General features: G+C 38.3%; 7 protein-coding genes across 12 annotated transcripts in view; 5 read left to right on the top strand and 2 right to left on the bottom strand.

Annotated features, from left to right (window-relative positions):
* Positions 1–11,615: 11,615 nt before the first annotated feature.
* On the top strand, positions 11,616–15,611 carry muc15 (mucin 15, cell surface associated). Its single transcript, XM_027136937.2, has 4 exons — positions 11,616–11,796; positions 12,799–13,600; positions 14,366–14,536; positions 15,094–15,611. Exons 1-4 carry the CDS (start codon positions 11,791–11,793, stop codon positions 15,213–15,215), a joined length of 1,101 nt encoding a protein of 366 aa, XP_026992738.1. The 5' UTR covers positions 11,616–11,790; the 3' UTR covers positions 15,216–15,611.
* A 1,578-nt stretch (positions 15,612–17,189) lies between these two features.
* dis3l (DIS3 like exosome 3'-5' exoribonuclease) lies at positions 17,190–28,859 on the top strand. 2 transcript variants are annotated; one of them, XM_027137159.2, is made up of 17 exons: positions 17,190–17,402; positions 22,420–22,573; positions 22,717–22,845; positions 22,920–23,055; positions 23,163–23,330; positions 23,454–23,532; positions 23,614–23,790; positions 23,930–24,099; positions 24,218–24,379; positions 24,586–24,836; positions 25,079–25,171; positions 25,559–26,083; positions 26,162–26,316; positions 27,125–27,297; positions 27,491–27,636; positions 27,870–28,041; positions 28,202–28,859. In XM_027137159.2, the coding sequence occupies exons 1-17, from the start codon at positions 17,273–17,275 to the stop codon at positions 28,529–28,531; spliced, it is 3,150 nt and encodes a 1,049-aa protein (XP_026992960.2). In that variant the 5' UTR covers positions 17,190–17,272; the 3' UTR covers positions 28,532–28,859. The 2 variants fall into 2 exon arrangements, with proteins under 2 accessions (XP_026992960.2, XP_047675459.1); XM_047819503.1 differs by lacking the exon at positions 17,190–17,402 and having other exon boundaries at positions 22,458–22,590.
* Positions 28,860–30,865: 2,006 nt separating this feature from the next.
* tipin (timeless interacting protein) lies at positions 30,866–34,442 on the bottom strand. 3 transcript variants are annotated; one of them, XM_027137182.2, is made up of 9 exons: positions 34,334–34,376; positions 34,031–34,130; positions 33,630–33,780; positions 33,469–33,559; positions 33,303–33,378; positions 33,085–33,207; positions 32,409–32,475; positions 32,125–32,310; positions 30,866–31,758 (listed from the first exon to the last, which is right to left on the bottom strand). In XM_027137182.2, exons 3-9 carry the CDS (start codon positions 33,769–33,771, stop codon positions 31,544–31,546), a joined length of 900 nt encoding a protein of 299 aa, XP_026992983.1. In that variant the 5' UTR covers positions 33,772–33,780; positions 34,031–34,130; positions 34,334–34,376; the 3' UTR covers positions 30,866–31,543. The 3 variants fall into 3 exon arrangements, with proteins under 3 accessions (XP_026992983.1, XP_026992984.1, XP_026992981.1); XM_027137183.2 differs by having other exon boundaries at positions 34,017–34,130; positions 34,334–34,361; XM_027137180.2 differs by lacking the exon at positions 34,031–34,130 and having other exon boundaries at positions 34,334–34,442.
* On the top strand, positions 34,025–46,251 carry crybgx (crystallin beta gamma X). The gene is made up of 7 exons (XM_027137185.2): positions 34,025–34,140; positions 43,319–43,481; positions 44,169–44,217; positions 44,493–44,614; positions 45,430–45,565; positions 45,658–45,797; positions 45,980–46,251. Exons 2-7 carry the CDS (start codon positions 43,438–43,440, stop codon positions 46,110–46,112), a joined length of 624 nt encoding a protein of 207 aa, XP_026992986.1. The 5' UTR covers positions 34,025–34,140; positions 43,319–43,437; the 3' UTR covers positions 46,113–46,251.
* lctla (lactase-like a) lies at positions 35,731–68,846 on the bottom strand. 3 transcript variants are annotated; one of them, XM_027137179.2, is made up of 16 exons: positions 68,653–68,846; positions 67,259–67,347; positions 40,605–40,758; positions 40,134–40,294; positions 39,825–39,912; positions 39,563–39,672; positions 39,177–39,305; positions 38,828–38,923; positions 38,625–38,679; positions 38,268–38,429; positions 37,893–38,167; positions 37,661–37,787; positions 37,369–37,568; positions 36,708–36,771; positions 36,286–36,359; positions 36,029–36,167 (listed from the first exon to the last, which is right to left on the bottom strand). In XM_027137179.2, the coding sequence occupies exons 3-15, from the start codon at positions 40,729–40,731 to the stop codon at positions 36,286–36,288; spliced, it is 1,668 nt and encodes a 555-aa protein (XP_026992980.1). In that variant the 5' UTR covers positions 40,732–40,758; positions 67,259–67,347; positions 68,653–68,846; the 3' UTR covers positions 36,029–36,167. The 3 variants fall into 3 exon arrangements, with proteins under 3 accessions (XP_047677847.1, XP_026992979.1, XP_026992980.1); XM_047821891.1 differs by lacking the exon at positions 36,286–36,359 and having other exon boundaries at positions 35,731–36,167; positions 68,653–68,841; XM_027137178.2 differs by lacking the exons at positions 36,286–36,359; positions 67,259–67,347; positions 68,653–68,846 and having other exon boundaries at positions 35,731–36,167; positions 40,605–42,802.
* A 2,565-nt stretch (positions 68,847–71,411) lies between these two features.
* smad6a (SMAD family member 6a) lies at positions 71,412–80,060 on the top strand. Its single transcript, XM_027137132.2, has 4 exons — positions 71,412–72,844; positions 74,293–74,349; positions 74,571–74,648; positions 78,998–80,060. The coding sequence occupies exons 1-4, from the start codon at positions 72,148–72,150 to the stop codon at positions 79,531–79,533; spliced, it is 1,368 nt and encodes a 455-aa protein (XP_026992933.1). The 5' UTR covers positions 71,412–72,147; the 3' UTR covers positions 79,534–80,060.
* Positions 80,061–92,740: 12,680 nt separating this feature from the next.
* The window catches only part of smad3a (SMAD family member 3a), a 35,806-nt gene continuing 21,676 nt past the window's right edge, over positions 92,741–106,870 (top strand). The window contains exon 1 of the mRNA XM_047817459.1: positions 92,741–93,023. Within this exon, the coding sequence (XP_047673415.1) occupies positions 92,821–93,023 (203 nt within the window). The 5' untranslated portion in view covers positions 92,741–92,820. The remainder of the gene's footprint in view (positions 93,024–106,870) is intronic.

The raw sequence follows: 106,870 nt of genomic DNA, 5'->3' as shown, positions 1-106,870 counted from the left end.
AGACACGGTAACAATATACAAATACACCAGGTCTATATACTAAGTGACACTCTACATATATGTCCCTCATCCACCTCAATCAAATAACCCAAACAGGTGGTTCTGACAGAACCACAGTTTAAATACAGTACATACTGTTGATTTATGGATATGCAAATGTAGTTTTACAAGTAAATGTATCAATATAAAGAGCTATATGAGCAAACATCCTGTTTACCAGGAACTCTTGGATTTTGTTAAAATGCCAAATAACTTTTAAACCGGATCCATTGATTGTTCAAAACCATTTTTCTTTGGAGCACTTATGGAAAACATTTTATATCTGTGTTCAATGTGACTTGTGAATGATGTTTTTTTTTAAATGTTGCAGTGAAGTCAATTTCTGACAGAATGCATAAAGATTCTAATGTATGTAGAATGTTTCTCTATCAGAATGAATTAAAAATAAAAGTCAACAATATGGTTCCAAAGATAACCATTAAGGAAGCCAAGAACCCTTAATTATCCAACAAACCTCTGAAGAATCTTTAAAGAGACCTTTTATAAGAAACTAGCAAATTGAAATGAATTACGATGGAGTTTGGGAATTATAAGAACCTTGAATGTGACATGTAGCATTAACTCAGACACTGTAGAACTGCTGTGCCTAAGTATTTAATAAATGCAATTGACGTGTAAATGCTAGCCAGAGTTTATGTTCCTCTTTCACATTTCTTTGTTGAATCTCCTGAAATTTCCTTGATGGGGGTCAAAAATACAAAACCAAATGCTGGCACATCTTGGCACCACTTTTTTGGATGCAACCTTTTATTAACATGAATCTATTACTCTTTTTTATTGACTGTTGTATAATCAGTTGTATTTTAAACAAAACATGGTGTAAATTGTCTTACTGCCTCAAAATGATTTATTCCAGCTATCCTACTTCACAGTCCTGATATCCTAAAGTAATACAGAATGTTGTTCCTAAGACAGACTTGATATTGACTTAAATCTGATTTAGCACACCTGATTTGAATCTGTTGTAGTGGAACATGGAGCAATATTTAACGGAGGCTATAAATTTCTGGACCCGGGAGTGATGGGTTTACTTATTCACTTTTGGTTTCTTATGCACTTTTAGTAAACCCAATTCAGCTGCAATTGCATTAAACATGCTAACATAACCGTCAGTCTGATGAGCATCTGAGTATTGTCACGGTCATGCTGAATAGTAGGAGGAAAATTCTAGTTATGTGTGATTCCTTTCCTTTTGATTATTAGTGAATGAATTGTTATTCACTTAAAATCATCTAACTCCAAGATCTTAACTTAAAATTATTTCAATAAAATTCCATTACAGGTTTTTTTTTAAAGCACTTTTAGCTGCTTTTTTTAGTTCCTAGCTGAACAAAAGACAGTTAAAATAACAGAACATTTTGTCCTGTTTGTGATTTTAAACCTACAATATATCAATAGTGGTATGGCAAAAAAAAAGTATTTTTTGTGCCATGGACTGAAAAAAAGTGAGTAACTGCAGTGTAGATTCTGTTTCATTCAACAATGGCATGGAGCAATTGAGAGCATTTTAGCCCACATCCTGACAATGGCACTATGTCCAGCTACTAAATTGTGTGTGTGTGTGTGTGTGTGTGTGTGTGTGTGTGTGTGTGTGTGTGTGTGTGTGTGTGTGTGTGTGTGTGTGTGTGTGTGTGTGTGTGTGTGTGTGTATGGTGTGTGCGTGTGAGTGTGCGTGCACGCGTGTGTGTGTGTGTATATGTGTGCATGCGTGTGTGTGTACAGTATGTGTGTGTGTGTGTGTGTGGTGACAAATGTAGCATGGTTTCTGAAGCATTCATTACCACCCACCACTTTTCCACATTCCAACACATTTAGACTTTTTTGACCATTTTCCTCAATGTAAAGGTAGTGGATATTTTGAAGCTGCTGCACCATTTCTGTTGTAAACACACACATGGCACCAATTCTTGACTCAATCCATTTATCTGTCATAATTAAAAAAAAGATTTCTATCGAGATTCTGTATCACGATAATTATTATTTGTGTTTGCAGATGAATAAATGCAAAGGCTGTAGACTCCTAATTCTCTCTATTAAGAATGTCAGAATATGTCAAAAAGAAGACACGGGCAAGAAAAAAAGAATTAAAGAAAGGAAGACAGACAAGAATCAACAACCAGCAGGCACCTAGAAGCGAGGGCAAACTGTGATCTTTCTGGCAGGGTGCTAGTTTCCAGCCATGAGGATATGAGGGGCCTCTTTGTTCCCCATCTGTCATTCTGAAATGTGGAAAAGAGAAAAAAATTTAATTGAGGAACAATTTATTTTATAAGCACAGCCTGCTCACATACCTTTTCCTCAAGGGAAGCTTTACTTCTTGTGTATAATTCAACAATTGCAGACAAATTCAGCTACAATTCTATTAACATTTATTCATCCGGTTTCAGTAAATTAGTAAACAGGATGCTTCATTTGAAACAAACCAAATGTCAAAGAGTATATCTAGCCAAAAAAAAACAGCTTTGCCTTGTTCTTTTATTACAACAGAGCTTCAGGAAAATTCAGAGCCCGTCAAATTCCTTTTCTTATTTAAATTATGGCTATGACGGATTTTATGCCAAGCATAAATAATGTTGCTACAGCAATGATCTCACCATAACAACAAACCAGCAGCAAGTGCTGTCAGTGAGATTTAGAGTATAACCCATTTTGATAGTATCTGTTTCCAACATTGTGGTGTGTTCACATGTGTAAAAGATATTTCATATGTTGTTCCGGGGAGGTATTTTGGGCGAAATGAGGCCAAATCAGCAAAATGTTGACCTTTAATGTAATTTCCAAATGTTGACTTTAGACTGCAGTAATTCTCCCTGATCATGAACCCTGATGTTATTCCTGTGTGCATACCATGTCTGCATTTAGCAGTGCTGGGATTATATGAACCACCTGAATAATGTCAAATGAGATTTTCCACAAAACCCCTGGAACTGTTGCATTATCATGTTTGTATGTATGTGTCTCTTCTGGGTAAACAGTTATTCAACAAATACATGGCTATGAGCTTTTTTTTTTTTTTTTTTTGCTTTTGAATGTCTTTTATCTTGCGTGCGTTTAATATGCATGAATCTTCCACCTCTGCTGCTTCATGTTCGCCTCAGTGAAAAGCTCCTACTGTAGCTCTCTCACTCTCTTTGGCCAGACCTTGTAATGTCTGAGAGAATCAGACAGATTAACTAGAAGGAGATTGCAGCAACTCAAAGGATCAATGACCCGAGAAAACCTCATCCAGAAATTTCCGGTGTAGAATCAGAGGCTCCAATTCACGGCAAAGAAAATAAGTGCTGCAATTAAGTAGAAGCCTAGTTAGGTCATTCTCCAGAGTTAGGCACTGAAGTGATGGTTTCCTTATAAAGACTAGAAGACATTCTGGTTTCAATAAAGTCAGATATTTTTTTAGATCTAAACCAAATGTTAAGTCAGACATGGTAAGGAGTGAAAAGAAGAACTATCAGTGAGGTAATGAATATGGTTAAAGGCTCTTCAAGTTTCATGTTTAGAATAGCCCAAGTATATGAGTTTCACATAATCTCCTCATGTTTTCTCTGGTTTCCTCCAGTTGTCCAAAATATGTAAATAGGTGCAGTGGCTGTCCTAAATTGCTCCCAGTGTGAATAAGTGTGTAAATGTGTGTAAGAATAGTGCCCTGTGATTGACTGGTGTCCCAACTGTGTGTCCATATTTTGATTTGAGGCTCCAAATCCACAATGACTCTGATAAAGATAAAGAAATTACAGAATAGGGAAAAGTTTAATGAGTGTAATGTATAATGTATTAGAATCTCAAGTAGTGAGCGCTAATTTGTGTGTGCGGTCTGATGTCCTGCAGGTAATAAACAAATTAACAAAAATCCATAATTGGTTATAAATAATAAATTATATATATATATATATATATATATATATATATATATATATATATATATATATAAAATTATTTTAGTCAACTCACCATATTTAGACATGTAACCTGCCTGTGGAATGTGCACAGGTCTTGGTGTTTAGTTTAGTATTTAATATTATGTGTTAGGTTTTGTATTTAGTCAGTCACACAACTTACTTTTTTTTTCTCTGATTTTTTTCTTTCTATTATTTCAACATCTACATCAATCAATCAACATGTGCCTTTAGGCCGGCCCTAATGACGTGGATCTGTATGTGACATTAACAGCAACAAACAAACAGGTTAACATTTCTCAGTAATAACATATGAGTCACTTTATGACATCAGTAGTACCGTAAAAATGCTGTCTCACATAGGTCAAGCATAGATAAGTCACGACAATGACTCCAATGACGAGGAGCAATCACATTCCTAGATTTGTGATAGAAACATGATGGTATTAAAGGCTCTTATGAGATTTCAGAGATGAATGGTGAATGGTGTTAAAATTCAAGGCGTACCTATGTGCATTGGTGTTTTAAATGTGTTTTCGGTAGTAAGGTCAGCCAAGGCTATTTGTTAAACTATGTTTTACTCTACTTCTAATCAGACATCTCAGTCTGCCACTGAAAAAGCATGCAAGCCAGAGAAACCAGAAGAAACCAAGAGAAACCCAAAGAAACCCAGATATTATGTCAAAGGTGGTTTAAAAGTGATTCAGTGGCATATCTGATTTGCATCGCTGGTATTTAAAATTATCCCCAGAAACACAAATAAGTAGCAGCCTGGTGAAACCCTTCACATGGTCTAATTTTGACATTTTATACCAAATAGTTCTGAAAATATAAAGTTTTTATGAAATAAATGTGGTTTACCCACAAAGTGCAAATGGGAAAAATTGTATTTATAGAGAGTTTTAATGGTAAATTAAAAGTTTAAAATGATAATTTAGTTACTTATGAGTTTATTTCTGACTCATCGTCTGAGGTCAGATGAAGTCACTTGCAGCATTGAAACACGAGTCTCACAATCATCTTCTCATTTGTGTAAATAACAAGCTCTGTTCATGTTATTAATGCTTTATATTGGGTCATTTAAACACTTGAGTGTGTAAACTCTTCTGTGATAACGTGACAGCCCAGGAGCGAAACTGACATGTTACCTTTTCTGGCAGGCAGAAATAATAGACAAAGGCTAAATTATTTTGGCTTTGTTGCAGAATTTGGCTAAAATACCACCCGACAGGTTTTCTCAGACCGTCAACCATCTAATGCATAATTCCTTTACAAATTTTAATGTATTATTCTTCTATAGGTGACATTTTATTTTATGTGAGGTTGTATATACTGTCAGCTATCAAATGCTGTTTAAAACATATATATGAGACATTTTAATCATAAAATATGTCTTCATGTCTGGTGATTGAAGGACACTAAACAGCCAAAACTCTTAGTTACATCAACAAAATGCACTGATAAAATTACATTTATAAAATAGACATATGTGTAGCCCAACGATTAATATTTGTCTTAGATTCAGCAATATTTCTGTATGTGTCTGCATTTGTGTGTTTACTTGTTAAAAACCCACAGGTGTGAAGTATATTCAAACAAAGAAGCTGTTGAGAACATCATGAGTCAGTGGTTTAGTGGGCTTCTTCTTTTTAGCCAGAGAAGGAGGGGGCTTTTGCATGCCTTCCATATGCAGTAAGTGTTAAGATTTGTGTGCCCGTACTAGTGCGCTAATGGTTGGAGCATGCTCAGCCTGCGGTGGAGTTCAAACCTCCAGGCGTCTGCCAGCAGTGCTGCCGTGGGACTGGAGCTGTCTCCGTCATTTGTAGCCCATAATGCCCTCATTGTACCAAGCACAGTGCCGGTTTTACATACACTGCGACACGCCATGATATCGTCACTGTCCTACAGAGACACTGCTGTTAAAAATGTTTCAGATGTCAGTCTTCATGGGACTATACATACATTATACTACACATATACTCTACAGACTTTAGAGGATTATACAGGCACCAAATGTCTTGAGACAGTGTCAGAATTTGTTTCAAAATGAAGATATTCATCATGGAAGAAGTGACAGAAGACAGATGTTGTAAAGGTCTCTATATAAATGCAGGGTTTTTTGTTTTTTTTCCATACAAATTATGTTAATATGACATTTGGATAAAATGCTGCCTGTATACAGCAGCATGATATTACAGTGAATTCATTATTGCTAATATGTCTATTTGTCCTTTCATAATGACCAACAATGTGTCACTGAATGATACACAGTTACATCTGGAATTGTTTTAAATGAAATTTGGTAAACAGGTCTGTTAGTCAGAGTATTCCCACTTACTGTGATATTACTAAAATAAATAAATCAATCACAGTCTACTCCTGTGAGTCATCCCAGCCCAGATGTGTACATCGTACCATTAATCCGAATGGATTTGGTTCTAATACTGAAAATATGCTGCTGAACAAGTCACTTAAGCCTTCTGGTTCTCTCTGGAACTGTCTACGTAAGCTCCTTTAGATCTTAATGTGAGCTCCATGACGTGATATGGGCTCCAGCTAATGGGAGTGTGTTTTGTTCTGAAATTAGCCTGTAACATTTATTTAAAGTGTCTGTACTGGAAAAAAAACAATAAGCCAGCCTTTATTTAGGATGTGTTTGGTCTCTCCACATTATTACTGGAGCACTTCAAAGACTCGAGCACGCCCAGGCAAGTTTTGAAAAGCTGCAAGACTTTGTTACAAGACTTTCCACTGTGAACAGAAACGAACTGAGACACTCGGGTCAACTGAAGAAGGGGGAACATTTGTGAATTAGAAAAAAAGACAAAAAAAACAAAACAAAAATAAGCAACAGAGAAACGCCTTTTATTTATTGAGCATGAAATGAGGAAATCCTTAATGCAATTACATTTGCCGCAAGCAGACGAATGTGCTTAGTCGTAGGGTTTTACACATCATAAGTCGAAAGAAGTACCAATTATTATCCACCCTATTACCAATCACAAAGCTCTTTATAAAGACCTAAAGTGTAAAATACAAACAAACAGAACTGAATACTGCTGTTGTGGTTGGATTTTCTTCATTATTAACCCCTGTGGTAAGGCATGGTGTCAGCAATAGCAGACAAGTGAGTCACTAAGACAAATACTGTAAGTCTGTTGATTAAAATAAATACAGCTATCTGTCGGTGTGTACAGTAAGTACAATTTGTGAAGTTCCTCAGAAGCATGTTTTAGATCAGTTTGGTGATCAGAATAATCATCTAGAATTGCTGCAGCTGATGCAGTGTATGATCAGGGTGTTTTCATGGATAGGGAATTAGATCATCAAGTCTTTCACTGTGGAATCTTCTCTCTCCATTTTCTATAATTTGAACTAAAGAAACTTCTCCAAATGTCCATTTTTCCTCCACTGCTCTTGGCTACATTTGCAGTTATAGTTTCAGTGCAATAAGAAACTGAACTCACTCTTTTACTTTGTACATCGTTGGCAAAATCTGGAAATTCTCTTTTTCAGAATCTGGAAGTGCTTTTCCCAATGTCTTCCATCTCACATCTCTTTGTAGGTTTAAATGTGCACATGTAGCATAGGGAGTCATTTTTACCTCAGTAGGAGAGCTGGAGTCAGTAAATGGTCCGCACTGGAACAGTTTTTGCATCAGTTTAAAGGTATTTGATGCATGCAAACCTAATGAACACACAAAATTAGTATTTTTTTTCTTTATTTCTTCTTATTTCTGTGACTGTTATTTATGTAGGTGAACTGCAATTTAAAAGCTGGGGATTTACTGTACAAACATATATATGAGGGGTTTTATATATTTATATATTCATACATTATATGTGTATAAACCTCATTACGGGATATTTGTGCATGAAAAATCTATCTAGATCCAACATCTTTTGAATGTTTGTTGTTTTTCTGTTTTGTTTTTTTAATTCTTTTGGCTTCTTTCCATTTTCTTTGTTATTTCATTTCAAGGTTTTTAAATGAAATAAAAAATTATGTTGACACCAGTCCGACTTGCTATCGTTACTCCAAAAACTTTACACTGCTACACTGCAATTTACACAGTACTTTATACAGTAGACAAAACTAGCCATGTAATAATTCCTGACAGAGGAAATCCGGGCACCAACAGAACGAGATATTATTTTTGTGGTCCATGTGAGTATCCAAAATTGTAGACTGATCTCTCCTTGCAAATGATGCTTGACAAGAGAGCTTCTCCTTACTCCCACATTTTTCCAGCCTTTATGTAATATGGGGATAAATGGAAAACCAGCTGTTGTGTTTAAAAAAAATATATATATATAAGGAGAGAGACAGCATGCTAAAAAATGAGGGAAATCTTTCTGTTCCTGCAGACTTTGGTCTTGATGGACAGCCAGAAGAGCTGCATGACTAGCAGACTGTGGATCATCTAATGTCTACTCTCCATAAAAACATGTTGTGCAAGCTTGCCTGAATGATTTTCATTCTAGCTGAACATCTTTGTACCATTATGTCACACCCCTCAAAGTTTTAATGTTTTTTTGCAAGAAAAGTATTGTTACGCTTGCACAAATGGACGTCTTAAACTAATTTCATTCTGTTTTTTTGAGTCATACAGCCAGAACACAGTGTATCTTTCCTTTCCTGGAGGCATCACTAAGATGGTGATGATTAACTAAGAGAATATTGTTTCTTCGGGTAAAGAGGAATGAGGAATAAGAAGTTGCTGTCTGTAGGTCCTGCTTGAACATTTTACCAAATGTGTTATGCCTTTCCTGGTAACATAGATCAGTGTCTAGATGTGAGTAGGATTAACATTGCAGATGGTGGTCATTCCTTTTACATTCCAGACCACTGGATGAGTTTCCAAAAAACCTCTGAATGAAAAATTGGCTCTCTTTTGCAGATAAATCCATAACAGCGCCATCATTCAAGAGGTATTTTTGCATTTTACTGTCTTGCAACATATTCAGAAACACGTTGTTTACAACACAAATATTAAATCAGCTATTAAATTGCTTTTAGAAGATATTCAGTCAGTTTGATAAGATCCAGAGTCACAAATTGCAGTTTTAGTATATAGTTGGTTGGAGCCAGATCAGTACTCAGACACCAGCATTCAACCTGATCTGAAGCCAAGATATGAATAAACCACCGCTTGATTTATGAAAAACAGCAATCAAACTTGGAACACTCTGTGTACATGTGATGAATTGTTTATGACTGAAGAAGAAGAAGAAAATGAAAAACACAAGTACAAAATAATACGAGTCTTCACGGGTCAGTGTGGATTGAAGTACCATTCTGTATATACTTTTTTGATGAAAGAAGGTTAATTCCTCTTTCATGGCAATACATGGTACAGAAACTCGTGATTATATTTTGTGATTGTTCAGTTTCATAGTTCTGTCAACTTTAATTCAACCAAGTGGCTGATTTGTCCAATTTTATGGTTTGCATTGCTTCAGTGTTTTGCCTCACTTCAGTTTTCTGTCATTGCTCTATAATCTGGTGTAGTGCACAGATTCCCTGGGGATTTGCATTACATCTGGTCACGGAGGGACTTCCTTAAAAACAGCCCTTTTGGCCGAAACAGGAAACTCAGCTTGAATAACTGTATAACTTTTTTCTAAAAGATGTTGTCATGCGTCGTCACTAGTAATTGATTTTTCATTCAGCCTTAGTCAACTCTATATAACTGGGTGTTTTACGAGTAGTCAAGCACTGCTGACGTTTTATAGAATACTGCCATGTAGTTTAATCACCAAATCTGTGTATGTTTTCAGATATTTATTTTCAAAAAGAAGGTTGCACGTTTAATTTGATTAATTTGTTTATATAGCAGAATCCTTCTAGGGGAAAAATAACAAATCTCCTAATGCTTTTATACAGTGTTGGATAGAAAAACTTGGATAAAATATTCAGTGCTGAGTTTTAAAAAGAGCCATGAAAGTGAAAAACGTGGCGTTTCTTGGCCTTTTAAAAAAATATTTCCAGCTGAAAGCAACCTTACTAATATACTCTTTGTTGCATAACATCTTTTATTGCTCACATTGTACTATTGTATTGGCGGACATGTAGTTGTATCCTTATCTAACCCAGATTCTTATTACTTCTGCTATTAATGTTTAACATATACAATTTTAAATATAATGGATGTGTACATGCTAAATTTATGCAAAAGTGCGTCAGTTTCTTTTGCAATATCATTTTATGCTATGCCTTTATTTAGGACTCATTATATATTCACATCTTAGGTAATAAGCAATTTAATTGGTTTTCTAATGCTAATCTTATTTTTATTTCAGTTTTACAATTTAAGACAACGACTTCTAAATCCTTTACCATTGGGAATGTATTAAATAAATATTTATACGTTTCTAAATTAATATATATTTATTTAATTATTAGTGCATTAATTGGTTGATATACAGCATAAAACTCGTAATACACTGTAATGTTAACCATCTTATTAGTTTGAATGTTATACTTAAGACCCTTTATTTTGACTCAAACCAAATCATTAGATTGCTATAGTCTGCTTACCCTTGATTAGTAAACTCTGCCCTCTGCTGTTTGAACTCTGAGAGAACAAGTAGTTGTTATTTTATAACTTGTTCATTCTTTGCCCCATTCATTAATCCCCACTTATCATATTTAAAGAAATTAAATAAAGAAAAGAAATAAAAAAAGATGAATTGTGTTAATCACTATTTCTTGCTGTTAAATATTTATACAGACACTGAGTTAATTATATATGTTTTTCTTTTTCTTTTTTAGTTATTATTCATATATTTAATTTGGTCCTTTATATTATACATATTATACATGATAATAGTGAAATATTAAATGATGTTCATAATAATATACATATTAATGGTTAAGGGATAATTAAAGGTTCTTAGATAACCACAACTATAAGAGTCTAGAGAGCCTAAGATCCTTTAAGGGTTCCTTTCTCTTCACTCATTTTCTAAGAGTGTATAATGAATCTGTACTCGATCCTACTGTACTGTACTTCATATTCCTGTTATATTAATCACATTATTGTTTTTCAAAACATATAACAAAAACAGTATATATTTAAAATATACACTAGTAAGACATACATGTCTTTTTATTACCTTTGTGATATAATTCACTTTTATATCTGAGATTAATATCAACCAACATGTTTTAGATCAGATAGATCAGTTGTATTCCTTTTGTCTCTTTAATACAAACCTTCTAGTTCAAGTAAGCACACGTTTCAAGCTCTAGAAAAGTCTTTCACTCTTGTTTCATTGTTTCTCTTCATTGTGTTTTTAGGTTGGATGTTTTTTCTGGGCTTGGTTCCTCACTGCCCTACCTTATCTTATGACGCACGCCACCATCATATGTGTACAAAATAACGCCTGTTGTTATAAGAAATACAGAATAGACAGGAGGGAAGAGGATCCTCCTGCTCCGGGTGCTGCCATGGAGACAGAGCACTGCTACAATACTTTAGAGACCTGTTCGGCAGGTGCTTCCTCCCACAGGGTAATTTTTTATTGGAGCATATGGCAAAATATCTCTGAACATGTTCTTCCAGTAGAACACGTATGTAAATGGAGTACAGGTGTATTAGTGACCTAAATAATAAGAGCTTTTGAATACTTCCTTGTGTCTCTTGGTATTAGCGTGACGTGTTACATGAGGTAGGGTTGATACTGAGGTGTGGCCACAAGGTACTGGTTCAAGTACATTCAGTCCCTGGATAACCTCAGGTGAGAGAGAAAGCTGACGTTCCTTTGCAGTTCATCGTCAGATCCTACACAAACCTACGGTTTTCTTGAACTGCCTCATTTTCACTAACTGACAAATGCAGGTAGGACAACATTCTTTATTACATACATGGATTCTGACTTTAAAAGTTAATATAAATAAAGAAATAGAACAAAGTAATGAACATGAATGTGGTGATAGACATCTTCAAAAATTAATAGAGTTCATCCAGTTATGACTTAGTGGTGATTTATTTGATAGAATGATGTAAAAAGGTTTAAAAACACTACATGGTAAATAAATTTGTGTGTTGTTTTTTGTTGTGTCTAGTATTGTTCTGAGAAGGCTTGAAAAAGCTAGAGCATACTATGTTTTTAATGTAACACAAATAGTAATGGTTTCGCAAAGGTCACATCACATCACGCAGATTTCCATGTATTCAAACTAGTTAAATTTTACCTTTCCATGCTTTCCATGAATACGTCCGCTTCTATTTGCATGAAAAACAACATTTAGTACTCTAAAAAAAACTCCAAAAGCTAAAATCATACATTTATTGTTTTAGTGTATCAAACTCCTCAAATCTTTAAGGTAATGTGAAACATTAAGTATATATTTAAATAAATGTCTTGGTTATTTAGAGATTGACAACTGTGTGCTTCACAACATGGCCGACTGACTGCTGACTAGAAACCAAGCTACAACTTTATCTGAGTCTAGAACCAGTTTGGTGACTTGGGTTATTGTCACTCCTTTTTATCCAGTTAACATCGCATACTGGAAATGCTTTATATGGCACAATGTGTACTAGGATAATTAGGTGATGAAATAATGAAGAATATTTACTTAATTTACTTAATTGGCCTCAAGAGATTTAAATGCTCATCTTGGGTGTGTTACTGAAGTAATGTAATGTGTGTAATTTAGATTTTGAAACAGACTTTAGATTTTATTATAATTGCTTTTTTGTTGTTGATTTTTTAAAAGTGTTTGACTTAAAAAAAAAACAATGAAGTTGGAAAAGAAGGAAAATCTGTTTGAAACATTTGCAAATGAAACTTAGCAAATGAAAACCTATAACATACTTTTTTGTTTCTTAACTCAGGGAAAGCATGCAAGCAAGATGCCTTCAGGTACCGCCTTTGTTTTACTGCTGACACTCCAGAGTCTTCAGCTGGTGTCCACTCAAACTGCTAATCCAGGGAATGAAGAAACGACTTCTTTACTATTCAGTGAGATACCTGATAATTGGAAAAGAGTAAATGATGAAGACAATGGGATTTCGTCAGGCTCCATGCCATTTAGTGGGGATGATGAATATCAAGCTTACAACAAGACTGACATTGCAGTAAAAGGACAATATGATGTTAACACGAATACAACCGCATCACCTCAGACTACAGTCAACGTCAACGATAACTCATCAAGCCTGCAAAATGACACGAGCAATCTTTTCACACTGAGCCCATCACTGGAACCTGCAACCACCAATGACAGCAATGTAAACCTCACAGAGACCAACACCACAACTCCAAGTCCTGGGAATTCTACCACTGCTATTACAGTTACAAATGCTACTTCTACTGCTGATTTTAATATCACTCAGCATTCAACATCAGAAGTCAGTGAGAACTTTACAACTACAAGTCCACCACAAGTTTCAAATTACACAAACTCCCCTAGTGAGAATGTAACAAATATGACCGTCTCTACAACCTCTACAAATATGACCGTCTCTACAACCTCTTCAAATATGACCGTCTCTACAACCTCTACAAATATGACCGTCTCTACAACCTCTACAAATATGACCGTCTCTACAATGACTACCATGCAGACCAGTGTATACACCACAGAAATGAACATAACTGGGGTATCGCTTGATATCAAAGGGAATATGGATAGAGGTAAGGACCTACAAAATGAGCTCAGAGCCTTCTTTAAATCCCAAGCATTACTTATGAGGGTGGTGTGTGCACAAAAGCCACAAGGTCACACCTCAGTAAGGGCTGAGTGCATTGAATCTGTTCCTGAAATCTACCATTGTTTTTTTCCCTCATTGATCCCTCAGTAGACACACACACACACACACACACACACACACACACACACACACACACACACACACACACACACACACACACACACACACACACACAATGTTCTGGTTTTGATTTTCCTTGTGCTGAATACAGAAATGATTCCTTCTTATTTGTAAATGAGAACAAGGCCCAAAAATTCTGGTTGTACCAAAAAATTGCCTCTATATTCAAACAACACCTCTCCTCATTTTCACCCTCAAGCTGCCCCACATTTTCAGTGTCTCATTTCAGTTATACAACTCCCACCGGCTCAGTGAGTAGGCTTCGGTTTCAGGGCTGGTTTGTCTCTTGTGCTGGGCCGAGCTCTCTGGTTTCTGACACCTAACCTTAAAGCACAATGAGTGCTGTGTTCCCTCATCAAGTCCCGAGAGGGGTTGTGCCCCCAGATCAGGAACTCACTAGTCTATGAATACCTAACCACTGAGCTAACTTTATTATACCTACTCAAAGATAGAATCAAGGTGTTTTCCAAAACCATCAATTACTGCAAAGGCCAAGTTTTAGAGAACATATAACATTGCTTCATTGAACAATGCAACATCTACTTACTCACGTATAATTATTTTGCAGGTCTGGCTGCAGATAATGAACAGCAAAGCAAAACTCAGGCATGGGGAGCCATTCTGGGTATTGGTGTTGCAGTGGCAATTGTTGCCATGGTGATCTTTATCATTGTGAAACGAAGGAACTACAGAGAATTCTCACACAGGAAACTGGAGGAAGATTCGCCACCTGAACCAGGTAACAACCAACTATACATCATGCTCACTCATTACGATCTTTGAAACAAATGGGTCCAGAATTTTAGCTTTAATTAAATATCTTATTATTAATATTAACACCCATACAGGCTAACCAACATAGTACACACTTTAATCTATATTTTATTAGAAGTAAATTCTACTCCAAGAACTTGTGTCCTTCAACCAGACAACAATCCAAAATGTAAGGCAAAATCAAGAGACGTGTCTCTTTTTCCAGACAATGGTTAAACAGTCTGGCCAAAAGAGTGTAGAACCAGAGAATAAACATTTCTACTGATATCGTTCTGGTTTTTAATCTAGTAATTTCTTATTAACTGTTTGACCTGATGCCTGTCAAACTAAACGCATTAAATACTGTGTACTGTTTGTTTAATTGCTTTGTCCTCTTTGCTTGGTCTTTACTGTCCAAAAGTTTGCTTTAAGCTTCATACCTGATTCAGATCATACCTTGTTGTAGTGATGATTACTGATATTTCTATATTCCTGTATAATTACTTATGTTGCACTTATTTTGTTTATTTCTTCTATTTACAGTTCTAAGGCTAGAGAACAGTGAGCCCCTGGATTTGAAATTTGATGGATTTGCATACTACAATCCTGGACTACAAGGAGACAACATTCAAATGACTAACTTTCCACAAGGATACACTAAGTAAAAAATATTCCATGCCAAAAAAGACTATTATCATGAATTGAATTTCTTCTGTATTTTGCTGATGTATGCAAAGGATCCTGATCAAGACAAAGAGAAGGAAATTGCCAAAAGAACTTTATCATAGATGAACTAAGGTCCAAAGCTTATAAGGTATTTTTTTTCTTCTTTTAGGCAGAGGTCAGGTAAATTGCTGGAAAGAACAAATCAACAAATGTTGAATTTATAGATTAGCTGTCTTACTTCATACATGGGGATGATGATGCACTGCCTTTATCCTATATAATAAAGATTAAAATAGTTGAAATTGAAGATAGAAATTGGTGAGGTATCCCTGCTTATACCACTATATGATGTATTATATGCAACTTTGTAATATTGTTATAATTAAAACTTATAAAACTAATATATATATAAATATATATATATATATATATATATATATATATATATATATATATATATATATATATATATATATATAAATATGAATAATGTTAAGATTTAAGGATTACACATGTCTGTATATATTATACATTTGTAAAAATCACCTCAAGAATCGAATAGGAAAGATTTCTATAATAAAAAATCAACAACAAAGTATTTTATTGCCGTCATTATTGTTTCTAGAGTCTAATAAATTGCAGCTCATGGGATGTTTTTGTAAATGTGGGTGACCTACATAAAAAAATATTTTATTTTTTTGTCACACCACAATGGCAATCTAGTAATGTAGGCTATTTTTAATTGCCATTGTACATTTACGGCATTTGGCAGACAACCTTATCCAGAGTGACATACATTTGTCTCATTTATACAGCTGAGCAATTGAGGGTTAAGAGCCCAGCTCAGGAGCCCAGGACAGCTCGGTGGCCCTGGTATTTGAACTCATGACTTTCTGATCAGTAGTCCAACACATTAACCACTAAACTACCATGTCCCTGTGCTATGCAATAATAAATGACTCATTAATAAACCTTAGCTAAACCCTTAAGGAAATCTAAACTGTTGAATCTACCGTAGAGTGCAATCAGTGTTCTGATTCATCACAAAAGTGATCAGTGGTGTTGAGGTTAGTGCAACTTAGAAAGGAATCTAAGATGGACAGAAAATGGATGGATGTGACATGTTCATTATGTGGATTTTCTACATGTATTCTAAATGATTTCTACATTTGTCACATCCATCCATTTTCTGTACAACCTTTCTTACTCAGTGCCACATAGTATTTGGGGAAATTGGAACATGGGGCACCATCACACACACACACACACACACACACACACACACACACACACACACACACACACACACACACACACACACACACACACACACACACACACACAAATACACACTGGGCAGTTTAGAGATTGTGTCAATGGACTGGGAAACCAGATAAACCCTTGAAGCACAGAAAGATGCAAACTCCATACACACAAGGTGGAGGTGGGAATCGAACCTCAAATTTCTTAAACACTAAACCACTGTGGGCCCCTGTATATATAATCACACGTTCAAATTGCCCGTATTTTCGGTTCTGTTCACATTAATAATTGTCTCGTTTGGCTCAGCTATAAAATCTGCCCGGCGCTACAGAGCCCCAAATACCAGCACAACCAGAACAGTTTTTTCCCCCAGGCAATATACCTCATGGTCAGTTAAATGTTCCCTCCATTAAGCAAGAACAATGTGCAATAAAATCACCTTACATTTATTTATCACTTCCATCCTACATCCCTGCATCCCATTCTATTCTATTCCATTCTATCATCTATAGCACAAATGTACATACAAATTATTATTACTATTATTTTTGCATATGTGTATTATATTTTGTATTGTCTGTGTGTTCTTGTTGTCTCTGTGTACTGGAAGCGTACTTGGCAATAAAGCTCTGTGATATTGATCCAGATTCTTTTTCTTGTGTATATTCTTCCTCCACATCGACAGGGGGCGATGTCTGTAATCCGAGGCCTGCTTTTATAACCTACTGAAGAAGCGAGTTGTTATTAGTTGTTGTTGATTATTCCGTGCGCGGGAATGAACTGAACTTCGGAAATGATTAAAACAGAAAGAATCTTACATTTAAAGAGCTCCCGGGGAAGAAAAGTTCGTGTTGTCCGAGAGCACTATCTGAGGGAACAGGTCCCGTGTGGAAGCGCGCTGTGTCAGGCACAATGTCCGAAAGGTGGAGTACAGATAACGGCTAACAGCTAACGACTAACAGGGCTGATGGGCAATACTGTAACACTAAGATTTGATAACAAACTTTATCTGCTATTGCACAGCCGTAAACGATACATATAACGTCTTCTTGTCTGTTTAAAAGCGGACATGTGCTATTTCTATAGTGAATGTTAAAATACATAGGTCTGTCTTTTATAATTTGAAATTTATTACTTTTATTTTTTCGTAGCATTTATTGTATGCCTTATTACCTTATGGATAAAAATAACTGTCTGTCTGTCTGTCTGTCTGTGCGACTGACTGACTGTGCGACTGACTGACTGACTGTCTGTGCGACTGACTGACTGTCTGTCTGTGCGACTGACTGACTGTCTGTCTGTGCGACTGACTGACTGTCTGTCTGTGCGACTGACTGACTGTCTGTCTGTGCGACTGACTGACTGTCTGTGCGACTGACTGACTGACTGTCTGTCTGTGCGACTGACTGACTGTCTGTCTGTGCGACTGACTGACTGTCTGTCTGTGCGACTGACTGACTGTCTGTCTGTGCGACTGACTGACTGACAGTCTGTCTGTGAGACTGACTGTCAGTCAGTCTGTCTGTCTGTGAGACTGACTGTCAGTCAGTCTGTCTGTCTGTGAGACTGACTGTCAGTCAGTCTGTCTGTCTGTGAGACTGACTGTCAGTCAGTCTGTCTGTCTGTGAGACTGACTGTCAGTCAGTCTGTCTGTCTGTGAGACTGACTGTCAGTCAGTCTGTCTGTCTGTGAGACTGACTGTCAGTCAGTCTGTCTGTCTGTGAGACTGACCGTCAGTCAGTCTGTCTGTCTGTGAGACTGACCGTCAGTCTGTCTGTCTGTGAGACTGACCGTCAGTCAGTCTGTCTGTGAGACTGACCGTCTGTCTGTCTGTGAGACTGACCGTCTGTCTGTCTGTGAGACTGACCGTCTGTCTGTCTGTGAGACTGACCGTCTGTCTGTCTGTGAGACTGACCGTCTGTCTGTCTGTGAGACTGACCGTCTGTCTGTCTGTGAGACTGACCGTCTGTCTGTCTGTGAGACTGACCGACTGACTGTCTGTCTGTGAGACTGACCGACTGTCTGTCTGTCTGTGAGACTGACCGACTGACTGTCTGTCTGTGAGACTGACCGACTGACTGTCTGTCTGTGAGACTGACCGACTGACTGTCTGTCTGTGAGACTGACCGACTGACTGTCTGTCTGTGAGACTGACTGTCAGTCAGTCTGTCTGTCTGTGAGACTGACTGTCAGTCAGTCTGTCTGTCTGTGAGACTGACCGTCTGTCTGTCTGTGAGACTGACCGTCTGTCTGTCTGTGAGACTGACCGACTGACTGTCTGTCTGTGAGACTGACCGACTGTCTGTCTGTCTGTGAGACTGACCGACTGACTGTCTGTCTGTGAGACTGACCGACTGACTGTCTGTCTGTGAGACTGACCGACTGACTGTCTGTCTGTGAGACTGACCGACTGACTGTCTGTCTGTGAGACTGACCGACTGACTGTCTGTCTGTGAGACTGACCGTCGGTCAGTCTGTCTGTGAGACTGACCGTCGGTCTGTCTGTCTGTGAGACTGACCGTCGGTCAGTCTGTCTGTGAGACTGACCGTCGGTCAGTCTGTCTGTGAGACTGACCGTCGGTCAGTCTGTCTGTGAGACTGACCGTCGGTCAGTCTGTCTGTGAGACTGACCGTCGGTCAGTCTGTCTGTGAGACTGACCGTCGGGCAGTCTGTCTGTGAGACTGACCGTCGGTCAGTCTGTCTGTGAGACTGACCGTCGGGCAGTCTGTCTGTGAGACTGACCGTCGGTCAGTCTGTCTGTGAGACTGACCGTCGGTCAGTCTGTCTGTGAGACTGACCGTCGGTCAGTCTGTCTGTGAGACTGACCGTCGGTCAGTCTGTCTGTGAGACTGACCGTCGGTCAGTCTGTCTGTGAGACTGACCGTCGGTCAGTCTGTCTGTGAGACTGACCGTCGGTCAGTCTGTCTGTGAGACTGACCGACTGACTGTCTGTCTGTGAGACTGACCGACTGACTGTCTGTCTGTGAGACTGACCGACTGACTGTCTGTCTGTGAGACTGACCGACTGACTGTCTGTCTGTGAGACTGACCGACTGACTGTCTGTCTGTGAGACTGACCGTCAGTCAGTCTGTCTGTGAGACTGACCGTCAGTCAGTCTGTCTGTGAGACTGACCGTCAGTCAGTCTGTCTGTCTGTCTGTCTGTGAGACTGACTGTCTGTCTGTAAGAATGACTGACTGTCTGTCTGTCTGTCTGTCTGTCTGTCTGTCTCTGTGAGACTGACTGTTTGCCTGTCTGTCTGTGAGACTGACTGTCTGTCTGTGAGACTGACTGTCTGTCTGTCTGTCTGTCTGTGAGACTGACTGTCTGTCTGTGTGAGATTGACTGACTGACTGTCTCTGTCTGTGAGACTGACTGTCTGTCTGTCTGTCTGTCTGTCTGTAAGAATGACTGTCTGTCTGTCTGTCTGTCTGTGAGACTGTCTGTCTGTCTGTCTGTCTGTAAGAATGACTGTCTGTCTGTGAGACTGACTGTCTGTCTGTCTGTAAGAATTACTGTCTGTCTGTCTGTCTGTCTGTCTGTAAGAATGACTGTCTGTCTGTGAGACTGACTGTCTGTCTGTCTGTAAGGATGACTGTCTGTCTGTCTGCCTGTCTGTAAGAATGTCTGTCTGTCTGTCTGTCTGTCTGTCTGTCTGTCTGTCTGTGAGACTGACTGTCTGTCTGTCTGTGAGACTGACCGTCGGTCAGTCTGTCTGTGAGACTGACCGTCGGTCAGTCTGTCTGTGAGACTGACCGTCGGTCAGTCTGTCTGTGAGACTGACCGTCGGTCAGTCTGTCTGTGAGACTGACCGTCGGTCAGTCTGTCTGTGAGACTGTCTGTCTGTGAGACTGACCGTCGGTCAGTCTGTCTGTGAGACTGACCGTCGGTCAGTCTGTCTGTGAGACTGACCGTCGGTCAGTCTGTCTGTGAGACTGACCGTCGGTCAGTCTGTCTGTGAGACTGACCGTCGGTCAGTCTGTCTGTCTGAGACTGTCTGTCTGTCTGTCTGAGACTGACTGTCTGTCTGTCTGTCTGAGACTGACTGTCTGTCTGTCTGTCTGAGACTGTCTGTCTGTCTGTCTGTCTGTCTGAGACTGTCTGTCTGTCTGTCTGTCTGAGACTGTCTGTCTGTCTGTCTGTCTGAGACTGACTGTCTGTCTGTCTGTCTGAGACTGACTGTCTGTCTGTCTGAGACTGACTGTCTGTCTGTCTGTCTGAGACTGACTGTCTGTCTGTCTGTCTGAGACTGACTGTCTGTCTGTCTGTCTGAGACTGACTGTCTGTCTGTCTGTCTGAGACTGACTGTCTGTCTGTCTGTCTGAGACTGACTGTCTGTCTGTCTGTCTGAGACTGACTGTCTGTCTGTCTGTCTGAGACTGACTGTCTGTCTGTCTGTCTGAGACTGACTGTCTGTCTGTCTGTCTGAGACTGTCTGTCTGTCTGTTTTTCTGAGACTGACTGTCTGTCTGTCTGTCTGAGACTGACTGTCTGTCTGTCTGTCTGAGACTGACTGTCTGTCTGTCTGTCTGAGACTGACTGTCTGTCTGTCTGTCTGAGACTGACTGTCTGTCTGTCTGTCTGAGACTGACTGTCTGTCTGTCTGTCTGAGACTGACTGTCTGTCTGTCTGTCTGAGACTGACTGTCTGTCTGTCTGTCTGAGACTGACTGTCTGTCTGTCTGTCTGAGACTGACTGTCTGTCTGTCTGTCTGAGACTGACTGTCTGTCTGTCTGTCTGAGACTGACTGTCTGTCTGTCTGAGACTGTCTGTCTGTCTGAGACTGACTGTCTGTCTGTCTGAGACTGACTGTCTGTCTGTCTGAGACTGACTGTCTGTCTGTCTGAGACCGAATGTCTGTCTGAGACCGACTGTCTGTCTGTCTGAGACCGTCTGTCTGTCTGAGACCGACTGTCTGTCTGTCTGAGACTGTCTGTCTGTCTGAGACTGACTGTCTGTCTGTCTGTCTGTCTGAGACTGACTGTCTGTCTGTCTGAGACCGACTGTCTGTCTGTCTGAGACTGACTGTCTGTCTGTCTGAGACTGTCTGTCTGTCTGAGACTGACTGTCTGTCTGTCTGTCTGTCTGAGACTGTCTGTCTGTCTGTCTGAGACTGACTGTCTGTCTGTCTGAGACTGACTGTCTGTCTGTCTGTCTGTCTGAGACTGACTGTCTGTCTGTCTGTCTGTCTGAGACTGACTGTGAGTCTGACTGTCTGTCTGTCTGTCTGAGACTGACTGTGACACTGTCTGTCTGTCTGTCTGAGACTGACTGTGAGACTGACTGTCTGTCTGTCTGAGACTGACTGTCTGTCTGTCTGTCTGTCTGAGACTGACTGTCTGTGAGACTGTCTGTGAGACTGTCTGTTTGTCTTCGAGGCTATCTTTGAGTACTGTTTAATTACAGAAATAATAATTTAAGGTCACTTGATAATGTGGGTTAATTCAATACAAAGTAAAAAAAATAATGAATAATTAAATCAGAATATACTCTATTAGGTTTATGGCATTAAAGCTGTAGTGTATTCCGAAATTCTGTGTCATATTTTGCCGCTTTCATTATTATTTGTGTGAAATATGCTTTTTCAATTTCAGGCATATCACTTATAATGCATGATCACTGTCTCTTGTTTGATTCAGTGTGCTTTCCCCTGTGTGTGTGTGTGTGTGTGTGTGTGTGTGTGTGTGTGTGTGTAGAAGAAAGCACATCTTCAAATTAGCCTCTTTATCCTGGTCAGGTCACGAGGCGGTAACACACGCTGGCTGGGATGTCAGTCTATCGCAGTGCTGCATGCACACACATTTAGATTTAGGGGCAGTTTATCATTTTTCTTTAACTGCCATGTTTGTGAGATGTAGGAGGATTGTATTGATATTTTACACAGTATTGATATTTTATATTACTTGTACTAAAGCTAAACACTGCCATTATTTATACAGGTGGCAAGCTGTTGTCCAGAGATGTGACTCATTATGTGGTGCCGGATGCTGGAGTGGTGAGAGACTTCCTGGAGGTTCTGGAGTTCAGGGAGTTTCGTGGGGTCGTGTTTACACAGACAGCATGCCAGGCTTTACAAAGCACACGTGGGCGCAGGTACATCACTAAACACTGTATGTGTTTGTACAAGTTTTAAATTGTATTCTCTCTTATATGTAGGTCACCCAATTACACGGTATGTTTCATTTGTACAGAAAAAGCATGTAGATGATTTTCTGCTGTCATCTGTTGTTGTACAGGCACTATAACAGGCTGCGTGGTCTTCTTAAGGACCCTCGGTATGACTGTGTTCTGTTTGCCAACGAGTTTCAGCAGTTTTCGTACTGTGCCCGGGAAAAAGGAGAAGCACAAGAGAAATGGCAAACACGGTAAGACGTGTTGTTGTGTTGTAAGCTTTTCTGATGACCTGTTCACTGATCTCAAGCTTTTGTGCTGGTTGCAGATGTGTGTATCATGCAGCAGTCTGGTATTATAACCATTTGGCTGGTCTGATGTCAGTTGTTATGATCACAGAAGACCAGGATGCCATTAAAGAATTTGGCAGCCAGAACAGTGGTGTTTATGTCATCTCAACTCAGGTTTGATGAATATATTTTAAAATGAACATATTTGTAAAATAATTTGAATTAGTAATTGACACTAATTCGTCTTGTCCATGTGCTGTTTTTTTTTTTTTTTCTTTCAGGAATATCTGCAAAGTTTCTGGCCAGACCTGCATGCAGCTCAAGAGCTCTATGCCTCCATTGCTCAGAGTCTACAAGAAAGAGAGAGTGAAGGCACAGAGAAGGAGTACACTGAGCATTTACCTGCAGAGGTTCTGGAGGCAGGGATTAAATCTGGCAGATACATTCAGGTGAGAACCTGTTGTCCCATTCAATGCTGCTTGCACAGAGTTAATGAAGGAAGAGGACTGTTTTGTTTTGTTGTTATAAATTTACCACTGATTCCGGTTCATCCCTCTCTTTCTGGTCTCAAGGGCATACTGAATGTGAACAAGCACCGATCACAGCATGAGGCCTTTGTCCGTTTGCAGGGCTCTGAAAGCAAGAATTCAGGTAGCTAAACCCAAGAACTTTGACCACTTTTAGCTGAACTTGGCAGGCTTATTATTTTCGTGCTTTGGCATGTGTCCCCAGAGCTTAACAGTGATGTTCTGATCAGTGGAATGAAGCATCGTAATCGGGCAATACACAGCGATGTGGTTGCTGTGGAATTGTTGCCACGTGGTGAGTGGAAGGGTTGGAGTACTGCTTTAACAGAGGGACGAGGAGAGGAGAAAGGGGAGGACAGTCAGAGTCAGCCTATGCCAACAGGTAATAACAGAAACCTGCACATCTAGTTGGTAGAATGACAAGCAATATTAAGTGGAAAACCTTCCGAACAACTAGTACTAATAACTTTTTCAGTAATGATTAGGGTTTCTCTCCTCAAACTTTTTCTTTTCTTCTTTAGGCAGAGTTGTAGGTATCATACAGAGAAACTGGAGGGACTATGTTGTAACGTTTCCTCCTCGAGAGGAGCTCCAATCTCAGTCCCGAAATTCCAAGAAGATTCTGGTCATTCCCTGGGACTGGCGGATCCCAAAGATACGGATCAGCACCCAGCAGGCTGAAGCACTACAGGCGAGTCTCTAATTTGTTGCTTTATTCAGATGAGAGTAGTTGGAATTTGGTTTGTAGTGTGAACAGAAGCAAAGATGGTAACGTGTGATACTAAGGCGATTGAATGTTTTGTTTAAAGGACCATAGGGTGATTGTGAGAGTGGACTCATGGGAGAGCACTTCACTCTACCCCAACGGTCACAGCGTGAGAGTCCTGGGCAAGGCCGGTGAGTTGGAGACTGAAATTCAGACCATACTTGTGGAGAACTGTATCCATGTGCCTCCATTCTCTGAAGCCCAGGTGAGCAGCACAAAGATTGTTAAAAGACTAAGTGATTTGATTGATTGATTATTGACTGATTATTTCTTTGGTTATTAGCAATATATGTACTGTTTTTAGTATAGACGCAGCAATGATTTTCCTATACTTGAGCATTCTCCTTAAGCTTTATTAGTTCATTATTTTTTATTTTAAATGATATCTTACATGTACCTGTATTGTTCCAGTTGCGAGAGATGCCTGTAAACTCGAAGGAGCAACCATGGCAGATGGACCAGACTGAGATGGACTCTCGGAAGGACCTGCGTGACACGCACCTGGTCTTCAGTATTGACCCACTGGGCTGTGAGGACGTGGATGACACGTTGTCAGTGCGAACCCTGCCTGGAGGAAAACGCCTGGAACTGGGGGTCCACATTGCAGATGTTACACACTTCGTGAAAGAGGGTTCGCTCACTGATTTGGAGGCTCGCTGCAGGTAAACGGATTATAAATTTGTGATAATTCTTACATCTCAAATAAAGTAATCTAGCTAATATCCCATAGCTGCCCCAAACCTATTTCTTGGGGGCTTTAGCTAAACATAGCATTCATTTGTATTGAACAGTGTGATGTCACTGGTTATGTTGAACTGGTTCTCTTCCTAAAAGGAAGCATAAATAAGTACATTTTTGATCAGATATTAGACCATTTTTAATTCCATGTTCCGTGTCCATTTAGAGCCACAACATATTACTTGGCTGACCGAAGGTATGACATGCTGCCGGCGGTGTTGAGTGCTGACCTGTGCTCACTGCTTGGGGGAGTGGACAGGTGAGTCAGACATTACACCTTCAGCATTAAGACATTTTTTTGGTCCATCAAGGAATGATGAATTTAGGCTCTGAGACTTTTGGACATGGGCTTGAAATTTAGGGGCGAACATCAAAGGAATTCTTTAATATTTCATTAATCTAATTTCCATTCACTACAACTATAAAAATGAAAGTTGTATTAATGTATTAAATTGCTATTTATTTATAGCAATCCTATAGAATAAATATCAGAGGCAGTGGTAGTCAGGATCTGTTCATTTAGATCTCAAGACTGGCAGAATCACTACTGTAAACAAAACCAACAAATTCAGGAATTATTAAAGTATATCCAGTTAATATATGGTGATTACTAAAGTATATTAAACCCTCTAATGTAATCCTATAGATATGCCATGAGTGTTATGTGGGAACTGGATGCTAAGTCTCTGGCAGTGTGTAGCGTGTGGTACGGCCGAACGCTCATCAGATCCTCTTACCAGCTGCATTATGAGCAGGCCCAGAGCCTGTTGTATGGAGAAGATGTGGAGGTGCCTGAGCTGGCCCATCTTGAGAGCTCTGTACAGGACAAGAAACTGGCTGAGCTCCTGCAGGCCCTGGAGCAGCTGACTCGTGTAGCCAGGCATCTGCGTTCACAGAGGGATAAAGGTGGTGCTTTGGAGCTGGAGGGTGTTGAAGTCAGGGCACAGCTAGATAAGGACAAAAACATTGCTGCTCTGGTGCCCAAGCAACCTCTGGAGGTGCATGAGACTGTGGCAGAGTGCATGATCTATGCCAATCACTGGGTGGCACTTAAGATCCAGGAATGTTTCCCGCACCAGGCGCTGCTGAGGCGTCATCCACCACCCAGACAGGAGTTCTTCAACCAGCTGATTGACAGTGCTAAATGTCATGGCTTTGTCATTGATACGAGGTAGAGAATTTATCATAACAAATTGCATAAAGCAACTAGAGAGTGTTATTAACATTCCTGCTGCATGTTTGTATTTAGGTCGAACAAGGCTCTGGCTGATTCTTTGGACCAGGCAGTGGATCCAAAGGACCCTCTGATAAATCGGCTGCTGAGGATGATGGCCACCCAGGCCATGTCTAATGCTGTGTACTTCTCTACTGGAGCCTGCCCTGAGGATCAGTACTATCACTACGGTACACCTCAAACATTCTCTTCTAGTATTTATGAACTGATAGTTGATGAAGTAAAGGTCAGGTTTCACCCACCTACTAAGGGAGTGGTCTACAATCTTTAGCACTCGCTGATATCTGAAGGTTAAATTGCAGTTGTAATTAGAACATTTAACAAACTTACTTCTTTCCATCACCGACTCACTCTGCGTCATCTGTTCAAACTATGTAATCTTTGTCACTTGTCTTGATGGAAAAGGGGTGGAGCTGAGCGGTCATGTACCAGAGCTGATTTCTACTTAATTCAATCTTGATCAATGAGTGTCAGTATTGCAAGTTTTTTAGGATATCTTTAAAATTTCTCTACGATTACTAAAGGCATGTAATATATTTTAAACAGAAAACCACAACTTAGGTATTGAAAAAAAGCTGCTACAAAAACAAGTATAATAATTTATAGTACAGAATAACAATTATTTGTGAATTACATATTTGTCTATTATATTTATTACTCAAAAGGTTTTGTGTGCAATAAATGTGTGTTACCATTTGAATGAAATGTATTACATGAACATAAAGCAAATGGCTTGTACAGGTAGGCATTTTAAATGTTTTAAAATAACTGAAAGCATAAAGTCTTTCATCTTTAAAAAAATGTCTTAGTTTTATTTTTGAAATGAAAAACACTCCTTGGCAGTGAATGTTTGGATCCCATGTTTGGATTCTATTGTAAATCAGTCCCTGTCCAGGAATGGAATCCATCTGTTGACATAAACTAAACACAGAGCGAAACATCTGATTCTCAATTGCTTTGTTTGTTTCCTACTGGCAGGTCTTGCTCTGGATCGGTACACCCATTTTACCTCTCCAATCAGGCGGTATGCTGACATCATAGTGCATCGTCTTCTCATGGCTGCTGTCCAATCAGAGAGAGAGGAGTGCAAGAACTTGGCTAGCAACAAGGAACTGGAGGAACTGGCTCATCATATCAACAATAAAAACAGAGTAAATATTTAGATAGAGAAATGTACTGTTTCAGATCCTTATATAAGTCCATATAAGTCCTTATATAATCACTTTTATTATCTTTTTTTCCTGTCTATTAAATAGGTAATATCCGGTGTGTCTAGCCGATTAACATATTAGCTAATTATTAGTTATAACACTGAGTGACAGCAGATTTCTTTGCATCCTGCAGGCAGCTCAGCATGTTCAGAAGCAGTCCACAGAGCTTTTCCAATGCCTCTACTTCCGTGATAAGGACCCTCTCACTGATGAGCGCTGCGTGGCTGACGCCATTATCTACTCCATCAGGGCCAATGGCGTGTTGGTCTTTTTACCACGGTAAGCTGCAGATCAACTTTCTGGAGAAACAAAAGTTTTGTTTAGTTTCTGGTGTTGTTGTTGGTCTTTCGGCCGCTCACTGTTCAGAGTCGCCACAGTGGATCGCGTTGTCCACATATTCAATTTGCTGCAGATTTTACTCTAGTTTCCCAATAAACCATCACAGAAACTTAGTATAATAGAAAGAAAGACACTTTTTACAATGTGCTCTCTATGTATGTGTGTGCTTGTAGGTATGGTTTGAGAGGTGCGGTGTACCTGAAGAATCGGGAGAATCAGGTGGTGAGTGTGGGGGAGGATGGTGTGTGTGTGTGGCAGGTGGGGACACTGCAGAGGTATTCAGACCGGATCAGCTCCTGCACCAGCACAGGGACAAACACCTTTTATCTATTCAACCATGTCACAGTGAGTACACACTCCTGTACCTCTAAATGTAAAACTGTATATGTAGAGTAATGCATTTCAATACTTTAATATACTATACATGTAAACATGTATGGAATTCTAGTCCTCATGAAGGCTTTTGATAATCCACAACCTTCTATTTTTTTCCTGTGCTCTTCAGGTGCGTATCTCTGTGGAAACTTCCCGTTGCCATTCTGACAACTTGCATCTGGAACTCCTTAGTAACAAGCCACATCAGACCGCCGCGGCCGAGTCCCGGCCGAGCGGCCGAGCCCAGTCTGAGCTGATTGAGGAGGTGGTGCGTAGGGAAGAGGCGTCTCTTCAGGCAGAAGTGGAGAAGACGAGGAAGCCAAGACTGAGCAAAGAGGAAAGGGAGTTCAGACAGAGTAAATGGCCGAATCTCTACTCTATCCTGCAGGAGATCAGTGAGCTTGCCCTGTTTGATACAGCTCTCTCTCAAATACAAAACACTGAAGTACCAACATGCTGAATCTCACTTAGGTTTACTGAGAAAATTAATTTTATTGCTTATATATTATGAAACATTATTTTTAATTATTCTAGTTTAGATTATGCGGTAGCACTGGAGCATTTTGGCCAAAGATTTAGATTGGCCCTTAATTGTTTAAATCTATTTTACTGATTTTAGTGTTGCACTGATTAACAAACTAACACTATGGTTTGGCTGTGGTGCTTTGTTCAGTATATATTTTAGTATATATTTTGTACACAAATGTATAACTTGTATATTTAGTTATTTTGAAATGTCTAATTGCTGTGTTTTTATTAAAATATTTTTGTAAGCATTTTTAAAGTGACCTGTTGTGTTAACTATAATTTTTTGACACAAAAATACATCTTATTTCAGTCTAGGACTTGTGAACAGCAATGTGCCTGTAGGGTTAAAAGAAGTCTCCCTACCTTGAGGACTGGGCTGGATAACAGAAGTGCTTACACGTGTAAAAAAACTAGGTGTTATTAATATGTAGCGCCATGTTAGATTTTGTAACTAAGTTAGAATCTAAGTTGTTGAGTAACAACTTTTAAAGTGTGTAGCTTTAAAGTGTTAACGCTACAATGTCCCTGATCCAATCTTGAACACGGTTAGTTTTGTTTTTTCTCCCCATGACCGTATGGGTTCCTCTCGGTTCTATGAGGTTCTCCATGGTGCCTTGTGATGTTCTGGTGTGTATTCCTACCTCACTCCCTGTGTTCCTGGGACAGACTACATCAGGGGTGTCCAGACTTATATGCATTGGGCCTGTGTGGATGCAGGTTTTCATCCAAGCACAATCACATGTGAGTCTATTGAAAGCCAAGATGAAATGCTTAAACACGATTCAGGTGTGGCTCCTTTTCTGAGTGGAATGTAAATCCGCACTAACGCCAGAAATTAATACAATACAGAAATCGTGCAACAACCAGCCTGCACGATGATGCGTTGGAAAGGCTTCGTGACCTTTGCTTGCTGCTAAGAAAAGACCTCTAGTGATACCGGGGACCAGGAAAGGGGACACCGAAAACGGTGCCCGAGGAAGCAGAAGCGCGGTAAGTGGACGGGCGTCTGTGCTAGGTTAAAATCAAACCCTAGCCGGCTCTCTCCAGACCACATCTCTGTTTTGCTAATTCCAGCATACAGACCACTCATCAGACGCTCTAAACTGGTTCTGAAGCAGGTGAAAACCTGGCCAGCAGTAGCCACCTCTGCTCTTCAGGACTACTTTGAATGCACTGACAGGAACAACTTCAGGGAGGCTGCAAACAATGGCGACACCATTAACTTGGAGGAGTACACAGCATCAGTGACCAGCTACATCTGGAAGTGCATTGATGACGCTCCAACCAGAAGCCATGGACGACTGCTAAAGTGTGTGCACTTTTGAGAGCAATTGAGAGCATTCTGAGCAGCTGCATCACTTTCTGTTTTGGGAACTGCACCATCTTTGATCGCATCGCTAGACCCTGCAGTGTGAGGACAGCTGAAAAGATCATTGGAGTCTCTCTTCCCACCATCACAGACATTTACAAAACACGCTGTATCTGCAAAGCCAACAGCATTGTGGATGATCCCACACACCCCTCACACTCACTCTTTACCCTGCTGCCATCTGGAAGCATTTGGGCCCTCACGACTAGACTGTGTAACAGTTTCTTTCCACAAGCCATCAAACTCCTTAATAACTGAACCGAACTGTACTGAGCACAACAAACACACGCACATCAACTGTATGGACTGCAAAGACCTACACCATATACACTCTTCCAATATACATCTATCAATCTGTTTACATGATGTTTTGCGCACTGATTTTGCTCTTTGCACATGCTGTCTCACATTTCAGTCGATTGCTGTTTTGCACAACACTTTACAATATCTCATGTAACTGCTGCTATAATACTAATGTGTTCATTCCAGTATTTCTGCACACGCAATATTGTTTGAACATTCGGTATTTACACTGGTCTGTGTTTGTTTTTTGTCTTTTGTGTATTGTTTGTATTTTTTGTTTGCACTGTCTTTTGTCCTGCACTGTCTTGTTTGTCTTGTACTGCACTGTTTGCACCAGGTCACACAGATGAACTTTATGTATCTAGGTCTAACTTACTAAGTCCTTATCTCCGTTTTGTTTTATTTAGCACCACGATCCTGGAGAAACGTCTCATTTCACTGTGTACTTCAACAGCTATATATGGTTGAAATGACAATAAAAGCTTCTTGACTTGAGGTAAGATTGGACTCCACTGCGATCCTGAACAGATGTAAAATCCCTAAATAACAATTTTACCCTACTTTGATCAGGTCCTGGAGACTAACACACAATAATTAAACAAGCTATAAAAACTTTATTTAGAATATTGCAATAAAATATGAAGAAAAAAGATATACAAACAATGTAACGATAATGAACAATAACTTTGAAAACTCTTCGAAAAAGCTTCCCTAACAAACTCTACTATCCTCTTAATCCTGTTAAACACCCTTTGTTTGTGATAGTTGGATTAAATTAGACTTTAATACAATGTATTATTATAAAAGCACCTTAAACTAAAGACCTAGGTGAGTGTCCTTCAGATTAGACCTTGTTTAGCATTTCTTATGATCACATACAGCATTCAACAGTAGTGATGTGGTTCTAGACTTGTCTTGTTAACTCCAATTATTATGACAAATAATGAAGAATGAAAGTCATATAAAAAAACCTAACACCAGATACTAATAAAATAGTCAGCTGCATCAGCTGTTTTTCTGTGTTCTGCATTTTAATTATGGTTATATTTAATTAGAGGAAATAAGGAAAGCATAAATCAAGAGAGAATTTCACTTATAAATCCTCACAGAGGATGTAAAAAAACAATACAAGTAGTTTATTAGCATTTGGCTGGATTATCAAAGGAAGTACATATCAGTCTAAAAGCTACAACTGAGTTTTTTTTTATGCTGGTGACAGTAAAACTTACTGCGACAGTAACTTTTAGACTGAGTAAAGCAGAGTAAAACTGATCAATCGCTCTCATTATCTTTGCTCTTTGTTATCTCTGGAACTGGACTGTCACATCTGTTATACTGAGGGGAGCTCGGGGTCTCTGCTGGATCCTGTTGTAAAGGTGTGTCAGTGTTGCCTGTGGTTTGATCCAATTCTTTCTGATCGTCATGGCTGACATGATGTGCTGTGGGACTTGCAGCAGGTTCATCCGAAAAAGCCGACTGCGACGACTCTGAAAGACACGGTGATAAATTTGCTCATTAGTTCAAAGTTTTTCTAAATAAATGCTATATGATGCACAGCAAATGAAAATAACAAGACATTAACCCTAGATTCTTATTAAATATTATAGTTTGGATTAAACGGTAGCACTGTAGCATTTTGTCCAAGGTTTTACGCAGATCTTGTTAATGAGCTAAAAAATAGCCCTTAATTGTTTAAAACTGATGAAAAAATTATCAATATGGTTTGGCTGCAAGTTCCCATCACACCAATGTAGAGATATTGTATGATATGTAAAGCCTATTCCATGTCATATAGAATGAACCTAAACAATATTGTAACGTTGCATCCAACAATCTCGAACACGATTAAATACCTAGCTGTTTTTGCCGAGCCAGCCTTCTTTCGAGGGCCAGCTGTTTGTTGCGCTCAATGCGCTGCTGCTGTTCCTCTGTAAGAGAGACTGGTGCAGGGGCAGGAGTAGAGTGGATAAACGGATCTTCAGAAAAGCTTCTATCTTCGAACGTGTCTGCATCCTCCTGAGAGTGGACCACAGCTTCATCTAAATGAAATCGCAAAATAAATAATTACATTACATTTCATGTAAAACACATACATAAGGAGAAGTCACTGTGCTCTAAAGCTTAATGTGGTTCTAACCGCCATCGTTTCCGATGAAATCCTCATGGATCAAAGGCATGTCCAGTCGAATTCGCTTGAGACATGTCTAAAGGTAAACAAAGTCACATGGCAGTTTATGATGCATTTTCTGAAAAATAGCATGGTCATGGAAGGCTTTCACTAATGAGCATGTCAATTTCAGGTGAACAATCATCTTCCTTTTACATGTTGATGCTCTGGACATGAATGACATTGTCCATTCCTTAGCTCTGATTATGTTACTGTGCAAATTTTTTTTTTTTAACGATAAAATTCACTCTCTTTATAAAACTACACTGACATTCATTCATTTTCTACCGCTTATCTGAACTTCTCGGGTCACGAGGAGCCTGTGCCTATACTTTTTGCTATTTCAGAAATGTTAACCTGCTGAATTGTGTAATAACTGGATAATACAGGCATATCTGTGCTGGATTATATATATCTGTTAGGTCCTTATATGTCCGAAGCTGTTGTAGTGAGGTGATTTTTGTCCATTTCCACACTGCATTATGACATTTTAAACAAGAGTCACTTAACAATAGGTTTGGGTCTTTCAAGCCTTTTTTTTTTAATTCAGGTAAAAATCAGTATGATGTGAACTTACTATATTTGTCTAAATGAAATTTTGATTAAAGTTAATATATAATGGGCTTGTAGAAATGTACTGACATACCTGGACATCTTTCTTGCTTCCTAATACCTCCAGTTTGTCGATGAAATCCTCAAACTGCAGTTTGGGATAAAGTCTGTGAGCCCAGTTCTCCATTTTCTTCATTAGAACCTTAAGATCCTCAGCCTAATGTAGACAGACGCAGATGGTATACAATAAATAAATGCATTGATAACTGATTTTTCATATATTACATAAAACCAAAGTATAACTTAAGTCACCTCATGGCCTTTGCCTTTGAATTTGACATCGTCGAATAACGTACGTAAGGCAGGAAGTCCTCGTTCAGACAGCAGCCTATAGTTAAAGAAAGTACAGTGATAAGTGATGAAGATGGAGCCTGATATATCCAGTGTTTATGGAGGTCATGTACACAATAATAATTACCTCTGAGAGTCTAGTTTAGGCTGGGGTCTCTTAACGGTTCGCCTTTTAGCTACGGGAACATCAGGTAGCTTGGACAGCTCTCCTTCTTCACCTACATGCATAGTAAATTCAGCACACGGACATCTAAACTAAGGAACGCCGTGCGTGCAAACAGATCTTACCCTCGCCGTTGGCTGCAGCATCCTCATCATAGTTGCCCTCTCCAGGGGACAGTGGTGGTGGAAGAGGGGGAAATGACTCGTCTTCTAATCGGTCGTAGTCAGACGTGCCAAACAGACCGTTTTCTGATGGATCATACATCATGCATGGACTCTGGAGAGATGTTACATCATCAACAAGGGAATGTATCTTTAAACATCATCACATAGAACTAATTTTAGTGCAGAAAATAAGTGATAAATACACTTTACATAAATTTAAAAAAAACAGTAAAAAGCTATTTCACATACAGTATCTAGGCTAAACGTTATCTTTGTAGCTGAAACTTAAGAGTTATTCTGCATCCTGATCAGAAAATATAAACATAGTCATAAATATGATTTTCCCACCCGTATTCTGTCACCTGAGCTAGGATTGATCACAATTTTCCCGCCAACAGATTACCAGTCCAATCAGCTGTCCGCTTGGGAGCGAGACGTGCACGTGCAGAAGGAGGGGTTTTTCTGAATACAGGTAGGAAAAGCAGCTCCTTTATAGTTTGCTAGGTAACAAATAATGTGCTAAAGAAGCTTCGCTCAGGTGAAGTAAGCATGAAACAACACTAATCTCACAACGTATTCACGCTGTGCTGTTTACAACTTTATAAAGATTGTCAATAAGAGAAAAACAAACCTCAGAAAAAAAAACATAAACACAAAAAACATACCTCAGGCCACAGAGCAGCTTCTCCTTGTTTCTGCCGGGTTTTTCTCTCAGCCAATCAGAGTTAAAGTGAGCTGCTTCTGTTACTCTGTACTGTGTGTCTCAGGCCTAATAGCGCCGCCTAGTGGAACATGTCTTACACTTTGTTAAAGGTCTGGGTATTATTATTATTATTATTATTATTATTATTATTATTATTATTATTATTATTATTATTATTATTATTATTATTAATAATATTAATATAAATATTTTTATTAATATTAATATTAATATTATTATCATTTGATACATTTGTTTTTATAGCTTGTTCTTAAAGTGACATTTTTTTCATGATAAATAACAGCATAAGGCAGTACATGCTTGGGATACAGATTTAATTTATTTTAATTTACTTGGGGTGATCCTGAGCTCTGTGAGGAGTTTCTTCTGATATCTGTGCGGTTTTCTATGGGTTCATTCATTCATTCATTCATTCATTCATTCATTCATTAATAAACTCTTTATTCTAGTCAGGGTTGTGGTGGATCCAGAGCCTACTCTAGCATAATATAGCAATAGACCCTAGCTGGGTCGATCATAGACATCATGCACACAGACATTAACACACTTCACACTATTGTCATTCCTCTATATAGCGTTTATGCATCTGCAACAAAATGTATCTCCATGGCCATGGTGCAAGACATACCAGTAGGCTATGTGAGATTTCATAAAGTGCAAATACACAACCATGTGAGACGTGCAGAATAAATACACAGAATAGCACAATAAATACCTAGGATAATAAAAATACAGAACACAGGCTGTAAGCTCTTTGGTAGTGTAGCAGCAATACATTTAGTAGTTGATAGTGTGTAGCAGCAATTACATGAATTGGCTAATGTTCTTTGTAAAGGGTGGTGTAAAGTGGTGTTGAGTCAGACTGGGATAAATTTTTAAATAACCCAAGTAAGCACTGGGAAGGCAACAGGGTTTTGAGTAATCTGATTTCCTCAGGGAAGAAATGTTATTCACAGTAACACTTATTCACACTGTCATCCTGTACACATACTGCAGAGTTTTGGGAGGGTGGAAGAAACTGGAGAACCCTGAGGAAAACCACGTAGTATATAGAAACCAACACTACTGATTGCACCAATGTGCTTTTACAGTTACACACGCTGATACGGACCATATGACCCAGACTAAGATAAAGCATTTAATTGATTAAATAAATTGCTCTTTTATTTCTTGTACTTTGTGCTAAACATACTGTGTGTGTACACTGAATGTATGATGTAATTTATTTGTTGCACATTGTTTATATCAGACAAAATGTTAAACGGAGTTTAGTTTCACTGAACGACGAATTAGAAGAAAAGACATACAACATAAGAGAAAATGAAACAAAATACAGGCTTATGAAACAAAATACAGGGATATAACCTTTATTTGAGTTATAGGTGTTACATATTGCATTTCCACTGTGCATTCCCATACCCACTATCACTATGAGCTCTCAGAGACTTACAGTATCAAATGTTTACCCAGAATGTCTGTAGCCACATGGAGAGTCCAAAATTCAGCCTTCACGTCAGATCAATCAGCAAACCTTTAACTTTCCCACTGAGAGTTTAATATCATACAGAAAGTATTAAATAACTCAGCGGCTGGAGATAAGTAAGGGAGGAATTTGCTTCAGAAGAACAGAAAGGATTGACAGATGCAGAATTCAGGATCTCAGAGCCGACTTTTCAGGAGGAACATGAAGAAAACGGCTGTGAGGAGAATACAGACGGTACCTACGGTAGGAACCACAATCTCCGTCACCAGCTCCATGTGACTGCTCAGTGGATCTAAAACATTACAGGGTTAAAACTGATAAGAAAAATTGCAAGGAAAGAAAATTGCACCATTGTAACCAATCAAATATATACTACAAGATGCCAGCAAATCCCTAACATTCTCTAGTACCTAAACCTCATCATGTGCAGGCCAAACCTTTGGCATTTCTGCATGGCCCTTATTTTCCTTGGATTTTCTTCTAGCTGGAGAAGCAAACAAAAGAAAATTCCTGTTAGATTTATTTATTTATTTATTTATTTATTTATTTATTTATTTATTTATTTATTTATTTATTTATTTATTTAAAGTTATTTAAATTTTTGCACTAAGCCAGAAATCCATAGTTGTGACTTGCTGCTTTTATTTGTCCATTAATTAAGCAGTTCTTCCTCATTTAACAATTTAGACTTAAAAATGTTAAAATGGTTTCTTTTGTTTGCCCCAGCTAGATCAGATAATAAAATTGTCAATGATTATGTCCTTGGTTCTACTTTGGACATTGTAAGTTTACTACATTTTCTATAGAAGGACATTTTCTCAAATGTTCTGACCTGCTGCTAGAAGCTGATTACTGGAGGTGCAGGTTTCCGTCGCTTTCCTTTTCCAGCTCTCGATCTGTGATGGCCATAAATACAAAACATTATTAAAACACGGCAGACAGAAATGAAACCCTGGAGCTGTTACGTCAAGGACAGATTAAGACGTCTAACATACTGTAGATTCATGTTCTCCGTCACCGTATACATCTTATAGAGGTCATTTTTTAAAGCTGAGGTATGTTTGCAAAAATATTTATGTGGACGGGGAGTGTTTCATAGTAAAATGGCTTTCACATAATTTATGGAAATTTCACTGCAAATCTTTAGGGCCGAGGTCGTTTAAAGTTCAACTTGTGAACAACATCTTTTCGACACCATACCAAATCAGCTCACAGATGAATCTGAATAAAAGTAGGTACTTAGGGGTTCTGTTTTCATATCTTCTAATGTGATTTTGGACAAAAACAAGCTTTTAAAAAATGGACAAAAAATGAGGATGTCATGAGTATTTCTTTCCGCTTTAATCCCTGGTCTAAGTAATATAGTAGCAGCCAGCTGGAGCTGTTCTGCTCATAAATGTAACCATATGTTCCTTTTGTGACCACATCTTCGTTTTCTATTCTAGTTTTAGCACTGTGTCAGTAAGTGTTGCCAAGAAAAAACATAATCATACCTCTCTCTGATTGGGAAAGCCATTGGAGCTGATGATGCGTTTGTAGAACTGAACAGAGGCTTTTGGGTAACGTTGTTTATTTTTGCTACCAAAGTCCACATAGTAAAGTCCAAACCGCTCGGAGTAGCCCTCGTCCCATTCGAACATGTCGAGCAGAGACCACGCAGTGTATCCTTTCACATTTACCCCTTCATTTACAGCTGACAAGATAAGAAAATAGGAATTGTTAGCTCAATTAATAAGGCTGGAACAAGTAAAGCTTAAAATATGGGTCTTCTAGTTTCACATCGACCTTTAAGCATTTCATTGATATAATCCCTGAAGTACTGCATCCTCCATTCATCACACAGGTCAGTGCACACTATCTTCTCTGAGACGCCGTTTTCTGTCACATATATCATAGGGTTTCCATACTGTGTCTGAAGAAAGGAAATGAGGCTAGGTTTACATCAGTGTGCATGTCTAACATCTTGAATTTGTCTACAACATCATCAGCGATAGTATGTGAGTAAAATGCTCAGTACCTTCACATAGTGAAGCAGCCGACGGAAGCCCCACGGCACTGAGTAAAGCCATTCAGAGCCAGGATCAGGCCAGACCGGGTCTACTAGCTCAGCTAAGTCCCGATCAGTAAAGTAAGTACTTCCATGGTTTGAAGGAAAGTTCTTCTGTGTGATGTAGCGTGTGGTGAAGTGGCCGATTCCCAGGAAGTCACAGGTGCCTTTGACGTAGCTTTTCTCATGTGGGCTGAAAGTAGGCAGACGGGAACTCCCCAAGCCTTGCTGAGCACTTTTCCTTCCTGGAGAATGAAATAATCTTTACAACCCTCTCATTTACATATTGTAGAATGCTTCTTCCCAATCCTAGTTATTAAGATGTGTTTAGATACTAGGACTTGCCAATGTATTCCTTCATCACTTGAGGATAGTCTCCACTGAAGAGCGGTGCTGCAAACCACCCCAGGTAAAACTGCATGTATCTGTCGGCTGCTTCGATGTCTCTCTGATTCGTGATGTCCACCGGCTCCCCCCAGTCAGTAGACAGAGAGATGCCCACCATTCCTGCAGTCAAGCAGAGCAGTTTAAATGCAGTCGTATGTATTACTGTACTGAGGAACTTGTAAACTATTGTAGGCAATTAAAATTAAATAGTTTAATTCAGAGAAAACTAAAAAAAAAATTCCTCTCATATTTGTATTTTAAGGACCATTTAATCAGTCTTTGAGGATGGAATAATTTTTTTTTTTTTTTTTTTACCTTTCTGTTTGTTTCGCCATTGGATGTCATATGTGTGCCAAACTTTAGCATGAGCCTGCAGGTTTAAATAGAAAAAGACTCAAGCTCAGCTTTTAGTTTACAGTCGTAAATGTTACAACAGCCGTGTGATAATAGTCTTCCAGTATATGTAGCGTGATTGTATTCCTGCCTTGAAAAATGAGAACTTATAGGTTCATGTTTACCTTAATGATGTTGTGGGCAGCCTTGTAGGCGCCAGTGCCTTTCAGTTTCAGTCCAGGAGCATGTTCACCAGTCTCATAACCTTCCACTGCAATTGACTGTAATGAAAATGAGATTGTGTCATATACAGTAGGTGCATTTTGAAAATGATTTTCTGATATGAACTCATCGTATTTGGACAGGCCTAAAGTAAATTATTTTTTTTTGTTTTTGCACAGTTCCATGTGTGACCCTGTGATTTCTATATACAGAAAAAGTACATGGAAAATAAATACAGGAAAAATGTTTAGACATGGTTCAGACAAAAAAAATGTTCAGGTTCTTACTTTGGATGACGTTTGTTTCGCTTACCCATGGATTGTTAAAGGTGATCCAGTGTTTAACCCGATTACCAAATCTCTCAAAGCACAGGTTGGCATAGTCATTAAATAAACTGACCATGCTGCTGTTCTGCCATCCGCCATATTTCTCCTGAAGAACCTGAAAATATGCATGTGAATTCCTGACCCTCCGAATCACATAAGAAGCAAATTTGATCAGAGCTCTGGGTGGAAATATCATTATCTCCATTCCCAGACAATAAGGCTATGCACAGTTCCACCACGGGTTATGCACAGGATAAAGGATACAGAAATAAACTCTGGATTGTTCTCTCGAGTCTGAGTAGTACAGTTATATCTTGGAAAAGAAGGCCTCAATTTTAAGATAGGGACGCCTAAACGCCTTTTAGTACTCACCTGAGGCAAATCCCAGTGATAAAGGGTTACAATGGGTGTGATCTGATTCTCCAGGAGCATATTGATGAGACTCTCATAGTGCTGTATTCCCTTCTCATTGATTTGCTCAGCTATTAAACAGAACAACCTGTAATTACTATGAATTTTATCTTGATTTTGTGGTAATTTGGGCAAATTATTATTATTATTATTATTATTATTATTATTATTATTATTATTATTATTATTATTATTATTATTATTATTATTATTATTGCCTTACACTTTATTCCAGTGGGTAGGATCCTTGGCCAAGAAATAGAAAAGCGGTAGTGATTCAGCTTCATGTCTTTCATTAACAAGATGTCATCCTGAAAATAAAGAAAAAGTTAAAAAAGAATAAAAAAAAGAAAAGTCTTTAAGGGGTCAGTTCTTCCTCACACACTGGTTTATATCTAAAAGGATCGATTTCATGATGTTGATACATAATGCCTTAATAGATTACATTAAAGATTAGACATTATATTACATTATACAGATATTATTATACATAATGAGATTATATGGACTGTACGAGTACGCCGTACATCACCTTGAGGTAGTAGTAGCTCTCACAGGAAGAATCTCCAGTGCCATTCAGGTGGATTTTCCCTCTTTCATGTGAAAACACATCCCAGATGCTCATCCCTTTGCCATCTTTATCCCAGGCTCCCTCAGTCTGATATGCTGAGCTTCCAGCACCCCAAGAGAAACCTGTCATTCATTAGACATGCATTGAAATTAGCAAATTAAAATTATTGTAGTATTTTAGAGTAGGAATACACGCATCCACTAGAGGGAGCTAATTTAGAAAAAAATAGATTGCTCAGTTAACTTTACAACTGTTTTAGATTACTGGGTGCAAAGGGACATATGTCATCATGCGTGTACACACACACACACACACACACACACACACACACACACACACACACACACACACACACACACACACACACACACACACACACACACACACACACACACACTCTCACACACTTTATTTTATAATTTAAATTTTTACCAGTAGGGAAAGTGCCATAATGAAAGGATCCCTTCTCATTCTTGGTCCAGTCAAAATCCTCAGATGAAGAAATATGCAATGCCAACATGAGAACATGGCACAAGGTCAGAAGCATGTGCTGTGCCATTGTGTGTCAGGCTTTCAATAATTGTACCTACCAGATAGATATTCAAAACAGTCAAATCCTTTTACATATAAAACTGTTTATGAGCTTTTTACACCATCACGAGTCACACATGAAAACATGGAAAGTTCACTCAGACATTACACTGACTCAGTCCAAGCAGCTTTCAGGTATGTAATCTTCTTTAACTAGTACAATCTTATCACTAGCTCCATTAAACCTACATTTCTAAATTTAGTCCTTTTAAACCAACAAAGTGTACCGTGGAGTCTACTTAATTATGATCACATCTTAAGCTGCTTGTTATCAACATAAAAGCTACACTTCTACACTTGTAAAAAAACATCTTGTGATTCTTCAGGTTTGTAACTTACTTATGATCGATCCAGAGCCTGTAGGCACGTGAAACACGCCACAGATCACTATTTCTCACATGCAATCAATGATAAGTGTCAAACTTGTTCCAAACACAGATTACTAGGTGTTCAGATTACAGATTACTGTGAACCAAATTACTAGGTGTTCGTTTCAGCCAGCTATTCGACATCCTGACACAGAATACTATCAGAGAGAGGAGATAAGTCAATTTATCCAGAGCTTCCAGTATGAAAGACATCTCAAAATGTATTAGAGATCAATTAAAGCTCTGAAAGCACTCTTTTTGCTGTTATTGCCAAAGAAATGGCTCGTCCCCTTCCTCACCAGGACACCAAGACACTCTCTGTCTCTCTCTCTGTCTCTCTCTCTCTGTGAGAAAACACATATACAGTCATACCTGCTCTTCTCCTTGCAATTTCCCAAAATGCCAGAATATAACCCAAGTCTCCAGACTTATTTCATCCTCACATTGTTCTCCAAAGGTGCTCTTCATCCACCACCATGCAGAAGCGAAACATCCAGCAGCTCCTGATGCTATTCAGGAGCCTCATGACCCACACATTGACACAAATACCCCTATTCACGCTCAGTGGTGTGACAAAGGAAAAGTGCTGGTGCAAACAGGTTCAATAGAAACACAGATTTGATGCTGTAAGCAAAGTAATGTTAATGAGGATGATCCAACAGCTGGCAGTGTTCCACTGGAGGTGATGAAAAGTAAAAAGCTTTAAACATACTGCACAATCTGCCAAAAAGTGATTTATAAGGCATTTATTTCAATGACTTTCCAGAGAAAATCGATTACCTTTATTTGTACCTGCAAACGTAAATATGAATTTAAAAGACTGCATATAGATTATGTACACATGAATTACACTCACATATCTAATAAATATATTTACAGTCTTTATAGTGCAAGAGCAATTTAAAAAAAAGGACTTCATGTTAACTTTGTTATTATTTACAGTGCATTATTAATTCTGTAAATGATCTTAAGAGAAAGAAAATGTCAAATGTAACACTATAAGTTACTACGTCAGAAATGTAACTGAACAAAACCTTGGAAACTCTCAGCTACTAAGTTTAACCTCTCAGAAATTGATATTTTATTGATATTTAAGTTATACTGGTGTTTTTATACTGCACTTATATATTTTATATAATAAAAGTCTCTTTATGTTGATTTAGTCTCCTGTATATATGAGATATAAATATAAAATCATATACTGTTAATAAAACATTGGTATAATTTGAACTGAGTATATTAAACGCATTAAGGTATATTTAACGTCATATTCAAGCAGCTCTCCTGTGTTCTTTCAAGTTTGACTTGTGTTTGCTGAAATGTTGGTAAATGAAATATAGTGAATGGATAAAAGCAGTCCAGGTCAAGATTGTGAAATGTTCCACTGATTTAATTTCCGGTTTATTTGTAATAGCTTCCGATAAGCATTTATTTTAGTTGTAAAATATGAATAAATCTCCATATGGTATTGTTAATTTGTGATGAAACATGTTACATGTTCCTAATTTGTGTATTAATCAACAATGCTTAAATACTGTTTGGAAAGAGAGAAGCGTTGTTATAGCAATGAAGAAAACATTTTTAAATGTTATGGAAAAGTGTTGCCGTTGCACTCTGTTGTTTGTGTGTGTGTGTGTGTGTGTGTGTGTGTGTGTGTGTGTGTGTGTGTGTGTGTGTGTGTGTGTGTGTGTGCGCGCGCGCATGCGTGTTTGTGTGTGTGTGTGTGTGTGTGTGTGTGTGTTTAGAAGGGGTTATGACAATATGTCACAATTCTTTTAAGCATACGACTGTATTCTTTCACATGCAATATGTGTGTGTGTGTGTGTGTGTGTGTGTGTGTGTGTGTGTGTGTGTGTGTGTGGTTAGAAGGGGTTATGACAATATGTCACAATTCTTTTAAGCATATGACTATATTCTTTCACATGCAGTGTGTGTGTGTGTGTGTGTGTGTGTGTGTGTGTGTGTGTGTGTGTGTGTGTGTGTGTGTGTGTGTGGTGTGTTTAGAAGTGGTTATGACAATATATCACAATGCTTTTAAGCATATGACTATATTCTTTTACATGCAGTGTGTGTGTGTGTGTGTGTGTGTGTGTGTGTGTGTGTGTGTGTGTGTGTGTGTGTGTGTGTGTGTGTGTGTGTGTTTCAACACTAAAACAATCCTCTGTATGTGTTGTACTCTGTGTTTAGCCTATCAATGCAGAAAAGCTGTAGAGAATCAGATGAAAACAGAATGAGCATTCTGGTACTTCCTTATTCTCTCATGCTGGTGTATTTAAGGAGAATTGTTGTTCCCTCCATGAGTGGAAATGAACATCTTTACTAAAGTCCCTGGAATAGCCCAACAAGCCAGGTATGTTTGTGCTAGGTTCAGAAATGGGAGCAGCACCAAAAGTTGCAGGCTAATGCTAAATGAGCCTCTGCCCATGAGCAGGGTTGTGTTCTGACATCCAAATGTGTTTAAATAATAATTTCACTAGTATGAGGGTGTTTTAAAGTGGATTCATGTGTGAATTTACCATGCGCTGGACAACTAATCAGCTCAGATACAGCCAGGACATTCGTTAGTTGAACTATATTTGAATTTTAATTATTTTATTTGTGCTATTTTTAATATGCAAAAAGTAAGCAATTGTTAATAAAGTTATGGCTTGAGTTTCCCAAAAACATAGCAACACAAACATTTGCACTGTTCAATGGTAGAGTGAGTATGACCCTGAACACTCTCTCTCTCTCTCTCTCTCTCTCTCTCTCTCTCTCTCTCTCTCTCTCTCTCTCTCTCTCTCTCTCTCTCTCTCTGCCAGGTAGAATAATTTTAATTTTATGCTGCTTTTGAAAAACCTGGACTCGATATTCTCTATATTATACATATATTCTAGATAGATTTTTGCTCCTGTGCCCTGCTTATGTGATTATGTATATTAGTCTATAGTCTATATATGACTTCTGATATAACCCTGTATTTGTATCCGTCCATGCATGGTGTTGTGTGTAAATGTGCTCAGACTGTGATTTTATCCCTCTTTCATATGCGCTGCAGCAAGCTGGGGTCAGTGCTCCAACGTGCATTTTACGGGTCCAGTGGGAAGGTGAGTCTTTCTTTATGCTTCCATGAAATAAATAGTTTTAGAGTCAGTTGCTCTATTCCTAGTTTATGACTAAAAGATATATAATTGTTGGGTCTGTGTTGTATAGAAATGCACAAGCAAATTCTATAACAACACTCTTAGTCAGGAAGGTTTTATCTATGTGCCTCCAGAACACTCCAGTCATTTATAACCAACTATTGAAAGACCATTGTTTAACCTATTCTAAAGCATGAATTGAATAGAAGGAAAATGCATGCACTCATGCTCTGTGTCAGGTGACCCTTTTTGAGCAGAGGAACTTTGCCGGACGGCGATTGGACCTCAGTGCAGACTGCCAGAAACTGAGCGACAAGAACTTTCCTGAGAGATGTAACTCTGTCCAGGTGGAGAGTGGAGCGTGAGTATGCAGTACACACACACACACACACACACACACACACACACACACACACACACACACACACACACACACACACACACACACATATTCTGTAATTGGCTCCCATATACTGTAACAACCGTTGTTTAAAGTTAAGTTATAGTCCTTAATTTGGTCTTATATATAAAAAAAACACCTGAACAGAAGCTCATGTCTATTTACTGAAATATTTTTACTCATAATCATAACAGGTGCACTTACTCCGACAAACATCCCATAATGATCAACAAACCCACTAGAAATGAAGAGAAAATTCTGTTGTGCCATAAATCTCTTGATTTATTTATGGGGCAGCTCCAGTTATGTTTGCACACATCCAGCAACACAGATAAATGAAAAACAACATCCATGGCACACAATTATGGAATAATATGATAATTTGGCTAAAATACAGCTGTTATTATCATATTTGTTTACAAATTTTTGTAGCATGCTATTTGCATGACTTGAGTATTTGGATTATAGATAAAATCTAATACTGATCATATCACACATAGGTTTATGTAAACAATATTAATGTAAATGTAATCTTGTAAAAGCTAGTTAAACCAGTAATTGTCTAAGGAAGTGGTAATGGTTAATAATAGTGCATCCAAGTGCATATGTAATGATGACTGCCTGTAATTTAGCACAGATCGAATTTGTCACTGTCCTTTTGAAGATATGTTTGGATTCTTGAGTCCTCTTCAGTGAAGTGCTCTAAACCATTATAGCCATATTTACAGACATCCTTATAAACTTTGTTAATATGTGGGAATGTTTGTTGTAAGCAGCTGGGTGGGCTATGAGCATGAGCACTTCCGTGGGCGCCAGTATTTGTGGGACATGTCTGATCGGGGAGAATATAACTGCACAGATAGGTGGTGTGGCCAAGGAGACCAAATCTCATCAGTACGCTCTGTCAAGCAGGTGAGACGTTTTAATATTTTATAAATGAATAAAATTGCATTTCACTAAACAAATTTCCTAGACTGCACTGAGTAAATATGTGGTTTACGCAGGATACAACCCCTCCACGTGCTCAGCTGTTTGAGAGGCAAGGTTTCTCTGGGAGAAAGACCGAGCTTCAGGACGACATCCCCAACCTCATGGCAAGATATAACCTGAACAGAGCCTCTTCAATCCGGGTGCTGGGTGGAGCGTGAGTGTCTAATTCTACTCAGTCCTTTATTTATCATTTAAAATATTTACATTTTACAGACTTTCATACTGTTTTGTGAAAATGCCAGAAATAAACTCACCATTGCTCAGTATATTAGATATACATTATTAGTCAGTTTATCTTAATTAAAAGTGTGTGTGTGTGTGTGTGTGTGTGTGTAGCTGGGTGGTGTACCAGGAGCCCAATTACAGAGGATCCCACTATATCCTGGAAAGGAAAGACTACAGCAACTACTCAGATTGGGGAGCTCAGAACAGCACTGTGGGCTCCATGCGCAGAATTCGCTTCAGCTGAATTCCTCCTAACCTTGTACTCTAACCCTGTTAAATCCCTCCAAACCCCCTCTGACATTTTTACACTCATCATGCAAGCCACAAACAATCCACATCGCAGCAGAAAACTATTTTAGTAATAAACCTATGGAAAAGACAAACATGGTCATCTTGTGGTTCTTTTTTAAACAAAAAGAGTGCTGAACATGAAACATAGACAGCTTGATAATAAGAGACAGGAGTTTGAATCCCATACATAGGCACATTTGACTGCCCCCTTGTGGTGTGTTCTGATGTTTTGAATTTGTATTAAAAAGGTCATTTGAAACCATCACTGACTTCACTATTATAGAAATTGGTTAGTCCAAGGTCTTTTAGACCTTTAGTGCTCCTGGTATAAGCTTCAGATTCACAATAACCCTGACCAGGATATAGTGTCTAATGAAGATAAGTGAATGAAAACTCACATTCAGGAAGCTAAAATATTTTTCCAAGAAGTAAGGAAGAAGGAAAATCTACAAAGCCTTGTACAAGTGTCACATTTTACTGCTCTATAAAACTATTCTAAACACTTTCAATTATTAAGCTAACATCACTCTTATGAATCATCCATCTGCTGTGATGAAGACCACGCATGCACATAAGGGTTAATAATTCATGTGTGATGGCATATCTGAGTTTATCAGCATAACTTACTGACCGTAATTTTGATAGCATCAGTTGTTATGGGCCTCTGGCAGTGGGCTATATACTCACTGTTCTCACCCTGTGACCCTGAGCAGTGCTTAAAGAGCTTAAGTCCTCAATGCCCTAAACGCTTCAAGCACAGCTGTAGGCACTTCTGTGCACATGAGAGCATACGATAAGGAATTCACATGGGTTTAAGGCAGGCTGCTGGCTCCTACACACATGCTAGGTCCTGCTCTGTGTAGGCTACATAAGTGGTATTTCTGTGAGCCGTGGGAGCGACAGTTGCTCTCCTTCTGTTGGTCTGATGACACCAGGATCTCTCTCTCTCTCTCTCTCTCTCTCTCTCTCTCTCGCCACTCAGCCAGTCTTCAGCACTGGTGCTGAGATACAGGCTAATGCCAGCTGATGCCTCTATTAATGCAGGACTGGAAGACAGGAATGTAGCACTTTATGCTAGTCACACATCCGTTTTGCAGTTTCTCACAGGGACTAAGTTTTAAGTAATAAAATTGGGGAAAGATTTGAAAGAGCAACTATCTAAATTCTTAAACACTACTGAAGCATGGTTTATAGTAATGCAGAACATTGCATAAGATGTACGAAGGGTATTGTAATGTTTCCTTATATACAACTTTGATGAGCTCTGGGTTTTGTTTAGGCCACAGGGAAAGAGCATGGCGAGAAAAGAGAGAACACGGGAGTCATTAGCAATGGAAAGCTGTGGTTAGACTCACATACTTTATGTTTGAGGCAACTAGTTTAAACAGAAAAAAAAATGTGGATCTGCTCTCTTAAGTTTAAAAATGCCTCACAAAGCTTGTTCTCTCTCTCTCTCTCTCTCTCTCTCTCTCTCTCTCTCTCTCTCTCTCTCTATCTATCTATCTATCTATCTATCTATCTATCTATCTCTGTCTTCTCTTTTCCTCCCTCTCTATCTTTCTCACACCCACACATGTACGATTTTTCTGTTAGAACTAGCTCTGGTGATGATGTGGTTAGATGGCTGTTTTTCTCTGTAAGGCTGTTGGTCACAGTCGAATCTGTAAACTAAGTGATCACCCATACACCGAATGCAGTTATGAATGATTTCCATGACACTCCTTCTCTGTCTTTAGTTCATACAGCCTACAGTTCATATGCTATCCATCAAAACTTCAATCCCCCAGATGCTTCTTCACCACAGTGTGTTTACGTGGTCAAATGTGCTGTTCTATCTCAGCTGACCTTCAGTAAAACCAGTGGTCACTTATTTATGTCTCAACCAGTAACACACTCCCTGACAAGCTGTCATCAGCCAGCCACAATCAATAGGTTTCAGTTAATAAGCCACTGTCAATATTCTTCAAGCAGTTCATTCTGGCCAGAGAGCCACTTTTTAAGCCTCCAAACGTCAGCAAGCCTTAAGAGGAATTCCAACCCACTGCCCTTTTCCCCTTTTTGATTCATTAACAGGGAGGCAACATCCTTTTTTGTGTTTTGCTTTGATTTAGCTGTCAACGGTCAAGTCAAAATAACCTAAGATAAGACAAATCTATGTTCACTGAACATGAGGTGTATTGGGTGGAGCTAATATGTTTGGGCTATGCTTCAAATAATAAAGAATATATTACTACAGCATGTTTGTAACACACACATCATGGTCTACAACATTAAGCCTTATATTAAAGAAGAAATAGCTCAATCTAGCTAGAATAGCTAGCAGCCAGCTATACTAGTTCTTAGGTAGAGAAGAATAGCGTTTTTAATACCAGAGTCTAAATTTGAATGATCACATTCTCAGAGGAGAACATGCTTCAACACCCAAGATTTTGTTAAACAATGGTAGCTAACATATGTCACACTTTAGTGGCACTTTAGCATCTAAGTCTCATACGGATTTGTTTACCAGCATTTTAGACTAAGAAAATACTCTGTAGCATTCAGCTTGCTAGCTTAGCATGTAGGTTCTTAATGCAGAATATTTTAGTGCTCTTATTTTAGAATACTTTTGGTTTCATGTTTTGTATTTTGGTTTAAGATTCTTAATTTAGTTATGGCCAGAAACCTTTATTTGTCACATAAACATTACAGCACAATGAACTTATTTTCCTTGCATATCCCAGCTATAATAGTTAGAAAGTTTAGTTTAGTTCTTTGCTTAGAATAGTTTTGGATATTTATTTAGTTAATAGTAGTTTAGAATTTTTTGTGTAAAGTATTTTCAAAATCTTAGTTCAAAGTATTTTAGGGTTCTTAGATTAGAGTACCATTTTTCTTAGATTTAATTGGTTTACAGTTCAGGGTTTAGAGTAGCTAATCGTTATTGTGTTAAAAGTAACTCTGTTGCATTCTGGACATCATAGGATATCGTTTCAATTTGACTTCTACTCAGCATTCTTCAAATTAGTCTTATTATGTGAAGTATTACTTGAAAATTCTCAGCCACTTTTTCCTTTAATCTCATGCTAATCAAAGAGGTAAATTGCATAAGTGGTGTCATTGAAAAGCTTACATTATTATATGCATAGCAAATTATTATATAGTTGCAAAATAACTCTTGAAGTCCTTGCTCAGGGTCGAACACAAAAGCACACTCAACACACTTTAGTTCAATCAAACATTTAAACAAAACTCAAAAAAGCTGTGTGGTACTGCATTTCACAATGTTTTAAATGCATTGTGTTTGCGTTTTTGTCACAGGATGGAAAAATGTAGTTGCATGGTGGCAAAACCAATCCTCCAGAGAGCTTTCCCATCTGAGGTCTGACACTCTCAGACCAAGTGCAACCCTCAGGCTTCATCATGTGTGTGTGAAGAGTGTTGCAGTAAGCCTGAACTCTGATCTGCCTACACACACACTCTTAAGCACTACACAAACAAAACACTGACGCCTTGTTCAATTTTTAGCTCAACCTAAACTGGGAAATTCCAACAGCTTCACTTTGCCTGAAGGAGGAAACAAGCACCTCCATGTCACTGAGGTTTCAGCCACAGTCATAAAGAGATGAAAGAGATCGTTCTTGTAAAATGACTGGCATTGCTTGACATTTTTATCCATTTGAATAATAACAAATTATCACATGGGGCAAAATGTTATTAAAAAAGCGACACAAAAATAGAAGTTATACCCAAACAGGCTATATTTTTTAATGATATGCTCATATTTCCAGCCTGAAAATGATATTGGATAATACTATTTATTAAAGTAAAAAAAAAAAAAAAGAATCTACTAATACTACAACAGAGATAAAACTGATGATGAAAGTTCCCAAGAAGCAAAAATGGAGGTTGTGGTTACACATCCACTCACCCACCATTTTATTAGGAACACCTAATACACCTGCTCATTCATACATTCATCAATGTCACAAGTGAGAGCAGGGTAATGCATAAAATCATACAGATACAGGTCAAGAACTCAAGTTAATGTTCACATCAAACATCAAATTGAGAAAATGAGCATTTCAGAAAGTGAGGATCACCTGGGATTTCCATGCGTTTCTAGGGGTTACCAAGAATGATGCTAAAACAAACAAAAAAAAAAACCACTTTGTTTTCTGAGATACTTTACTGTAGATTTTTTTTCAGCTCAAACCAGCATGAACATTCTCCTCTTATCTTTCTCATCAACACCATGTCTCTGATCCTAGAGCCATCACTCACTGAATAGTCAAAGTCACTGATATCTGATGTGAAAATCTATTATAACTCTTGACCTTTAACCTTTTAATCAACAAAGTCCTTGGTCTGCATGATTTTAGTCCTTGTTCTGCTGCCACATGATTGGTTAAATGGATAATTGCATGTGTACAGGTGTTCCTAATAAGGTGGATAGTGATTGTATATATGGAAGCCTGGGAAACCTCATCAGACGTCTCTGAGGATGAGGTCTGGATGACATACTTTGATACCTCTATTTTAAGAAAACATGAATTTATTTATCATGTTTAATTAACCTTTTAAACTTAAAATAATCCTGATACTAATAATTACATTTATGCATAGATCATGACTGATTTATGATATAATGACTGTTATATGTTCAGTTCAATTCAATTCAATTCAATTTTGAATAGTGGTTTTAACAATTGACATTGTCTCAAAGCAGCTTTACTGAACATAAACATTAAACAAAAGGTTAATATAAAGAGTAATATAAAGATTAATATAATACAAAAATGGTAAAGGAAGAAACCTTGAAAGGAACCAGACTCAAAGGGGAACCTCGTCCTCATTTGGGTGACACTGTAGGGTGTGATTTATAAATATAGGTACAGTTCGACAAATGTTGTATTGATGAGGAGGTTGTTGTCCTTAAAGACCACATGTAGTCGGCATATTCTCTTAGTATAGATCAGTCCAACTGGAGCTGGTAAATCTCTAGATGCCTCAGGATCCTCAATGCCTCCACATCTCATCAGAAAATGACAGGTCATCCAATTTTATTTTTTTTTATCTCTTTAAGGCACTCAATTTAGACAATCTACCTGTTTTATCTTGTTTTGATGAGAGAAATAACTGGGTATCGACAGCATAACAGTGGAAACTAATCCCATGCCTCCTAATAGTGTTCCTTAAGGGAACCATGTATAATAAGAAAAGCAGAGGTCCTAGAACTGATCCTTGTTAGACCCCATAATTAACTGGCGATAAACTGGAGGATTCAACATATAATTCTAATAGATCCATAGTGTGTTCAGATCTCTGGTTTTTTGTTAATCTAGCCACTGTGCTAAATAAAATCTTGGGAGATTTTTTGATATTTTCTATGAGTTTGCTCAGGTGCTCAGCCCTAGCAGCTTTTTGAGCCTGTCTATAGCTGGACATACTGTCCTTATATGCAATTCTAAAAACGTCTAATTTAGTTTTTCTCCACTTTTGCGGTTACGGGTTGCTCTCTTGAGGGTGTGAATATGACTATTATTCTATTCTATTCTATTCTATTCTATTCTATTCTATTCTAGAATATGATTCTATATTAACTATTACTATCATATGTTACCATATGTTATTTTTTCATAAATAGATTAGTCAGGGAAGTCTTTAAATGCAGTTTCCCATTTTTTTAAAATCACTTTAAAATGTTAGAACTTTACTTGTGATTGAGAACCATCTAAAAGGGAACATATTTCAGTTCAGGTAGATAAAAAAAAAAAAAACGTATTTAAAACATTTTTGAGAAACCTAAACCCCACATACTGACAATCTGCACCATTGTGCAGTGATTACGTTAAGTTTTTATCCCCATTTGCCACACCCATCCTGTCGGATACCTATTTTCTAGCTGTAGATCCCCAGATACTGGTATAGCAGATCTCAGTGCCCTTGCATGCTTTCTCTCAGCCAGTTCCGTCTAGGGTACGGTGAGATTTAATTACAGATGATCTCACGAGAAAATACCTTGCAGGGCTTAAATGCACATGCCTGCATGTCTGACAAGCTATTTCAGGATGATTATCAGGAAAATCTTGATGCTACAAGCTGGTATGCGGCGTGGCGTCTTGTTACGACATGCTTTCGGCTCTGTGGCCAACAGAGAAAGGAAATGCCTCAGGGAGGCTGCAAGCTCCATGATGAGGCCAAACTTGCATTTTCAAAAAACCTCAACAGGAAATAGATTAAACGTATTTTGGCATTGTGGAGAAATGCTTAGAGTAGAATAGAACAGAATAGAATAGAATAGACATATCACTGATTATACTCTCTGTTTGATGAGATGACAGAATGAGTTTAGTCATTAAGCTTCTTTGTAGCAAATTATGAAAATAACTTAAGCCTAAATGACGGTAATAATGAGTCAAAGTGAATGAGCAACTGGGCAACATGGCTGAAGATTTGTGCTTTGGAATGTGTGTGTATGCTTTGTCCCAGGCCCTGATGTGAACTCTCAATCTGGACTGTGTGAGGCGACCACTGTGGCCACCTGCGAACCACAATTATCAGCAATGCTCACACACACACACACACACACACACACACACATGCACGCACAAGACCAATTAAGCCTCCTGTATGCTCTCTTCCATTCAGCCATAACTAACAGACCTAGTGCTACTGCCAGGACTGACTCACTCTCATCCCTCTTACTTTTATAATGACCTTCAACACTGTGTGTGTGTGTGTGTGTGTGTGCGTGCGTGCGTGCGTGCGCGCGCGCGCACGTGTGTGTGTGTTTCTGTATTAATGGGGATTGAATATTCCACAAGATTATGAATATATGACAGTTTTTATCTTCTGGGGACAATTGTCTGGTTCACAGATGTTAAACTAATCTCCCACCCAAACTGTGGTTCTTCTTCAGATTCTTCTTCTTTCCTCTTCTTCCTCTTTCCTCTTATTGTTATTATTATTTAACTATTTAATTATTTATTTTTAAAGGAGCCCCCTGTGAGTTTTTGAAATAATAATTGTCAGTGGAAGGTTTTAAGAATAGCTAGTGCCATTGCATGGCTTTAACCTAGTAGAATATCTTCTTGTTCCTCAGTCTTTGTGTGTGCGTGTGTGTGTGTGTCTGTCTGTCTGTCTCTGTGTGTGTAAATTTGTGTGTGTCTGTGTGTCTGTGTGTGCGTGTCTGTGTGTGCGTCTGTGTGTATGTGTGAGTGTGTGTGAGTTAGTTGCCAAGTATAATCATCAATACCACACATTTATTTCCCTCTTCTTCAAGCCAAGCCTCAAGAAATCAAGAATTTCAATTGTCTCAAGCCAAAGTGCAAACATTACAGAATATGATTGTAATTTGATGCCTTTTCAAACAAACATTAAAATCAGAAATGCATAACTGATATTTTATGTTTAATAATAGTATGTAAACAAAGATCAACACTTTTAGTAATATATCCACTCCTGTACAGCAACATCAATGAAATTTACATTTGAAAAAAAATGAAATGAGTGAAATTTCAAAGCAAAGTTTTTTTTTTACTCTGTTTCTAATTAAGCCATGAAGCTTAAAAAGAGCACAAGCTTGTTTGCTTGTTTACATTCAAGCCCAGGCAGCCATGTGGAGACGGCAGTGAGGATCAGCCTGTGAACCAGAGAGCAGTTTTAAAAGGCTCAGCCCTGAAGTCATCAGACTCTCTGCCACCCACTGTGCTACTGATCCTATCAAACACAAACACAGGCCAAAGCACTTTACTGACTGACACACAGGCGTGCCACGGCCCTCCTCTCAGCCACTGTTCAGCCTTGGATTTCCGAAAGCTTTGACGCCCCTGTGCGTGCAAACTTCCTTATCATTTAAAGCTGTATAAAAATTTCACAAATAAGGTAATATCAGTAAGTGGGAAATGTCAAAAAAAACAACAACATAGAATTAGATGATCTGTATTTGTGATATTTTACATGACAAAATGATTTTTTTTTCTAGTTGAGAAAGGCTTTATAGATGACTATTACATTTGCTACCTTTCCTGTGTTTCAACACCAAACCCAACTCTGATGAACTACTTAATGACAAAATGACAGGGTAAAGTAATGTTTATTACTTACTGAATCGCATGTTAGCCTTCTCGACTTTATGCTGTAGACTGTATGTTACAGAGATTGAACTTCTGCTCTACGTGATACATTGTGTATCAATCCAGATTACAACCACTTCCCTAACCCTTGTGTGTTGTTTTCTGTGTGTTTTTCTATGGCATTGCTTTTTACTTACTAACTTACTTCCAATTACTTAGTGGCTGTCTTAATTTTTTGAAAACTTAACCCTCACTCTTTCTCATTTTTAGGAAACCTCGGATAAGTTTTTAATTTGATTCCCTGTATCACCTTAGAGAGAAAAAGCAGTGCAAATCAGAAGAAATTTCTGCTTTCTGATCAACTTTATTTTATAATGTATCTTGATGGAAGTAGATCTTTTCCAAAATGACCCTGCCTTCACCCACAGGCCAAGAGCACTCAATAGTTTACTAAGGATAAAAACAATGTAAATCATTTTTGGAGTCCTGAGATCTCAGCCTAGTTGTACACCTATGGGAGATTTTGCACTAACATGCTTGTACAGCACTTTCTACCACTATCATTGAAACACTAACTGAAAGAACATTTTGTCAGATGAACATTATTTATCTCTCTATTAGAGCCTGTGCATTGAAACAATCATAGTGCCTTGATGTGGCCCAAGTGCTTAAGCACAGAAGTCCTTCCTCGACTGTGGAAGTGTTTCTTGAGGCCATGGGAGGTGAAACCTACAGGGTGATGAAGGACATTTGTCCAAAACATCCTGTTTCTCTGGAAACCTACTATGAATTTGATGACCTTTTCAATTATTACTGAAGTACACTGCAGTTACTCACTGGCTCTTTCTCTTTTTAAATTCAAATCTAATTAATGAATAATCTAACTTGATGAAGCATCTATAGTCTTTCTGTCCTCTCTGAGTAATACTGTAATAATAAAGTTATGTCTTCAGTTTACACAGTTATGCACAAAGAACAGATTGGCTTTTCATATTTGATTCTAAATGAAGGCTAGGAAATATTTTTTATCACTGTATCTTTGCCTGGCTCCTTTAGCTCTTATAGTGCAGCCATTATGGGGCAAATAAATTAGTGCTGCTCCACATTCACATGTCATAGTCAATCCATGCTATGAGCTGTGACATGGACCATGAAGCCATGATCTGGAGCACCACTATATATGTGTGTGTGGGAGTGGTGGGTGTTCATGGGTGTGTGTGTGTGTGTGTGTGTGTGTGTGTGTGTGTGTGTGTGTATACACACACACACACACACACACACACACACACACACATATATATATATTTATATATATTATAGATAGATATATATATATAGATATATATATATATAATATATATATATTATAATATATAAAATATATAAAATATATAATATATAAAATATAAAAATATAAAAATATAAAAATATATATTATAATATATATAATATAAAAATATATATAAATATTATATATATATATATTTATATTTAATCACATTAATCCTGTCAGAAACAACACATGTTTTTCAGTAAAAGTGATGCATATAAATGTGGCATGGCTTCGCAATTTGTAACCCATTTTTCTCTCTCTCTCTGTGTGTGTGTGTGTGTGTGTGTGTTAATGTTTTGTTCATGCCAGACAGATAAAAGTAATGCATGTTTAAGAGAGACGTGATTGCAAGCACTCGCACTTTGTATCTTTGCACTCATGTACGTGCGATTATGTCCTGAGCAGTGTGAACAACCCTTTCCCAGTGCTAAAACCTCTTCCTGTCTGGAGTACAGTCTGCTTCTGATAGACGCTTTAGCTCTTTAACCTTTAGCTACTGATTTTTGCTTGCAATCATTTTTGAAGCTCTGTATCATATTGCTCCACATTTGAGTACATAAGTGACAATGTTGGTTCGTAATGTTTCAAATCTCAGATTAAAACAGCAGTCAAGTTGTTTTAGCAAAAACAACATTAAAGTGTTTATTATATTGTTTAATTTAAAAATGCCACTATTATTGGTGGTGGCTGTCATGTGACAGGGGAGAGCCAGGTCGAAGATAACCGCTGACAAATCTAAACTTGGTACAGATAGGCTTATTAGTTTCTATATATTTAGTATCAGCTACTACAATATTTAATGTGTTATATATTGACATATTAGATCAATTAATATGGTCCACTGTTTTTGGATTTGGGTTGTCAGGAAGTAGCTAATGGAATAAAAACTATTTCTTGGTAATGCATGGAGATGTATCTCAGACAGACTTTATCATATGTATAGATCAAGATGAGAGAAGCTGATCACTGATTGGTCCTTTGTGGCCTTTCTTTTTCCATTGGTCTCCTCTCTTGGGCATATGAAGTCTGTGTATGCTCTTATCTTACTGACAATTAACCATTGCTGTGTGTCCGTGACAGAGGCACAGGGAAACGGGAAATGATTAAAAAGGAGGGAATGTCAAGGAGAGATTTCGGGAAAAGAAGGGGAGGGGTGTAAAAGATGAGGAGATTTAGTTGGCTCTGTCTGATATGAAGGGAAAATGACGCTCTGAGATATCATATATAATGTTCTGTATGATGTGACATGACACTCGACAGAACCCATGCTCAAAGATTTGCCTTATCATTCCTTGACATATCTAGAACATATTGATAAACCACTTCTGGGAAATATTAGTCAAATAACTGAAAAGAAATATTCAACTTTCACCCTTTGTCTGTTTTCTTTCATTTAAGATATCCTGCCAACAAATTGAAAAAGAAGTATAGCCAGCAAATACATTTTAGTTAAAATCAAATTAGAGTCACTACTTCGGCGAACGATTTAAAATGTCGTTTCCTTGATAAATAAAAGTAAAACCATTCTAAATTCATTTTACTGTAAATTGAATACAAGGAAGCTTGACTTATTATAACAATTAATATCAGAGTCATTTAAAATCAATATATGTATATATATTTTAATTAGATTTTAGATTGTAAAATTAATTATTTAATTTTTTAAGTGACAGTGATTGGAAAAGCACTGTTATGTCCTAGCATTTTTAGAGGTTTAACTAGCCATAAATCTGTATCTGAATTACTTAGCTTATTATCTGCATGAAAGCATGACAACACTGGCGGACTGTACGATGCTTATGCAAAAGCATTTTCTTCTTCTGCTGGATTTTATTTTATGTCTTGTTTACTTATCACTGCATCCGGCATCCTGAGATCTTAAATAATTATAATAAGATCACTGAAAGTAACTAAACAAAAAGCAAATGGTTTGTTTTTTTGGATACTGAGGCAATACATGACATTTAGGTATTTTTCAAATTTTGGATTTGTCCTCCAATAGGGTCAAGGTGCAGATATGTCTCATCTCTAGTCTTAGACCGCTGGGCCTCTTGTCTTGCTTGAAGCCAGAGAGGGACAGGAAATTGGGGGACGCTTTCGTAGTGGTCTGGCCTCTGACCCCTGAACTGTAATGCTGCACGCTTTGAAGTCAGAAGGAGAATCACATGCAATTACTTGTGATATAAAGCACGTTCTCCAAGAGTGCTCAACCCATGCTGAGCACATCCTCCCACTCTCTCTCTCTCTCTCTCTCTCTCTCTCTCTCTCTCTCTCTCTCTCTCTCTCTCTCTCTCTCTCTCTCACACACACACACACACACACACACACACACACACATACTGTCACACACACACACACACACACACACACACACACACACACACACACACACACACACACACACACACACACACATACATCTCTGTAAACTCTATACACCATATAATAACCTTGGCCCTCCTCTTTAAAGTCTTCCTAGAGGTTTTTCCCTTTTATATAAACACACTTAGGAGGAGTGCTGGGTGGAATAATTTTAGGTTAGCAGAACATTTCTGGAACATAACCTCTTGGTTCCTAGGGCTCTCAAACTGTTGAGTTTTCTGGACATTCTGAGTAATATAAGCTTCTGATAATGGTTGTTTTTCGAAGGTTTGCTTGGTTAATTACCAGTATAGATTCCCAGTCATTTCTAACATGGAAGCTCTCTGTTGTCTGGTTTTACATAGAACCTGTAAGTGTTTCCCCTGAGAAACAAATTTTGTCAAGGAGTCTGAGAAGAGTCCTGTAAGATATGCATGTGTTCACTGAATTTCCTTATAGACCAAAAACAACTATTGCTTTAATTATTGCAAAATACAATTGCTTTAAACATTTTTGAAATCAAAGAAAGAAAGATAGAAAGATCGACTTTTCTCCTCTATACCTGTTCTCTAAGTCTTCCTGCATGCCTGCAGGGGATGATTAGCACAGTTTAAAACTCTATTGTTAGCATAGGTGCCTTTTTGTCTGACTGCTGCAGTGACATGTACTGTAACTGCCTGTGAATCCACAACCTGAATCCTTATACTTCTGGAATATAACTGCATAGAATATATGCTAATGATATAGCGTATGATTATAGCAATAGAGTTTAACTCATATACCTGTGTATTCCCTTATCATTTCTGTTTTAAATATTGGTTGATTTTGGATAGAGTCCAAAAGCTATAGCACAAGTAAGCTAATACACTAATTACTGGAGGCAGGTGTGCTAGATTTTGTTTTCTGTATGAGTATTCTCTTGTAGATATATTTCCTTGTGACACACTTACAAAAAAAGTCAAGATCTTTCAGTTAAATTGAAGTTAATTAAATTAGTCAACTTAAGTCAGCTCAAGTTAACTGTACTCAGCTAGCTCAATCGTGATGAATGTTTAGCTCTAAACATATTAGCTGGCTCTTTTCTAAGAAGGTAAGATTGGTTACACATTTAAAGCTTGTTTAAATCTTATATGTCCAATTTCTTGCACTTTTTATGTTTAAGAATGATATTTTTGCATGAATGGCAGCTGATAGCATGGAGAGAAATCTAAACATATCTTTTGCACAGCTAGCACCATTACATAGCTTTAACCTAGTGGAATATCTTCTTTCTCCTCAGTTTGTAATGTGTGTAGGAGTGTGTGTGTGTGTAGGAGTGTGTGTGTGTGTGTGTGTGTGTGTGTGTGTGTGTGTGTGTGTGTGTGTGTGTGTGTGTGTGTGTGTGTGTGTGTGTGTGTGTGTGTGTGTGTGTGTGTGTGTGTGTGTGTGTGCTTTGTATATGGTGTGGTGAGGGACGGGAAAATCTCTCACTTCCCCTGTATAGACAGAATGCAAAACATTCCTCACATTACCGCAGAGCAACAATCAGAGACGAGAAGAAAGCAGGGGCCTGGCCAGAGAGCATACTCACTCACACACACACACACACACACACACACACACACACACACACACACACACACACACACGCACACACACACACACACACACGCATATACTTACATATACACAGAGACCAGGGTATGTGGCAACAAGAAAGAGTGGTCACTTAGTTCTCCTTCATTTTCCATTTCCCCCCCAAATCCTATAAACACTCTCATTTGCTTTCTCTCTTCTTTTTCACTTAGAATTCTTCTTGTAATACTAAAGTATATATAATACTGGGTCTGTATTTTCTTTATGTAGAATCAGGTTACTTGAACTTTCTTTGGCATGTAAATTGTCTGCAGATTGAACAGTTAACCTCGTTTAATGATTGTTTTTTCTATATGAAATGTGCATGCTGACAATCCAGTAGTATTTTATTTTACAACAACTGGCTACTATTTAATAGTCAAATGTGCAGTAATTACAAATAATATCAGCCTCAGAATTTATTTGACTACATGGCAATTAGCGTAAAATTTAACAAGTTTGTATGCCTTTATTTTGCGCAATTTTCCAGATTATTCAGACCTAAAGGTCAATTCAGTCAAGGTACTGGCACCAAATGATGTTTAGAGCATACGGAGATGCTGTACAGCTGGGATAGGGTTTGAATGTCAGAGATGGTCCTGACTTATTCCCAACAGTTTTCCATGTAGATTAAAATGATTCAGAAGCTGTAGAAAAAGTTAAACTTAATCTAACCAACAGCTATGGAAATATATAACTGCACCAAAGCTTTTAATGTCTAGTAAAATTTCAATTGTATATATATATGCATATATATATACGTGTGTGTGTGTGTGTGTGTGTGTGTGTGTGTGTGTGTGTGTGTGTGTGTGTGTGTGTGTGTGTGTGTGTGTGTGTGTGTGATGAGTGTTTTTTTTTTTTCAGATAGTCTTGGAAACTGCCACAAGGTTGTGATGGACTTTAACAGGAAGCATGGCAAGCACATCACACACAACACTGTTGCCAAACTGGGAGCCAAAGTTGTGTGAGACTTGTGTTTACAGGGAAATGGCAATCCTGTAGAGTTATATTTTCCCAAAAGTAATGTTAATTTCCCCTATTTATTGAGACTTTTGTGACACTCTGTATGGTTTAATGGAGTCCTCTCCATGCAGAACTCTTTTAGCTTCTTTAAATTCTTGGGTTATGTTCTTCTCAATTCAAACCACAGGTTTTCAATATTTTTTAAGTCTGCAGACAGAGATTGACATAGTAAAACATTGATTTAATGGCACATAAGCATTTTTGTGTTGATTTGGATATAGAGTTTAAGAGATCCCTCTATAGCCAAGTTGTAACCTCTTGGCAGAATATCTGAAGCTATCAATCTTCACAAGATCCTCTGGACCACTAGCTGCAGAACAACCCTTAAAGCTTCTGTAACTATATATTGTACAGTGGTTTTGGAGACTCTTCATTTATGCACTGCCCATTCTTTGCCAAAAAATGCTGATGGCCAAATAGTTTCAATGAGGAGTGGTAATGTTCTGGAACTGCAAGTTGTGAGATGTTATGTTTGTTGCCATTGAGGAGGTGCTGGGTGTTTGGTCAAATTGGCCATAATTTGAGCATACACAGAATCAAATTTTCTTAAACTGGAACCAAAGCTGAACTGAAACTGAATGCTCTCTCTTTGTCTTTCCTGTCACCTTCTTTGATTCAATTACACTGAGAAAATTACATATGTTATAAATATATTTGATTATGGTCCTGATTGCATTTAGTATTACTTTTGTATTTTTATATCCATTAATGTATTTATGCATGCTAGCTTTCTGTGCTGTTTTCCTTTAAAATGATACGTTTTTAAAATTATATATGCCATTGATGGGTGCCATTAGTTTTGGAGGCTTTTTGAGTCCAAACTACATTTGTAAGATGATGATCCATGTTAGATAAGATCCATGTTAGATAAGAATTTATCAAGCCTTTACTTTTAGGTGAATTATGCATTTCTGTGTAATAGACAAAAAAAAACAAAACATACTTGATTTCTTAACTGTACTTAATTCCTTATTTGTTGTGTCAGTTGCGTATTCTTTATCACTACTATGTTGTTTCATAGCATTCACCAGTATGGTATTTTTCGCATTACTGCACAAAGTCTGGTCTTACTTGTGCAATATTTCTCCTTAAATGTTAAATACATTAAAATAAACATAAATTGCTATAATTGGCTGCAAGTATACCACACAAACCTGTTTGCCTGTACGTGTAATATTATCCAATATTTGTGAATGTGTGCATTCATGACTAATCTGTGTAAAAAGACTAGGATTGGGTTTGGGTTTTTATTCAGACCACAATGGTCTTGCACAAACCTAATAAGATCAGGATGAAGTTATATGCAAAGTACCAGAAATTACTTATAATTACCCTGCACATGCCTATTAATCAGTAGTGAAATAAAATGTTCCTGATTAAATCTACTCTCTAATTAATATAAGCTATCATTAAGGGTGGAAAAAATACTCAATTAAAAGTTGAGGCCCAACCAAACAAGTACTGAAGGGAAAGTAAAAAAAAAACTGCTTTAAAAGCTGCTTAAGCTTTAAAATGTAAAAGTTTTTCACTGATGACAACTTAAAGTAAATGTAACTTTAATTACTTATCGAAGATTTTCATTTCAAAAGCATTTTATGCTGCTTTGCCTGAAAGCACCATTCATTCTCTGTAAGTGTGCTAGTCTTTGGCATAAAATGAATCAGAAGTAAATAACTACTAAAATAAAATAGTAAATTAATTAAATACTTCAAATTGTTTGTTTGTTTGTTTGTTTGTTTTATTATTTTCACCTATAATCCAGACAATTTAAATGAATTAAAGTAAATTAATAAGAAGTAATAAATACTTAAAATGATATTTTTTTTACCTAGAGTCCAGACAATTTATGGTAGCTACTGGAATGAAGTAAACAGGCTTAGTTAAATATAGACATTTAATGTTAGCAGATTAGCAAAATTATAACATGCTCAGCATTCTTTTTCAAATTTGATAGCTATAGTTTCTAGCATTTTATACAATGCAGTTGTTTAACATGAGAAGTTCACTGCAGAATATATAATTGGAAAACTTCTTGACGTTTTTTTACATTGATAAACTTGATTGGAGGCTAAACTGAGTCCACTTGATTGATGCGTAACATACTGTCAGTGGCTATAATAAGTATAGGGTGTGTAATGTGTTTTTTTTTTTCATATCAAAAGGTCGTTCTAACAATACTACATTATTGTATATATGAGTCATAAAAACAGCTTAGTGATTGTTTACTGATCATTCAAGCAAGAGAGGAAGGAAGTGGTGAAACTAAACACTTGGATTTTTTTGTGTGTGTAAGTAAAAGAAAGTGTATAATAGAGAGGGAGAGTGAACAAGAGAAGGAGTTGAGTAGGAGGAGAGTAGGTGTAATTATCCTCCTCTGACAATATTAAGCATGCTGTGTTTTCGTGCACCAGTGCCAGCCTTATCACAGTCTGTGCACAAACACACGCACTTAAAAACATCAATTCCTTTTAAACAAATTCACATCACAATTACAAAGTTCTCAAAGCAAAACATACTTCCCAAGAGACTCTGTGTTTTCCTTTATGTCTCCTTTCCACCTACTCTTTGTCTTATCTTTAAGGAAAAGTTCCTCTGACCCCTGGCGGGACCAAGACTCAAAACATTGCTTGCTTGAGGCCGTGTTTCCTTGTGGTAGCGCTTTATGTGCCTTGATGGTTTGAGGAAGAAACAGTTGAGTTCAGCTAGTCCATTGTTGCTGTTTGGTTCATAACACAGCATAAACATGTTGTTGTATTATTTAAAATAACACAGACCTTAACCCCAAATATGCCATACTCATATTAAAAAGACAGCAATATACTATTATTTATTAAAGGCATAGCCTATCATCTCATTATTCACATCCTAAACTTAAAGAATATTCTGTAACCTTTAACAATTATTAAGTTCCTACCGGCAATCTGAGAGGTATATTGTTATGAGAATTGGGAATGTTTGTAGAAGTCTGAATCCCTGGAAGCTGTGATATTTTAATGCGTTTATTATATTTGAGTATTATGTAAATTGAATACTTATAATAATTATAATCAAATAAGTACTTGCAGATTTCCAAGAACAACATCATTTTTACACCTTACCTCTTATTTGGACCTTCAAAAATACTCATATAAAAGGTTATGAATCTTATAGGTCAAGTTCAGTTCATCAGTGTAACCAATCTGCTGTGACCTTTACTTGAGTAAATTGGATTTAAATTTCAGCACATGACTTGAGTCACAATATATAACATGAAGTCATGTTTTTCATAATCTGGTTCTTTTTTAATTCTGGATATTTTAGGAGCTATTGGGAAATTCAGAATCAAGTCAAGAAGCTTTTATTGTCATTTCAACCATATATAGCTGTTGCAGTACACAGTGAAACGAGACGTTTCTCCAGGACCATGGTGCTACATTAAAAAAAAGACAGAACTAAGGACTTAGAAAGTTAATCCTAGATACATAAAGTTCATCTGTGTGACCTGGTGCAAACAGTGCAGGACAAGACAAACAAGACAGTGCAGGACAGAGGACAGTGCAAACAAAAAATACAAGACAAGACTCATAAGACAATACACACGAAAAAAACACCGACCAGTGTAAAAGATGTATGTTAAAACAATATTCCGTCTGCAGAAATACTGGAATGAACACAGTATTATAACAGCAGTTATTTAAGATATTGTAAAGGATGGTGCAAAACAGCAAACATCTGAAATGTGAGACAGCATGTGCAAAGAGCAAAAACAGTGTGCAAAACAGCATGTAGTGTGTTGAGTGCGTATATGGTGTAGGTCTGTCCATACAGTTGATGTGCATGTGTGATGCAGAAAATGCAGAAGAGCAGGATGGATCTACTGTGGAGTTTATTAGGACAGATTACTAGAGAAGTTGATAGTCCACTTGTGCCTCTGACATACTTTGCTGTATCTTTTACTACTTTTGCTTTGTTGTCAAGCATAAATGTAAAGGTCAGAGCTGGAAATGTATTACTAATATCTAAATATATATATGAGTGTACATACACAACATTTCGAAAGGTATGTGGACACCTAACCAGCACACCTATATGAGCTTGTTAAACATCCTATTCCAAAACCATGGCTAATTATACACAGTTCTACTTCAGAGCTATACTGTTGCTGTTTCTAGACTCTTCCATTTCTCAATAATAGCAATTACAGTTGACCAGTTTAGATCTACAGTAACTGGCAAGCATTTCACAAATTTGCTTGTGGCAAAGGTGGAATCCTATGATAATGTCACATTTAAGTCACTGAGCTTTCTTTATGACCCAGCTTACTGAGTCTATTGAGATTTCATGATTGAACATATCTGCTTTATTTTGTGGATCCGTTAGCAAAGAGTGTGGCTGAAACACTTGAACCAGATTAGAGGGGTGTCCACATACATTTGGCAACATAGTGTGCATCAGTTACTAAAATGTACATACTTAAATTACTTAAGACTTTAAATGAATGTGTGTCTAGATGAAAAATTCTCTCAGAGGAAGGCCTATGAGTCAGGATGAAGAGCAACAGCAAAGTGGCACCTGTTCAGTTTCTTTACTGGAAGACTCAGAGACCAGAGACAAAGAGAGAATAAATGTGTATGAGAGAGAGAGAGAGAGAGAGAGAGAGAGAGAGAGAGAGAGAGAGAGAGAGAGAGAGAGAGAGAGAGAGTGTGTATTTGCCAGGCCCAGGGAAAAAAGCATGTTTGTGTATGGAGCTCAAGTCCTTATCTCCAGCCTGTACTGACGCCATGCTCTTCCTGTCTCAAATCTCCTCTGCTGATTTACACTCTCTCCCCCGCCTCTCCCTTTCTCCCTTTCTCTCTCTCTCTCTCTCTCTCTCTCTCTCTCTCTCTCTCTCTCTCTCTCTCTCTCTCTCTCTCTCTCTCTCTCTCAAAGCAGTCGACCCCGCAGGCACCCCAGCCCGTAGTGGCACTTGAGCCCCCCTCCTCCGTCTCACTCTTGGAGATTAGATACGGTCTCTGTACCTGCTGACGTAAACACTGGTGGTCAAATGCACGCAAAGGCCGTGGCTGTTGACAGGACATGTCTGCCTCTGCTTTTGTAAGGTTAGTGAAGTACACAATCAAGTCTTTATCTCTCTCTCTCTTCTGAAAGTAATTGTTGTCCTTCTCTTTTTAACCCTGCCAATATTCTTCTTTATCCAAAAAAATTCAGAATGATTTTTTACATTTTCGGTACACAGCAGATGCCCTTATCTAGAGCAATGTACAAATATCGATATTTGATATCGAGCACACAAACAAGCAAGCACACAAACAAATATAAAACAAAACATTATTTAAATCTAGTTTAAATATTTCCGTAAGGGCTTGGTTTCAAACCTGTCGTTTGAAGACAGTCAGTGACTCAGCTGTTCGGACATCTAGGGGAAGTTCATTCCACCACCAAGGTGTCAGAACTGAGAAGAGTCTAAATACATACCTACCATTTTATTTACTACCTTACAGTCACTATAAGTCACAAGTTGGCACTTCTAACTGAAATTCACCAACTTCTCAGTTAATATATAGACAGAATTCCATCACTCTTCATAAGTGCATCATAAGCACACCAGAGTACTGCAGACGGTGAGTATTTGCACCCGTTTGAGTGCAGAAGCTAATCTCTCTGTCTGGAACTTTGTGGCCTGTTCAGTCGGCGCCGAGCACTTTGGAGCCTCCGCAACAATCAGTAGCCGCTCAGCCCTCTGCCACACTGCCTTTCTTGCCCTTTCCTTTGTTTTCAACTCATTTCCTTCCTCAATTTCTTAGATATTCTCTTTCCCCCTCTCAGTCTAAACACAGCATGTTTAGAAAGCATCCAGAGGAATGAAAGGGGCTGAACACATAACCTTGGGTCTGGAGTTGCCCTACCCTGGTTTAATACGTAAATATGACTGTATTTCTGTCCAGAATGATAAAAGCTGGAGGCAAGCCAATTAATTGTTGGTTAAGAGTGTTTCTACGTGTGTATTCCTGATATTGTTTATGATTTTTTCATGTAAACGGCAATATCCCAGGCTTTGTTGTCCTTTAGGTTTATTGTAACCTATAATGTGCTTCTTTTTCTGGAGATTTAAAGGCTTATGATCTTTCAATGAAAGCTTTCTAAACACAAAGAAGCGTGTTGACTTTAATTCTGCATAACTGTCATGAAGTTTTAAGGAACATACTTACAACAAGGAACTCATATTTTTACACAGTAACATCTGAAAAATGTTGTTCCAGCCAGCTCAGAAATAAGAGAGGGATAAGATTGCACATACACATGTTTGGTTGAACCTTTACAGTGAAAGCTCCACATAGACCTTAATAGTTGTTATTCTGTTTTTTGTGATCATTTATTGAACTTCGTTTACATTTACATTCATCTGGCAGACACCCTTATCCAGAGCATGTCCACATTTAGTGTCTACATTTAACCATTAAAGTTAAAGCTGCAACTTTAAGTTTTCCAACATAACTAATTGTTTGGGATGGATGTTTTTTTTTAATTTTTTGAGAATATTACTTTTTATATGCCTTTTCTACATAAAGGCTTTCACACTATCATTGAGAGAGTGAGAGTTTGAATCACAACAATGTCACCAGTGAGATGTCTCTCCCCTGTCAATCACAGAAATGCTAGCCAATCACAGGCATCTGTAAGATAATGTATGTAGAATATGGGTGAATGTATGTATGGGTGAATAGCACTTGCCTTCAAGTGTGTTGCACATGTGTCTCACGTGTTGACAGACGAAGATCATACTAAGCTTCATGCTTTCCAGTTTGTAGCTCTTTGGAGAGCTGGATGGATGGGAGAGAATTACAAGTGATCAAATAAGGGGAAAAATAACAAGAGACGTGAAGGAATGGCTGTATATACTGTATTTTGCTGTAGCTGCTACTAATGTAAGTGTTAACTATGAACAAAATAAAATGTTGTTTTAAAGTACATGTGTACTTTAATTGATAAAACGTGTACGACTAGAAAACAATCCAGTATAGGAAAAGAATAACCTTCTGTGCGGTTACCACCCTCTGTTTTTCATCTGACCGTCATTGATTATTTTCCTATAACAGCACATCCTGTTGTGTTTTATTTCTTACATAACACATTTGCATTTCTGTAAAGTACAACAACATGTAAACTCAGCTACTTAATCAATGATCCCTGTGTCTCCTGAATCTCCATAAAGTAACCAATCAGATGTTTTTGGTGTGGATTTAGCTCTCCTCAGACTTTTCTGGATTGTGCCACGTTGAAGAATATACCCCATGTTTTCCCAGCAGATACTCATTGAGGGCTCTGGCTGTCTCCCTCGTTTAACCATAAATGAGGTACCACGTGCCGAGACACTGGTTTGAAGGCCAGAACTTCCACTGAATATGTCTGTCTGAGTTTTGTTGTTACTGTGCACTTCATTGACAGTAAAATTGCAAAAAAAAATGAACACAAAGTATTTTTTATCATTGTGATAGAGGTGATTTTTATTTTACATGGATATTTTTCATAAAGCATATTCAGTAATAGCTTTGTATTTACAAGTTAAAGACCATAAGGTCTTTAAATCTCATGACTTCCAGTGATCCTGTTACCGTATACCTAACTAATGTGAACATACACCAGCCATTTTTATCAGTCAACATCCAAGCTGCAGTTTGTAGGTATATAATTACAGACTCTAGCCTGTAATCTGTTGCTATGCACAGATTTTATTCCATCTGTCAGTGGAAAGAGACCAGAACTGACTAGATTTTATTTGGATTGTTCTGCCATGCAGGAGCAAGTGTATCAGACACGGATTTTACGCTGGCCGATAATTGCTAAAATGACCAAAGGTTTTGGTGTACGTAATAATGCTATATCATATAGTATAGACTATAGACTACATTATATATAGACCAAATACAAGATGAACATACTGTAAATGCATTATAGATCATATAAATCCTTTCTAGCAGCTTTCCTGTCTTGCAAAAGAAAGACAATAATATGTAAAAATATATGAATGCATTTATTTTTGCATAATTGCTCTCCAAAATGAAAGAATCTAACAAATTTACTATACTCTTACATTTTATAACACAGGTTTTTTAAAGAAAACATACCTTCAGTAATAAAGAAATGAAGTTTCCCTCTCACACACTCACTCATCTTCAGTAACCACTTTACTGAAGGGTCGTGGGAACCTGGGATCACTGAGAATGAGGCTGGAATACACCCAAGCTGGGATGCCAGTGGACTGCATTACAAGCACACACACACATTCACACCTAGAAGTAATTTATCCTATCCAATCCACCTACTGGCTGTTTGTAGGAGGTAAAGCCCACACAGACATGAAGAGAACATGCACAGAAACTCCACACAGACAGTAACAGCAGCTCAGGAGTAAACCAAGTGTCCTGTGATATTTGAGGCAGCATTGCTACCCACTGTGCCATCATGCCACTGCTGAAAAGTATTAAAATGATGTATTTAGCAGTAAACAATAATCTAACCAATAAAAGAAATCGGTCAAACCATGTTACGTCTTTCTTGACAATTGCATAAATACTCTTAGGGACAATGTGGAGCAGTTTTCTGAGGTAACTGGCTGGTAGGCTGATTTTAGACTTCTTGATGAACTTGCTACAGTTCTTTAGTTGCACAAGTGAAAATCCAGACAACCTTGAAAATGTGCTCTGTTATTTCTCAAACAAACAAAATACGAAATTTCTCTGTAACACTGAATCTTTTGAAAACACATCGATTTTAGAAATCTTTATTTTTTTTACTGACATGCTTGCAATGTAGCAATTTTTTGTACATTAAAAATGTAGGTTTGTATACTGTATCTGTATATATTCTGGGAAGCCAGTTTTTAATGTTCTTTGTGTTTAATGTGTTTGTTTTGAACATTCTTTGACTATGCATTGGAGTCAGAAAGTCTGATTTCTTGTCTATTGCATTACAAACTCAATACAAGCACAGTACAAGTGTAAATGTACTTCAGAACAGCGTCTTTCATCCAGCCTCTTAAATCACCATCTCACTGTTCTGTATCCATTTCTCATTATCCATTTTCTCCAGTAGCCTGAGATCAATTCCAGCCAGCAAAGACTACTCTATCTGCCCCCATCCACTTCAGGCCTTCATAGACCCAGAGTGACTTCTTTTGCACGTTGCTTTTTCCAACCTTGCCATAGCCCCATTACTGCTCCTGATGACATGGCATTCCTGTGCTGGGTCTTGCTAGGCCCCTTACGACAACACCATGGCTGCCCAGAGCCTGGGTGGACACAGGGCTATTTTGGGAGGTGGTTTGGTGCCGGACTCCCTGTCTCCTTAGCTTTAAACCTCTCTGCTGATAGATTATCTACAGGAGACTAAATGGGAGTCAGAGCAGTTATGAACCTGACGCCAGGCGAGTGCGGTTATCGTCCACTCAGAGCACTGATAAGCGACAAGAGCTGTGATGATGAACCCAACAATCGTCATGCAGGGAAGGCCTTAATGCAGTACTTTACTGTTTGTAGTCGAAACATGTTTTCAGCAGTGTGATATTAGGCAAGAGGCACTGATACAGAAAAAAAAATTCACATTGGTCTGTAACATGTAAAGCAATCTGAAAACATTTATGTACACTTGTAGATGTTTCTTCATAATAGCAAGCCTAATTCTCTCAAATGACGATGTGTTCAAGTTGTGAATAAACTAAATACCAAATGAAGGTGTGTTCATTTGTGCAAAGATCGGTATTGATTAGAGGACTTTTGTAACAATCATTAGTTTACTACAGACAGAATATTTTAAATTGTTCTGCAGATTTGGCAGTTGGGAAGTCTGGTGTATTTCATTATATAATTTTGTTTATTATTATTTTAAAAAGAATCTAATCACTAAAATAAATGGTGAATCTGATTGTGAGACTGTCAACTTTAAAGAGAGTTTGCTTCCTGTAAATGAGGCAGAAATGAACCAAGTGAGACAGAATTACAGAAGCTTCAAGTGCACACGTTGTAAAAAGTGTGAGAAAAGTTTCTGTCAGGATGATCAAAAGCTATAGCCTAGGTATAGGTCTACAGGAGTTAGGTCATGATTTACAGCCTGATGATTTCATCCATTAATAGCACATGGGCACGTCTGCTTTGCCTCCTGAAGTATTTTAAAGGTTGGGCCAAATTGCTATTAAACTCTTACCTTCTCAGTGGAAATAAGACTTTCTCGATATCAAAGGCATGAAATGGATAACTTTTCTGCAGAACTTTAGTTACAGTGACCAAGACACTGAACCCACATGGGAAGAATTAACCCTTTCATGTAGTTTACTGGTACTGTTTCACTAATATTACCATTACTATGATTACTGTTATTACTCTTAATTTAATATTTTGCTGTTAATATTGTTACAACTGATACAAATACTTCTTGCAAATAAATAAAAATAAATATAAATGTGTTCATTTTTGCAGGGAGGAACAAGAGCACTATAACAATCACAGTGCAAGCAACATGAATGATTTTCTTCTTCTTCTATGATTTATTTACTTGTTCTATGACTGCATGGTGCTGTGTTATAGTTTATTTCATAAATATTTATTTATTTATTATGCTTGCTTGCTGGTTTGATTTCATGTACAAACTTATTATGCATGTTTGTCACTCTGAAGATTTATCAAGGAGGGTTTTAAGATTGTGTATTTTTAAAGTATAGGTTTACTGCAACTTTAGGTTTTTTTTCCAGAACTCTGTGAGTTGCCCCTTTAAGTGTGCAGAAACCCGACACCGCGCCTGCGCAGCACCCCGTGCGCCCCGCAGCCGCCACCGAGTCTAGACGAGCACATGATGAGAAACAGCCAATGGCTCCAACGCGCTCCTTCGAGGGCCCCGAGATCGAGCGCGCACTCTCGTGTGTGTGTGTGTGAGTGCGTGCGTGCGAGAGAGAGAGAGAGGGAGAGCGCGAGCGCGCGAGAGCGCAAGGAACAATCATAGGATCCCGTTCATCTCGATCGCTGCTACGCGGAGGGAAAGGATTTAAAGGGCAAGTCTTCCTGGCGCAGACTTAATGGATGTTTCCGTTGCATGAAGAATATTTTTCATTTGGCGGATTGGAATGGAGTTGTTCACCGTGAAAGGATTACTTTTGGGTTTGTTGCCCAGTTACCCTGTCCACGCGCCTGCACCAATCTAAACCTGCTATATATATATGTGTGTGTGTGTGTGTGTGTGTGTGATCCAGGTTTGACTGAACAAGAGTGTGTTAATCGTATTCTGGATGTGAATCAAACGGCTGTGCACGAACGCACAGGACTCAAGTAAGCCTATAAATCAACTTTCTTATGCTCATGTTTTGCAGACTTAGAGCTGCACGCAGCACCGTTTTTTTATTGTTGGCACTATTGCGCCGTGACAGCGCCGCCACTTTGCTGCAAAACTGCCACGATCGCCGAGTCTAATGTTGTGCGCCAGTCAGGAGGAATGCGCCCGCGGCTGTGCGTCTAGGCTTGTGCACGGCACCCACGGAGCCTTGATGTCGGACAACGAGCACGAGCATCTCCGGGATCGGGAACAGACGTAGGACACACACAGGAAACGCGCATGAGAAGCGGTTAAGGTGTCGTATGTTCAGGACGAGACGCGGCGCTCTGGTTCGGCGACTCTGGAGAAGCCGTTTGATCGCGGACGGAGAGGAGGCCGATGGAGGCAGCAAGAGCGACGATGATCCAGAGAACATCTCCCAAACGGAGCCTGCGGCTGTGGGAAACTCCGGGGGATCTAGTGACACCCTGGTTCTGGTGGAAAGTAGAGGATCAGAGCTTGTTTTAGAGCAAGAAGGCATCCAGGTGGACATGTGCGTCCAGGAGCAGCGACTCCATCCATCAGAGGAGAGTGATGGTGCAACAGTGACCTGCTGTTGGTTTAAAGACCTCCATAAAAGTGACCTTTCTGACCACTGGGAGATTAGAGACCAGAGTGCTGCAGAGTCGAGAACTCGTAGAACATTATTGGAGCAAGAACTTCAAAGGGGTGCTTATGCACTCCTGAAAAAGTTGAAGGAAAAACCTTTAGGCGTCTTGCTGGAAGCAGTGGAGTCTAAAGGGGCCGTGTTGGGTGGTTGTGTTGTAGCTCCTCAGGCCGAGCTGAATATAGGAGGTTGTGCTGTGGCTCCTCAATACCTGCTGTGTAGGTTTTTCCGCTGGCCTGAACTGCAGTTCGGCTCCTCACTCAAAGCGCTGTGCTGCTGTCAGAGTTTTAGGGCGCCAGGCGGCGAGGCGCCATGCTGCAACCCCTATCATTACAGCCGCCTTTGTGGACCAGGTGAGGATGCTTGAAGCAAAGGAGCCTTCAGGGTCATGATGCCATCATCTAATGTCAAAGAGTGCTACGTAGTAAAGTGAAGGCTTCTGCAACAAACTTAGTGCAATAAAATTCATAGTACAGTATTTTGTAAGTTCACAAAATGTATTTGCATCAAAAATATATCAGGTAAAACCTCATTTAGGGGTCTTGTGAACCTTGAGCTCCATTTCTCTTTGAATTTAGAGTGACAGATTTGCAGACAGGCTTAAATTTTCATGGAACATATGGACATATGCAAGACTATATGAAATGTCCATCTAAGACTTTGCACAATCTTGCACAATCCTGTGCTTGCATGGTGGGAATTAGAGAAAGAGAGAGAGGGGAGCTGGCCTATGACACTCTCTCGTTCAGGAAGTGGAACTCCCAATTCATTAGCCTACTGGGACGCTTAGTTCTTTTACTCCTCATTCAAGCCTGTTATTCACAAAAACTCAGTCAGTGCACACAGAGCAGCTCTCAGGGCTGCTGCCCAGGCAGGGTGTAGTAGTTCTCATGAGATCAGTTATTTAGAGGTTTTCCATATTTTGGACTATAAAAGACAAGCCTAATTTTGTGCACGCACCAAATTTTCCTTCGCATTGAGTCATACATCTACCCAATAATCAAGTGAATTTTAAGGCACTTTTTGTACCAATACATTAATATGCATATAATAAATTATATATAAATTATATATGTATAAAAAGACCTTTTTTTTAAAGATTGAATGCTAGAAGTGTAACATGGAGTTATTCTGGTAAGGGCAGGTTTGTCTTTGGGGCTTTATTCCTTCATTAATTTGTCATTTATTCCTGTAAAACACTTTTATGAGACAACAGAGATGGAAAAGGAGAAAGAATCAGAGTTTGATTGGCCAAGAATGATTTTAATTACAAGTAACTTAACTTGAATGTTTTTGTCAGTAACACAGATTAAAACTGAAGTAAATGAGTGAGAAGGTTAAAAAACAAGAGAATATAAAATGATGAATGCATATGATGTTACGGCAGGAAGTACATGTGTAAGTGTAACTAAAAGATGATTGATGAAGGCATGTGAATACATTTCTGTAAATCTTTTGCACACAAAATAAACACTAGCATAGAAATCCACTGTAATGCAGGTGTGTCTTCAATGAAGTCTCTAATTGGAACAATGTTTGTGGTGATTTGATTGTAGTCACCCTTTTCAACAAATAATATCTTTTTTGATTTCAGTCTTATGGTCAAGTTCATACATTTTCAAATTCATTTTAAGGAACAATTCAGAAAAAAAAACCTATGTGATGTCCATGACCCTGCGCTCTCCGCTGTGTTATGGTCCATTTCCGATGTTTTATGCCTTTAATTGCTGTGATACAAATCATGATATATAGGTTTTGCCTTTTTTTAAGCACTTTCTAACGTAAACTCTTTATCTTTCAGATTCACCCCCTCCTCCCTACTCACAGCTCTCCCCTAAACTAGGACAGGAGTCTTTGGGTAAGTCATTTGCACCATTGCTGACTTTATTGCTATATAGTAGGGAGGGTAGTTTGTGATATATATTGAGTTGCTTGCTTAAGGAAATGAGCCAAAGATCTAAGCAGAAAGAGCATCACAAACAATACATTGTGTTTGTATTGTATTATATTCTGTTTTAACTTAAGAAAGAAATTTTGTAATATTACATTATAGTCTTTTTTAATAAATTTTTTTTTTAGCTCCTATACACCCGGTGTTGCCTTATACTGAGATTGAGGCGACCGAGTCACCCAGCAGCACATCCAGGGGTCACTCAGGTGAGTACTCTTATTTTAATTGAAACACCATTCAGCCGAGACCGTGACAAGAATTTTGCTTTATGTATTTCACTCGGATGGCTCTCAGGTTAATGTTAACTATCTCTGTATACTATATCAGGAGCATGTGAGTCATTTTCCTGAACTAAACTTTCCACTTGTTTACCTGTACATAAAAACAAAGAGCCTGATTCTAACTCTTTTTATAAGAGACTTCGAAAGCCAGGTCCACCAGTAAAGGTTTAAAATGAATTTAAATTTACGGCCAATAAATTCTGACTACAAAGGTCTTGGATGAGACAGACATGGGTAAATGTCTTACTAAAGTAGTTCTTACCGACATAACACTGGAACAAAATAGTAAATAGTAATTCTGGTTATTTAGTCTGCTCTGAAACTTTTATAATCACGTCGGTTTTTACACATCTTTGTGGGAAAAGGTTTTCCTCTCTTAAAGCACAAAAAACGATCTTGATTTAGAGCTTAAATTACAATTTATGAAAAAGTTCTACAAAAATATGTCTTTCACATAAACGTTTACTAACAGAGTTTAATCTGAATTTCGTTGTACTCGTAGAAAGTAGTAAAAACTATCAGTAAACTTCAATTATAAGTGATTTTCATGATGAGGAAAAAAAAGTTTTTCTTTTTGTTCATTTTGTTTCTTTGTAGAAGGAATTGTTTGTAGTAATCACACAACACACTAGAGTTACAGTAGATAGAGATGACATTGTGGAATGCTGGAGACTTCTTTAATGTGCGTTGAGGAGGAAGGCATCATTTTTGCTTGTCTGCACGCTTCCTAGGTGTCTATTTATTATGTATTATCAGTAGTGATGGGTATATTAATACGATTTGGTGAAGTCTGTGGTGGATTTGATGTGAAGCTCACCCCCTAGAGGAAATTATGGGAATTAAAATAAACATGAGTAATGAGTAGAACCAAGTTGTCAGTAGAAGTATTAACATGTACTCAGTTTTATAACTAATATTATTTACATCTGACTTTATGCTGTATGGTTTTGTCACTCCTGGATGGTGCATCCATTTGTTTTCCAAAAGCTTAACAGCTGAACATTTTCCTGGTTGTTAATCTAGTTGAACTCTTTAAGAATTCCTCACAGAAGTGAAAAGATTCCTCAACGTTATTTGGACACTTCCCGGCGTCCAGACTTGAGGCGCAACTCCTTGTAAATTAGATTATGACCAACAATGGGCAGTTTTGTGAGCGCGGGCCTCGCTGCTTCCAGCAGCAGTGGGGAAGTCTCAGAGCACCGTATAATTACCGTGCCTTTTGTGGTCTGAAGACAAGGAACGAGATCCTCTTTTGGCGTGTCACACATGGCTCTTGCTCCATTATTTGCATGTTGTTGTTTCCTGCTGAGTTTTGCAACGCAGGCTCCGGTGCAGCCAGCCAGTCGCATTTTAAAATAAGGTTTAAATTACAGGGCTCGCTGTGGCTTTTCCTCTTCCTGACTGAGTGCAGGCCAACACGCAATTTAACTAATGAAATCCTGCCAGTCTGAGCAGAGATTCTTTACAGATGTCGACAAGGGACGACTCTATCAGTTGTTGGAAAAGTGGAGGAGACGGTTAAGGGTGTGTTTCTGTTCAAGCAAGGGGGTGTAATGTTGATTTTCTCTGTGTGTGTGTGTGTGTGTGTGTGTGTGTGTGTGTGTGTGTGTGTGTGTGTGTGTGTGTGTGTGTGTGTGTGTGATTGAGCTTTTTTCTCTGATTTTAATGTTGTGACAATGTGAAGCATCTGCCTTCTGTCATTCTGACATAGCTTGTTTTCTTCATTTGAGGCCTGGATCAATATCCAGCCTATTTGCTCACCTCTACCACATATCACCTTGAAAAATAAAGTCATTCCAGTGCATAATACCTTAAGCATAACACAATTATTCTAGACGCATTCTACGTTAAAGACAGACCTTCCATGTATAAGACTGAATCATTTCTTACTTCAAATAAAAAGAAAATCGAGGACAATTTAGTTCAGAACGGGACAACCAGCTAAGAAATAATTGCTGTTGCTTGCAAAATCCATTTAGACTCTGTCCACTAACATTGTCCTCTGGTCTAAAATGGAAGGTTGAGAGGGCATTTGATTCTTTTAAGCTTTCCAAGCACAATCATACCTTTAAAAAATGAGTTACAAAAGGAACACTGTCTTACTTCTTCTGCAACAGTATGAACTTTGTTTTTTGGTCTAGAATAGCAAAAATAGCTCTCATTGCATTGTCAAGCCAGCAGTTGTGTTGCAAGCATTTTTGGTTTTGGCTTTTGCATGTTGCTCCCTTCCCTTCTCCTCTTCCTCCTCCTCCTCCTCCTCTCTCTCTCTCTCTCTCTCTCTCTCTCTCTCTCTCTCTCTCTCTCTCTCTCTCTCTCTCTCTCTCTCTCTCTCTTTCTCTTTCTCTCTCTCTCTCTCAAGCCCAGCATGCTGGAAGAGTCTAATCTGTGCAGGGAGATCTCATTTTTGGCTCAGCAGGACACACAGCACTGCTCTCACTCCCCTCCTCCTCTCATTTGGCGGTGTTGGTTTAGGCTTAGCTGTGCTCAGACCTCTTCTGATGAAGTACATGCATCGCCACCCATGAGTATCTTGAATAGTAATGCACACTCTGTGAACCATTTAGAATCGAGATAAGTTAGCAGCATTATTAAACAGTATTTCTCCGTTGTTAATATTTTTTTAAATGCATAGAAATCATAGGCTTTGTAGATTTGCCAGCGTTATTCGGTGTCAGGAGTGCAGAACTTTTTAAATGTTAACTAACATTGAAAGTTCGGGGAATTGATTGCCTGATTTACCACACTGCTCTGTCTTTTTCTTTTGCTTTCACACAGACTTACTCACATACGCATTTTAATTACTGTCCATATTTACACCTAGTGCCAATACTATTTCCTCCTCATATTACACTTGGAGTCATAAAGAATCATCAATAGTGTAGTCAATGCGCCTTCCTGCACTTTCCTTAAACCAGTCTCGTTTCATTAGCAGTGCTTCTCTGGCTGCTTCAGGGAGAGGAGTGTGAGCAGAACGGCGCCACAGGCCCAGGCCTTTAGATCCTCCCCCTCAATGGAGCCTGTGAAGCAAAATAATGCCATCAGTCTGTGTGCCAGTTAATCAGAGCTGATAGGCTGGCGGCTGGGGGGTCAGAAGGTCACGAGTTGTCAGGGAGCTGAATGGAGGCCCTCAGAGGGGGAGAAGGGCCCCTGAGTGGCTTGCTGGAATGCAGGGAGGGGTGTGTGTATGTGTTGGAGGTAGAGATGACAGATTTGGGCCTTTTAGTGGGAACTAGTGCCTCTTCAGTTCCAAATCCTTCTCAAAGGGAACTGTAAAACTGTTAGAAAATGAGGTAGCACTTCCGCACAGCATATCAACAAAAGAAAATGGATTGACTTAAAAGTGGTTAGAAGGTTTGATCCAATGCTTCAGAGCAGTGTTGTCATGTTTCACAAACCGGTGCCTGTGCTTTACTAGTAGTAAAAATCTATGGTATATTATTGTTGTTGTAAATACATGTGCATCTGATTACTATACTAACAATATCATGCATATATGGGCTGTTTGATGGATGTCCTTGAGTGCTTTAGAGGAAAATATGCAGCAGCATCATAAGGCCATTACAAAAATCATTGCTTTAAACCAACACTTAATTTGAGGTGTGAAGCAAGAATGATGCCATTGATTGTACTGTATATGGCTTAGACTGATATTGTTATATGTCTATCAGATCTGTTTTATCAGTATTATCAGTATTCTGCTAAGAACTACGATGATGGAGTATTTGTTTTATAACACATGCTATTTTCTTTGCTAGTGGAGGTAGCTACAGCAAGCTGCATTTTAGCCTTCAAAAATTATAAAATGAAGACCCACAAAAAAATAACTATATCATAGTCTGTGTACACCTCAAAATCATGTAAAGAAAGCATTCAAACCAAGCTTTTTACTATTGTCGTAATGTTTATGTACACTATAGTGCTTCAGCTAGGCTATTATTTCATAAGCTTGCTTGTTAACTATATGGTAAATATGGATATTTTCCTAGTGTGTAGTGAATGTGTGTTTTTTGGATCCTCCTGGCTAAGATGTGTGGGTTTGCTCATGTTTGAACTCAGTACTCCCTTCGGAAATATTTCGCAAAGCGACTACTTGCTGGAACTATTAGAAATATGTGGATGAACTTTTCATGCATTCTGTTGTGATCTCAAGTACAGTTTGGCTATTCTGCTGCGTCTTTATTAGTGTTAATGTTTTGTTATATAAAACACAATGTGCTGATTCCACTCTTTCCCTAATGTGCGTTTTGCATCTCTGTTTTTTTCTTTAATTGCAGATACCAGCATGTCTCTTTCCTCGCTTGGACGTAATCATTGGTGTAATGTGGCTTACTGGGAGCACCGGATGCGTGTGGGCCGCCTGTATCCTGTGTATGACTCCTCCCTCAGCATCTTCTATGACCTACCTCAGGGCACGGGCCTGTGTCTGGGCCTGCTGCCCAACACGGGCCGCGCCAGCTCATCAGTTCAGCGTGCACGCGCCAAGATCGGCCACGGTATCCTGCTGAGCCGAGAGGCTGATGGCGTGTGGGCCTACAACCGCAGCCAGCACCCCATCTTCATCAACTCACCCACCCTGGAGCTACCCCGCTGTCGCAGCCCCACTGTCACAAGGGTGATGCCAGGCTACTCAGTTAAGATTTTTGACTACGAGAAGTCATGCCAAATTGGGCACCCGGTGCATTCGGAGGGGCCGTATGATCCAAACAGCGTGAGAATCAGCTTTGCTAAGGGCTGGGGGCCATGCTACTCAAGACAGTTTGTCACGTCATGTCCTTGCTGGCTGGAGATTCTGCTCAACAACCATAGATAGCACACAACCACCTACACACACACACACACACTCTGTTCCCCTCTTAATCACATTTATTTCTCTCTCTCTCCCTCTCTCTCTCTTTAACTCTCTTTCACACACACACACACACACACACACACACACACACACACACACACACACACACACACACACACACACACACACACACACACACACAGGCACACAAAAACATTCAAAATCCCAATCCCAAAATGTAATCTATCTAGATTTAATATAAAATTTTATATATACATATTATATAAAGGACAATATACTTGTAAATAACGAGTCCTTTTTACAGTGTAATTATTTATGTATGGTGCAATGTGTATATGGACGTGAGGAAAAACAAGATGATCAGGTGATGCACTTTGGATTCTGTGTGCTCACACGGAATCTCTGCCATTTTTACTAGCGGATGTGTACAGAACTCCTGGTTTTGGTGTATAGTTTTCATATACGATCAATATCCAGAAAAAAACTAAGTACCATGGACACATTGATAATAAAGTATTCGTCAGATATTCTCAGTGTCAGCTGTGCTTATTTGCAATTTCAGTTGTCGTATGTGAATATGCACTGTGTTGAACTCTAACACACCTTGTTTTAAGCTGTAGGTCTAGTACAAGGGTTTGCACCCGGGGTCGGGAGAAGGCAACATTTTCTTTTAAAGCCTCTGTTTGTTCTGGAAGGCGACTGCTCTGGCTTATTCAGCAGCCAAGCCGGCCCCACCTCATCCCTTTTAAAACAAGGTTCTCAGAAAGCCACATGCACATTATATGCATGTGCCACGATGCTCTGGCCTCTCAGCTTCCATACACATTCTTTAGGTCCATGAATGCTATATTATGACTGTGGAGACAGGCAAGGAAAATTAACATGTTCACACGGTTCGTGTCTTGAGCCTCACATTGGAAAAGACCTCATTGGCGGGGAGGGACAATTATGTTTTTCTGCTGTTTCCTTTAATACTCACTTTGCTGTTTTGAACAGAGGAAAAATTTGTCAGTTTCAATTTCAGCCATGTCTGTTATTTTTCCAACGGACATAGGAGCTCAGTAGTTAACCCTCTAAAAAATAATATTAGACTCAATGCTGGGTTCTATACACTATTATGGTCTGTTTCCAGACTTTTTATTCCGTTGTAACCTCACAATGAACCATATTAGGTCAACGACATTATAATTCACATCCGGTTACACCGCAGCTGAAAACAGGCATCCCTGAATAACAGGCTCTGTATTGCAGTTATTGGATATGAAAAGCAGAAAATGCTATAGTTCTAGTCAGACATGTGGACACAATACAGTAAATACATGTGTCTTAAAGGAGCAAAAGTTAAGATTACTGAAAATTTGTCAGGTTTAGGTCTCTATCGGTTAAAGATGAGGAGAATGAAAGACCCACAAATACAAAGTGGTGGTCAAATTAGAATTAGTATGCTACTGTAACTAGAGTTAGCATTAGCAAGTATTATCATGATTTATTGCTTTCAAACTCATTATTTAACACTATAAGCAAACAAAATCCATCTCAGTGATTTCTGAGAATGATCACAAGTGTAGTCTCTGTCCTTTTTTCTTCGCATTAAGGAAGCAGTGTGAGGGAGTGTCTGTAAAATGGCTGACAGTATAGCCACATAAACACAAACATGCATTCTGGACCATAAAAGATTTCAGAAGGGTTTTCTCAGCCACATAATACATTTCTCTTGAGGTCACAGCTTAAACTGTCATTCTTTATCACATTCGACATATTTTTCCAGCTTATTCATATCATTTGTAAGGAAAAAATGCACCTTTGAAGACATTTTTGTAAAAGCGTGTGGTAGACAAGGGTATGAAGCCATGAAGTGTTCCATTTGTTTAATTAGTCTTCATGTGAACAAGTAATATTCTTTTTTCCTGAATTTTCTCCCAATTTCCTTACCCTTCCGTTCCCACCCACCAGCCAGGTCTCCTATTGTTTGCTAACTTGCTTCATCCTATCAACTGCATTTTTTCAAACTTGTGACATTTATGCTGTGTCACAGGGTAGTGTAAAACACTCAGAGGATAATGCTGACTATGACATACATGAGCTCACGCATACCCACGATTAATATCACTGTGAGTGACTGGGTATATGAGAGCAGTCAATTTTGCTTGCTAGGCTTCTGACCACTGATCGCTGTGGCATTGTTGGTATTCAGACACACAATCCTCAAAAATAGTGTGAATTAATTTCTATTGCACCACACAGGACATGAAACAAGCAGGTTTTACTTAAAATGGTTTCTCTAAACAAGCAGTTTTGGGAAGTTCAAGAAAACCCTCCCTGGTGAGTGTAAAAAGCTTAATCAGGAATACTGTACAGGATTTTTTAATATAGATTAAAAACCGTTTTCATTTGTTTAATCTGTGTTAATGTCTTATTATCTAATTATTATAAAAAAAATAGTAGGAAACAGTACAAAATGAAGAAAGCACAACTTTTTACTGGTAGTAGGTTTTTGATACTTCCAAATACATAATTAAATATTATGTATTAAACTTTAGACTGCATATAACACAGCCAGTGATATTTTTTCTCTTTAGATGAAGTCCTATATGGCCCAAAAGCCAAATGTGTCCCTGAGTGAAACTACTGAATGAGATAGCAGAGCTATAAGTACAAGTAAAGTCACTCAGTAGGAATTCGGTCAGTCAGTAAGCCAGTAATTGCCGTGAAATTGTGTATTACACCAGTGGCCACTGTTAGGCCCTCAACCATTAATCCTGAGTTCAGAATATAGCCACCTATTCCGCAAGGTGCCTACGGTCATATTCTGCATTAATTCCAGGTCTGGGAACCTGTCTGTTGAAATGTGTTGTATCTTAATGTATCTTTCTGATTCTGTCTCATTATCCAGATAAATCCTTCATCGGTCTATATAACCCTTTGGCCGAAAGCATTTTAAGCTCAGATGTATCTAAGAATGTCATATGCCTTGAAGTATGATATATAGATTTCTGCATGGTAAACGTCTTCTGTGTATACTTGCATTTGGTGTTTATTCTTAATCCGGGCTCTGTTTTGTTTCTTTAAGCACTATGTCTGTCAGCCGCTCTGGTAATTATAGAGAGACAGAGAGACTGGGCCGGGACAGCCCACTCTTTCAACAGCTCTCAACCACAGCACTCCTCAGGCTCTGCTCTTGAAAGTCAGCCAAGAACATTTCTCTTCCCCCGTGCTATTCTCTCAGCTCAACCCTCCTCTCTCCTCGCTCTTTATCTCTTACTCCTTTGGACATCCCAAAATCATTTGGCTTTATGTCCACCCCCATCCTTGGAAAAGCTCTTCTGTAAATCTCTTAGTTTCTGCCTCAGAAGGATATTTTTGCTTTCCATTCTGTGTTTTTGAGTTCAAGCAATTGTATACAGTATGACTTTTTGAGGTTGGAAAGTATAAATATAAATTCAGGAAGTCTGAATGGTATCCTCTATGCACACAGTGTTGCTTTGTGCTTGATGTCAATACCTCTGCAGCGAAGAGATCAATATGGGGGCTGCTGGACCCAGTAAAGCTCTCCAGCTCTGCTTTGGCATTGATCAGCTCTAGCTGATGCAGATAGTCAAGAAAAGTCACTAGGGCCAGCTATGTCTAATGGCCTAACCGGACAGATACACTGTGACAAATGCATTTTAACCTTGGTTTTATGGGATGTGCAAGCTTAATCTCTCTCTCTCTCTCTCTCTCTCTCTCTCTCTCTCTCTCTCTCTCTCTCTCTCTCTCTCTCTCTCTCTCTCTCTCTCTCTCTCTCTCTCTCTCTTCTTCTCTCTCTCTGACCATAATCCAATTACTCAAATAGACTAGCAAATATATTATGTATATACATCCTGAAATTCCTAAATGTTTAATAGCTACATTTATTCTTGAAATTCCTCAATAATCAGTTACATGAATATTAAAATATTTGCCCAATCAGTATTATGATGATCACGGAATGGTGTTTACAGTGTTTTATTCTCTGACAAAACTCAGTTACACTGTCAAATCATTCAAACCAAAAATCTAATTGATGTGGCTCATAATTATTAGACCTAAATTATAGCAATAATAATATCAATAGTAGTGAAACTGAGCTCGACTGTCATCATGACTTTTTTGGATGTTGCAGTGGATTTTTCTGGATGTTGCAGTGAGAACAAGGGAAAATCTCCTTTGCTAAGAAAGAGGAACTGGAATCTAAATAATATTAGATGCAAAGAGATTTTTTCATTCCCTGCAAACCTGGAGTATTCCTCTGGGGTAATCCATATATATATGGATATATATATATATATATATGAAGCTTGTATATATGACACAAATAAGTATCCCGAGGCACATATTGTATTATAAAACATTGGCATTTTTCACTTTATAACACATGCATCCTCTCTCACTCTTTCACTGCAGTAGGATCAGGATCGGATGTTCCTGTGTCTTCAGGAGGGCAGTTGGTCGGCAGACGGACTGGCTCCACATTACGTTGAGCATCTTCATGCATCCAGACCTTTTCCCATTTGCTTTACTGTTACTGGACTCAACAGAACATGCTTGGTAATTCCAAACATGATCATTCAAAAAGTCATAAATGCATACATGCCTACACACACACACACACACACACACACACACACACACACACACACACACACACACACACACACACACACACACACACACACACACACACACACACACACACACACATTATATCCAAATATGCATGCTATTTACTATATGCCTGCACAGATTATTAAATCCAAGAAGTTTTGCACGAGCAGGTGTATTGCATAGGGTGCTGCATTTTCTCACTGTCACACACTTGCTCATTCACTGTCATACTCATACGCATTCAGCAAGTGTAACACCAACAATATTGTCCACAAGGTGGAGCTTTGTGTGCGCCACTGCTGAAGGGAACTCATTTACTCATTCTTGTTTCTGTTGTTGTTCTCTCTTTTTTTTTTCATTTAATTAGCAAGCCTTTGGTTATGTCTTATTATCTCTGATGTCAAATTTAAAATAGGACTTTTTAAAATGCTTTAACAATAACATTGAATAATGGTATTCAAGAACATTTATTCAGTGGAATTCAAAAACACTTGAATTCATCTACAGCAAAGGGATCTAATAAATACACATATTTGTGAACACAGATTTAAAAAACAAAACAAAAAAACAAACAAACAAAAAAAATGTCCTTTACAGATACTGGGCATATATAAAGCCACTACAAACACACACACACACATATATATATATATATATATATATATTGCCGGACTGACACTAACAATTGAATAAAGACAGGGATGATTTTCAGGTTTTTTTTCCATCATATGGTTCACATTCTTGGACTTTCTCAAGTCCCAGCTCACCTATTTGGAATACACTGCTTTCTTCACTTTCCACTATTACTGCAATATTAATTTAGCTTAAGATGATTTCACTTTTGTAATTTAGAAATATTTATTTAAAAATGCCAAACACAAACAGTGTGAGAATATGCTTAGAAGATGAATAAAAACATTTGTTTGCTTCATTTAACCTGAGATAGCACCATGCCCTGTACATTGTTGTGAATCTATTATAACCTAAGCTGCGTATTTAACACAGTTAAAATAACAAATGAATTAAATGATATGGTATGTAATGGTATCTCTTACAATGGCTCTCATTACCTTTCACCCTTTCACTTGTGTTATTACAGCAATATTTTCTGTCCTCAACAGATTATGCCTTTTGCCTTAAAACCTTTTGACCACTTTTCTTATTTATATTACAAGCCCATTTATTTCATATAATGATACTTGCTGGCATTTTCTAAGAAAGACATAATATTTGGGCCACGGTTTCATCCAAAGGTCACAGAGCCTCAGATGCTCTTTATCATTTTCAGTGTATGCTGCCATCTAGTGACAAGCTGATGAACAGTTTATCTGGTAATGACCTTCATCTAGTCTAAGGAGTGGGACAATATCTGGCATCAGCATCTGGCTTCCAGCCACATAACTAGTCAATATTTCCCTGAAAGAAACATGAGAGCTGAATGCTCACTGGAGCTAAGCCACCTCATATGTTTTCTTTTGCCTTTTCTGCGCCCAGTCATGAAGATTTGGAATGAAGCCTAAATAGTTGAGGGATACACTGGTGATTTATAACCGTGCAGAAGGCCTATTGTTTAATCTGCTGAATTACACTAGCAGATGCCGCAAACGTTTCCACCAAATCCAAACGCTTCCTAATTATGATGAATATAGTGAGGCTCCCAATTTGAGACTTGTTGCTCTAAGATTTGTGCCCTTGTTAAAAGTATATCCTTTACTATAAAAAGATTTTTATTTTTAAGCCTTTCATGAGTATACACTAACAATCACATGTAAATGCCCAGTAATTCAATACGGTACCAAATGATTTGAGGATTTCTAGTTAGGTTCAATTTAATGTTTGTATTAGACTAAAACAACCCAAAGTCACGTAAGCACTTGTGAGCCAGGTCCTGATTACACAGTCCTTTGAGGAACTAGCTGACTGAATTCAGGATCTTGGTGCTTAAGGCTATTTAAAATATAATAAAATTAAATAAATAAAATTGCTATGAAACAAAACAGTACTGATTGCACACAGGTACTATTTTTAATATCTGTGCACTGCATATGTTCCTATTATTTCTAACATGTACGATATATATGCATTTTGACTTTTAAATTGTATCTTATAGCTTTCTGTTGCCTAGAGATAGAATTATAATATCAACTAAAAACACAAGCCTTCCCCTTGCCTTTATTTAATGTCCACCCCTTTCAGTTACTATTTTTGCTTCATCAATGGCCTTTACAGTAATAAGGCCCTGTATAGATGCTTTGGCTGGGAATGTAGTCTGTATCCAGGCCAGAAAAATGGCTTTATTGTGAAGCACAATTTTCCTAAAATGCATTTTTAAAACTGCAAAGTACTTGTGTAAACATTGGCCAACTGTTTTTTTTCCACCACGGTGTAATGATTTTATTTCCTTCTGATGATATTTATATTAATACTACATCATTATTAATAAAGGAAGTCATTCCATTAATACAATTCAACACTACATGCTGTTTGATGCTCATAAAAAACTGTAAATTTTATTTTATGTTATTTTATTTTTAGTCAGGCCAACTCATAATTATGTTCACAAATCGTGTAATTTAGTAACATGCAATTTACCTAAAATCAATACCCTTCCACTCTGAGCAGGGGATAGTGGGTAAATGATATGCCATGCTTGTTCTTGTGCTTGTTATGCTCTGTTATTTACTCTAACAATGCTGTTACACTGTGTGTGTGTGTGTGTGTGTGTGTGTGTGTGTGTGTGTGTGTGTGTGTGTGTGTGTGTGTGTGTGTGTGTGTGTGTGTGTGTGTGTGTGTGTGTGTATGTCTGTGTGTGTGTATGTCTGTGTGTCTGTGTGGTGTGTCTGTGTGTGTGTGTGTGTGTGTGTGTGTGTGTGTGTGTGTGTGTGTGTGTGTGTGTGTGTGTGTGTGTGTGTGTGTGTGTGTGTGTGTGTGTGTGTGTGTGTGTGTGTGTGTGTCTGTGTGTGTGTTTAATTATAGATAATGTAGACTGTTTCTGAGCCCCCGGATCCCTGATGCTCATACCTCCACCCACAGCAGAGCTCCACCCACAGTAGAGAAAATTTGGAAAATAACTGTAACTTAACAGTAGAGCTACAGTAGAGCAGTGTGTCTCTCCTGCAAATGGACCCAAACTAACCATGACACAAAAATTGTAAAGCACACAACCCCAGCTCATATCACCTTTAAGTTCATGGTGAGCAATTATGGATGTCTGAAATGTCTGGTGTCTTGAGGAGATTCAATTAAATGTTTAAAAATGCCTTTTATGATCAGAATATTCTGTCAAATATGTACGTTTTCTCCCTGGCATAGGCATCTGGTTTTCTCCAACTGATATCCTCCTGCTATTTCTCACCTGATGAGGATAAATATCACTAAACCATAAAAAATATACTGACATATGGCCATTTAAGGCCATTTTCTTGATAAAAATAGGGTATAATATATGGATTATTATTTAAAAGCATCACTAACTCCATATTTACATTGATTTCTTAATATATATAAAAAATATATAGCATATATAAAGTATATTTTAGCATTAACATCGATTAGCATTAACAAACTATCTAGCATTATGTTTTCATTTCAATAAAAACATTACAATGCTGAATATTTAGAATAATTTTAATGCAGTCAGTTAAATGGTATTAATGCTAATTTTCTCTGTTTTAACTGTGGAATTTTCACCACAAGGGGGCCCTACATAATTGCAAGCTCATTTTCTCTCTATACCATCTCTTTCCTGTATCTTAACCTTTCCATCTATAATAAGGTGCATGTAATGTACAAGCTGTCAATAAGTAACAAATCTCTTGGACAGCACACTGAGTCGGTACAGTGACACTGACCGTATATGGCTCAGTGTATCTGTGAGGTTTGAGTCAGCAGCTTGTAATCCCTGTCATTCCTGTTGCTATGTTTCCATCATACTCAGTAAACTGTTCAGTCTGACTTGGGTGCTAAAACTAGCATGTATCATGGTGGAGGACAAAAGAACAGTCAGCTCAGCAGGCTGTGTCCAGGCCTGTGTACACATTACATCTGAATCATCACTTTGGAGTAGGGAAACCCACACTGCTATTACAGTTAAACTATACCAGGAACTACGCAAGGTGTGCACTATGTGACCTCAAACTGACTCATTTTTATTTAACAGGAATGAATAACAGTAGCAATACAAACACTGAATAACAGCACACACATCCTCATCAGCAATCCAAGCCTTATAGGGAATAATGTGCAATCCAGCTGCATATTGCAAACTGCAATCCCACGAGACGTCAATGACTAGTAAAAGTATAAACATTAAAGTCATTCGTTCATTCATAAGGTTGTCTGTTAAAAGACGTGAGGTTCACCTCTTCAAGACTAAATAATGACGTGAGTCAACTGGCTCCGAGCCTGCTCATTGCCTCATGTGAACCCCATAAATCTCAGAAACTACTATTTATTACTTACAGATTTTAGTGCTCTGTAGAAATGATGAATTCAAATTAGTATTACCTCATAGTGTTGAGTCATTCGGACATGGTGCTGCTCATTGCTTCACAGGATCCACATAAATATCCAGTTTTATGACATCCATTTCCTGCTATTGTATAATAGCCAATGAGTTTAGCAAATGTTTGTTATTTACCTAAAACAAGCTCACTTAACTGACCCTAGCACAGAGATACTCATGTGTACACAAAACTGTTTCTATAACTAGGAAGATTTACATTTAATATAAATGTCTAAACATATTTATGTACATAAAAAATAAATTCACATGAACAAAAATGTTTCATTTGTATTACGAGAACTCTCTGACCCTAACCAGGCATGTTTTTGTTGGTGTGTGTGTGTGTGTGTGTGTGTGTGTGTGTGTGTGTGTGTGTGTGTGTGTGTGTGTGTGTGTGTGTGTGTGTGTGTGTGTGTGTGTGTGTGTGTGTCTGTGTGTGCACGTGGTTATATCACACTGTGTTTTTAATATCCCTCAGACCAGCTGGCTTTCACAGTTGAGATTTTTGCTAAAAGAGTCAAGAGTCATAATCCAAAAGCAGAAGTGAGAAGTGTGTATAAGCAGAGGGGCTTAAAGCAACACGTGCCATAGCAGATTTGGATCTGTTTGTGCTTTGACAAGATTTATGGCCTTGGTGAGGAGAACATCTTACTTTATTGTGTGTTTCATTTTCAGGAAAATTTTAAAGTACTATTTTGCTGCTTCTCTTATCTCACACTTTCTATTAAAAACACTTTATTATGACAAAAGCTGTAGATATCTGACTTGCACTCACAAATACACACATGCAGCTTGACTCAAGAAAATTTGGAAAATAACTGTAACTTTACTCACAATTATTAAAATTTTCCACTCAAACCACTGTTGAGTCTACTTACCTTTCCTCTAAAAATGTCTCTTATAATAAAATTCTGACTTATCCTTCCATTCATCCCTCTGTCCATCCACCAATCTATACATCCACCCAACCACCCATCCATCCAACCAGTCATTCATCCATCCAGCAATTGGTTTGTTGTTTCTGTATCTATTCTCTGCCAGAGTCCTTGGAGTTCATGCATTTACAATGGACTTATCACCAGTCAGCTTGTACATGGTCATTACCCATTCACATTGCCTTTTGTATTGAGCAATTACACACACACACACACACACACACACACACACACACACACACACACACACACACACACACACACACACACACACACCACATTCCCTTCCTATTTCCCGGATCTATCTGCTGGATCCCATCTGCCCCACTCCCCCTATACGTTCCCATGCTTCTGTGCGCGCACACACACACACACACACACACACACACACACACACACACACACACACACACACACACACACACACACACACACACACAGATACACACATGCACCAAACCAGCTGTCCTGGAGCTCAGGTCTTGAGGGAATAAACAGGTGCTAAGATTTTGCCAGTTTCTGGAGTCAGACAGCACATGGTAGAGCTCATAACCTCATCCCAACCACAAACCAAACACACACATACGCACACACACACACACACACACACACACACACACACACACACACACACACACACACACACACACACACACACACACACACACACAGACATGCACGCTATATAGAAGAGAAATATTTACAAGTATTTTTGTTTTGTTTGGTTTTGTTTTGTTTTTTTCGTCCACTGATTGCTTCAACAGACCATGATGTAATGTTTTGGTAGTAAGATGTTTATAGAAAAGACCAAAGTTACATTTCAACATGACTAGGCATCAGGATCATTCATTAGAAAAAATGCTTTTAATTATGTCAAATTAATAGTTCACCTTAATTAGCTGTTATAAAGTTAAAATCAAATAACAATTCATTTAACTGGCTTGTTTCTGGTCATTATAACGAGGACTAATTTCTAATAGTATTTCTACCGGACAAAACGTGTAGGCAATACTAGAGGTGAAAATATACACAGATGGTCTACAAATATAGCCAAACAGAAGGGCTTCAGCCATGCTGAGTGGTAGCCCAGTTTATTTTTAGTACCACTAACATGCTTTTTTAAGAGAGTGGCACACACCATCAAAGAGAGGAAGAGAATGAAGCTTTCACAGTGTGTCTCTATTCAGAGGTGCTTGTACACATCCTCACACTTGCCTGTAATAATTGTGATTGTCTGATAGCACTGTTTCTAGAAGAATGTACTTATGTATTGTAACCACAATACGTACATAATAGACGTCAACTGTATTTTGTGGGTTGTGCTTATTTATAAAGTCTATCATGATGAGTAAATCGATTATTTATTGCTTTTTATAGTCTAAGGTTTAGACTATGTTATGTGACTCAAAATTAAAGAATTGAATTATTCATTTCAAAAAAGTTATTACATGATCTAAGGATCTATAATAATATATAAGCTTTAACATGTGACCTGATTAAGCTGATTATGGGGGATCCTTTGTGGAAATTCACACAGCCTTATTTTTTTTGTCATTGTGTGGGTTGTTTGCATTTTGGGGGGTAACATCTGGCCCTCTCCTGCACACTTCTTTTGTCTGCCCTCTGACCCTTTCCCCCAGTCCCAAAATGCTCTGGGGGACTATGTGTATATGCGTCTGCACATGTGCAAACACATGGGTCCTCGAGAGTTAGGATAAATTTACAGAAATATAGAACTTGTTGTCATTCTGAACTCTTCAATTGAAACCGGACTCTGTAGTGAACCTTCAAGTATCAGCTGTACATGAAACTGACAATTTCTCTAAATATAAACCTAGAAGAAGGAACTATTGTGTCTTATGATTCTCACTTAGCATGACACATCATATGAGCCTCACTTATATGCACGAGCAAGTGGGTTCTGCCTTTGAATATACCTCTGTTTATTCCCAGACAAGGCCTATAACTGTCTTTGCTTGAGTTCAGAAGGCTGTGCGGATTGCGCTATGTCATGATGGGGCAAGCTGGGGCAGGTTTTCTACATGCCTGGTGTGACACCCTTCACCCGTTGTTGTGTTCACTAAAAAAAGCAGGCTATGCCCACTGCCTGTGTAGGGTATCAGATGGATGTCAGCATCTGAAATCCCCTCATAGTGAATGAAAGATGGAGCTAGGATACTTGCACACACTTAAAAGAAAAAGTAAAGAAAAAATGGGGTTGGGGAAGCGAATTACCTTTTCCTAGAGAATTTGAATTTCAGCTCCTCACCTCCTGTCTAATTGCTGTGGTTGTTCGGGCTTTAGAAGTGTTTTGAATGGAGAAAGATTTGAAAAGAGGCAATAAAGTGTACAATGGTACAATGGGTCAAACTGCATTTACTGCCATTTACTGCTGTTTCACAGTCAAAGTGCTTGATTTCTTTCCCAAGATGGTGATTTTCCAGCAAAAATGATGACAACATATTCAGTCCTGAGTTAGAGGAGGTAAGGATGAAATGTCCAGAATGAGGAAAACATAAACTGTGATGCGCTCATAAACTTGTCAAGTTGAAAATACTACCTCTGTGAGTTTGCTGAGTAAAAGTAAGGATTGAGTTACTGAGTATTACATTATGACACTTTAAGGTTTAGTGAAAAAAATAATTGTTTTCACATAAAGGAAATATAATAGCTGCTGTTCAAGGGTCTGATGTGAGTCGGTGGGTTCTTGTCCCTAACAGTGGGTTATTTGCATTAGAAGCAGACTCAGTGCAGACGTCAGTGAGCCGCATCACTGCACTTGTAGCGGAAGCCTTTAAACTTGAAAAAACTTTTAGAAAAAGACGCATTTTTGCGCGTAGACCCTAAACGTTCCCGTATGAAGATATAACCAGAAAGTAAACAACATACAGTTTGGTGGTTTATTTACTTATTTTTAATTGGAAGGAAATGCTTAGACGGGACAGTGGAACTATATTTCTTCGTGGATGAATACAGAGCCAGGGCTACAGCGCGCAAGCGGAGATACGCAGACACGGCTGTTTTGGTGAAGTCTGAATAATCTGCGTGAAACCTTTTCAGCTCATGATTCTGTCAACAGCCATCCTTCCTGTTTTTGTTGACATCTCTGGACTGTAATCGTTTGAAGCCACATTTTAAACTCTACTTATAAAACGACAGAGAGAGGGAGAGAGAGAGAGAGAGAGAGAGAGAGAGAGAGAGAGAGCCCAATTTTTAAAGTTCACGATGTCTATTTTACCTTTTACTCCACCGATCGTGAAAAGACTTTTGGGGTGGAAAAAGGGAGAGCAAAACAGCCAGGAGGAGAAATGGTGCGAGAAGGCAGTTAAAAGCTTGGTGAAGAAGCTGAAGAAGACTGGACAGCTAGACGAACTGGAGAAAGCCATCACCACCCAGAACGCAAACACCAAGTGTATCACCATCCCGAGGTGAGTCCGAGGAAAAGAGTCGATAAACACAGAGAGAGTTATGGTGTTCTCACATATGTATTCTTTTTAACTGGTTTCACTGGTTTCAGTGGTGTGTCCTGTCCCGCTGTGCGCTTTTTGACTTTGCGCTTTTTGACTTTGCGCTTTTTGACTTTGCGCTTCTGTGATTTACTTGGATGAAGTGACCAAGAGCACCGGCTTTACCGGATCATCACACGCAGGATATTCCAAATAATAACCCTTATAAACAACATTACTAAACTAGTCCACTTTTAATTTGTTTGTACTTTTTTGTAGTATGTCGTCTTTAGACAGGAGACCACAGCTTAATGATAAGCATGTTTGCCTCACATCCACAGGGTCTGTGTTTGATTTCCCTCTCCATCATGTGTGTGGAGTTTTTTGTTCTCTCTGCATCAGGGGTTTCCTCTGGGTACTCCAGATTCCATTCCATAGGCTGAATGTTATAAGCTGAATGACATCTATAAATTGTCTGTAGGGTGTGACTGTGCCCTGTCGAGGGTAACCCACACTTCCTTGAATAGGTACAGACAGTACACTACATACACAATCTTTATGATAATACTATATGCTTTCTAAATGTATGAGAGGTGTACTCTTGAATATACTGTATCATCCCAGTGACAGGAAAAGTGCCACTACAATAAAAGTATTTATTTATTTGTGTGTTTTGAGAGTGTATCAGATCTCGGACTCGACACTCAATGCACATCGTTTACGCTCAGTCTTGGTCATTTGGTTAAAATATTATTGACAGTTTATTTATTTAAACACATTCCAGCTCTGAATTCACTGTTGTAAGTTGAAAAAAAATCACCATCTTCATGTATGTTATTTTCTAGTTTTTTAATTTTGTGGAAATACAGTACGAGGCACTGTGGTTTAGAGAGCATAGCAACACACTGCCTCGGGCTTTCACTTTGTCTGTTGCCTGATAATGTTATATAACACCAACCTTTAATGTACAGAGCTTTAGGGCCACTGTGCTGTGTGTCTGTGGGTGTGGAAGTATTATAAATATAAGGGTTATAAACCTGTGTGCTGTGGGACAAGAATTGTTTAATGATTAATTGATTTATTGATTAAACGAGTCATTCATTAATTTATCTTCAGTAACTGTTTTATCCTGGTCATGGTTGTAGTGGTTTCAGAGCATATCACAGGATCACTGGGCATAATGAGGTAAAGCAATCCGTATAGGATGCCAGTTTATCACAGGGCATCGTACACAGACTTTTTTGAACATAGCCAATGTAGCTACCAGCATGTTTTTGAAAGGGGGGGGGACACACCTCACAGGAAACCCCTGTGGATACAGGAACATGTGAAACTCCAACCAAATCTTAATTGGAGCGCAGGATCGAACCGTGGACCCTGCAGCTGTGAGGGCAACCAGTATAATCACCAGCCTTTTATACTGACTAGTCTATAATGTTTAACAACTTGAACTTTGAGGGAGGTTTTATTCAGCTAGTTGCAAATCAGTTTCAACTACTACTACAACTACCCTTTATCCCTTAAAAAATATACAAGTCGATGGTAGAGTAGAAGGAGCCGAACCAAAAATTTTACCGGCATCTCAGAATATGCTGTTTTATGGCACTCAGACATCCTCTTCCATCTTACAATGCAAATATCTCTTGTCCATCAGTCCACGTGTACCAGCTTGTGTTAGCTGATGATTTGTCTCTCTGTTTAAACGTTTTAGGAACGCAAAGATAGGAGTACCTCCAAGAACCAGGCAGTACACTTCATGACTGTAGAATCAGTTATTGAGTTGAGTTTTTAGGAAGTATTTCATTCCTTGGCCAGTGCGGTTTTGAAATCTTATCTCTACACACTTCCCTGTGCTTTGATGTATTTAAAAAAAATCCTGTTAACTCAAAATAAGTTTAAATGAAAGCCTATGGGCAGTTTTAGAGGAAGTTAGTAGCTGCCCCAACAAGTTTCTGTTCAAAGGCAACATATTACCATATATCACAGACAACATATATTCTTTCTATGGTAACTGCGCACATAAAAAAAGCTTGAATATTGCTGGGGTTTGTATACTACACACAAACACACAAACACCCACATTTTTGGGACTCTAGCACACACACACACACACACACACACACACACACACACACACACACACACACACACACACACACAAAAACATCCACATTTTTACGACTCTACCACACACACACTCACACACACATTTTGGACTCTAGCAGTTTGCTACACAGGCGTTTTTTATCTTTTCTGTTATTCTTTACATAGACACTGCCTCCTGTATTTTGTACTGAGTGTGTGTTGTGGAAGGTGTTTTTTTGTAAAGGGCCAAGCCTCTGGTGGTTTAACCCTGCAGAGTGGCTGTTGTTTTCAAAAGATAGTGAAGTGAAAGCAGAGCCCGGAGCCACTGAGCCGACTCAGTCAATCAGGAGTAAGCCTGTGGCTTGTGGTCTAACCTTGCACTAGTCTCTGGGTGAAGCTATACTGAGAAAGAAACTGTAGCCTTCAACACATCAGCGGTTGGGGTAAAACAAAAAGAAAAAAGAAATAGGGCTGTTTTGGAGTCAAAATTCAAAAGTGTTTAAGATCTATAAAAATATAAGACTTATGTAACTTGAATGTAATAAAGTTATTTATCTTTATCTATTATTACTGCTGCCTGGTGGTGACTGAACTAATAACAGTCTAATTTATTAAATTCTCATAATTAAATTCTAACTTTAGTCACTTTTACACAGCATTATTGTTATTGTTTTTATTGTTATTGCCGTTCTTTAACAGTTATACAGTATTATCACTGTTAATATTATCGATCACAGTTATTCATAGAAACGAGAAAAACATCCATTTATCCCTATTTATTGATCCATTTCTTTCTTTTAAATATTTAAGTCAAAACAACTCTGCTCTGTTTCTATATTCACAGTGATTGATATACTGTATATGCTGTTTAAATATAATTAAATTACTGCAGACGTCTGCATGCCTTTTTTCTTCCAATGATCATTTCAATCTGAATCAGCACAGAGTTCAGACCTATTCTTTATTCCTGGCCCTGACTTCTCTCCTAACCACTTGAGTTTGAGTCGCTGGATTCCTCACACGTCTCTGCCTCGTCTCGCCTCACACGCAATAAGTTACAGAAGGAGCGAGGCTGCAGTTTACTGCTGTACTACAGTGTACTGTCTTGTCTGTACATGCTGTTAAAAATCTGTCATGGCCTGCTCTGAGAGTCCTACAGAGATTGTTTGATATCAGTAAGTGGAGATTCATAAAGCACTGAAGGGAAAGTAGAACATCAGTCTTTGTCTTAATGTTTTTATTTTTGAAAACATTTCACAAAATTGCAATGTCCAGAGAAGCAAACCATCAGAACAGTTTCAATCTCAATTCAATTTCATTTTCCTGCTTGCCAAACTAAAACAGAACACACAGAAGCTTATTTTTCTATTCGGGATTTAACCAGCTTCTAAGGCACATGGCTGACATTTGTCTACTCACACGGCATATACACTGATCCAGTGTGGGTTGTTGCACACTACTTGTCAGTTTGCTAGTAGAACCTGTGGTGTGTTTTGCTTTTATATTATATTTTAAACTTGATGAGCTTCGATGGTTGGCCAGTTCTTCATTACAATGTACTGTATGCACACAACTTTGCGTTTATCCAGAGGGTCATCCAATTTTCTTTTAAAAAAAGAGAAATTTTCGCCTACAAGTGTTACTGGTGCTTGCGCCATTGTAGATGCTAAGAGTGATAATCTCTGGGTGCAAATCACATTACCGATGCACCTTTGTTTCAGTAATTTATTTATTATTAGTAAATTATATAGTATAACCTATAGTAAAACACAATAAGGATTTTACATTAATCGCATGTGTTATCGCCTAAACATTGACAGCCCTAATACAAATGCACACAAACGAGACCACAGCCATGTGAATATAACATTTTATATTCTTAAGTATTTTTATTTCAATTTTTATTTATTTATTTTAGATTTGAAATATTTTTATTTTCCAGAAAACTATCGTGCAGTCCATTTCATTCATCTTACAATAGTTCTGCCCATTAAAATGCTCTCTTTACATTTTATTGGCCATTTTATTGTTCAGAAATGAACAATATGGTTTTTAGGATGAAAGAGATATGAGAAAACCTTACCAAGAACGTTCATCCAACCTTCCAACAGTACGGAAAAAGTCTTTCCGGTTGCTTGTGTAATCCTCTCAAAAGCTTGGATTATGCACTTCTTTGTTGTTTATCTGTTGTATTAAAAATTTACAAATTACACAGATATGAATCTTGAAATGTTTGTAGGCGAGTTCTACAAGTTTCCTTGATTTAGATTTAGATCCATGTGATATTTGACTGAACATTCTCACAGGGAAACATCCCAAACTTCTTGTCTGATTTAGCAGCTTTTGTAATACAGGTTGCAAAATGCTAAAACACAAGGAAGAAATAATTGTAACTACATGGTCCAGAAAGTACGAAAATAATGTTGAATGTATTTAAATCTGTATATTATAAAAAACAAAGTTGACTTTATATTTCCTGTCTATTTATTGCTTTCTTTGACAAAGGAATTGCTGGACTTTAGATTTATAGACCAGGCTAATTTTAGTCAGGGAACTTAATGTTGACTTCTTTATGTTGTAAATTTGTCCTATCTAATCTAAAGCCTCGATTATTTTTTTTTAATGTGAAACTGCGCCTGTTTGTGCTCTCCATCAGTCTCACATCCTGTCTGACCCAGCAGCAGAGGATATCTGCACAATGCGTCTGTCTGTATCTGCTTTCTGAAGCTTTCCGTATCTCAAGCCACACTTTCATTGCAGGTTACACACTTGGTGCAAAAGTTCAAAGTCTGTAGAAACCGTGAAAGAACCCACAAGCTACTCGTTTGGTGTGTGACGAAGTGACTGTGCAAACAGGAAAGTTTATCAGTGAATCAGTGAGTCGAGCGATGTCTGGTGTCGTGACCGTAGCGTTTATTTCTCCTCGAGGCTGAATCTGTCTGCTCCCTGAAGAGACGCCTGGCATCGGGTTTATCTTCCTGAAACCGGAGACGCTTTTGATACAGATTAAATAGATCCGATTTCTCTGGGTTTTAATTGATCTGCCGACTGTTTTGTGTGGGAGAGCCATGTTTTCAATGCGAAGGTCGTCTGTGGGAGATGAAAGATGACTCAGAGTTGTTGTTTGTTGGCGACAGACAGTAAAATCAGTATGACCCTGTAGTCTGGGATCTTGTATTTTTTTTTAGTGAAAGGCACATACTAACAAATATCTCACAGCTCTAGAGTCTGCTGTTCTGACTTCAGCTTGATTTCTGTCTTTGTGGAGTTTCTGTGCATGTTCTCGTCATGTCTGTTTGGGTTTGGGTCATGTGCCCCTGGGGGGTCTGGGGTGGGGTGAGGTGGGGGGTTGGTGACTCTAAATTGCCACAGTCATAAATGAGTGTGTGAACATGTATGTGGTGTCCTGAGACGAACTGGCATTCCATCAAGGGTGTATTCTCACCTTATGAGAGGCCGTGATCTACCTCAACCCTGACCAGAATAAAGTGCTTACTTAAAATGTATGAGGGATCAGTTGATCAACCAACATGGAACTAAAATCAACTATTGTATGAACAGGCTTTCTTTTGCATTGTACATATTTTAGCCAGTACTCTTCTAATGTGCAAAGTAAGATTTTATTAATGGATGGAAATGGACGGTTAATTCAACTTTTAAGATGCCAGTTTATAAACATAGACTTTTTTTATTTTTTATTAATGATTAAATTTTTACTATTTTACACAATCATTAAGACCTTTTTACCATTTTTTTTATTGTTATTAAAACATACTTGGGTCCAATCTTCCGAGACCACATTGAAAATCATGATTTTTAAAAAGTCAGAATAACAGCAACATTTATAAATAGTCTCACAAAATAAAGACATGTTCAATATTTTTAATTTTGGAATATTGACCATGATGACACAAGGTAATATGTTGCTTTAATCTTTCGTCTTTTGTCGAAGGACGTGTTTAAATGACACTCTGATTGATTTGATCTAACATGCATCATAGGGTTTTTCACAAACTTGATGTACATGGCAAAAATTCATGTAAATGTTTTATTAAAATAAGAATAAAATGCATTTTCACTTTTAGGCATCACTATATGTTCTTTCAAAGATATTGGCCATCTAGTTAGTCGGCTAAGCATGTTCTTATATAGATATGTATGTGCTGTGGTTCCACAATAGTAGATGTTTGGTGTGTGTGTGTGTGTGTGTGTGTGTGTGTGTGTGTGTGTGTGTGTGTGTGTGTGTGTGTGTGTGTGTTTTTGTGGGTCTACTGACAGCAGCCTGTTTGACCACATTGACGAGGTAGAGGGCAGATGCCAGGTCTGGCTGTGGTTGTGGTGAGGATTAGATGCGCACTTTGACTGCCATGTGCATGTATAGTATTAGCATGTAGGCGTGTCGAATGTGCCTATGCTTACGTCTGGACGTAAATAGACTGAATGACTGCTTTATCGGCATGTGTGACTGCTATTTAGACATGTGTGCATGTGTACACACATGCTCTTTCTGAACATTTTCTGTGTAGTCATTATCTGTGTATGCTCGAGTGCAAACTGAATTCCACCCAAATATATTTTAATGAACATATCATTTTATACTTGAAAAGAGACAGGGCTACAACAAATACTAATGTTCTTTATTTAGATGTTCTGTATCGAGTTAGATTTTATATTTGTACTACTCAGATTGTTCTATCTATTTGGGATACAATCACACAGTATATATATTTTATATTATATTATATTTTACATTGAAATGTTTCTTTTTTAATTTTTAAAAATGTCGGTATTAAATGTGTTCACAAATCGTGAGGCGTTTCAAAAGGTTTCACAGTTTTAGGTGTCAGATGGCTAAATTTAGAACACTGAAAACATTTTGCGTTGTTCACGTAAATATTTTCACAGCTTTTATTGTCTATGGTGTTTGTGTGTGTATTTGTGTGGTGGACTGTGGGTAAAAACCCTTGTGTTTATGTGTGGGTGTGCAGGCCCTGTGTGAGGTGGGGTTAGTCATCCCTCTGGAATGCAGTGCGTCCCCGCGAGAGGGAGTGGGCTGCCGCTTGGTTTGCGGTTGCTGCTGGGGTTGAAGGTTTAAAAAGCTGCTTGCCGCCTTCCTATCTGCTGGGATTAAACACGTTCTGTAGTGCAGACAACAAGCCCGCTTTGTCCTTCTCTGTCATCAGGGCCAGTGCACACACACGACTACAACCACTCCCAAATTGACGCGCCAAAATAGCACTTCTTTAAGGCTGTTGAGTGTTTCTGAAGTGTGTGTGGGTGTGTGTTTGCTATCGGGAGGGAAGGTGAGGAGAGGGGAGGTGGGGGTAAGACTCTGAGGGATGTTTTGAAGTTTGTCTGTGCTTTTGGGAAACTTACTTTAACGTCTGCTGCAAGTGTACACAGACTAATCCAGGTAATCTCTGGAGCCGTTTGTCCTGTTCTTATTCAACAGATATAACAGCTGTTTGCTTTAAGTAATGTTATTTCCACATGATGTCCTAGCAGTGTTTGTGGTGTGAACACATTTCATTCATTTTTATAAGCTACTGAGAAATGTGTAAGCAACTAAATGATTTACAGACACAGCTGTTGTTTTGTTGTATTTCATCATCAGTAGTTTTCACACCAGCAAGCGAGATGCTCATTGAGATTTCACGACTTTTTTATGTACCACATTTGTCGGTGTACTAACCATACAATACTAGATATGTACACTCACCAGAGGCATCAGCAATCTCTGCTAATGTCATCCAAGATTTATGTTTCTTAGTACACAATTCAGTTTTGCCCAAAAAATTTGTGAGGGAGGAACTGAAAAAAAACCCCAAAAAACCAAATCCAAATATCTCAAAGGATTCATTGTACCAATCCTTTAGTGCCTGTGGACAGAGGAATAATTCAGAACGGTCTTTGGGATTTGAGAGTTTGAATCTGAGGTCCTTCAAGCTGCCACTGCTGGGCCCCTGATTAAGGCCCTTAGCCCTCAATTGCATAAAATTGCATAGTTGTATAAAATGAGATAAAAATGTAAGTTTCTCTGGATAAGGGTGTCTGCCAAATGCTGTCAGTGTAACGATTGAATGAAGAGTCTTTAAGATTGGAAAAGAAGCAAAAATGGACAGAAATAGCATCTGCTAAACTGCTCTAAAGACTTAGTACAGACATGCTGCCTTGGACTGTATGTAGTCTTTGGTCAGCCGGAACATCTGAGACCCCCTTTCCACTGCAAGCTGCCAGAGCTGATGTGGGTTCAGAAAACCGAGCCTGGTTTTCGACTAGTTTGGAAGCTGAACATCGCATTAAACTTAACATCGCATTAAAATAACATCAGATTGAGAACTAACGTGACCATCCAGTCCCATGTCAAATATCAGTCTCAATTTTCCAGCAGCTATATATTAGAACTGATATAAAATAAGGCAAACGTGAAATGAATTAAAGTTTGTGTTTATGGTGATTTAAAGATTGTTCTTGATTCTAGATCAGCAGGATTTTGGTGCTCGAACAAGTGTGAAAAATTGTCAGTGGAAATAATGGATATTGTCACCTTGTCAGTGGAAATAATGGATATGATTCTTCTCTCATTCTTATAATGTCATGCGTTGCTTACGGTGCTCACTGCTAGACAATTTATCAGAGCATGTGCTAAATGATGTAGCACAAGTGGGACAAATCCTCATGAGAAATCATGACTTCAAATCTGATATACGTAAGGGCTATAGTGGAAGAATTTTTTTTAATTTAAAAATGTAAGTATTCCATGTTCCACAGCTCCACAGAGATTTGGAGTTGTGTAAGTACAGCCAGGAATATCACCTTTTACACAAGGATGGCCTTAATGGCTTTACCAGAGAGAAAATAAGCCAAAGCCACAAAGGAGTTACCAGTTCCGACTCACGAGTCTGATTCACAGAATCCAAGTTTCCTATTAACGTAAAATATCACGTGTGATAGTGATATGCTTTAGGTCAGTTTGTGTCTAATGTCATGTGCATGACCTGTGAAAATGTCCTGTAAATGGATCAAACTATGGCACCTTCCGACCAGTCCAGTTTTTTAGGATACAGGCTGTCTCTTTTTCTCAACAGGGGATCCTTGTGGATTGGACTGGACATAAATATATACCATAGTTGTCATTTCTAAGACTACTCTTTATACCATAGATCATTTTCATGTAGTGTCATTTGTCAGTGCCTCTGGATAGCTGGATTGAAATCTGAATGGTGTATTGAGAGAAATGTTCTTATTTCAGTTGTTCTGTATCAGTGATGTTAACTGGTATGTTGATTTTAGCAGTCAGTCTTTAGCAGAAGGCTTTTTAGACTGGTTCAGAAGTGAGATATAGAAATATGCTCCTACAGTCCACAAATCAAGCTGTCCAAATTACTCATAAGCAATTTATCTTGTTTGAACCAGATGTGTGTTTGTTTATTTGTCAAAATTAGACAAGTTAAAGACCATGTTTATTGATAAACTGTACCAGACTCTCTAGTGATAGCTAGTTGTCTGGCTCACAAAAATAAATAACAGATTAAATCTTCTTATTGTGTCTTGGGCGAATTTGCACCTGCAGTTTAAGTAGATAATCTCTATTCACATTTAATTCTGATACCCAGTATGCATTTTAAACTGGGTGTGGGGGTCTTGTGTAATAGCTGTGCAGCTAGTAATTTCTGAAGGGGACGTATTGTGATGGAGGAAGTATTTTTTGGGATTGGTGTGTATTTGGACTAAAGTAAAACTTTCATAATGCTGAATTGGGATGCTGCCCAGTCTTTGACCATAACCTTTATGGTTTCATTTTAATGAATGGGGTTGGAGGAGGGGCAGCCACAAGCATTGTGGAGGGAGGTTTGGTATTTTGGGGTTCAAGGTCAAAGGCCATGTGTGTGTGCTGGAAGCAGTCTGGTCTCGAGGTCTCCCCCAGCCCATTTCTGTGCATGGCATTTGCATTACAAACTTCTCAGAGGTCTTCTGAAACTTGTAAAAGTGTCTGCATTTTCTCACTTTGTCTTTGCACTTTTGTATCTTGCTACAAAAACATAAATCTTAGTATTTGCAGTTATGTATTTACCTTTAAAGTGATATTAATGTTTACATCACACATTAAAAGAAATAACTCTATTACTCTTAATAGAGTAAATCATTGAAGCTGTAATTATGCGCATAACTCTCAGCTTGAGCATTCTGGTTATTGTAATATGTTCTGATAGCTGCAGCTAAACGTGTCAGGATATTTTCTGCTCTAGAAAATATTTTTATAGATTTTAATGCATTCTAGATTTGAATGAATAACACACATTTGCAGTAAGTAAGTAAGTATATTTCCAGAACCTCTGTATTTTGGTTTAGTTTGTATCTTGTAAGTCAGTGTAGTAAAATCAATCCAGTGTGTTTGGAACTGGACCAAGACTGCCTCGCTCAGCCTGATTATTTTGTTGCACGTCTGAGGGTGATCACGGTGTCATCACTTGCCCCAAAGAACTACACCACAAAGGAAAACGCACCAGTCTCCCAATGGAACGGACTCTGTACTGTATATGTAAAAGCACCGTAGGGGTTTGCGCTGGCTTATTCACAGAACCTGAAACCCCCCCTTGTTTCTGCTGTACAGATTATATCTGCCTGCCAGCTTTAGATCTTGTCAGGTCATTGCTATCATTTTATTTTCCCCTCCTTCTACTTCTGCATTCCACTCCTGCCTCTCTCGTTTTCTCACTCCCACACTCTTCTTCCTAAATTTCACCCCTCTCTGTACTGATGTGACAGCCTCTGTCCCGAATTGGGGCAGCGGTGTACACCTACCCTGTGTGTGTGTGTTTGTGTGTGTGTGTGTGTGTGTGTGTGTGTGTGTGTGTGTGTGTGTGTGTGTGTGTGTGTCCACAGTCCTGTTAATCAACTTTCCTCTCAACAGTCAGCCGGCAGTCATTTTCCAAGTCAGTTTCGCCCACGGTATATATACTGACAATAAAGTCTGAGTGCTGTGACTCCAAGGTAAATGAACTGAAAAGTGTTGCAAAGCAACACTGAGTATTTATGTGAGGAAGCTTTTCACATTATGCAGCTATTATTAAACAAAGTTTAGCATATTTAGATTTCTGCAAGTTGGACCAGAATCTCAGACCATTGCTCTGAGCCATTTCACCATAAACATCATTCATCCACAAAGTTGTTGAATATATGAAAAGGGTGCTGCTCTCTTTTTTTTTTCTTTCTTTCATTTTCCTTTCCTTTCCTTTCCTTCTCTCTCTCTCTCTCTCTCTCTCTCTCTCTCTCTCTCTCTCACTCTCTCTCTCTCTCTCTTTCACTCACACACTCTCCTGATGATTAAGTGTTTGTGACATGAATGGTGTCTGTGCCTTGGATTTGAAAAGGACTTGGGGAGCTCTGCTGAACCAGGATAACCTTTTTCATTAGTCTCTCTCTCTGTCTGTCTCTGTCTCTCTATCACTCAGGGTAAGAGGGGTAAGAGCGTGTTAATGCATATTTAATGCATAATAATGCTATAGTCATGCATAATGTATGAGAAGATCAGCGGGTCAGAACTTCAGGGGACTGCAATCCCACTCCCAACATGTGGATTTTTGTGCATTTAGTTTCATCATGCCATTACAATTCAACGTATTTTAAGTATTTCTGCTGCTGCATGATTAATCTGTATAACATTTTTTTCATTTAAAGCATTGATTATAATGACTAAAACAGTTCACATTTTGCCTTAAAGAAAACCTAATTGTCTACATTTTCACTTTTAGATTAGTGCTGGATATGGGCAATGTGTATGACCTACTTAAGCTTAGAACTTTCTAGAAAGAGTCTAAAGAGGTCATATCTTTATACTAAGCGTTAGCCATATCATTAGCTATAAAGTCCATCACTGATTACATGTCTACATCGATAACACTGTTTTTCCTAAAGGGGCATGCACGCCATTTCCTGTCATAAGCAAAGCATTCGTGAGCACACTTTGCTCTGCTTTCTGAAATGTTCTAAATTCAAATGTGTACGACAGTTCCACGTGTTTGAGTAACATTAACACAATTAGTTTTCGTACTAATTCATCCAACATGATGATGACAAATCATCATCCAACATGATTTGTGTGTTTATTTTCAAAATCCTGAATAAAATCAAACATCTGTGCTGAGAATCAAACCTACAATGCAGGTGTGTTGTAACAGACACATTGCCACTGTGCTAATCCACTATGTATATATTTAGTCATCTAAGTTTAGTGCTATAGATCTAGATATAGATCTAGCCCTGACATCCATTCATTATGTAATAATGGTTTCATAATATTCATTCATTCATTTTCTGCCACTTTATCCGAACTTCTCGGGTCACGGGGGCGTCTCAGGCGTCTTTGGGCATCAAGGCGGTTTCATAATAGTTTGTATTAATTTATACACAATGTATAATTTATACAATTCCTTATACACAGTGACTTACATTTTATTTATACAACTGAGGCTCAGGGACCCAGCAGTGGACAGCTTGGTGGAGCTGGGATTTGATCTTATGACCTTCCGATCAGTAGTCAAACATCTTAACCACGAGGCTACCCATTCCCAATGTAATACTACATGAATTGATCAGGTTCACTCATTCACTATTTAATCTAGTAATTTAAGAAACTTGTTAAAATATAAGCTGCTTAAATATTAACTATTAATTAATTGATTGATTGATTGATTGATTGATTAATTAATTAAGCCTGGGTGCTTCTTTGTGTCTGGGCTGTTAGCTATTCATTCATTTATTCATTCATTCAAACGAAAGAGAAAAAACCCCGAAAGAATCATACAAAACAAAATGTTTTTGTTCAATATGAAGCTATGTACAGTATCAGCTCTTGATGCTGCATATAATGAGTGCTATAGTTTCAGCCACATCAGTGTGTGTGCACTTTGGATGGGTCAAATGCAGAGAACGGATTCTGAGTATGGGTCACTTTTACTTTTGTTTCTTGTTATTTTTTTTATTTTTTTTTTTTCTACATTTTCTATAGTGCAATAAAAACCCCAATAATATTTTGGGTTAATCCGACTCAACATTTGACACAAGGGTTAAACAGTAAAAAATCTGTTTAACATTTGACACAGGGGTCTGAGTAAAAATCTAAAAATTATTTTTACTCATTTCAAGAAGCTTCTTTCAATGAAGAAGCTTCCAATTTCTAATATTATAATATAATAGAGAAAGACCAGATAAACTTTTCTTTATTTATGGTCTCTTGTTTATTGTATTTCCTTTTTCTTCTCTCTCTCTCTCTCTCTCTCTCTCTCTCTCTCTCTCTCTCTCTCTCTCTCTCTCTCTCTCTCTCTCTCTCTCCACTGAAGTGAAAAACCAGAAGATATGACAGCTTCTGTACATGCACAGTCTGAAGCCCAGCTCTGCCTTTCCTCCTTAAGCCCAGCCTCTGACCCTGAAACTACAGGGGTCATGTTTGTTTGTGTGTGTCTGTAGAAGGCTGAATGAGGGACCTCGCCTTCTTTGTGTCGTTATGAAATACCTAAAAGCTTTTAGGTCGTGACTAAATAAATTAAAGCATCGCATCATGTAATTCATTTCTACTTAGACTTTCTATTTAGTAGATTTGTTGATCTGATTCTAGTTTCCCCTCTTTTAATCTCTCTCTCTCTCTCTCTCTCTCTCTCTCTCTCTCCTCTCTCTCTCTCGGCCTCTCTCTCCTCCTCCTCTCTCCTCTCCTCTCTCTCTTCTCTCTCTCTCTCTCTCTATCT

Source organism: Tachysurus fulvidraco, chromosome 1 (genome assembly GCF_022655615.1).
Source record: "Tachysurus fulvidraco isolate hzauxx_2018 chromosome 1, HZAU_PFXX_2.0, whole genome shotgun sequence".
NCBI classification, from domain to species: domain Eukaryota; kingdom Metazoa; phylum Chordata; class Actinopteri; order Siluriformes; family Bagridae; genus Tachysurus; species Tachysurus fulvidraco.
The sequence above is the reverse complement of the archived record's forward strand: the minus strand, read 5'-3'. Positions and strand labels throughout refer to the sequence as shown.

Coding starts and splice junctions, on each gene's coding strand:
- muc15 (XM_027136937.2), top strand. Junction 13,601..14,365: donor CAAAGGGAATATGGATAGAG/GTAAGGACCTAC, acceptor ATTATTTTGCAG/GTCTGGCTGCAGATAATGAA. Junction 14,537..15,093: donor AGATTCGCCACCTGAACCAG/GTAACAACCAAC, acceptor TTCTATTTACAG/TTCTAAGGCTAGAGAACAGT.
- dis3l (XM_027137159.2), top strand. CDS start 17,273: ATGATTAAAACAGAAAGAATCTTACATTTAAAGAGCTCCCGGGGAAGA. Junction 23,331..23,453: donor AATCTGGCAGATACATTCAG/GTGAGAACCTGT, acceptor TCTGGTCTCAAG/GGCATACTGAATGTGAACAA. Junction 27,298..27,490: donor ATATCAACAATAAAAACAGA/GTAAATATTTAG, acceptor TGCATCCTGCAG/GCAGCTCAGCATGTTCAGAA.
- tipin (XM_027137180.2), bottom strand. CDS start 33,771: ATGATGTATGATCCATCAGAAAACGGTCTGTTTGGCACGTCTGACTAC. Junction 32,311..32,408: donor TTTCATCGGAAACGATGGCG/GTTAGAACCACA, acceptor GATTTCATTTAG/ATGAAGCTGTGGTCCACTCT. Junction 31,759..32,124: donor GGCTCGGCAAAAACAGCTAG/GTATTTAATCGT, acceptor CGTGTCTTTCAG/AGTCGTCGCAGTCGGCTTTT.
- lctla (XM_047821891.1), bottom strand. CDS start 40,731: ATGGCACAGCACATGCTTCTGACCTTGTGCCATGTTCTCATGTTGGCA. Junction 38,680..38,827: donor CTGCCCACAACATCATTAAG/GTAAACATGAAC, acceptor TTAAACCTGCAG/GCTCATGCTAAAGTTTGGCA. Junction 36,168..36,707: donor TAATCAGCTTCTAGCAGCAG/GTCAGAACATTT, acceptor GTAATGTTTTAG/ATCCACTGAGCAGTCACATG.
- crybgx (XM_027137185.2), top strand. CDS start 43,438: ATGAACATCTTTACTAAAGTCCCTGGAATAGCCCAACAAGCCAG. Junction 44,615..45,429: donor GTCCAGGTGGAGAGTGGAGC/GTGAGTATGCAG, acceptor TGTTGTAAGCAG/CTGGGTGGGCTATGAGCATG. Junction 45,566..45,657: donor CAGTACGCTCTGTCAAGCAG/GTGAGACGTTTT, acceptor TGGTTTACGCAG/GATACAACCCCTCCACGTGC.
- smad6a (XM_027137132.2), top strand. CDS start 72,148: ATGTTCAGGACGAGACGCGGCGCTCTGGTTCGGCGACTCTGGAGAAGC. Junction 72,845..74,292: donor CAGCCGCCTTTGTGGACCAG/GTGAGGATGCTT, acceptor TTTATCTTTCAG/ATTCACCCCCTCCTCCCTAC. Junction 74,350..74,570: donor ACTAGGACAGGAGTCTTTGG/GTAAGTCATTTG, acceptor TTTTTTTTTTAG/CTCCTATACACCCGGTGTTG.